The 115,730-nt window shown below is 41.6% G+C and overlaps 4 protein-coding genes across 7 annotated transcripts; 2 read left to right on the forward strand and 2 right to left on the reverse strand.

Moving 5' to 3' along the window:
- Positions 1 to 9,569: 9,569 nt before the first annotated feature.
- SPATA6L (spermatogenesis associated 6 like) lies at positions 9,570 to 43,704 on the reverse strand. Of its 2 annotated transcripts, none has more exons than XM_054987097.1 (13): positions 43,538 to 43,704; positions 41,512 to 41,649; positions 40,623 to 40,671; positions 39,965 to 40,006; positions 31,615 to 31,739; positions 28,170 to 28,247; positions 25,605 to 25,895; positions 23,891 to 24,002; positions 20,206 to 20,249; positions 19,064 to 19,242; positions 16,719 to 16,812; positions 13,025 to 13,140; positions 9,570 to 10,075 (listed from the first exon to the last, which is right to left on the reverse strand). In XM_054987097.1, exons 2-12 carry the CDS (start codon positions 41,539 to 41,541, stop codon positions 13,039 to 13,041), a joined length of 1,146 nt encoding a protein of 381 aa, XP_054843072.1. In that variant the 5' UTR covers positions 41,542 to 41,649; positions 43,538 to 43,704; the 3' UTR covers positions 9,570 to 10,075; positions 13,025 to 13,038. The 2 variants fall into 2 exon arrangements, with proteins under 2 accessions (XP_054843072.1, XP_054843071.1); XM_054987096.1 differs by lacking the exon at positions 43,538 to 43,704 and adding an exon at positions 42,704 to 42,791.
- A 204-nt stretch (positions 43,705 to 43,908) lies between these two features.
- Positions 43,909 to 57,602, forward strand: CDC37L1 (cell division cycle 37 like 1, HSP90 cochaperone). Of its 2 annotated transcripts, none has more exons than XM_054986415.1 (7): positions 43,909 to 44,050; positions 47,097 to 47,378; positions 48,379 to 48,469; positions 48,792 to 48,907; positions 50,289 to 50,411; positions 52,364 to 52,528; positions 53,277 to 57,602. In XM_054986415.1, the coding sequence occupies exons 1-7, from the start codon at positions 43,976 to 43,978 to the stop codon at positions 53,358 to 53,360; spliced, it is 936 nt and encodes a 311-aa protein (XP_054842390.1). In that variant the 5' UTR covers positions 43,909 to 43,975; the 3' UTR covers positions 53,361 to 57,602. The 2 variants fall into 2 exon arrangements, with proteins under 2 accessions (XP_054842390.1, XP_054842391.1); XM_054986416.1 differs by having other exon boundaries at positions 52,364 to 52,423.
- A 1,316-nt stretch (positions 57,603 to 58,918) lies between these two features.
- AK3 (adenylate kinase 3) lies at positions 58,919 to 65,574 on the reverse strand. The gene is made up of 5 exons (XM_054986417.1): positions 65,203 to 65,574; positions 62,495 to 62,614; positions 60,693 to 60,865; positions 59,623 to 59,741; positions 58,919 to 59,299 (listed from the first exon to the last, which is right to left on the reverse strand). Exons 1-5 carry the CDS (start codon positions 65,351 to 65,353, stop codon positions 59,176 to 59,178), a joined length of 687 nt encoding a protein of 228 aa, XP_054842392.1. The 5' UTR covers positions 65,354 to 65,574; the 3' UTR covers positions 58,919 to 59,175.
- A 9,000-nt stretch (positions 65,575 to 74,574) lies between these two features.
- On the forward strand, positions 74,575 to 111,648 carry RCL1 (RNA terminal phosphate cyclase like 1). 2 transcript variants are annotated; one of them, XR_008597489.1, is made up of 10 exons: positions 74,575 to 74,870; positions 79,045 to 79,116; positions 82,374 to 82,549; positions 87,984 to 88,058; positions 89,649 to 89,773; positions 92,907 to 93,032; positions 95,848 to 96,004; positions 101,909 to 102,012; positions 109,384 to 109,939; positions 111,380 to 111,468. XR_008597489.1 is itself a non-coding variant. In XM_054986101.1 (9 exons), exons 1-9 carry the CDS (start codon positions 74,735 to 74,737, stop codon positions 111,528 to 111,530), a joined length of 1,122 nt encoding a protein of 373 aa, XP_054842076.1. In that variant the 5' UTR covers positions 74,575 to 74,734; the 3' UTR covers positions 111,531 to 111,648. The 2 variants fall into 2 exon arrangements, 1 of the variants encoding a protein (XP_054842076.1); XM_054986101.1 differs by lacking the exon at positions 109,384 to 109,939 and having other exon boundaries at positions 111,380 to 111,648.
- The last annotated feature ends 4,082 nt before the right edge of the window (positions 111,649 to 115,730 follow it).

The following is a 115,730-nucleotide window of genomic DNA, read 5'->3' on the forward strand; positions in this document are numbered from 1 at the left end:
AGAGAAAGACCTCATGATCCAGCATTTGTCTCGGTTCTTGGGAACCCTAACCTTCACTCTATAGCTTATACATGAAGCAGCAACATTACAGTGCAAGCCTATGAAGATTTAACAGACTTATATAGACACATACATACACTGGCTTGCAGCTAGATCCATGTGCAAAACAGTACTCGTTAACTTTTTTTCCTCAGCTGCAATACACCAGAGGTATTGGAAGTAGCATCCACTATGGAACACGACTGTTCTTAATTATAAGTATCACATATATGAACATACAGAAGTTTTTGGAAGGGGATCATTAATTCCCTCAAGTCAATAAAACACTTATTTTTCCAGATCATTTAGTAAGGCATAAGTAATTTGCCTGCAGTCAAATACATGGGAGGAGATCCCGAGTCTTCAGAAGAATGCATGCAAGTGTTCAACTATCATTAATAGAGATGGGCATGATCCGCATTACGATCGAAAAAAACCCACGATAATGGCGATCGCGCGATCGTGACCCGAAGGATCGTGATCGTCCACGGCCAACAATCCAGCGATCGGGAGAGGACTGGATCGTTGCGTTCGGGCTCGGATCGGGGATCCAGACACTCAGGCGCCAGCAATCTATTCCCCTGGCAACAGAGCCAGGGGAAAGCCTGAGCTCTGTTTGCCCTCCTTCTGTCACCCTGGAAACCCGAATGGAAGCCCAGCTTTCCTTGATCAACAGGGCTTCCTTCCAACCATGGAGCAGCAAAGCAGTCACAAGTTGGGAGAAGACAGCCAGGGGAGGGAAGGGGAAGGGGGTGTTCTGTAGCCATGGGCACTCCAATCTCATCCCTGCAAACCCTGATAGGCAGCTCTGATGGCCAAACACAGACCTCCAGTGTTGCTGAGGGAGGGTGAACAGAGCCCCAACATGGGCTGCTGGAAGCCCCCCTGAAACAGCTGTTTGGAGTATGGCTCATCGCCACCTCCCCGTGCCCGCCAGGCCCGGCGGCCACCACCCACCTTCCCACATAGCTGGGAATAGCAGTGCGGGCCGCTTTGGCCTCCCTGATCCACAATCCACGGCTCGGGAACGGGAGATGATTGGTGTGGATTGTTAATTCAGGATTGTCGCTAGCGCCGATCCACGATCAGATGGATTGTTAATTTTTTTGGGATCGTGCCCATCTCTAATCAATCACTGGAATTATTGGATATTGGTATGAGTATTTTTGGTCATGAACATATATTTTGGTAAGCTAGTATGCAGCGAAATGGTAGAGTACCTAAGCTTTTTTGTTCCTGTTGAAGTCATGGGGCTCTCCAAAGAATTGTGAGGGGAAGAAAAATAGCCCCAAGCACTACTCCACAAATTCTTATACAAGAATTCACACAGTGCTACCATAGCTAGGCTCTATAGCACTTACCCATCCGTATGTGCTGTAGTGCAAAACTTTTGTGAGCACAGAACAATACCTTTGGATCTAGTGTTTCTTTTCTTGTGTGACATCTTAACAACATGCACATTAGTCCTTCCAACAGTGGAAAATACTTTCTAAAGGCAACCATAGATCCCATTGTCTGGAAAGAATGCTCATAGTTTCAAAGGCTGTCACCTGAATGTCTTAAACTCCACCTTTTCTCATTTGCTAACTTCAAGTAGGCCAAGGTATTGGGCAGGGTTATGGCTGCAGCCACATATCATTAAAAGTTGTGCTCATGCACCACAGCAGTCACTGGCACCTGGATTTTCGTGTGTGGACAAGTCAATCCAGAATGTTGCAAATAGTAGGTACAACGCAACAGTGCAACATCCAACAATCTGTGGGTGCAGCCACTAAAAGGAAGTTGGCACTGGCTTTAATTTGCACAACAGGTTAAACAACCCCTTTGATATACAATGAATGCATCTTCCTGGGCAGCTGGAGGCTTCACATGTAACAGAATGTACCAGGAACACTGTGACAAGTTAGATTCAATTAAAAAAAAGAAAAAATAGCAGCGGTGTGATGGATAGCTTCTATTTCTTCCTTGACACGACTGCGATCAATAAACTACGAAAGCGTCACATTCCCATCCCACAATCTGCAGAGACAAATCAAGGAGAGAGGACAGAACTCTGGTTCGCGTTATGGGCCATTTCCACCCCATACAGCCAATGTTTGCACAAATCAGATGTTTACAAATCAGGTCTTTAAAAGATTGCTGCTGCATCACATATGCGATAAAGTAATAATGTGCTTGTCGTAACACCCTCTGTATAAGTATAATGAGAAAGAGATGACATTAAACGGTTAGAACTGCATCATGTTAAGGATTTTCTTGTCTTCAGGGAGTTAATCCAGTTTTATCTTTGTGAATTCTGAGCAGTCTTGTGTTGGGCTTGCACATGCATAGGCCAGCCACAGAAAAGATTTCCAGAGCTTTCGAGAAGACTCAGACCCCCTAGCCTCTTGGCATTTTCCTGCCAAAATGATTACATGGCCCAGAGGAGGGGTACTATTTCCTCAGACTTCTTTTTGCCACCACAGAGAGAGGCTTTCCATTGCTATTCTCAAGTTTTTTCTCCTCTCGTTCTTGATACTGAGATTTTTTATCATCAATAGTCATTCTAGTGAAGAATAAACTACATTTAAAGAAGAAAATTTTTTTTCCTTTGTTGTTATGGCTCAAGATTGTGCCAGTTGTGCCATTAAAATAATGCTGGAAAATGTTATTTCTTTGCACCAGTCTGATTAAAGGCATCTGCTCTCTCCATAGTACCCTCAGTTCCTAAACCTGGAGGTGTGGCCTGACACTAGGGTTGCCAGGTGGTCTCCCTCCTCATATGGGACCCTGGGGTGAGAGGGACCCCCCCAGTACTCACTCAGCCATGCTCCTGGCCCTGGTATGATGTCTCTCCCAGAAGTGATGTCATTGCACCTAACTGTGCAGGCCCCAGACCCTGAGTCTCTCAGAAGCAGGGCCGTGTAGCTGGGGGGTAGCAGCAGGAAGCTGGCCTGGCCAGCCCAGCCCTTCTGAGATGGTGCTGCTTGACAGGGAGTGGAGAGACAGTGGTTCTATGGGCCCAACCTCTGAGCAGCACTGGCCTCCTTGCCAAGTCCCTCCTGCTCATTCCATGGTGGTGAGTAGGCTGTCTTCCTCTGCACCATGTGCTGTGCTACTCCCTAATCTCCTTGACCAGACCAGCCCTCCTTGGGGCATGTCATACAAGGTGGGGAGAGGGGAGGTGTAGGTTCTGTGGGCCTGACCTGAGAGCAGCTGACCTCCGGGAGAGGTCCACTCCCGTCTACGCCTATGATGGCAAGTGGACCAGCTTCCTCCACACAGCACAGCTCCTCTCCCTTCCCGTTTTCCTCTTCTCCTCCCTCCCCCAGGTATCTGGTATTTTGCATACGTTTTCCCCAGATATAGGGTTGCCAGGTCCCCTGGCCCCCTAGGTGGGAGGTTGGAGGCCTGGCACCTACTTGTTTGTGCCCCAGCCTGCGTGATGGTGTCACTTCCAAGAAGTAACATCATTGCACAGGCCACGTGCTGCCCTGGGAGTACTCCCATGCTCTGCAGGGGGGCTGAATCCCATGCTCCACAGGGGGGGGCGCATTCCCCCTGCTAGCCAGGTAAGCGGGGCCGAAGGTGGAGGGTGGGAGTGGGGGATTCCCTGGCCCCAGCAAGGGACTGGCAACCCTACCCTGACAGTCCAACAAAAAATCAGACTCTCCTGGTGAAAACCAGACACCTGGCAACTCAACCTGACACAGCCCTCAATTCTGAGGCTGAGAGGCTCTTTTCCAAAGGCTTTGCCTGCCTGCCAGCATGAATAAAGGTCCCTTCCACTCCTTGGCTGTGTCAGTTCCAAGGGCAGAAACCTGGAGGTACGGCCTAACAGAGACTTTGGTTCCAATCTGTGAGGCTTTCCCCAAGGCATTTGGAAACGTCCTTTTCTGACTGAAGGAATCCTAGGGTTTGTTAATTTCCTCTTTGCCTCCCAAAAGCTCTGTCAGTTTCACCTCCCCTTCTAAGAGGCCAAGAAGAAATAAACAAACCTTCTGAGCAGAGATCTCCCTGGCTCTGAAGAGGGGAAATTGACAAAGCCTCTCTCTTTTAAAACTTGGCTTCCTGGCTAACATTGAGACTCCCTTCACATGCTCCTCCTCGTGTAATTTGTCTCTTGTAGCTTAGCTCTCAGTTTGTTAGGGTTTATAACTTTGTAAAAAGGGGTTCTGGCTGTTACTGAGGGCCAAACTACAAGTGATGAATGACACAGGTTGGACACTTGTCAGCTTCCCTCAAGTTTTGAGGGGAAATGTAGGCAGCTTGGTGGAATGTTGGACGTGACAGTTGAAAAGTCCATTGGACAGCAGTCGGAGAGCCAAGCTGCAAGATCAGGATGCCTACATTTCCCATCAAAACTTGCGGGAAGATGACAAGTGTCCAATCTGTGTCATTCATACTGTATTAATAATACTGTATTATTTATTTATTTCATGTATACACCACCTTTCTTCACAATAGGAACACAAAGCAGTTTACATCATTCTCACCTCCATTTTATCCCCAAAACAACTCTGTGAGCAGGGGCAGATTGGGAGTGAAATCTGGGAGGGGGGGGGGGAAGTCCAACTCCATCCAAAGAACGGAGGAAGAGAGGATGAAGCAGTCTAGGAGGGAGGGAGGAGAGAAGAGGCAAACCAATTAGACTGATGGTGATATAAGGAGAAAATGCAGAGAATTAATATACAATTCACCTATTACAGATATTATTGAAATATAATACAGGAACATACTCATATATGAAATATTTTAGTACATGAACAGTTTAGAAGAAGCTGAAGCACATTTCTAAAGGTTAAACTAATTTATTTAAATTAAGGGAATGAGACATCAACACATTTATTTCAGCTAGCATGAAACCCGTTATTAAGTGGAACCAAAGATAGAATCGAAACATTTTAATTATATATTAATTGCAAGTTTTTGAGAACTCTTACATTTTATATGTGAGTGATATGATATTTATTCATGACTTGCAAGATCCCAGCATACGGCGAGAATCCATATGGAAATGTGGCCATTAAGATGGAATGTAGATAGATGGATAGACATATGAATGAATGCTTTTGTCTTTCCATTCTCTTATTTGGTCCCTGTTGTCACCTTCCTGGATCCCTCTGTCCCAGCTTTCCTACTCCTTCAGAGTAACTCAGTTTTGGCATACAGGAGGCTAACATGATCCTCCACCTACCACGTAAGGAATGGTAAAGGATCTGGCCTATGGAACAGAGTTGAGTTCTATCTCTTTGGTGCTGGGTCCAGCAATAGTCCTTTCTTGCACAGTTGTTGTACTGACCCAGCTATTGTAGCAGTGAAACAGATGGAGTCTTGTAATATCCCCCCAAGGAATCATGTAATGACCAGCTGGTTTTTCAGAAGGCTGCTAACTCTCTAGAATGTCTGGACACAGATGCATTGTTCACGTCCATCATTCAATCTTTTCTAAAAAATCAAGAGGTTCTTTTCATTTTGTATTTTTTTACAAATGAAGGAATACAGTAGAAAAGGTTTATGGCCCTGTTTTTACCTGCAAACATTAAGCAATAAATGAGTATCTTTCTTGCACCAGGGGAGAGGAAACAGCTTGGTTGCCTAATTTAATAGCATTATTGTTTGTTATGATACAGTTGTGAAAACAGAACATTAAACAAAATTGAAGATCACTTTTTATAGGGAAAAAATGGATGCACTTAGCTGGTGATGAAAATGGGATGCAAGCCTGGCTACGTTTTTAAAACTCCAATGCTAAGCACATTTAGTTGGAAGTCCCATTGAACTCAGATTTATATGAGTAAATTCATGTAGTTCAAGTAAATTCTACTGCATTTATGTGGCTCACTCCCAAATCAGAGGACTTAAGATAACTAGTGTTGCATAGAGATTGAAGGGTTGGCCTAAGTCTAAAGAGACCCAGGGTCATGTCATCATCCCTTGACATGCAACCTCCTGGGTAACCTTGGCTCAGTCATTTTCTCTCTCGGGCTAACCTACCTACCTCACAGGGTTGCCGTGAAAATAAAATGAAGAACCATATATGCTGCCCATTGGTTGAAGCATAGGATGAAAATACACGGGGGGAAAATGACTGCCAGCTTCTTTAGTTACATTGATTTCAATGAGTCTTAAGGCTGCTTGGTTCCCTCAAACTCAGTCAGAGCTGCAGGAGTCATATTGGTGCAGTGCAGTGTCCAAGGCCATGACAATAAACATGTCCTCAAATCCAAAGCCCTCCACCCCACTTTCAAAGCTATGGAGCACATTTTGATCATTGACTGCAGCAGCTGACAGCGCAGTCCTTATTGGGGCAGAGCTGAAAGCGAAACAACTAGCTAGTCTGAGCCTGATGTTCAGTGTCTGAATCGTCATGTGAACGGGCTTGTCCTGCGTTTTCTTTAAAATGACATTAGTCTTCCAGTCACAGGGTAAGATGATGCCCGTTAGTTGTGGTCTATTCTAGCCAGATCTGTGTCCAAATTGCTCAACACTGGTCTCTTTTTGAGCTGCTGCAATGTGAAATAATGTACAGTCCGATAAACAAAGGAAATAGAAGGAAAAACCAGCTTTAGCATTTTAGTATTTTCCTTGTCATTCTCTATTGAAGTGACAGACCCAAATAAACAAAATGGAAAAGTATAGCCTTCACTGCCAGCCTTGCTGATCAAGATTTGTTCTCTCCAAAAAAAAACCTGAGCCTTGCTAATGGAACAAGTAATTCTTTAACTGAGTCTCAGCTACTCAGTCAGATTCCAGCTTTGCTACCCTAAAGGAAACATACCTTTACACTAGTATTAATTGGCATCAACTCTCATGTTGTGTCTATCTTTCTCAGTAGCCTTTCAGCTTTATTGTTCATCCGTTTGCAGGACAAAATCCTTATACTGACAGAGAGGCAGCCAGGAAAATATTTCTAATTCTTTCCTAATCATTTTCTTGAAATCCTGAAGTGGGATGAAGAACATTGCTTTGCCATGTGGAATTTTACTCCCTCCAAGGTTAAGTAACTCTACTGATTGAAATGAATTGGAGAGTACAGTCCAATGTCTGTGCAGTGTGGAGTATCAGAGCAGAAATAAAGAGCCCTGCCATTGCATTAAGGTTCTCATTTCTATAAATCACTTCCTACAAGGTGCTAAGGGTGGACAATCATTTAAAGCAGCAATTTTGAAAGAAAATTACTTGATCCTCTTCCAACTGTTGAGATGTAACTTTGACTTAGCAATTTGCTGAAAAGAATATATTAGCAGAGTCCAAGGTCATTGTTTCTTTTTCTTCCTAACAAAAGCAGCTTAAATAGTGAAACATCAAGGTTAGTTTAATCTTTTAATTAAAAATGTCAGTATTCATTTCCTGGCAGATTCAAAGTTTATTTGCTAAGATTAGATATGCCTACCCTTAAGCCTGCCTAGAAAATATATCTTCCAAAACTAGTTCTTCCACTCAAATGCCAAGTTTGTGTTTAAATGAAATGCACATGTTCGGAGGCACTGTTGTTTCCCATGTACCCAAGATGAGCCCACACAGAAAACCGTTTCCAGAGCACAGTCAGGATGTGGAATCCTATTAACAGCAATGAAACTGTATCTTTTAGCTAACTTCCCAAGAGGCAACATCTAATCATCTTTGGATTCCTTGGAAAAGAGTTGGCTGTTAGTTAAGAACTCTTTCTTAGAGAGGCCAGACCACACCTGCACAATTTTTGACCCATTTTGTTAAACAAAGACCACCTGCTTTACCTGTTGTCCCACCAAGAGCTTAATCAATCTGTTTTAACTGCCTTTCTAAGACTAGAAAAAGAGAAGATTGGCACCAACCTGATGAGTTCAGTTCAGTTCAGTGGGTGAAAAGTTGCAAGGACCTAGGCATTTCTGTTGGAACCATGACGGTTCAACTTGAATCTAATTTAAATGCATGGGATAAACATGTCTTAAGGAAGCGGTACACTAATCTCCTACATTTTTGCCAACTCATGCCACAAAATGGAATTATAGGGGTTGGGGGCATAGGGGTTAATGCATCACTTTCTTTGAAGGATTGTACCAGGGTGCTTGCAATTTAATGCGCAATGCTGAGCCTGCTCCTACACAGTATTATAGACACAGTCACAGACTTAAGCCCATTTGTTTCCATTGCTTATGCTGTGTCTAATTCAGAATAGGATCTGACTGTAAACTGACACTGCAGTCTTATGTTCTGTTTTCAGCAGAGAAGAGATGGCTAATTTTTATATGGTAGGAAAACTCAGGCTTGGGATGTACTGATCCATGCCATAATAAATTACCATAAGGTGTGACAAGTGCCTAAGTCATCCTTTCCATTCCCGAATATGATAGGAGCAACCTTTGCAGTTGTCTGTTTTGAGAAGTAAATGTCCTCAGGGCTGAAGAGAGGGAAGCAGGCAAACGCTGAGGGTTTGCCTTTCATTCTATTTTGGTAATTTAACTCAAGGATCCAGCTCCACAAGATCCACATCCAAATCTCCAGGAATTTCCCAATCCAGAGTTGGCAACCCTGCTGATGGAAGCTTACTAGGTGATTTTGTGCTGCTGACACTCCGAGCCTAAACTACCTAAGAGAGTTGTGAGAATAATGAGACTGGGAGAATGTTATAAGTCACTTTGGGTTGGGGGAGGAAAGTGGGGTATGAATGAAGTAAACCAGTAAATATACCTTGAATGATCTGTAGTGGATCTATACTAAAGGTTAAATTTTGGCTATTTGAATCTGTTTCAGTATTCTGGTTATTTTACCCCTACATCTACTTGCCAAACCATATTATTTCAAGGTTCTCCTTTAAGGCTGTTTGGTGGAGGTGAGCAGACTCAAGTAAAAATTACCACTTGAGGGCAACTGTGTTTTTTACACATGGAAGAGAGTAGGAAAGAGAGTGTCTGGTGTTAGAAACCTGCTAATATTTTCCACTCATAGAGGATCTGCAAAGTCTTTTTGAGCACTTTTGGAATGTTCAAAAAAGGTAGGAGACATCACCACAAAATGGCTGCCATGGTCAGTGAGGGTAAATCCACAAACTGGCTGTCATTTGGGTGTAGCCAACCACATTGGCTACACCCAACGTTGGGAGATTCCAAAAAAAGGTTTGGAGGTTCCAAGCTAAAATTGTCCCATGACAGAGAAAACTGATTCCAGATAGGAACTTCATGCAGACACAAAGGCGTTACCTCCTGAGCCTTTCCAAAACATCTCCTACACTGCTAAAATACACAGGAAAGCCAGGACTGTCTCCTTGTTTTGGGGAACAGAAGCAAATTGGCTTCAGTTTCTAAGGAGAGGGGAAGGTTTGCTCCCTGAGCAGCCACAGGGAGAGTCCAGAGACATAAGAAACCCTGTGTCTACTGCCAAGCCAAAGGATGCCTGGTAACGTGCTTTCTCAGGAAATGCCAAGGCACCCACAAGCAACATACTGGGCACCCACAGGCAACCCGTTGGAGGTTTCTGGGTTAGACACTATACCGTGGCATTTTATTTTTTATGAGATACAAAAAGCAACCACAACAAAAGCTCTGAAAATTCTATACTTTGCAATTTAATCTTGAACATAGCCCACCAGTGGGTCTTTGTGTTTTGAAGCTATGAATCTTCCTCATACATGACTGACATTTTGATGAAATTCAAAATGACACCCCCTGATTGTAAGCAACTCCATTCATTGCAAAACCACTTCAATTAAACATAGCCATAAGCCGCTGAAAGACAAGACCATAATGGTATGAAAATCCCAAGAAGTCTTTCACAGAAAATACTTTCAACAGCCCAAGTCCAAGGATGTATTATGCTGTCAACATTATTATTGCTTCAGTCCTTAATGAGCTGATATGTTTGTAGTCCATAGAAAATATATAAATCAGCCATTTAATCAAATACTCTTTTTCAGCACAATCATAAAATATAGAGACTTGTTTTCAAACCAGTTTGGATGACACATCACACAGAAAATTATTTCATCCATGAGTCTGTTACGGAATGGAGATTTAGCACCAAGAGGTCTTCCATATCCCAAGGGGACTGCATTATCTCTGCGAAGGCACTTTATTATCTGTTAGCAAAATGGACAAAATATTACAACAAAACCCTGCATTTAAACAACTTTAATACTGTGAGGGGGGGGGGTGATATATTCACCAGAGTCCATACAATACAGTCAGCCCATTATAATTCTGAATAAAACGTTTCTGAAGCAGACCACATGCTACGCTTTTCTGCTTTTATTTAAACATTTGTACCTAAATCAGTGGGAGACTGTGTATGTCTGCCACCAAATGTGTTTATGAGAAAGATCTGGGGACATGCCCAAGGGTGCCCATCAGTTTGTGCAGGATGTTGGCCAGTTATAGGCCTTCTGCCCCAAACATGCCCCCACCTGACATCTAGGGCTGAGCTTTGCAAGGAAAAGTAGTCAGAGAAGCTTGTCTGCTGCTCCTGATCTCCTCTCTGATGAACATCTGGGTTCTCTAGAACCATCTGAAGGTCAAAGTTCTAAACAGTATGCAGAATTACCTACAGCAACAATTTTGCTCTATTAGTAGGAGTTTTGCCACTGATTTCAAAAGGAACAGAATTGCACCATATGTATATAATGCTGCTAGTTATAGTTTCCTTTTTGGGAATCTCACAGTTAAGAAGCTGCCCTTATACTTGCTCCATCATCATGGAAAATTCTGACAGATAAAAAATACAAATTACTGTTACACAGTAGATGTTATGAAATCTACGAAGTGATAGATGCTACCCAAAAAACCAAAGTAGAAAATTCCACTTTATATAACCCATGAAGAGCATATATGCTTGAAATACAATAGAAGTTTTTTACATTCAATAAACTGCCTTTCTGTTTGCTACTTAACCATCTGTCTCTTGGATAAAGTGGATTTTTAGTCTCCTTGTCTCATTATGTATTAAAAATAAATTCCAATATTGCAATTCTGGTGGTAGCGGAGAGTGACAGCAAGTCGTAGCCGACTTATGGCATCCCTACTGGGGTTTTCAAGGCAAAGAGACTAAGAGAGGTGGTTTGCCATTGCCTACCTCTACAGAGTGACACTGGCCTTCACTGGAGGTCTCCCATCTAATTTCTAGTCAAGGCTGTCCCTGCTTAGCTTCTGAGATCTGACAATATCAAACTTGCCTGGGCTATCTAGATCAAGGAAATGCATTTCTACATACATTTAATAAAAAAATAAGGTTCCCAAATGAGAAAATATCTTAGAAATAACCATTTCAAAGCGTAGTCACAGGAAGATAAGGCATATACTACATATGGAAGCGCTACAAGCATCAATCAGAAGTAACAGCAAACCTTGGTAATTAATTCTGAATAAGTACCCAAACCTTACTGAGCAAGTGAGCCTGGAGAAATTCTTCAACACAAGCACTCCCTCCCCCCCAGTATCTCCTCTTTTTGCATACATGTGGACAATTAAAGACTTCGGCATCCAAATAATAATGTATGGTTTGCTGTCTTCCCTGATAACCAGAATTACATCTTGGATTCCTGGTTTGAGGAGAGGAGCACAAACCATATTATATACTGTAAAAGTAAAAGTCTTTTGTGACTGAGCTGCATGCAAGAAGAGGAAGGAAGGAAAGGATAAAACTGAGGCTCTCCCGACCCCGGCTCATGCACATAACAAACCTGGGCTTGTTACATCTACCTCATGCTTCAGAGTAAATCCATTTATGGCAGACACAGCAACAATTCTCCGTGTAGTTCCCAATGCCACTGAAAATGCAGAGGCATTTGCAGCTGCAACACAGTATTTACACAGCAGTTTCTCCAACACTTTCCTCAACTCAGTCCCATGCAGTCTCTAGTTCCTTTCCCCATGTACAACCAGAGCACATTTTTCAGGCTTTAAAAAAAAAAACCCGAAATTGCTATACTGTTATAGATTTACACTATTGTGACAGAAATTAGTACTTTTTTTAAAAAAAAAAAAACCTCCAGTGGCATACATGTGATGGGAAATGTTCGCAAGAGAGGGGAGGCTGACACAAGGAAAATGGAGCTGATTTAGACAGGGCCTGCAAAAATGCATGCCCGCCTGTTCCCATAGCATGCAAACCTGTTTTCACTGCAGTCATTCCCAAAATATCACATTAAACCAGGTTTGGAAAAGATCGGAGCAAAACAGGGGAAAACCTGGAGGATGGATGGTTAGAGGATGACATTATGTGGATCCTCTGAAAAATTCTGCTCCAATCTGGAAGCCAGATCAGAGGAAAACCTCAATGCAGAAGCAACATGTGCGGAATCTCCACAGCTATGTCAATTTTCAAAGGGATCATAGAACATGCTTGAAGCAGTGATGCCTCTCTTCCTCTATTCCTTGTTTACACAGATACACCCGACTCCTTTTCTAAAATCTCTACTCTCAGCTGTCTATGCATGCAGCTCTTTATTTCTTTTTCCTTTTCTTGTTGATGGGCTGTGCTGGGGAAGGGTGGGTAGTAGCTTTTGTTTGTTGTAGTGTTTACCATTCTATATAGAGAAGCAATTTTAAAACATAGTAAACAAGGTATCAAATAACAGAACTGTTTATGTATGTAAATGGAGGGGGCATTTTTCAGCCCCCAGATATTCAAGGCAGCACACAATCAAACTGCATACTTTATTGGTCAAATGACACAGCTGCACCTTTGGGATCAGGCAGTGGCTTGCACTTGCTTAAAGTCTCCAGGGTGAGGCAGAAGCTTCGCAGGTCTAGCTTCTCTTCTTAATCTTGTGCTTTCCGGAGATGAAAGCACCATCAGGATCTAGATAAGGCAACCTTAATTACCCATCAAGTCACCTTCTACTGACTTTGAATTGTGGGTTAACCTTGGAACAGGTACACATTCAAGAAATATGACTGCCCAGAATAGTTTTATAAGTTTATCTTACAGGCATGTACTCAGATGTATCTAGACTTCCCGGCTCTTTTTTTTTTGTCTTCCCTTTTTAATGCCTTAAATTTAAAAAAGAGAGAACGTTTTTAAAACTGCATACCTTGCCAATGACAGCTACGAACAGTATCTTTGTCCTAGTGAGTCACACAGTGGGGAAGACCTCAAAGAGACAGACCTTCTTTCAAGGACATCATCAATCTCAGAGTCGGTGGCTCCCTGCAAAACACTTGTCCTGTTAACTTGGTTGTTCATCGACATCAGCACTGCAAAATGTGCCTTACTAAAAACAAAATATATCAGGTGTTCCAAAGAATTAAAAATGGCTTATCACTACATGTTCAAGAACAATTGATGTATGACACCTCCTCTGTCCTTTGCAGCTTTGTCGGTCAGAGCACATTTCTATTAAGGTTCATTAGGAGAATATCAGTTTAGAGGGACAACAGCAAGTAGTGTCAGTTTGGGTTAACTCACCTGGATCTGTGTCTCTCAGAATGTTTGAAATTAGTGAGCGAAAGCAGTTTCTGATTCAAACAAAGCATAACACTGACATTACAGAGGCAGATGTGAACTGCTTACAAAAATTTATGGGCAGAAAAAGGGCTCTTTATGAGAGTCTACAAGTTAAAGCTAAAAAGTGAACTATGCACTCAAATGGGAGAAAGGATTGCTTTCATACTGTAAAAGCTAGCAGATCCACAGTTCCTTAAAGGGGGCCACTCTTTAGAAAATACTGTTGCCTATACTATATTGCCTATATTGAAATACCAATAATATTGAAAGCCTTAATAATTTCACAGAGCTAAACCACATGAGATGAATTACACGAGGACGCTCAAGTGAAAGGAGACACAATGTTAGCTGGGAAGTGTAACTTGAATTTGACCTCTCTCTACAGAGTGGGCTAGATTGCTCCTCAGAGGGTTTGTTAATTTCATCTCTCTACAGAGTAGGCAAAGACTGCTATTCAGAGGGTTTGTTAATAATTGACAGAGTCTTGGGGGAGGCAAAGAGGAAATCCTCTGAAGAGCTATCTTTGTAGCTCCTTGGAGAGGTAAAATTAACAAACTCTCTGAGGAGCGATCTAGCCAGCTCTCTATAGAGAGGTCAAATTCAAACTACTCTTCCCAGCTAACGTTGCATCTCCCTTTACTTGAGAGTCCTCATGTAATTCATCTGTGTAGTTTAGCTCTAAGTATTTATACATGATTATGCTCAAGTTGCTACTTTCAATCTTTTTTTTTAAATCAATGCTTCCAGAGATTCTGACCTTCAACCACTGAGTCTTCCTTCTAGATAGGATGAGGCAATGGGAATGGTTGATTAAGTTGACAGACAGCAGGTTCGGGATAGACAAAGGAAGCACTTTTCAACTCAAAGAATACTCAACTGGTGGAATTTCCTGACACAGGATGCCCTGATGGCCTGTCATGGATATAGCTAATAATATAGGGGAACTGTTGTTGGATTTGACCAAGAAGATCATTGAAGACGTCTTTACACTCAGAAACAGGGCTGGGCTGGCCCCACAACTAGATATCCCACAAAGGGAGTCTGGAGGCCCAGACTAGAAAAACCTTGGAGAGAGGCATGAAACAGAGGAATAACATAGTTAAATGGCCTTGTATAGATTAGAAGAACCATCTAACTCATATCAATAGGTACGATGTGTTGAAGCCCAGGTGCAGAGAACATCTGAGAATGTCAGGAATGTCTTACTTCACAGATGTGAAGATTTGATTCAAGGATAGATATATCGGTTGATGGCCAAAAGATACTCCTTTGTATGAGAAGCTTTTAATCTGTAATTTTACATAGACTTTGTTAAGATACAATGTAGCAAGAATGAACTAACAATTTTATATACTTTGAGAAGATGTTTCAAATATATATAACCTTGAATGGTGTTTGAAGTTATAAGATATTTAGAATGTGAAGTTATAAGAATATAAGAACGTGAGCCCTCATCAAGAGGGACAGTTAGTTATTGTTAGGAGATGGTTCTGAAACCCTATGAATATAAGAAGTTGAATTAATTGGGTTCATCTTGTTAGAAGGAACCCCTTGCCTGTGACCTGCTTATCTTTGGGGTAAGATACTTTCTTGGACTTGTAACTAATCTATGTAGTTATAATGGATGGTATGATTTTCTACTGATTAAGCTAATATTGAGAATATGACATAAAGAATGTGTAATAAAAGCTTAGAATGGAAGCAAAGATTTTTCTAACAGTATTACTTGTTTATTATACCCAGTAATGGACCTAAACACTACTGAGGTTTATCTCTTTCCAGGAGTTAAATGTTTTTGTATGAGAAAGCTAACTAGACTCTTAGAGCTCCGTAAGTATATGCCTGTATAGGAATCAGGCCTGACCAGAGTAATCCAGAACAGGCTATCAGTGTAGCTGGCTTTAAAAGAAGATTAGAAACACAGGTTCATCAACAGAAATTACCCATGATGACTAAATGGAGCTTTCAGGTCCAAGGGCATGGAACCCTCTGAGTTCCAATGCCAGGAGGTAATAATGGGAGGAAACTTTGGCCTCCATGCCTTGCTTGCAGGTATCCCATGGGAGCCTGGTTGGCTACTGTGTGAAACAAAATGCCACACTAGATGGACCACTGGTCTGATCCAGCCCAACTGCTCATGTGAGTGGAGCCTCATCAATTCTGAAATACATTCAGCATTCTTATCCTTTGTAGTTTGTCTCATGGAGGTCATCACCACCTCTTTGCCACATTTTTAATTCAACAATATCAGCAAGTAATACTTCCCTCTAACTTTCCCCCAGTTCCCATGCTTTCCCATTTCTTCTCCTATTTAGTTCGAGAAGCTAAACTCATCCTTTGGCACACCTTGCCTCAACACATTCACAGATTCACCCCATTCTCTGTTACAGTTACAGAAACAATGCCATACTAGACCTACTTCTCATGGAGATGGCAAAACCGGCAGTTAAGACTGCAAGAAGAGACCCATCTAGCTCTCCATCAGTGGAAGGGCCGGGCTATTATCCTAACATCCGTGTGGAGGATTTCCGCCTTTTTAACGTGTGGATGGATACCCCCGTTTGAGCCCCTGCCATGCAATCCAAACACAGTTTAGCTCCCTCACTGAGGGCCAAGCAAGACATTATCCAGAAGCCCTCTCCCAAGAGTCTTCTTTCATCAACGTGCAGCTAGAAGGAAAAGGTGGGGGGGGGGAGCTGATCTTATTTATTTATTTAAGTCTGCCTTTCTCACTAAGACCCAAGGTGGATCACACAGCGCAAGTCAATATAATACAAGCAACAGCTAAGACATTAACTGAGCAAAATACAACATGATCAACAGTTAGGACATTCAATGAACAGATACAATTGGAAGTGTAGGGGGGATGGTATGTTAAACTCTTCCTAATCTTTTTTATCAAAATTGACCTCCAGCTGCAGGATGAAAGATACAGTGCTGGAGAAAAGCAGCTGGAGATAACCTAGACTGGGAATACTGAGGTTTAAACACCTGTCTCCCCTCCCCCAAGGCTATGACCCTATTTCCAGCTCTGTGACTTCATTTCAGTGGCGGGGGGGGGGGGAAATAAGCTGACCAAAGACGGTTCAATCTCCCCTGCATCTCTTCAACTTTGGCCCCAAGACCTAGACCCTACGCTGTATCCAAAGCCTGCTTGTTACCTTGCAGGGTACTTGCTAAGGGAGGCAAGATATATCAGTTGCCAATGAGAAGAAAGGGTAAGAACGCAGGCTGCTGAAACGCAAGTGGCAGCAGTTTTTGTGAAAGTGCACCATACTCACAAGGGAAAGTCTCTGCCTGGCCTCCTCTGAGGTTAAGAGGTTCCTTACTCTCTCATTAATCTCTTCCCAGGCGTCATTGGGGCTGGAGTATAACCTGGAAAATGTTAGACAACGAATCATGATATGCTTTTAATTATCTCACAGACAACCCCCTCAGGTAACTCCAGTAATGTCAGTCAGCTATTTAGTCAGTGCAAGGTGCACCTTTGTATTACAAGCAGAAAGGCAGAAATGAATTTAAGTCTCAAATACGAAAAGGCCCTGAAGGTACGTTGTGAGAACTGTGCTGCATGAAGGCCTTGTAATGCTCTGTGTTTATACTAAAAAGCCAGATGGAGATACAAATGCAGGCACAGGCCAGAATCCAAACAATATCAGGAATATACCCAAGAGCTACAAAGTACACATTCCCTCCTCCATCATATAGCTCCTTGTGGTGCATTAAGGGTGCATCCTGAGGGTTTGGTGACCTTCTGGAGTGAATTTGAGGGGAGGAATAGACATGCGATTGCTAGCTCAAGAGCTCCCTTTCCCTCAGCAGGGCATCACAAGCAGCAACAGAAGGGAGAGGAGATCTGCAGCATACGCAGGAGCTCTTGGGTATGTGCAAGATCCTGGTAGAAGCTCAGTGGCACCAAAAATAAAGCTTCATTTCTAAACGTTTGGATCTTGGTTGTAATCACTTGCTATTTAACTGGGACAAAATGACAACTTCGATATTTTCCTCTCCAAAATGTCAGAATGCCATTTTTGTGATGCCAGAGAAGAGGGCCGCACTACGTATGGAGCAAGAAACAAACAAAAAACAGTGGTGCAGTAGATTTATTCCAATATAGTGCCCCTACTTCAGGTGAACCTGTATAATAATATCAGGTGTTTTCCACACCTAGGGCAGTATATTGGAATAAAACTATTTTTTTCCAGCACACCACTGGATTTTTGTTGTTGCTGCTTGCATTATTTTTGTGGGAAGAAGTTGGTTCAAATCCTGTATGCAGTGTAGCGCAGACAAGGTGGCCATTTATAGACTTCTTTAGCAACAGCCCTCTTGAGGCTACTAGTGATTGCCAAAAAGATGTTTCAGCCTCTGACCTCTCTGACAACAACAACTGTACTTTTCTTGAAATTATGGACACCAAATGGCATCATTCCGCTCAGAAGGTCAACTTTCACCAAAGCGCTGACTGTGCATCTCAAAGTGTCTCTTTTGCAAGGCAATGACAAAGGGATTCAAATGTACGGAATTCTCTCCAATCTCTTGGGCTACTTATAGCACAAGGTCAGGATTGTTTATGGGACCTGCCTAGATATGAACTCATCTGTGTAGTTATTTTTCTTAATCTGCTTCGATCAGCGTCATTGCACTGCATCCTCCAGTCAGCATGGGAGAGAAAGAATCAGAGGGATTGTCTCTGAAACTTGTAGCTAGGAAGGGACTCTCAGAAATAGCAGTCCTCCATAGAATCCCGTCAAACCTCTCAGGAACAGAGGTTCCTCTCTGCCTCTTCTGGACAGAGTTCCTGGCAGTATTACATATACATCCTACAATGAAAACAGCAGCTAAAGCATCTTTATATGTTTTTGACATTATAGTTTTATCATTTGGTGTTTATGCTTTGCTTATGTGTTTTATTTGCTTGATTGTGATGGTCTTTGGCTGTGTGCAATAAATATTCTGGTTGCTGTTCTACTGTTGCCATTCCTTGTCCCATTACCTCTCCCCAGAACTTATCATATCTTTTTCTATTGAATGTTCCCATGCAACCCTGGGGAAGAATGCATTGGCCTGATTGCTGTAACACTAGGCAGGTTCTCCCTCAATACTGACAGACAATGCCATAGCAATTGCTGGCCCCAATGCCAAGCATAAGTAGAGTCATTGTACAGCAATGGGGAGGAAACAACCAGCCGGGATGTTCTGGCAACAGGAAGATGCTTCATCAACACCGCCAGATTCTGTGAAACTGCAGTCTCTGGTTCCATGGGCTGCTATGGGCTCAAGTAAGGAAGTGGGAAGTCAACAGCCCATGGCAGTATGAAGCAGTTGCCCACAGGGCCAGCAATTGCTGTTCAGTTCATCTTCAACAGTGAGAGGGCATCTGCCCGTCACCAATGAAATCAGGCTGGCAGTTCCCTCCCCACTGCTGTGTAGTGACCACCTCTTCCATTTCAGGTCAGCTTGTTCCCTTTCTTCCATTTCTCCATAGGGCCAACTGCCAATTCTGGTAAAAATGGGGGAGGAGTAACAGCAGCCACTTTTATAGGCTCCTCTTCACTGTGGGCCACTTGTTGGTCACTGGCAGTAGCCATTCAAGCCCTTCACTTAATGATCTAGCAATGATAACCTCTGTTGGGAAGATTCCCATGTTCCACTAGGACTTGGTGACTGGTAACGGTTTGGACAGCTAAACAGTGCTTTGTGGTCTAATGCAGAATTGCTGCATGAGTAATTGAGAGCTCCCTCTGTTTCAAGAGATGATGGAACAGGATCAGAACAGCTGCAGCCATCTGGCTCTCTGATAACCTGTGAAACAATGAAGAATTTTCCAGTGGTTAGAACAACAATATTGGAAAACTGGAACATGTCAGACGTATGCCACAAGTTTTGCAGAACAAGCTCTTCAGTCAGACCATGTCTAAAGCTGCCATACATATAGATATTCCTACACTCAGTCATCAGCAACCAATGGCCCAGGTGCACATTATGAATTCTCAGGTCTACCCTGGGTGCTGTCAAAACCAGATGTGTGATGGGAGTCCCATGTTTAGACTGACTGAAGTAACCACACATTCTTCAAAGGCACAGCCCAATGGACAATAGCCCAGCCTAAAGGTTATTTCCCCCCTCCCCTGCCATGCCATTTTTCCAACCTGAAACAGCCATAGAAAGACACAACTAGACAGGTATCATGTGAAGCCAGTCACCATTTCTAGGGGAGACTGCAACAGCCAAACAAACCAACCTTAATGAGTAAAAAGACACTCCTGGCCACAGCTGCCACCAGTGACACCAGATCTGGGAGTGAAGCCAGAAGTGCATCCAAGCTGTGTGTGTATTCACAGCAAGAGAACTACCAGCTCTCAGATTAATCAGACCTCCCATCATCAAAATCCCCATCTTGCAGATCTGAGCTTCAGAAGCAGCCATAAAAAGATCTGAAGTCCCTGAAAGCAAGAATGTGGGCATCATTCTAAATGTTCTTCACAGTAAAAGTCAGCAGAGAGGTAAACTGACTGGCCTTGATCAGGACTAGTTATATATACTTTTTATTGAACACTAAAGGGCATTCTGCTGAAAAAAGATGCAAACTGCATCCTTCTATACACAACCCACAAAAGTATCATTTTTCATATGTGTTCATTGGCTAATCTCAATTCAGTACCATTACAGGCAACCAGCATCAGCCACTGCCCTATCAAGGAATTGTGTACATTTGAGCAATTCACTTACAAGCTATGATTTTACATGTGCAGCTTCTTAAATTACCTTAGCTGCAGGACATGACGATTTCCAGCTATCAAAAGATAATGCTGAAAGAAATAAAATTCATATTAAAGAATTAAAATAATATTTATATTGTATTTATATAATGTATACACACATAGATGTATGGGGAGCAAAGGCTGCATGCATGGTATAACCCAATCTCATCAGATCTCAGAAGCTAAGGAGGGTCAGTACTTGGATGGGCGACCACCAAGGAAGACTCTGCAGAGGAAGGCGATGGCAAACCACCTCTGCTTCACCTGCCTTGACAGCCCCTTGCTGGGATTGCTATAAGTCGATTGCAACTTGATGGCACATACAAAAACACACACATATAGATGTATTATATGCAGGATTAGGACTAAGAAAATGATTAATGAATATTTCCTTTCCATGGATATGGACATTTCTTGCTCGGTTCATTATCAGCAATATTTTACATTCAGAATTTAGAACCTTCCTTTTGAAACAAGAAATTCAGCAGCAGCTCTTTAAAAAGTTGTTTCCAACTGTATCAGAAATCCAATATTCTGGTACCAGGAAAAGGTCCAGGAGTGGAGCTACCTGGGTCTGGAAGAGCCATCCAAAGGTGAAGCCATCCAGTAGTTTATGAGTGTCCATGGATAAAGTCCAACCTTTTTTTGAAGGATCAAATGCTCGGCTTTAGCCATGGACTTTCCTAAAACTGCTGGACTCTACCTCTGGATGGCTCTTCTCTTCTAGACCCAGGCAGCTCTTAAGGTTTACAGCCACAAACGTTCCAGGTAAAAAAGAACTGGCCATGCCCACTGCTTTTCTGGAATTTCCCCCCACAGGTAAACATGCACAAACAACCCATTCAAGCATTTTTTTTCTGGTTAGTTGACAACCTTGGATTCTAAATAGCTATGCTTGGGTCAATAGGATGACCAATGTATGAAATGCTTTAGACAGGATTTCTTCCTGTATTTGCAGTGCTTTTGCCAAAGAACTGTGGTGTGTCCAGGATATAGGATAAACACTTTAGTTTATCTGAATCTTGTGAAACAACACTGCAGAAAAGACTCTGTAAATTAAAACTATGCAATTCTCAAAAAATCATCTGTTAACTTCAATCAGTTGTAACAGATGCTGTATCTTCATTACAAACTTGGAAATGACCGTTTGGAGATGGTATTTGTACAATAGTCATGTTCCTCATAGAGACCTCCAGCCTCACTCATAAAATTCCAGCTTTCAGGAGACGGAATAATTATCGAACAAGTGTAAGGCTATGGTACAGAAGTGTCCTAAACTTATTTGGAAGACAGCTGTCTTTAAAGAACTCAAATCTATTCTTCAAAGTGGCAAGTCCTTTGTGGGGGGGGGGGTGTCACTTTTTGAAATACCTTTGGATCTTTCCAGAATGAAAACAATCTCATCATTTTATTTTTATTTATAGAGCTAGGCCCAATTCAGCACCAGCAACACCTGTATGGTGTAGTGGTTAGAAACTCCCTGAATGTCTTTTGGGCCAGTCACTGTCTCACTCTCAGCCTAACCTACCTCACACAGTTTGTGAGAATAAAATGGGGGAGGGTTGCCATCCTCCAGGTGGGGGCTGGAGTTCTCCTGGAATTACAACTGATCTCCAGACTACTGAGATCAGTCCCCCTGAAGAAAATGCCTAGTTTGGAAGGTGGACTCTGACATTATACTCCACTGAAGCCCCCCCTTCCCCAAAACCTGCCCTCCCCAGGCTCTATCCCCAAATCTCCAGAAATTCCCAAACCATAGTTGGGAACCCCAGGGGAGGGAGAGCCACATGCCATATGGAGCTCCTCAGTAGAAAGACAAGATAAAAATTAAATAAATATTGACTTTCCTCATGATGCATGGTTTCATTAGCCTTGTAGCTGGGGAAATAGTCATGCTGAGGTAAGAAAACCTGGTCACAGGAGGTTTTTTTAAAAAAATTGTTAATACGTCATGGGGGATATGCCCCCTATTGCTGAAGTGGAGCTGTGGAACACTCCGCCTCAGTGAACTGAAGAAAGGGTGGGGGAGGGATGGAAAAAAGTTCACCACATTATTGTAAAAGAGCCTTCCCTGTGTATGCCATTTATTATTGGTTTCTTCAAAGGGCTACCTGCAGTTGTCACTCCAGAAGTTGTTTGAAATGTCAAGTAAAATACTATAAACTTCAATGCTTTCAAAAGAGTGCAGGCACTGGAAAGGGAAATTTATTTCTGTGTCCAACAGTATGCTTTGACATTTATGAAACTGATATACACATGGCATACAAAATCATGAGCTGGAGGGAAGGAGAATGACTGCATTTTTGCCCAAGGACAGAATGCTGCAGCCTGAGAATGTGATATGACCACTTTAGGAGCACTGTGAGAAAGAGGTCTGACTTTCCTCCGCAACTAAGTAACACCTTGCATTTTTTCCCTAATAAACTATTGCATAGAGACTCTAATTTCTAGCAAAAGTATTTAGATTAGAAGTTCGTAAGATTACAATACCTACCCAACAAAGTGAAGAAACCAATTGACAGGGTGCACTGGTACTCAAGAAGAGCCAATTACAAGACAAGTCCCAAAGAGAAAACAACGGAGTAACCTGCAGGTCCCAGCTCAGACTGGCCAACATGATGGTCAATGGCCACTCAATAATCAACAGGCAATCCTAGCAAGTGATACTTTTTTCTCATAGGCTTTGTACAGGAGACCATTTCTGACTTCTAGGCAGTCCCCTAAGCTTCTTACCAGCAGCAATAGGCCACCTTACACAAAAAACAAGAAACCCGGATGCTAACTCTGTCCATTCCATATCCACTCAGCCAAAAGTGTTGCAGTCCAAATAGACATCATCATCTCCAGTTCACGCACATATCTCCAGTGTGATATATGCCACTATCTGTTCTCAATGTGCTTCTGCCCTCTACAGAGCACAAACAAATCTCTACACAAACTATAAAATGGACAAAAATCTGACACAGAAATGAAACCAGTGAGAGAACATTTCAGCTCTCTGTTGCTGACCTAAAAGTCACTATTCTTCAACAAAAGAACTTCAAAAAGAAATTCCAACGTGAAAATGCTAAGCCAGAATAAAAAAAAGTGATTGCACTTTCTGAGGCTTGAACAAATACTGGGAATCCCACAGCCATTATAGGTGTTAATCAGCATAGCAAAACTACGGAAAAGGCATTATAACCAAATATAACAGCAATGAATGATTACTGAACTTTCCATGATTACATTATTAATCATAATTTCATACTTTGTACTATACACCTACACGCACATCTGCCAACTAATGCTCTAGTTCATATATCTGATGAAGTAGGCAAAAGCTTATGCTAGAATAAAACAGTTAATCTTTAAGATGCCACAGAGATTCCTTTTTGGTTTTGCTGCAAGAGTTTAATGCAGCTCCTCCTCTTTCTATTTGTATCTGTCAAAGGGAGCTTCAAGCTTGTACCCTGGAAAATATTGTTAGTCTTTAAGGTGATATGAAACTTGAATTTTGGTCCTCTGGAATTTGATACCAAGGTATATTTGTAGACTTTGCTTTTGTCTCAAATAGTATCTTGCTTTCTACAAAAATCGAGGAACAGAAGACATAACATGTTAAACTGAAGGATAACAGAATTAGATCCACAGATCAAAAGAAGGAACAAGGTCCTGGGGATCATCACATACAGTAAATCTTTACATACCTCGTTTCAACTGAGATTTGTGAGAATTCCTTGCTGAACCAACATTTTGTCTTGAATATTGATATGGTACCAGTGACGGAGTTTGTTCAGCAAATGATTTAGAAGGGTCTACCTAAAGGTTAAGAAATAGTATCAAGGTAGAATCCTGAATGCAACAGAAATTACACTTGAATGAAAACCAGGAGTGAAGTGGAAGGGATGAGAAACAGCCATGGGGAACGGCCATGCCCCCAGCCTGCCTTGGTCTGGCCCCTAGGCTGGCCCGGCACCACCTTCAAAGGAGGAAGGTAGTGTATGACCGAGCTGGGTGGCCAGGCAGGTGAAATAGGTGGGCCCATAGTGAGGGCACGCCAGGAGGGAGCGTCCTTCACTGTGGCAAGTCCTCCTTCCTTGTACCTCTGGCTCATGCTACCCCAGTTTTTGGAATGGGGTGGCCCTGGTGGCAGTGGCCACGGTGGGGGGCAGGCCATCAGCTCGCTGGTCCAAGAACACAGTATTCATTGTTTTTTTGCGACTTGTATTTTTAATTACAATTTTCCATTGTCTTTCTGCATTCCCTAATGGGTCTTCTCTGGCATTTAAGGGCAAAACAATACATTAGTTAAAAACCTTTAATTAATTGAAAATATATTTTCAAATAAAGTCATTAATAGCAGCCATTCCCAAACTGGATGCTGACTAGAGATGGGCACTATCCAAAAAAAATTAACGATTCAGCTGATTGTGGATCGGTGCCGACGACGATCCCGCATTAACGATCCATACCGATCATCTCCCCTTCCCGAGCCATGGATTGTGGATCGTGGATCGTGGATGCCAAAGTGGGGCACGCTGGTATTCCCAGCTATGTGGGAAGGTGGGTGGTGGCGGCGGCCGCCGGGCCTGGCGGGCACGGGGAGGCGGCGACAAGCCACCTCCCCTCAGGTCCCATTCAGCAACACAGGAGGTCTGTGTTTGGCCATCAGAGCTGCCTATCAGGGTTTGCAGGGATGAGATTGGAGTGCCCATGGCTACAGAACACCCCCTTCCCCCTCCCTCCCCTGGCTGTCTTCTCCCAACTTGTGACTGCTTTGCTGCTCCGTGGTTGGAAGGAAGCCCTGCTGATCAAGGAAAGCTGGGCTTCCATTCGGGTTTCCAGGGCGATAGAAGGAGGGCAAACAGAGCTCAGGCTTTCCCCTGGCTCTGTTGCCAGGGGATTGCTGGCGCCTGAGTGTCTGGATCCCTGATCCGAGCCCGAACGCAATGATCCAGGCCTCTCCCGATCGCTGGATCATTGGCCGTGGACGATCACGATCCGCCGGGTCACGATTGCGCCATCGCCATTATCGTGGGGTTTTTTTGATCGTAATGCGGACCGTGCCCATCTCTAGTGCTGACACACAAAACTGTGTGTCATGAAAAATTCATTAAATAATGAAGGCTTCACTGAAACCAAAGTTCCCATCTATGAAGGAGTCTGCCTTTTGCACCTCAGCATGTCTTCTGCTAGGCACCCTAGCCTCCCTATAACACACAGTTCCATCAAGATAATGGGGAATCAATAGGTTTAGAAGTCAAATGGACTTAGAAAGGTGTAACTTTGTATAGAACAGCACAGTGAATTTCCCTGGTTATTCTGACCACCCTTTACTAGAAGAAAAAAAAACAGAATACATATTTGTTGCACTGAACACCTTCTAAAAGTTACTGTCTCTCTAGCATTCTCAGGACTTACATGTCTGACTACAAAAGGTGGCCTGAGGTCTGTTTCTGCTTTGAACTTAACAGACCTCAAGCTCAAAGGAGAGAGCTGCTGCTGCTGCTGCTGCTGCTGCTGCTGCTGCCTGCCTCTGCCAAAATCACGGAAGTGTTTTGTTGGGCTTGGAGATGGAGAACGGGATCCTAAGGATCTTGTAAGTCTCTTAGAGATACTATCCCTCCTAGTTGCTCTACATCGTATTGGTGAGATGCTCCTTCGCTGAGGTGATGCTGAGTTAGCCGTTCGTAACTTGATTTTACCTCTGTCCTGAAAAATGCAATAATATTGACACGTGCTGTTTGGAGACCTAGCTATGGAAGACAATAAAGGTGGCAGGGTGAATAACTTGTACTTCTAGCTCCACAACTCACACCTGAAAGAATGGGAAATATTTATTTTATTCAAAAGTTTTAACTTGCTTTCCCAACAAAATATCTGAAATGGCTTAACAATCATGAAATACAATATACTAAAAATGCAATAAATCTCCATTATAAATATCTCATCTCATAGCATCTTCAATGGAACCAGAATAAGCAGGTACCATTTTCCTGGGGCACTCCCATCTCAACAGAATGAAGCCAACTGTATAAACTGCAGGTCCCACAATTCTCCCTGTTAATCAAGTGAACAGAATGGAGACTAGCACTGGTTAAAGCAGCCACAGCACATTAATTGTGAGCCTGACTTTACTACATGAGAAAGAATATAAGAATTGCCTTATTAGATCAAACTAAGGTCCATCATGATATCTAATTCTCAATATGGCCAAATCTGTGGATACTTAAATCTGGAAAATGAAACCATGGACAAACAAGACAGATCTTGCTAAAAACATGAAAAATAAATTTAAAATGTCTTCCTCAGTTGACAGTCCAAATCATTTTTTGCCTCTATCCAGAGCAGATTTGTGTTCATAAGTTGTCCTCCACATAATTGCGGATCTGAGCCCTGCAACTGACTGGATGCATCTTTGTTAAAGTTTTATGATAAAGCTATGATTTTTAAAAAGTGTCTTAGGGTATGTGCAGCCCCCCAAACAGAGCAAATTATGGAGCTCCAGAGCTTTTCCAAGTGAGGAAGATGTTGCAGGTAGGAGGAACCCAGACCTGGTTTGTAGAGAAACATCATATTGAGTTGGCCTTTACAAACAAAAGGACAAAGATGAATCTATCTTTTCATATGAAAATGCATGCACATCTGGATAACCATTATTATGTATGATATGTGTCGAAAGATGGATTAGAACCTTTTACTACATCAGTATATAGGTATGAAAAGATGGTTACTAGCTCCTGGGGCCTGAGTGATGAATAGGTGACTGCATATAATTTCAGATAAATATGAGAATGATGGAAGAACTTTATTGTATAGGAACACTGCTGAGCCAACGGCATGTAATAAAGAACACTCATCAGAACAGAACAGAACAGAAGACAAAAAACCGCTTTCCCATGAGCTCCTATTCTAAAGGCATTAAACTGATTAAATTCTGATAGCTTTCAGATATAGAGGCGATTTGGTGTCTGAAGAAGGGAGCTTTGACTCTCTAAAGCTTACACTCTGAAAATCTTGTTTGTCTCTAAGGTGCCACTGGACAAAATTCCTGCTGTTCTACTGCAGACCAACACAACTACCCACCAGAAGCTATTTGGGTTAGTTAATAAGCTAAGTAAAATTTAAGAAATCTGCCTGGATACAATATTAGTGTGCAGCAAAATGCCTGCTGAGAGAGGGCAGAGTGAGGTAAGTAGCCTCCGGCCGCCCTCCCTTGGTTGGTGGTCACTTTAGTTGCCCTAACTAGTCAAGCCTTGTGCTACATTTGAATTCTTGCCCTTGTGGAGATGGGAGTGTCGAGTCCCTATTACATGTTTTCTTTGAGTGTAAAATATATGATCATATCAGGGAAATATATATATCAAACCTATAATTGATGGTCTTCCGGGGAAAGAGAGAAAAAACTATATTACAATCATGTTAGCAAACAGGAATAAGGAAATGACGCTCCAAGTGGCAAAATATGGCTGGATGGTCATTAATAGGAGGAAATCCTGGCTTAGTGTGCAGAATCCTAGATAAGTATTGATATAATTTGATAATATAAGGTAATTTGAATTTTAGGTATTTATATTATGTAAATTATAGTAAGCTACAATTTTAATGATTGCCTGGATATTTTAAGTTTATATTGTTGCCAAATAATTATGTTTTTAGGACTGATCAATTTTATAAGTAAATTTTAAAAGTGGTAATTGTTGAAATATGTACCTTTTAAATATTTATTTTAAAATGGCGCGTGTCTCGCTGATGTGCAATCATGTAATTTTGAACTGATTTCAAGAATGTGATGGCCTCTGGCTAATAAACTTTGTTGTTGTTGAATTCTTGCAGGCTGAGGCAATCTGGCCTATGGCCTTCAAGTCATGTACTTCACATGTATCAAACTAAATGCACTGGTTTAATGAGGTACAGAGAGTTTTAGACTTGATCAACACACGATGTTCCTCCATACCTGTGTCAAAATTAGCGAAATATACTTACATGGTACCATCTTCTGGACAGCAGTGGAAGTTCAGTAATGGTTGTCCTTGTGGAAAACTCTAATTTTGGCGCAATGCCCTTTAAGGTTTGAAAAGAAGTAGAACTGAGTTGAAAGAATGTAGCGAGTAGCCACACACAAAAGTACCATAGAAGATGACAGGATTTGAGACCAGTAACCTAAAGAGATGTATTTTTCACAATGAAATCAATGGGCTTAAAAGGAAGTAACTCTGCTTAGGATGGAGATACCTCCAATTGAAATCATTCATTCAATGGCTATATCAAAGTAAACATCCAAGCAACATCACAGGAAATGTGTACCTAGGGAATAAACATTTCAGTCACGCCAATTCACAAACTAATAAACCATTTTGATTTTCAGTGAACCTGAGAATGCTTAACAGTGCAATTCTGTACAGAGTTACTCCACTCTAAGCCCACTGATTTGCCAAGTAAACTGCGTATGATTGTACTGATAACGTACTACAATTTGTCCTTGACTTATCTAATACATCTAATAAAATGCTACTATAGTGGTTCAAGAACAGAAATTACTTTAAAATATTCCTCTATAATAAAAGAAAATTGAATTGCACATGTCTATAATACAATTCTTTCAAAAATCACTTTGTCAACTGCTGAGGACTGAACTGAACTAAGTTGTGTAAGAGTTTGGCTTAATTGCAAAAATATTTTATTGTGTACTTCCAAGCAAAGGTGCTTAAGATCACAGCCTCAGCTAGTTGTGTGTGTGAGAATTTTAAGTTGTAGTGTGCAATCCTACGCATGATTACTTGGCAAGAAATTCCCTTCATGTCCAACAGACTTCATTCTTAAGTAAAAGCCTTATCTTTCACAAAAGTATGCATAGCACCAAGATGGTATCTTCAATCTTGTGCATATTTATCTGGGAGAATAAGACTTAGTCTGAGTAAACTTCAAAATGACTTTAAATAAAAACTGACACAGGATAAAAGAAAATGTCCCATGTAAATATATTTTCCAATACAAATAGTCATTTATTTTATAAACAGAACTATCTGTGTACTTATAAGAGACGATATATATATGTCAATATGTATTTCAACACAGAAATATAGAAAGACCTATGAAGGATCCCTGCTGTGTCTTTACCAGCCTTTATAGTAAAGCTGAGCTGGCAAGTAGGGGTGTACGTCCAGATACACTTGAGCTGAAAATATACCCAAAATTAGCCATTTTGCTTGGCTCAGATATAGCCAAACAAATAACCCCCCTCCCCCCAAATTATATCCAAAAATTTCAGGAGTGTTTAGGGGGGTGTAAGGGAGGGCCAAGCTAGCATACTTTTAAAGGGAAGAGGTATAGTCCAGCTACCCCCCCCCCTCCCCACACACACCCGGCCTTTCCATTTTTTAAATTGTACAGGGAAGGAGGCAGCCATAGGACTTAGCTTGCTGGGATTGTGTTGCAGCAGCTGGCCCTTCTCATGGCAGCTCCTCCCCCACAGGCCATGGCAGCTGGCAGAAACTGATTGCCACGCTTACCTGCATTCCTGTGAGGCTTGAGCCATTGCTGCAAGAATCATGGGTGGTTCCAGAAGGCTAGGTGAGGCTCCAGAAGGCTTCAAAAAACTTTGCAAAGCTCTGGAGCCTCCCGGAGTCTCACAAAACCTTCCAGAACCACTTCCCACCACACTGGCCCAAACCTTGCAGGAAGGCCCGGCAACCATTCCCCACCATCTGCCCGGTCCAAATGGACTCTGCTGGGAGAAGGACCAGCGGCCGAATGCAGACCCAATCAAGAGTAAGTCTTATGGTTGCTGCCTTCCCAATTAAAAAATAGACAGGATAGTGGAAGGGATAATAAAGAAGGCACTTTTAAACTTTCCATTTTAATTTCAGGGAGGGTTTTTTTTTAAAGGATATCATTTTCAGGAGCTGAAATTCTTGAACTCAAAAATTCTACCAAAAATAATTCTTAAAATGACACCCCCACCCAAAAAAATTCTGACATAACAAAAAAAACCCATATGCTGCAGAAAAGCCCAAACTGAAATTAAAATACTAACTTTTGAAGTGCACAACCCTATTAGCAAGTCCTTGGAAAGGTGACAAGAATAGTATTTGCCTCTGCTAATTGAGAAACCATGAGAGAAGAAAACAAGCAGCCACTAGTTAGTAGATCTCTGGTTTCTCTCTCTTCTAAACAAGTATGCAAATTCTTTGGCACTCATCTCTAGCTTGAAAACTGATTCAAGCTTGTGTTAAAAATTAAATTCCTTGCAGCTCAATAAAATAGTTTACCATTAACCTGCTAAGTTCAGATCAGCCATGGTGCAAGCAAATAGGAAAAGATAAAACTGTTCCCACAAAAAATCACCACCACCTTTGGCATTTCACAGCAGTCACCAGTCGAGGATGGAAAAGGCAAGATGTGAGTGGATGTAGAGGAGATCTCTGACCTCTAGTCATAGGATTGCCTTTGCTGGGCTTGTAACTATGTTAGCACAAGGCACTCCATCTGCTTTCACATCAATGCATAAAGGAGAATCCTACATTTGGTAACAGGAACAGATAAGTCAGTTGCACACCTCACCTGCAGAAATCCAAAGCCTGGCAATTGCCAGCTGTTGAAAATATAGCATGTATTACACCACTGGTGTGACTGCACAGGTTAACTTCCAGGTCCAAGACCCAGCACCAGCCATTACCTTTAAAACCCTAAATGGGTTAGGGTTTTAAGACAAATCTCCTTGCATATAAGCTTTCTCGTCAGATAAGCAAGTGAGGCTCTGTTCTACCTTCCTTCCTGTTAGGGAATTTCTATTACCCCTATTCTAAAAGACCTATGTATGAGCATTTATTGGAGTTGACCTGTCACACAGAAGGCAAAAGTTGTTCCTTGTAAGCAGATTCCTTCTGACACTGTGGTTAAGTAAGACTAGAAAGCCCTATTGCAAGGACAGTACCTCTCTTGTTTTGACTTTGTACTCAAGAATACAACTAATAACGGAACCTCAGATTTTTGCTGGAACATATTCACACATATGGAAGCTATACACGCATGGACAATACACTTTACCCATTCACACAAAAAGAAAGTTGTGCACATTGGTAACCTTGTGCATAGTTGGGGCAATCACACATGGCTGGAATGCCAAAACTATTCATCAGAAAAGGGCTTTTATGATTTGCGCGAATTAACAATTTTTTTTCCGTTTACTCGGTTTTCTGTAATTGTTCTAATGCTATTTTCTGAATGAGTTTTATGGTTTTAATGGTTGGACTGGCTTTTATTTTAGCAATTTTTATATGCCAATAAGCAAATTTAATTGAAATACAAAAGAATTAAAAGACAAATATTTATTTACAAATATTGATAATAGCTCCACCATGAACAAGACCAAGGCACCAAGACAACCCTTCTGTCTTGAATGTTGGCCCAGCAATCTGCAACAACTTACTGGGAAAGATGGATGTGTTTTCATCAGTAACTCTCTTTCCACACCAGGATACACAGGAGTCAATTTGGGCTCTGGAAATAGAAAATCTCGAGTATTTGCTTCATAAAATGCTAGTTCTTCTCCCTCTAAAAGACAAAAGACATATTAGCTGTGCCCAGGATTCTCAATGGAGCACACAAGCTCTTTATATTTTCCATATAAAAGGAAAATGTAACAAAATTCTGTCACATATATACACTTTTCTGAATCTTGTGGTACCTAACAACCGTAACAGAGGACATTAAAAAGATCTTCCCTTGGATATTCGTTGTCACTGAGGTGAACTACCACTTCAATTGCACAAGGTATTTGAACAGTTTCTTTGCATTACTACAATAAGAAATATTTTGGCACCCCTAAGGACTAAAAGATCAAGAGTAGTGGTAGCTTTGAGGGCTTACACACCACCAGATGTTCAATAAAACTTCCTACCTTTGACGGTGTCCAGTTGTACATATTTTATATTAAGAAGTGTACATCTTGAATGGCTGCAGCCCACCTAACTGCTATTTTCAGGCAAAACTATATACAATGAGTTGGAACCAAAGACGGCCTTCAGTTCAAGAAAGGAGGTGGCACCTTTGGCTCCAACAATGTCTCCAATGTCTCTTTGAACTGTAATATAAGTCAAAATGTAATGACTGTCTAACAGTGCCATCCTAAACAGAGTTACATACTTCCAGGCCTACTGATTAACTCTGTTTAGGATGGCACTGTTAATGTCTCTCAATCACATTTTTACTGCTACTTATACACTTGCCTTTGGCACTATTGGGCCAACACTCTCTTCCCCCTACCTTTGAGTGGGGAGTAACACCTCAGGGCTACCAAAGACTATCACAACACTCCCTCAAAGATTAATGCAATAAATGCGTCCTACCCAATTCCATTAGCATACTGTGGCTCACAGGAACCTCAGAAACTAGTGCAAGTGTGCCAGTGTTGTGCAGTGGTCAGAGTGTCAGACTAGGATCTGGGACACCGAGGTTCAAATCCCAACTCTGCCATGGAAGCTTGTTGAGTAACTTTGAGCCAGCCACGTACTGTCACTTAACCTACCTCACATGGTTATTGTAAGGATAAAATAGATGAGAGGAGAATTCTGTAAGCCACTTTGAGTTCCCAGTGGAGAGAAAGGCAGGGTATAAATGAAGTAAAATAAAACATAAATAAAAGAATGAATGAATCTGCACCAATAACAACCGAAAGTCTCTTTTTTAAAAAAATAATAATTTTTAATGGTGAGCATAATTTCAAACAATATTTCAATTAAACCCTATCTGATTGAATCTAACCTAACCCCCACCCTTTCCCCCCCTCCTTCTTGACTTCCAACAGCTTTCCAACCCTCTGCCCCCTTTATTACTTAACATATCCTATATTAAACAATCAAGCATCCCTGCATAGCAATCCTTACTCTAAGACCTAATTACTCTATAATCTATACATACTATATTAGTTTTACTGATATTTCTTCCCAAAATTAATAACATACTTATCAAATTAATTTTACTAATACTTCTTCCCATAATTAACAGCATACTTCTCATATCTTATACTTAACCATAATTCAAACTTAATGATAGTTAGGTTAATATTCTAACTTAATAACATTTATTACTCTAAATAATTTCCTCTTCCCTTACTATATGTATGCTATATTACTTTTTCTAGTATATCAATCCCACTTCTAAGTATCAGTTATATATTCTACCCCTCCTACAGTTAACTATAATCCTAGCTTAAATTAATATAAACACACATTTCTTCTATTGGTAAAGTCACTTCTCTCTTCTGTTTGTAGTATCATAGTTTAAAAGTTCTCAAACTGCCACAGTTCTCCTTTCACATCCCATTTTTTCTCCAAATATTGTTTCATTTTCGCCCAGTCTGCCATAAATTGTTCTGGGTCTTGGTCTTTAAGTTTTCTTGTCATTTTGTCCATTTCTGCCATGTACAGCAATTTGTAAATCCAGTCCTCTACAGTAGGTACTTCTTGCACTTTCCATTTCTGCGCATACAATAATCTTGCTGCAGCTGTCATGTAAAATAACAATGTTCTGTGCTGCACTGGAACGTTCTCCATCCCAAGTTCAGTAGCAACAATTCTGGGTTCTTATTTATTTGTATTTGTAAAATCTCATTTATTACTTCAATTATTTCACCCCAATACTGTTTAGCTACTTCACATGTCCACCACATATGATATAGTGATCTTTCGTGCTTTTTACATTTCCAGCACTTGTCTGACATATTAGCGTTTCCCAGCACAATTTTTTTTGGTGTTAGGTACCATCTGTATATCATCTTATACTCATTTTCTTTAATATTCATGCACGTTGTAATCTTAATTGTATTCTTCCACAAGTGCTCCCAGGACTCCATCGTTATTTCTTTATGAAAGTTTATTGCCCACTTCACCATCTGTACTTTCACTGTTTCATCTTCAGTGTACCATTTTAGAAGTATCTTATAAATCTTTGAGATTTGTTTCTTGCCTTCTTGTAGCATTACTTCTTCCAATTCTGAGTTTTCCATTCTGATTCCTCCTCTTGAACAGTCCGATTTGTAAAGATCTCTGATCTGTCTGTATTGAAACCAATTATAACAAGGAGACAATTCTTCCTCTGATTTTATTTTTAACGTTAACTGTTGTATTTGTGTTATCTCCTTGTAAGTTAAACATTGCTGTTCGTTAACGACAGTTCTCGGGTCTATTACTTCATACGGGACCACCCAAGAGGGGATTTGATCTTCCAGATACATCTCATATTTCTTCCAAACTGTGAAGAGGCTTCTTCTGATATAATGATGCAGAAACAGAGAGTCCGCTTTTATTTTATCGTACCATAGGTATGCATGCCATCCAAATATTTTCTTATAGCCTTCCAATGCCAGAAGTTTGCGATTTTTCAACGTTATCCAATCCTTTATCCATGTCAAACAAATTGCTTCATAATACAGTCTTAAGTTGGGCATTTGCAAGCCACCTCTTTCTTTCGCATCCTGTAACACTTTCATTTTAACACGTGGTTTCTTGCCTGCCCACACAAAGTTTAAAATTTTTCTTTGCCATTTTTCAAATTGTTTAGAGTCTCGGATAATCGGAATCGTTTGTAACAGAAACATCACATGAGGTAACACATTCATTTTTATTGTCGCAATTCTGCCCAACCATGATAGATTCAACTTGTTCCATTTTATCAAGTCTCTCTCTATTTGTATCCACAGCTTCTCATAGTTATTCTTAAATAAGTCTATGTTTTTTGCAGTTAATTCAATTCCCAAATATTTTACTTTGTTTGTTACCTCGCAGTCCCTTAATTCCATCAATTCTTGTTGTTTCTGTTTAGTCATATTTTTACATAGTATCGTCGACTTCTTTTTGTTTACAAAAAAACCGGCCAAGTCTCCAAATTCCTTTATCTTCTTTATTACCTTTGGCATATTGTTGATTGGATCCTCTACAATCAACATTATATCATCTGCAAATGCTCTGACCTTGTAGGTAAACTCTCTTATCTTTATACCTCAAATTGTATCGTCCTCTCGTATCTGGATCATCAGTATTTCCAAGATCAATATAAACAACAATGGAGACAATGGGCAGTCCTGCCTTGTACCTTTGTTTATTTTTAGTTTTTTTGTCTGATCGTCATTCACTACAATCGCTGCACTTTGGTCTTTATAAATTCTTTTAACTGCTTGTATGAACTTTTCTCCCATTTGCAGCTTTTCCATAGTGGCAAACATAAAGTCCCAGTTCAGATTGTCAAATGCTTTTTCTGCGTCTACGAAAAAGAAACCAACCTCTCTATCGCAATGCTTGTCATAATATTCAATAGCATTTATTACTGTTCTCAGATTGTCCTTGATTTGTCTATTAGGTAGAAATCCCGCTTGTTCTTCTGCAATAAATTCCGACATCCATCCTTTAATTCTTTCCGCCAATAGCTTTGCAAATATTTTATAGTCATTATTCAACAATGAAATTGGTCTATAATTTTTAACATTAGTCAAGTCTTGTCCTTCTTTTGGAATCAATGATATGTTGGCTTCCTTCCAAGTGTCAGGAATCTCTTGGTCTTGCATAGCACCATTCATTACCTCCTTCAGGAGAGGCACCAGTTCTTGGCCCATTGTTTTATAAAATTTTGCCGTTAATCCGTCTGGGCCTGGGGCCTTCCCCAGCTTCGTTGATTGAATAGCTTCTTTTATTTCTTCTTCTGTCACCTCCTTATTCAATTTTTCTTTCCATCCTTCTGAGATTGTCGGAAATTTCATCTTATCTAAATAATCCGCTATTGAATCTTTGTTCACCTCTTTTTTTTGGTATAACTTTGCGTAGAATTTAAAAAAGGCTTTACTAATGTCGACTTGATCACTTAATAACTTATCATCTTCTCGTATCGTGCTAATAATTTTCTTCTCTTTCCTCTTTTTTAATTGCCATGCCAAATATTTCCCAGGCTTATTTGCTCCCTCAAACGACCTCTGATTCATCCTCTTTAAATTCCACTCCAATTCTTTATTGTTCATTGCCGACAACTGTTCCTGCAATATTTTAATATCCTGATATATTTTCTTTTTGCCTGGTCTCTTTTTGAGTTGAATCTCTTTGGCTTTAATTTTTTCCATGATTTCTTGTCTTTTTTCCTCCTATCTCTTGCATTCAAGTCCATTAGTATCCCTCTGATCACGGCCTTATATGTGTCCCAAATCTTGTTTGTCGATACTTCTTTATTCAAGTTGCATTGCAAAAAGAACTTGGTATCCCTTCGCAGTAACGCAATATTCTCTTCCATTTGTAACAGGTCCTCATTTATTCTCCATCCTCTTCTTTTACTGTTCTTACCAAATTTCCACACAATTGGATTATGATCTGAGCCTACCTTTGGCATTATTTCCACCTCTTTAGTCCAAAGCAGCAGTTCTTTGGAGGCCCAGATCATGTCAATTCTTGATAGTGTAAAATGTCTTGCAGAATAATATGTATATTGTCTACTCTTGGGGTACTGTCTCCTCCATACATCCTCTAAACTTTCCTGTTTCGTGATTGCAAAAAATGACTTTGGTAGTAGTCCTCTTTTCTTTTGTGTAGTCTTAGATTTCTTATCCTCCTCCAAGTTCGTAACTCTGTTAAAATCGCCTGCCAATATTATTTGATCATAAGACAATTCATCTAACTGTTTTTGTAAGTCCATAAAAAATTTTTCCTTTGCACCATTAGGCGCATAAATTCCAATCACCAATGTCTTTTTTGAATTCCAAATTATTTCCACCGCCAAGTATCGAGCTTCTGCATCACTTAACACCACTTTAGGCTGTAGTTCCTCCTTTATATACAATACAACACCCCTCTTTTTCTGTTTGGAGGCAGCTACAAACTCTTTTCCCAACTTTGCCATTTTCAAATATTTTACATCTTGCTTTCTAATATGTGTCTCTTGTAGGCATACAATTTTACATTTCTGTTTTACAAGCCAGTGGAAAATAACCTTACGTTTACAGGGTGAGTTTAGTCCATTTACATTCCTAGATAGAACTTTACACTCCATGATCAAGCCTTTGTGGGTTTTGGTAAGTCCTTTTCATTTTTACTAATAAAATCCTCCATCTCCTGACCAGATCTGATGCTCTTTCTTGCTCCGCCAAATTCAAATGTCAGTCCCTCTGGTATTTCCCATCGGTATTTTACTTTCATTTCTTTTAACAGTCCATTTTAACATCCACCTGGTCTGGGGGAGCCCAGTGGCGCCTGGCGTGGGCTTTCGGGGACCACAGTTCTCTTTGCCAGATGCATCTGACGGGGAGAGCTGTGGTTATCGAAGGCTTATACTACATAGGAATTGGATGGTCTAGCTATTTTACTGCTGCAGACTAACAGGGCAAACTCCCTTGAAGCCTCACTCAAGCCTACTGACCCCAAAAGGACACCAAAAGGAGATGTTTACATTTACTAGCAAAGGAATGTTTTGATTGCACCCTCCCTCTCTCCCCCCCTAACTGCATCTTCTCTCTCCTCCCTTCCTCTTCTATATTTGACCAGTTTCTGTACCATGCATCTGACGAAGAGAACTTGATTCTCGAAAGCTTATGCTACAATAAAATTGGTTAGTCTTAAAGGTGCTACTGGACTCTTTTTGATTTTGCTGCTACAGACTAACACGGCTAACTCCTTTGGATCTTTGAAATCAAATGACGGGATAAGCTATTTCCAATGGCCTTGGCTGCTCTGGTGGTGATTAATGTCTGTAATTAAAAAACAGAAGTGAAGAAGAGTCCGTTTATGCTTTCTTCTGCAGGAGAACACTTGGCTTGGCATAACAAAAGTAGAATGTGATGCCATCTTTACTTCTCAGTCCAGTAATCACAAATCCCCCATTCTATTTTGAGATAAGAATGACTTGAAAAGATATCAGTGCCAAACTGCCCAGTTGATTTGTGCGGAATTTTCAAAAATATGTGGCATCAGGGGATATATAGTAGTAACACTGCATTTATCATCATCATCGATTTGTTTCTTGAGAACAATTTATGGAATACTTATATATGACCAACACTATGAAAATCAAAGATGTACACGTAGTGTGATACAGGAGTCCTTGGAATCATTTTGCATATTGATCTCTACAAAAACAGAACAATAGAGCTTTAATTCCCATATCTTAAAACAACTATCCAAACTCTTCTAAGTTACCTTTAGCACAAAATCAGCTGCGAACTCTCAGTTTTTTAATATATCCCTGAGGACTAAACACCCCATTCTTTATTTTTTAAAAGGTGTACTTAAGATGTTTGATAAGACCTACCCTGCTGAATTTCAGAAAAGCAAATTCTGTGATTGAAATACAACTCTAATAAAGCATTTCTATACTCTTATTTATATAGATAGTACGGGCAGTAGCCAAACAATATTCTTGTATCGTTTACTGAGTTTCTACTGTTAGATCAATTAATAGTTGGGAAATTTGAATAATCTTACAAGATATCTTTGATCAGACTAGTGGCTAAATCAGAAGGTACTGCCATGGAGTAGGGGAATAATGCAAATGTATAAGAATATATTTGAGTTTGGACTAATTCAATAAATAAAAATTTAAAAACCTGGCAAAATAAAAGATTATTTACATTGATGATTAACAAGAATCATAGAAGGACATTTCCCAATTATCTGAAAGCTACTACTTACTGACTGCATATTGCTCTTAAATGGTGGCTCCACAACTTTCCTAAGCAACTTTCGATTTCTGAACTGCTATTAATATCTGGAATATTCCAATCAGTGTTTTTATCTACTTAATTTTAACCTCTAGATTTTTGTCATGTCCTTAGTGCATAATGTAAGCCTGTAACTGTTCATACTTTCTACTTTTAAGGAACCCTTTCCACAATGACTTGACTGATGAGAGGCCCGCAAACTAGTGTATTATAGTAAATTGAATACTGGACTTTGACCAGAGAAAGCTGGGTTCAAATCCCTACTCAGACATTAAACTCAAAAAGTGATCTTGGACTGGTCAGTATTTTTCAGCTATACCTACCTCACAGGGTTGTTGTAACGATAAAACATGAAAACATTGCTGAGATTCTTGAAGGAAGGCAGAATAGATATATAATAGTGTGCCTTGTAAGTCCAGTGCATTACAAAGAATTCTGGGATATGTTTTTGGCATACACAGTCAATTCATACTGACATCTACCCAAGCCTTACTCCTCTGAATTAACTGAGAGCACACAGTAGGACATACTAACACTCTTTTGTGTCTGCATGTTGCAGAGAAGATTAATAATAGTGGGGAAAACGTAAAGAGGTTTGTATGTCTGAAGCTTCCAACGAACCTCTGAGTTCTCCAAGGGTAGTTTGAACTACTAAAGAAAGCAATGCTTCTCTCCTTTCAGGCCTCCTTTTAAATGCCTGAAAATGGTAAATAAATCCCACCATTCTTTTTCTCATTATAAGTGGCTTTGCCAGCTGTTTGTAATTTTCGTCCTATCTTTTGCTTGGAGGAACTTTCCTTTTTAGACTGCCAACAATTTTCTTGCGTTGTGATGCACAACAGTTACCAAAGGACTTGAAGGCTTATTCTGCCACCCTGTGTTCAGTTAACAAAAAGCCATACACACATTCAGATACACATAACCAGCTACGTTTGCTACCACGAATTCTTGCCTCCCCCTCATAACTGATAACCAATATTCATGGGAGAAATAGGAATATTAGGAGAATAAAGTCCCAACATCATCATAAGTCATTCACCCCTTCATGATCAAGTTCATGGCAGTTTTTAATATTATCTGCCCCATTTACCTGTAGGTATCAGTTCAGATAACCGAAATTTCGTCACATTTCCTGTGAATGAGATGAATGACCAATTTTATTCATGATAGATGAAAGGGTATTTTGCTTTTAAACTATATTTTCAGTACAAGGATGGCTAGGTTTCCAGGACCAACCTCATACAAAATCTTAATTTGGCCAAGAGTCAGAAAACAGAGACTTTTGCTTTCTTTACCCCTCTCTACCTGCAAGCCCTGTATTTCCTTTTTTTCAAAGCCAAGGTCACCGAAAAATGTCAGGCCATTTTGGTGGGCAAAATTAATAAAGATACCTAAGCTATATTGTTTACTGAAATGTTCCTGATATTGACTGTACTCATCTCATACTGTGTAATTTCCTTGAGTCTCAGTGAGAAAGGCGGACTATAAATGACTTAAATAAAATAATTAATAAAATAAAATAAATATTTAGATAAAACTGGATTCCTTGCCCTTTTATTATTGATCACAAATGCTCAACTGCAAAGGGATAGAAGAAGGCCTCCTGAATGACCCACAAACCACACACAATGCAAGAACTTTTCTCTTAAGCACAACAGAAAGCTAATGAAGAAAAATTCATAGAATATACTAGTACATATTTGAGACAATCATAGAACATATATAAGGAACACATTTTAGAGACTTACTTTCTAGCAGTTCCACTACAGTAACAGGATTTGTAGCTTTTTCAAATACCTACAAAGTGGGGGGGGGAGAGAGAAAGAATGTAATAATAAAACAATTAGACCATCCAATGGAACTCCTCACTGAGTAACTGCTTTTCTTTTAATTGATTAAATTGAAACAAATATACATATTACCAAAGCTACAGTCTAGGTGCCTTTTTGAGATATTGGAGGAATATAACTTGCAACTCAATTTTAAAAAATAGATATTTTCAGACACCAAGCTATCCTGTCCTTTTCAGTGCACTGGCATTAAGAAATACTCTTATTTTGGAATGATAATATCCCAGAAAAAAGAATTTACTTCCTCCACAAAGCCCCTTGTACTTGTAAATTAGCAATCTGATGTCCCTCTCAAAATAAAAATACATTGTTTCCACAAGCCAAAACAAAGGCCATGATCAGATAAGTCCATAGCAAATGTTCTTAGTACATTTTAAAACAGTTACACTCTTTTAAAACAATTAAAGTCAGTGGGACAAATGTAACTCTACTTAAGACTGCAATGTTAATGTCCTTTTTGAGTTTTAGAGCATCGTCTGTCTTGTAACTCTTGAGTTGAAATATTTAGCCACTGCTTTCAGCAAAACTCATAGTAACATTGTTTGCAATTTGCCTTTGAAAAATGTAAACAAAATATTCAAAACTCTCCCCTCTTCTGACATTTATTCCTTGTAAAAATGCATGTCTACACAAAGTTGCTGCCTCTATTTCAGGCTTTTCAATTGCTCAAGGGCATCTGGCAAGTCAGTGTTGCAAACAAAACACTGGAACTTCGGCCTGAGCCAGCTGAACAGGGACAGTGTTCAAAGAAAAATCCAGATTTTAATCTTTAATCATCTTAGATTACCTTCTCAAACCACATTTTCTCATGAAACATGAGGGGGAAAATGGGAGGAAGGCAATCAGTCTCCTTGCTCTGACCCAGGATGCAAACAGTGAGATAAACATCATTCTTCTCTGTCAAATATACCCCAGGACAGGAGACCTAAGAAGAGAAGAATGGGGAGATTACAGTTGTTAGAAAGGAGTGGGGTGGCTGGGGTAAGGAATCACATAGCTATTCCCACTTGCCACCTATTGCAAAACATATTCATTTATTATATAAGACACTTAGATGATCTCAGAAAAAAAAAATTAATAGACGTACTGAGACAGGAGAATTATAACCATCACAGAGTTCAGAATCATTCATACACTCACTCTGCCAGTATATGTTATAAAGCACTCGATAGTAACAGGAAAAGCCATCAGATAACATCTTTAGGGACTCCTCTCTGACTGCTATGTATTGTGATGTCATTCTGCAGGGAACCAAACAGCCACATTTCTCGATCTACCAGTTTGGTGTAGTGGTTAAGAGTGTGGGACTCTAATCTAGAGAGCAGGGTTTGATTCCCCACTCCTCCACTTGAAGCCAGCTGGGTGACCTCGGGCTAGTCACAGTTCTCTGGAACTCTCTCAGCCCCACCCACCTCACAGGGTGTTTTGTTGTTGCATACTTTGTTGTGGCATACAATAATGGCATACTTTGTAAACCACTCTGAGTGGGCATTAAGTTGTCCTGAGGGGCAGTATATAAATTGAATGTTGTTGCTATTATTGTTGTTGTTGTTATTCTCTATCAGTGATGCTTGGACAAACTAATATCTACTTCTGCCCACAACATCAGCACAAATCTTATGAGGCACTGCATATCTTCAGAGATCTATATGTGTGATCAAAGGCTGCCTTTGCCAGTTGGTCTGCAACCTTCCAAGAGTGCCTCCGGGTATATACAGAGTGCCAAGAACTACCTGCACATTTGGATGGGGAACGGCAAGGATTCTGAGTCTCTCCAGATGTTGCTTTTAGGTAGGTTTCAGCTCTGGTACGACTCTTTTTGGAAATTACCTACACTTTTATACCACCAGGTCAATCAAGTGCAGGGGGAGTTACAATCTGGGCACTGAAGAGACACGTGAAGAGAACGTGTGTTGAAGGCCAGACATTCCGGTTACCTGTTTGGGATTCTCCCTCCCCTCCCCGGCTGCCCCTCTCACCGCATGGATCTGCAGCTCCACCACTACCTTCAGCGGCATCCCCACCCGCGGCCAGGCCCAGAGTGTGACTGAGCGCCCTCTCAGCGCCCCTGTTCGAGGGGGAAGCGTCGCGTTACCATGGGGACGCCAACGTTCCAACGTTTCTAGAGCGGGAGGGAGCCGAAGGGCGGGGCGTCCTTACGGGCACCGCCAATGAGCGCCGGTCCCGCCGGCGCTTGCAGGCATCGCGCGCAGGGCTCTGTTCGACCAGAATGATCATTCGGGGGGGGGGGGGTGCAAGGGAGCCCTGGCATTTGAGGTGGCGGTTTAATTCGATTTAGCCTTAGAACTTGGATACATTGTTGGATGCGGTATCTTTTGCTAGGAAACGAGAATAGCCAGTCACAGAAAAGCACTAGATGCGGGGAGCATGATCCGGGTCCAATAGCTCCTTACAGACCCACTAGAGTCCCAAGGTATGAAGTTTCAAAAGTCAGATGCGGCCGATAACTTCCACTGTAAGCAAAATGGAATGAATCCTCAGAGCCGAACATGCTTTCATGGATGTCATTTCTAATCAAAGAAGACATCCAAACTGTAAATGCGCAGAAGGTAAGAGAAGGCTCAGTAAGGCAGGAGATATTCGAGCACGCGAGACCCGTGCCTGGAGTTGTCAAGCGGGTGTTTGGAGGATTCCTACGCCTTTCACTCGAGTGTGGAAAGCAGAGATTTCGCAGGTGGGGCTTTTCCCGTCACTGAATCTGCATGTCGCGAAAAAGTCACCCTAGTGACTTTCTGCTTGCCAGTTCAGCTGATAAAGTCACAGGAGCCCAGCCAAGAAAAAAAGCTGTCTACCTTATTCAAAGTATGAGCTGTTCTGTTCAGCGCCTACTATCGCGTTGCTCCTACCTACGTGCCTCAACATTAACAACATTCACTAAGAAGCATTTCTCTTTAATAAACCATCATTTCAATGAATAATCGGATTTCTTGTCTATCCCAATATCTGCTCTCTCGAAAGCCTCGTCAGAACGAAAGGCCTTGAGGAACCCAGGCGAGTCCGGCAGCTCCGCCACGCAGGCGCAACAAAGCCTTCTAGTCGCTTAGCAACCCCCCGGTCAGCTCTGTTGTGGTCACGTGACAAGGAGCGGCACGGTGAAGTCATAAGTAGAGGCCGCTTTGTTATTGCCGGAAGTAGCTGGGTCAATTTCCGGTGGGGTCTAGCACGGTCTCGGGTAACAGCGTGAATCGGAACCACGGGGGCTTTAGTCGTCTGCCCGAACGGCTTGCGGGATGGCGCTGTGGCCGCCGCGCTCCCGTGATTTATGCCCGAGTCGGGAAGAGGAGCTGCAGCCTCCTGACTCGCAGGTACTGCCGCTCTCTGTATAGAAGCGCCGCTTTGATTCAACGGCCCGGAGCTACCGGCCCCTTCTGTGAGTGGACCAGAAAGGGGGGGGGGGGAGGAAGGCTGTCGGCCTGGCATCGTAGCCAAGAAAACGGGAGCTCCCCCGCCGCCCCTATCGGCTTCTGGATATACCCCCTACAAAAGGGTCCTTGGCCGGGTTACAGATTTCTCCCCAAGTCAGCGAGCTTCGTCTTCCTTTCATTTAGCCCTTTGCCCAGTTCAAGTGCTTTGTTTCACTCCGCCTTCCGCTTACTGTGGCCGGCCAGGCGGTAGACAAAAATCCGACAAAATCCATCAAAAACACGAATTTTGAATGCGTTCCAAACTAGGAGGGCTGAGTGTCTTCTCTGCAGTTCTGCAAAGCTGCGTGGCTCTGCTGCCCTGGCTCAGTCCTTCTGCAAGGATCTGTGCCCCAAACCTCCCCCCGTCCCTGACGAAGACAGCCAGATACCGTTGGTCTCTAGGGTGGGGTGCAGGCCAGGCAGGATAGAAGGGGAAGTGTTCTGGACACCGCCTCCCCCTCTGTTGATCTCGGCACTGGCCTTTGGGGGGTAGAATCAGGCTCTGTGACACGGTGTGAAGCAGAAGGCTGTTCTGATCCAGCAGGGCTCCTCTTGTTATATTCGCCACAGCTAGAGCTAGATCGAGTGATTGCTTGCTTGCCCCCCTGCTCCCCATCTGATAGTCTTGGCCGTTTTCCTCTGCCCTTGCCTTTTGGATGCTGTGAAGAAGGCATAGGGCAAAAACCAACCCCATTAATAATAATAATGATAACAACATTCAATTTATATACCACTCTTTAGGGCAACTTAATGCCTACTCAGAGTGGTTTACAAAGTATGCTATTATTATCCCTACAACAAAACACATTGTGCTGGGCTGGCAATATCTGCTTCAGATAATCTTGCACATTCCTTGTCTAAGGACTTTTTATTTTTTATAGTTACTCTGCTTTTTTCAGTGAGACTGAATCAATACAGTTCAATAGGATGGGACATCAAATAAGTGATGCAATAGGATTAGGATTGCAGAAACTGAAAAAAAATGAAACAAAAGAATGAATGGTTCAATATACCATTAACATGGTGTATTAAACAATGCCGAAATTATCTAATAGGATTGTACATAAAGCAACATACAGTACACACTATGCACAATAGCATAATCCACAGTCTCTATTTTACTAAAAGATCTTTCTGAACCATTTCATTATAGTATACCTGTGTAAAAATGCTTTCCTGAATAATCAGTTTTGCATAGTTTGTAGAATATTTGGAAGGAGAGTATGCCAAATAGGGTTTTGATGTGTTTGTAGCTTATAAAAAGGCACAGGAGGAAGGAAGGAAATCCCACTTTTTTCCTTTTTACATAATCTAGAGTTTTGTTCCTTTGTCTTTTTGTTTTCAGCACCTTGTTCTCATGTTGCTTCTATTCTTGTAGGAGACTGAAGGGAACTCACCCCCATGTTACTGAAGGCTGCAAGCATGTTAGTTATGTGCAGTTTCTGGGAGGGGGGGCTGTGATCTTGCTTACCGTCACCATTATTGGCCCACTAGAGTTATTCTTATTTTGTTTCCATGTGTTAATGAAATTTTCCGAAACCATTCATTTTGTTCAAGTGGGCATGTTGAACAACAGATTCTCTCAGAAGGTATTGAATAGACATGGAATAAGAAATTTAAAAGTAATTTTTAGTGTAAAGCATCCAGCAGTTTTTGTGTGACTCTGACCATGTTACATATATACCGAATTAGGATGTTGCTTGTACAAAATTCATTTCACAAGAAGCCCAGACCTGCAGATTTACATGGAACGAAATACTTTTATTTAATGGGATCTACTTTTGTGTAACTATGCATAGGATTGCAGTTATACAGTATGGGGTTATGTATGTTCATTCAGAAATAAGCCTCATTGTATTCCGTGGGACCTAATTGCTAGATAAGTGTGCATAGCATTGTAGCCTTAGTCATGCACATCAGGCTCATTTAGCAGAGTTTAGCTACCCTTTAACATTGTTTAACATTTTGTTGTACTTGCCAAATGTGTATGCTTGTGAATAAAATTTGAGTTCTGATTCTGTTGACCATTATGATCATGGCGTTGTTGGGTGATATTTATTCAGTATTAGTTAATGTGAGTTACAAAAACACTATCTGTTATATATCGAGAAGAGGCTATTTTCTGTCTTTCTTGCTACATTCATAGAACAAATATTTTTGTAAGAGAAGTGGCAGTATATTTCAGAAGAGTAGTACTGATTTGTAGCAGCCAGAGTCAGCAAATGACATCTTTCCTTGTGTAAACAAAACATTTTTGTACTCCGCATTCAGAAAAAGGCAATAATCATGCAGAATTTTCTTTTTTAAATGGTAGTAACTTGGAGACGATCTCTTGGCTTTGCAAAGGTCGATGCTTGCTACCTGAGCAAAGTGTTGGATTGGATAATTACCCTCTTGATATTGCTATATTAAATTCTGAATTCACCTTTTCCCTGAAAAAGAATGAATAGACTTGCCCTGTGGAGATGAGTTCACCGAGGTAAAGTAAGCTTTGCCAAAACATCTTGAAAGGGACCAAGTACCTCTGTTACACCCCAGTCTATTATTTTTACTTAAAAAGATTGATCCTGCTTACCACCTCAGAAAGTTCTTGTAGTGTCTCACGGATAAAAATTAAAGGGATCAGAACATAACATTATTAAAACAAAAAAGCCCTAAACAAAACCCAGCATCAAGTGTATGTGCAATAGCCCTAAACCACTGAGACACACTACTGCAATGGTGACAAACTATTAGGCTGCTTGTGTCTATTTGGATAGAAAATTAGTATGTGGGAGGTTTTCCCTGGTTTTCCTTTCATAACCCCAAATCACTAATTTATGTAACTGCTAAGTATGCAATCTCTTAGGCAAAAATGTCTTTAAAAGGAGTTGTTGTGTTTGCTGATACTACATAAATCCAGTCTGTTTTATTCTAAAATGATAAAAGGGATTTTTTTTACATGCAGATTTACAATGATGGGATTGAAATGGCCTGCCAGCAACAAAAGGAATTTGTAAAGAGTTCTGTGGAGTGCAAATGGAATTTAGCAGAAGCCCAGCAGAAACTTGGTAGTCTAGCCCTGCACAACTCAGAGTCCCTAGACCAAGAACATGCCAAAGCGCAGGCAGCAGCTGCAGAGCTGAGGTATAGCGAAGAAGAGTGGCGCCGGAAAGAAGAAGCATTAAGGCAACGGGAAAGGCAGAATCTGTGGAACATAGATTTCATTAGCAGGGAGGTATTTAATAAGGTATGGCCTAATCCAGTTTCTAAAAAATTGAAACATGGGAACAAGTCAGGCATAGATGCTGCAGTTCATTTTTAAAGTGGGCATATAGCATCTGTTGCAGCTGGAACTGTGTGAATCCTACGCCTATTGTTGATGAGGATGGGATTAAATTACCAGAAATAATGTTTTATTCTTTTCAGTTACACTGATCTATCCTAGAAGCAAGAGGTGGGCTTTTGTCCCCAGTGATGGCGTTAGCCTGTTTCTGATTCTTACGTATTGTCATGTGCAACTTCAACAGAGCTGATCAAATGCTAATTGGATTTTATGTGCACATAAGCATTTGCTTTCAGTTGCTTTGGGTATATTGAACTTTGCATAGGTTTGGGCTGCTAAAGTTTTTGTCTTTCTACTTCCCAGAAATAATCTTGTTGAATGCTTGTATGGAGAAAGTACTTCAGGCAATAATTATGAAAGCAGACATGAAGTATAATCCACAAGTTATTTTAGCCAGTGCACTTGAATCAGTCTAGATTTATTCCCAATGGCTTGGATCCACTGGATTGTTTACACAGAATCCTTCTCACCCATGGAGCACAACTTTCTCACCTCTCCTTTCCCACTTCAGCTCAAAATCTCTGAAATGCTGCTCCATGGTACAGGAGGAGGCGGAGGAGGAGGCAAGTAAGTGGCCAAATTCTAGTGGATCCAAGCCTTTGATTTTAGTAAACTAACTAATGGATTGGATTGCTAGGTCTTTAATTTATGACATTATTGCAGGTTCAGGACCTGAAATAGATACCAAAGGGAATATTCTGTTTTCTCCCATTCCTTGACCCCAAAAAGTAGTTTCATCTCAAAAAGGAGGAATCTGGGAAATTTGCTGTTTAGCTTCTCAAGTCTAGTCAGCTTTCTGTGCTCTGCATAGTGTTCATTGATAAGTAGTTTTCCCATGTAAAATTATTTTACTAAAATACCTTGATATTGGATATTTCATCCGTGTTGAAATTCTGTTTACCAGAGTTTTATTAATCAAAAGAAAAGGAAAGAAACAGAAGAAGATGCATCTAAATCTTTCATGCAGAAACATGAGCAGAAGATTAGACATTTTGGTAAGTACAGTTTTTAAAAAACTTTTGAAATATTATATTTAGAGACATGTTCGGTCTTTAAAATCCCATTTTAGAAACTGTAGCATTTGGCAGACTATTGTGCTTTATAGCTTGATGCGGATCTTGAGTGATTTAACTGAACGTTATGGTAATCAACTGTTGGTTAAATGCTTTTAGTTTTTGGTTTCTTTTAGGGAGCAATGCAGTGAAGTAGCTGATTTCCCCCCTATTATAACAATTGCATAGTCAACTTTGGATTCAGTTTGTATCAAAGGATTTCTGCAAAGTAAATTCCTTTGCTCCCGTCTTATTTCTTTTGCAGGCATGTTGAGCAGATGGTTTGACAGTCAACGATTTCTCTCTGAACATCCCTACCTTGTCTGTGAAGAAACTGCTAAATATCTTCTTTTATGGTGTTTCCACCTAGAAGCTGAACAGGTATTACTGAAATAGTCTCCAGGTTTGAAACAGAGTGGGGGGTCCCACTCTTTTTGAGTCTGCAGGCTCCTTTGGAATTCTGACATAAAGTGGTGGGCACAACCCCAACATGGCTTCCTCAGGAGGCGGAGCCAGTCACAAAATTTTAGGGGGTGAATTATGCATAACTCAAAGATGGCCCAGGTTGGCCCACTCTCATCAGATTGTGAAAACTAAGCAGGATCAGTCCTGCTTAGTACTTGGATGGAAGGCCCTGAGGAAGTCCAAGGTCACTACACAGTGATAGGCAAACTGCAAACCACCTCTGTTTGTCTGTTGCCTTGAAAACCCATAAACTGGCTGTGACTTGATGGTATCTTAAACATGTGCGTGTGCACACACAATAGTAACTCTTTTACATTTCAGACAGAAGCTGTTTAACAAGATGCCTTTAAAAATGAACATCTTGTTTAAGATGGGTAGCTGTGTTAGTCTGTCTATAGCAGTAGAAAAGAGCAAGAGTGCAGTAGCACCTTCTGAAGAATTGAGCTGTGGCTAACAAAAGCTCATACCCTGCCACAAATTTTGTTAGTCTTATGGGTGCTATTGGACTCTTGGTCTTTTGTATTGTTTAAAATATTTTCTTGCATTCACATAGCTTACCTCTAATAATGCAATGAAGATTCTTGTGCTGTGGGAACAGCTGCTGCCAAAGCAGCTTTTTAAAAATCTGCACAGCCAATCAGAAGTCTTGTTGGGTAAGAGTCCCATCTGGCCCCGCCCACTTTCTAAAAACACTTGGTGTGGACCAGGAACGGTGTCAGCAGGCACCGTGTTGGAGACTGCTGTGATACAGGAAGCTTGTTCTTCCCATCTAGTCTGAATTGAGGCTGTCTTTATAGATTAACTCAACTGTCATGTTTTTTACATCTAGATTTCATAATGCTGTGAGAAAAAAGCATACATCTAGAAAGTGCTCTGAAACTAGCAGCAGCCTTGTGGTCAGTTTGTCTGTTGAAGTCAACCATCATGAACTTGGTGGAGGGTAACATTAAGACCAGATTTTGGAGGAGCTACTCTGGTACTTGTTGAAATATGAGCCTAGGAGTTTACTCGTACCATACCGTCTTCTAATCTTTGCAATTTAACTGGCCTTGAGAAGGAAGATGCTGTTAAAAGTATAAACTAATCAAGTGCAAGCTAGCATTTAAGAAATGGCATATTCATTTTAAAAGGTAGTGTTGCTTCTGAGCGAACAGTTAGTTAAGCTAACATCTCCTGGAGGTTCGCAGCACCCTTATTAAGCTGTCAGTTGAAGCTCCACAGGATTGCTGCAGCGCCTTTCCCTTCGGTCTTGCTTTTACTGCGTTTTGTACTGATGGCTGACAATGTGTATTTTCAGAAAGGAGCTCTGATGGAGCAGGTAGCCCACCAAGCAGTGGTGATGCAGTTTATTATAGAAATGGCCAAAAGCTGTAATGTGGATCCACGAGGCTGTTTTCGTCTGTTTTTCCAGAAAGCTAAAGTGAGTTGTGCTTTCCTTTTAACACAGGGGTGGAGGGAAGCTTTGAGTAATTTTGAAGAATTTGTGTTTTTGGCCTGGCAGAAGTTTTTCTAATCACAGCTCATAAATGTGTTTTAGTTTTCAAACTTTCATCTGATACAGTGAATTTTGGAACTGAAAGCAGCACTGGGTCTATGGTGGCGGTAAGGCCAGCACAGCAGATGCAGAATAAGACAATGCTTTGTAGTGAAGCCAAGTGACCTGACTGCATTTTCTCTTTGGCACCTTTCCTGCCTTAGATTCTGGACCGCCTTCGCCACTGCTTTTTGAATGTCCACTGACTCTTCATGTTGAATGCTTTGTTATGTTGTGGAGTAACTTTAATTCTGCTGTAACAGAAATGATGACTTTACAAAATTATGGGGCAGGAGATGTAATAAAATTCCACAATCCATTGACAAACATTAAACATATTTGCAGATATTTCTGCAAACTTTTGATTGAAACACATACAGACTGCTCATGTCACCATAATGCAGCAGGTGCCCTGTGCCCATAAAATGCGTTTTACCATCAAGAATTCTCGAAAGCTGTACAGGGGTGTGCAGATGTGGGGGAGGGGCACAGATGGATAGGTTTGGGAGGTACATGTTGGATCCAAGTTTCTCGGCAGAAGTGGATCTTTTCTGCTTTCCTCAGTATGTTCCATAAAGCTGCTGCTGAGATTCAGAAAACCTCACAAGGGGCTGCTGCAAGAAACAAATCAAATAAAATACAGTTTCTCTCCCTCTCCCTGTGGAGTAAGCTGCACAAGCAAAGCAAAAATGGGTGACCTTTGGCTAATCACAGACTTTCAGCCTAACCTACCTCACAGGATAGCCTTGAGGATAAAATAGAGGAGAGAACAATGTAAGCCATCCTGTATCTTTATTTATACCCCACCTTTTCCCATTGAAGTTAATAAGTATCAGAAGGATTTTGGTGGTGGCTTTTAAGATGGAATTCCATTATTAAAACATTCTACATTCCATTGCTCTAAATAGACTCCTAAAGTCTAGACTGCATTGGCCTGAACATAGCACAGAAAACAGATGTCTAAGATATTCATACTTCACTGGTCCTGTGTTGTGGATAGCTATGAAAAAATCTGTTTCCGTTTTATGCACTGGGTCTTACTGTCAAATGCACTCGCAAAGGTATGCCTTCAGTGTTTCCAGCATTAAAGAGAAACACTGCTGAAATCTCTGCAATATATGTTCTTCTTACAGTGGCCAATTTCATTCTTTGCCAATCAAGGAGTCACTTTCAATATTATCAAGTCACAAAGGTACCCTGCAAGTTGCTCTCATATTTAAATTCTCACTGCAGGAAAGATTTATGCGCATAATTTATGTCATTTACTGTATGTGAGTAGCTTGAGAGATGATCATTCCTGTGTTTATGCTTAGTTTCTCTTTACAGGCTGCATGTAACTTTAGCTATCAACAAGCCTGAGTACATGCAGAGATTTCATGATAGTGCAAAATTCAGCTTTCTTAGAATCTCTTTTCTCATTTTTTAAAAAAGGAAGATAGTGTCTAGTACTTGTGGATGCAATGATACTTCATAATGTGTGGGCAATGCTTACTGAAGACTCAGAAGTCAGCAGTGTAGTAGAATAAGATTTCCAGAGGTTACTGGTAGGGTTGTGCTATTTTGTGTAGCTATTTTCTGATCACTATGAACAGGAAAAGTAGAACAACTTAGTAAAAAAGAAGAAGAAAAACAGATCCCACAAAATAAAGACAAGTTAATATGAATTTGCTCAGTTGTCATATTTATACAAGTTACTGAATTCAGCTTTTGGACACAGAGTATGGATTGCCTGGCAGAGAAATTTTTTAAAATTCTTTTAGTACCAAGTATTTGTACCCATAAGTGTGAAATCTGAGGACCATTTAATTCCTTGTGACTAATTACTTCCTTTTTGACAGATGGGAGAAGAAGGCTACTTGGAGGCTTTTAAAAATGAACTTGAAGCATTCAAATCAAGAGTAAGAATTTGTTCACAGTCCCAGAATTTTCAAGCAATGTCAGTTCAGAACCCTTCAGTTCATACCAGCCTGAATTCTATAGCGGGGTTTGCATCTTTTCCACAGGTAGGTCTTATGCAGCCCAACTTTATAGGGAATGGGCAGCTGACCCAAAGCTGTTTTCTGCCACTCTTAATGCTTAGCAGTGTCTTCTTGAAAAAACTCTCTTTTCTGTTCCCCCCCTTCCTCAGCACTGTGCCATCTTGATAAGGCAGTGTTTCTGTGGGGAACAGGTTATGGCAGAATCTAGTGTCTAAAAGCCCTTTGTGCCATGAAGGAGGAGAATGTGTTGTCATGATTGCTCCCTTTCTGCCTCGCTGCAAGTACTGCCAGGCCTATGTCCAACATTCCAGAGCTTAATCTATTAAGCATTCAGCAGTGGCCTGCACAGCTTTGTCTTGTACTGCGCCAGTCATAGAAAATGAACCTAAACTTAGAAACAAGATATAATTAATACGAAATTCATGAGGAAGGCTTAAGTCAGGAAAGGTGAAGTAAATAAAAAATCTGTTGGAGAAAACCAGGCAAACATCCCTGAAAGGAGGTCCCCAAACGGCTTTGTTGGCCTCTAGAAAGCTCCTGCCAGAATAGCTCTCAACAGTGGCTGGTAGAAGTCCGTTCATGAAAAAAGACTGTAATGCCTGTTTCTAGAACACCAAGAGGATGGTCCGGAATTACTTTCGGGGATGGCAGCGTAGTCTCAGATGGCTAAGAGGGAGACAGGGAGCTTGCTGTTGCACGGACTTGACACCTGGGCTTCAAACCAGACGTTTGCCTGGAAGTGACTTCCGGGTCTTTATGCTCTTTGTTACAGAATTCTGAGTCGATTCAGGGCTGTAGCGCGGACTTGGTGGTACACAGGGATGAGGAAGAACCCAAAATGATGGATACCGTATAGTACTCCCAAGACTCAGCCCGCCTGCTCTCATTGCAAAGAGAAGAACATGCTGACTTTATTGGGACTTATTTTTAAGGGTGCTGCACTTTAGTTTGGGTGTCTGTTTTTTGGAGAGAGGATAATCCAGAAACACACTTGGTCCTTCATTTGGAAAATGTGCTGCTAGGGTTTTTGTTTTCTGTCTTTCTCTTTCTTTCTTGCTCTCTTTCCCTTCCTTCCTTCCTTTTTTTAGGAGAGGGACTTCTCATCTGTTGCTGAATGTGAAACCGGATGTTTCTTCTGCTACTACTATACACTTTGCCTTTTTAAATTTTAGGAATCAAAGTATGAGGAAAAATCTGCACTGCTGCAATGTTTACAAGTTGTTGATTCTAGGAGGAATCTGCTTTAATCTTACTAGACATGCCCATGTCTCACTCTGGATATTAAGATCATTGTTATAACGTTCTATTGCTTGCATTCTAAGCGCTCAAATCTGATTTTTATCATGAATAGCAATAAATCAGTGGTTGCTATTAACATTGCCCATCTGGATGGCTGAGGGAGAAAAAGGCACTGGGCTTTTAACTCTGCTGCAAGGATAACATTTTTAATTTTTTGCTTTTGGACAAAGGCTTTTTATTTTTTGTTTTGACATTAACCTAATTTGATGTGCAAGTGGTGACAATTGTCTGGACCGGCATAAAAGCAGTATTTTCTAGAGATGTCATTGTAGGGAAGCTAGCTTTCCTAGAACAAATGAACAGTTTAACACACATTTGCCAGTGGACATTCAGAGGTGAAAAAAAATCAGCATTAGTTGATGTCTTTTGTAGCTGAAGAATGAATGTGATAATTTTTTTAAAGTTAAGATGAACATTAAAGGGAACTCAGGTGCCAAACCCAGACAGAATTGTTTCCTTTAATCAAAATTGTATTGAATGTGAAGCTTAAGGACAGCCACAGGAGGGGATAAGTATTCAACTGACAATTTAAAATGAAACCTCCCCCAGAGAATCAACTTGTCAGCTCCTGGTCCTGGGGTGTTGTCCGTATAGGCCGAACTCTGACATCTTTACATGAAAATTGCTGTCATGTTTCTACCAGGAAGTCACCACTATTTCCCACCCTTCTGCTGCTTGGGAGACTCCCCAGTCGTCATGCTGTAGCTTTTTGCTGCCTCTGCTTAATCGCCGTTGATGTTGGGACAGGTTAAAAACATGAATGGGCTGTTACTATTTAGTGCCAGTGCATTTTAGCCCTTGCAGCAACATGGGTGGAATCGATCCAAGAATCAGGGAGATAGGATAAACTTCAATCTGGATCTGTCTCTGTTCTCTTATTTGGTAGAAATATCAACCTAAAGGGAAACATGCCATCAGGTTCCAAAGGAGTTATAGAAATGCACGGGACAGAAATGCATATGAGCAGCTGAGCCTCTATCAGGTGTTCCTGGTGCCATGGAGTCAGACTTTTTTTTTAAAAAAAAATGTTTCCCTGTTTAGTGGTAGGAGTAGCTGTAGAAGAAGCTGTAACTGACAATCAGGTTGTACTCATGATTTTCTTGGTGTTTGACATAATTGCTTTATATTCTGGTCTATGTAGAAAATAGTCTAGCACTCCAACTATACGAAAAGAGACTAGTTCGTGGGTGGTGGCACATTCCACCAGCTGTGACCTAGAATTTATAAGTAAAAGATGCTGATTTTAGTCAAACTGTCCAAAGAGGACATTTCTCATGTGCCTTGAATATGCTAGGCTCCAAGAATGAAGCAGAACCCATCCCTAGCATGTGTTCTTGACTTGAGATTTTAGTCCAGCCCACCTTCTGTAGCCATAACAGTTTCTTTTGGTGTTCCCAAAGGAAGAGAGAAAACATAGCTGGAGAGACATTTTTTTCAAGGGATCAGACACAGGCACTAGAGTAAACAATCTTTATACAGAGTTCTAACTTTTAAACGTGTGTATTCTTTGCATCCCAGCTGATAAGTCACTTCAGAATCTGATCTCTGGTCATTAGAATGCCCCTCTGAGTTTCCACCTTCATGCATTAAGTGCTTTAATAGCATTGTAGAATGTCACCTTGACCAAATTCTACAGCTCTTTGCTCACTTTGGGCTTATGTGGGATCCATGTTTTGAAATTAATGCAGTTTTCACCATCATTGCATGTATGCTTGGAGGTAAGCCCTATTGCCATGTAAGCATTAAAAGTTTGTCTCTAAAAATATTTTATAGGAAAGGTGCATGAAAACCTTAAGCAGCAAACTTTAGGGATTTTAGTAAAATGTCAAATGAGATTCACTGGCAGTAGTTTTAAAACAAAGTGATTCCCCTTTTTTTTGTAAAAATAGACTGACTTGTGAACTTCATGGAAAAACTTGATTTTAAAAAGGAGAGGGAGCAAATAATGAAGAGCTTTTGTGATCATTAATCTACTTGTCAGGATGTCTTGAAACCTTTAGCTATTGAATAGCTCTTGAGTCAAGAGAAAATGAAGCAACTGATCACTTAGATATTCTGTTTGATTTACTGATTTTTCTGGGATTGTCTCCTCAGCAAGAAGATGGGTTATACTCACTAGTGCCCTGGTCCCTAGAGCTGTTTTATATTCTACAGTGGACTCCTGTAGATTGATATCATGCATGAGTTGATGCATATAAAACTTACGAGAGACCTCTTCTCATGTGCAAGCTATACACAGCTTTGTGGGGAACTTAAAATCATATGAACCGGTAGCATGAAACCACCACGTGTTCTCCTTTACATAAAGTACTCCAGTATCTCACTTCCTAAACTTGTACTTCATTCACACATGATCAGAACTGGCCTGATGTTTCCTGGAGTTGCTAGTAGCATGGTAGCTATCAGGTGAGCAGGGACGCTGGGGAGAAATTGGTTCGTATGCTAGTTCCAAATGTGGCCATTCAATTTACTGAAATCATTGCGTTTCCATTGGGGCTAACTTCATATGTTATGCAGAGGCAAATTTAGGTTTGCCATTGAGCGTGCACTCAGCTGCAGCCACTGGTATGAAACGGGCTTGCAAACATGTCTATTCCATTCATGTCTTCTATTTTTAGATATACTTGTAAATATGCAAATACTTGTATATGCAGTCAGCATATAACGTCAGAAGACGACTGTATCGGTGAGCTGAAAGGGTCCAGGAGAAGTGGCCCGGCTCATACTAGTGGAGCACGAAAAGCTCCAAGGATCATAAGGATCGCACTTGTAAAATGTGTATGGTATATAGTGTAACTTGTGATGTGGCCTCTAACCACCTAAATTAGTACTATAATAGATTTCTCCCACCATTACAGAATTGTGTCATTCTGTAGACAGAATATTTTCACAATTTTATTTGGCAGGGATTGTAGATCTTTTGGGGACAGTAGTAGTACTGAAATTCTTCAACCCTCTAACAGCCTTGCTGCAGGGTGGGGGAGAGTTACTGAAACCTCTTCAATAAACTTGGCTATATGCATAACTGGGGGAGAAGTAAATGGACTGTCTTAATTGACAACATTTATTTTGCCTTAGGTTGAATCAAGCCAATGACAAACTACTCACCTGGAGGGGGGATTAAGGTGCAGTGTGGTACGTAAGTGCCACAGACGCTGCAATATTACCCATGTATTTGATTCACTACTAAATTTTAGTTCCTGTACCCATTTGGGGGGCAGAGGAGTTGTGGTGGTGAATCATGATGTTCCTGCTGAACAGCCCAAAGGGTATGTTCCTGCATTCCTTCCAATGCTGCAGCGATGCTGGATTGCAACACTCAGCCATGTATATCATTCTTCGCATTCCCAGGATTGTAAACTAGGGAACTGAACAGGCAATATCTGGCCTGCCAGCATCTATTTCAGGCCCTTCTAGCTTTTTCTACTCTTGCTTTTTTGTTTTTAATCACTCCATTCTGCCATTTCAAAGGCTGGAATACAACATTTTCCTGCTAGTGCTGTATTCAGCCTCTTTTATCCCTGGACTACATTTGCTCAAGGTTTGGCTGCATTCTACTGTACCAACCGTGTTTTGTTAATGATTGTTCCTTAGAGTTGACTTTCTAGAGTGGTAACTTAGCCTATGAAAATCTTAGAGAAACATACTGCTTTGTGACTTCATTTAAAATACAGATACTTCTAAAGCCTTAATGTGAGTGAAGTTTCACAGCCTGGGAGGAAAAAACTTGTAAAACTATCCTGTCTGAGTTTTGGGTATATCACCATCTGTTAATAAAATGTACTTTTGTTGTAACAAGCATTGATTTTAAACAGACCTTAGGCTTTGTCAATAACCAAGACTTTTAACCAGAGGCTAGTGTTTTTCTACTCACAGAGTTTAAACTGACCATCCTATTTCAGATGTGCGCTGTTAGGGAAGCATACAGCTAATGTGACTGCTTGAAGCAAAGCTATTTACTGGGCTCTGAAAATCAAATGCTTTGGACTTGTCATGTTTTAGTCACTTCTTCCCTTATGACCTTTCACAACTGCTAAGATTGGGAATTTTGCCTGTGTGCTTAGAAGCAATAAAATAAGACAAGACTGCAAACTCATTCTCTTAAGAGTAGAGGTGGGCAGAGTCTGGAAAATGGACCAAAATTTTGCACGGTCCAGCCTGGTTCGTGGTTCGCAAACACACAATTTGTGGGACTCAACTTTTTCACAAATTTTGGTCTGTTTGGGCCAGGCCATTGGTCTGTGGTCCGTGAGTCTAGACATCCTGGCGCCAATCTATCAATGCCCTATGCAATCAACAGGACATGCACAGACCTTTTGCAGCCCTTAAAAACTTGATAGGCAGCTCTGCCTGCCAAGCAGAGAGCTCCCATTCTGCTCTATGGAGCAAGGAGCAAGAAAAAAATCCCTAGGCAACAGAGGGATAGGCATTCTGCAGCCAATCTTAGCCCTCAAAACCTTGATAGGCAGCTCTGCCTGCCAACCAGAGAGCTCCCATTCTTCTCTATTCAAGCAAGGAGCAAGAATGAATTCCCTAGGCAACAGCTGGGAAGGTGTCTGTGATGAGTGAGGGGGTTTTTTCCCCCACCCTTTTCTGTTTGATTTTGCCTCATTGCAACTTTTTGGTGCTGCTAGCTAATGAAACTCAATTGGTATTTGTGACTCCAATATCTACTGGAAGTTTCCTGGGGGCGGCCGCTTTGGGGGCCTGTAAGTCAGACGTCTGAAATGCAATCTTGACCAAACTTGGCAGGTGGCTGGAGGAGAGGCTGCTGAAGATTCTCTTTGACTTTGGGCTCTCAGTGTGAAGGGGGCACAGCCAGAGCTGCCGGAAGTGACGGACCACAGACTGACGTGCTGGTCCGTGAATGGGGCTGGTCCGTGAAAAGTTCGTGGTCCGTGAAAATCGATGGACCATGGGCTGGTGGTCTGTGGGGTTTTCCCGGTCCGTGCCCACCTCTACTCAAGAGGACTGTTCTTTGCTGCAAGCTGCTGGAGCCAATGCCGTATTAGAATGGGTACAGAATTGAAAATTTGATTTCATATGCATGCTTAAAATGTGCAGCCTTTTCAAATCAACACCCTTCCTTAGCAACATCTAGATATATTTGCTGCCTTCTGTTTAAAAGGTTTATTAAATTAGTTTTACAAAATTCAAGTTCATCTAATATGAAAATACCACTTTAAAATTGATATCAGAAATTACCACAGAGTTGAAAAGTAGTATTTTTACAGATTTAACTTGACTGTTGATCAATATGGCACATTACTTCATGATACAACTTCCCCTTCTAGTATCTATGATTTAAGTATTTGTGAGATTTGTTTTTTTCAAAAGCAGACCCAGTTAATAATACAGGGACTGGTCTTGCTTCAGCTGGGTCTGGCAGTATCCTGCTGGCTCACGTCAGGCAGCTTGGTTTGAAGAAAACGATGAATATGGGGCCAGAGTTTGTTGGTCTCTGTTCCAGAGAAAGATTCTAACACACCTTTCTTTCTGTAGAAAAAATAAGATATATTAAAAGTTTGGCTTGCCTACGAATTCTGTTCTTTCATCATGTTTCCTGCCACTATTCTATCTAGGAACAGAACTGCCTGAGCTACTGTGAAGATTTTAGGAAGAACAAGAGAGCTTTGTAGCCAACCATATCAATTAGCATTTCTATACCACTATTCTCCCCAAAATGGATTACAGACATTTCCAATATAGAAGGCAGCCAATTTAAACAATACTGTTTAAATAAACACAACCCCCACCCCCTTCCATACTGGACGGGTCGTGATCTGCTAATTCCTTATCTAATACAATAAGAATCTTACCGGTAATACTCCAAGACTGGCCTGGTTTCTGCTGCATAAGACTTCAGTCTCTTCATAACAGTTTCAGGTTTGTCGTCATCACGTTGAACAAGAGGCTCACCGGTAATATCATCAGTGCCCTAGTTATGGTAAAGGATTATGCAACTATGATTCAATTTTAGACAGGCGGGTTGTGCTGATCAATTTGATTTCTGTTCTAAAACCTGAAGAACTCCCTGATTTCAATACACAGTTTTAAATTTTTTCTATCTGTTACACATTTCTTAGTAGCTGTCTTAGGCACGCATTATCATGAAGTTCCCTATATTTGTATAAACATTTTGCCCATCTCACTACATTTTTTAAAAAGTTAGCAGTGGAAAGATGGAGGTGCTAATCTTAGGCAGGGGTCATTTTCTATTCTCTGTTTTACTTCTTAGGAAAATGTGTAAGAAAGCCCTACACTGCTAATTTTTTTTAAAGATGCAACATTATTGCTTCACATCCACATATCTCTACATCAGCCATTCGTTGCTGTCAGCTTTGATAGTTCCAGTGAACATTTGGAGAAGAGCAAACTCAATTCAGTCCTCTTACTAGGCAACATACTACTGAAGCACAGATTTCCCTTGCTGGTTTTGGATGAGGTATTCTTCACACCTACTGCTGGAGAAGTGGTACAGGAAACAGATGTGCGTATTTTTATTGATTGTAAGATAAGAGCCGAAGAAAGTTAAAACTAATGTAGAAGTAACACCAAGGTCAATAGCTTTAGAGCAGTCATATTAAAGGCACCCACTCATAAAAGGATGTTGAAATATAAAGCAAAAGTACAATGCAGACTTTTGTTTCCAAGGAATGCATATCACAAATAAGTTTAGCAACTTTCCCAAAGCTAGTAAAGGTTAGTCTAATCCAGTTTCAGTCAAACCTAGCTAATATCCTAAACTTTGTATCTACAACTGTGGCACAATCACGTACGTGACAAATTGCCGGTAGATACAAGGCAGTGCAAATGTTTTCTATATTGCTTGAGTGAAGGAGGTAATAACACCCAAGTGCAGCCATGCAGAAACTTGTAGATCACTTACAGGCACTTTGGGAGGATTGAACTCAAGGTTATAGACCCTGCCACTTGCAGAGTGGATCCATCGTGCTGTCAGGCGTTGCTGAATGGTCTCAAAAGGCACGTCTAAGTCAATCACAGTATCGATTGGACACATTTTTTCCAGAGCTTCAGCCTGTGGAACAGTCCTTGGAAAACCTGCAAAATGACAAAAGCCACTGTAAAAATCTAGTAGCACACGAGTTGAAGAAATAGGCTAGTCACACAGTTGCATTTCTCTGTAGTGCAGAGCTTGGCTCACTTGCTCAAGTCACCTGGAGATATTTGCATACAGTGTACCTGTTTTGAAAGAGGAACTCATTTGGACCACATGCATTTTTATGGGTGACTGATGGGACAATGGTCTTGTCTTGCACCCAGGCGTTAGACAGTCTTGCCCGCTGTACCCTCTCTGCAATCCTGCTACCTATTCCCATTTTACAAATTAAGGGAGACAACATACCAAGCGTAATAATACTCGACTATAGCTCAGTTAGAAAACAAACCTAACTTCTGAGACTCGTCAGAAAATAAAGACTCAGCCTTCTGGATATAATAAGATGACATGTATTCGCTAAGGGAGATGTTCTGGATTGTTTAGGTATTCTGCCTCTTAAAGAAGACAATACAGCAATCACATTAATCCAGCTGCAAATAAAAAGTTATTCATCTGTAATATAATTATAGAGCAACCATAGTTTTCCTGTAAGGAAAACTGTAAGGAAGCATTTTTCTTTTTTCCTAAAAATGGTCTCATTTAATGGCTTATTTGTTCTCTTCCAGTTTATTCTAATGCAGATTAGAAGGGGGAAGGAGCTTCTCAAGCCTGTATTAAACACATGGGTTTGAAAACCTGGGTTCTTTGGAAGCTTCTCAGGGGCTCCTCAGTAGGAGAGAGAGTTGGCCCTCCACTCCTGGACTTCCCCAGAAATGCATTGCTGCAAACATCTCCAGACATATTCCAGTGCACACACGCGGTGTACACTATGGTATACCACCCGATGAGGTTATTAAGAAACCCATGTTGAAAAAAACACCAGAATGCTTTGCAATATGCAGTGTTTCTCTGCCAAACATGGTCAGTTTTTTGGCACAATAGTTGGTACAACAATGATCTCCTGAAGGCAGCAAGTTTGAAAGCTACCGTTTTAAACTGATGAGATGCCTGCTGGCATCTGGATGGGCAAGCATGAAAACAAGGTGTTGAACAGAGGCACGGAGCAGAGGCAGTACCTCCCCCTTCATACAAAGTAAAAACATTCACTTACCACATAAGAAACAGGCAGGACTAAAGTTGGCCAGACCGCTTCTCAGACAAAGACTCCAATCTCTTCCCTCCTCATTCAGGTCTTTCTAACTGCCTTTCTTATCTCAGCAAATCCTGTGAGTTTCTGAAGCTGTTTAAACCTTTCTTTGTACATTTGTTTTTCCTTCCTGTCTCCAAACAGAAGAGCTAATGGGGTTTTGTAAGTGCTTTTGCCCCATAGGAACAAACTTCCATCATGAACTGTGAAATCATGGCTACAAGCATAGACCAATCAGGTATGTACTATTAGCCACCCTTTATTAAAGGGGTTCAGGGAATTCAGCAGATATGGCCCAAAGACCATAGCATCCACTCTGACCAATACCAAAAACCATGTCCTCAATCCTGGAGTGATTCCTTAATTAAAAGTCTAACATCAGTTTGGAATATTGCTTCAGGCTCAGTGAGGAGAGCTCTCACTAAACGTTTCCTTGCATAGCCTCGGTGTTCAATTTAACAGTGGGTTGCGACAGGACTCTTACCATCCAGCAGCAAGTGGTGCTGCTCTAGTGTTTTCAGCTCAGTTAGCATTAGTTGGGTCATAATATCATCAGGAATAAGTCGCCCTTGATCAATGTAGGTCTTAGCAATGATACCAATTTCTGTGGAAAACAAGAAAACAAACCACCTTAGAAGCCAGCAGCAGTACGGAACTGTACAGCTTGCCATCCCTGTCAATGTTTCTGTCTTCTTGCAGTGAAAGACTAGGGGGACAGCTTGTCTCTTCTTCAAGGATGTGTTTTGTTATGTGACTAGGCCAGATGCCCACTGCAGCTAACGTATGTCATGTTCTGCAAGGAGCCAGTTGCCAAGCAACAGAGTGCAGGCCCCAAAGAATCTTTTCTTACAAAACAAAAATTGCACACTGTTAAATATTCCACAGACAAATAATAATTCTGTATCTCTTCAGTCTTTGCGAAAAGATTTTATATTACATGTTTTGAATTAATTGGCATTTACAAACTTTAAGCCATATCTTAGGGAGAAGGTGGGGAAATTCTCCTCAGCTCTCAGGACAGGCGTTGAGTGGAACATCTCTTACACCTTCATCTGCCACCCTTAAGCAAACTGCACACATCACAATAATAATTCTCTCTTTCCTCCCTCCTTGGATGTGGTCCTCCTTTATTGCAGTGGTAAACTCTAGGGCAGCTGCGTTAATACAGGTTTATATCCACTAGCAGCGGTGAGACAGGATCTCATGTCAATGTAAGTGAATGTTTAACTTGCATGAACTTGTGACTGCTGCAATGTATATTTAAACTGGCTAAAAGCCTCTGATTTGGTACTGTATGAGAGGCAAACAAAGTAGAAGGGGAGAAAAATGAGGGTAACAAAGATGAAACTAAGTATCTTTAAGTGAAAAAGTGATTGCTCCGGAAATTGTGTTCACTGATCTATAAAAAATGTAACACATAATAGAGTAGTAAAATTTGAATATTACCCACAAGCCACTTTAGATAATTTTATTTACACATTTGCATTCCCAGGCCAATCATTTTATTAAATACTGGCTAAGTGCTGTAATAAAGAATCATTCATTCATTCATTAATTCCAGTGGGGCAGCCGTGTTAGTCTTTAAGGTGCCATTTTGTTTTGCTACAACAGACTAACAACCTTTATTCCAGTATGGGCTTTCCTGAATCAGAGCTCATTTCATTCTGTTAAACTTGCAGCTTCACCCACCCCAGAGAAAAATAGTATGAACTACCATTAAAAAGAAACCTCAGGATTTTGTATGCTGTAGGCCAGGGAATCAGAGAAGTGACAATCTAGAGATGTGCAACGAATCAGGGTTAGTAGGAAATCCTCATCCTCAAAATCTCCTCCTCCACAATTCTCTAGTCTTTTATGAGCTTGAGTTGGCTCATTTCTCCCTCTTCTTCCCACCTCCATTGTTTCCTTTAAACCAGCTCAGTAGCTCTCACTATTCTATCAGTTCTGGAACATTTGCAGACTTCATCCAACAGTGTTGCTTTTGAAAAGATTAATTTATGCCATATTTTTCTGCAAACAGGGAATCCCACCCCCAAGTATGCAATGACTGTCTGTGGATGGTCCAGTTCTGTGGATTTTGTTATTCACAAGGGGGCTAGCCAGTTTACTATCTGTGACATTCCCAGCAATGTATAGTCAGGCAAATTGTATTTCTAAGGCAGATCATGAAGCTGCATTCATTACCCAAGAGGCATGTCTATATTGTCCACAGCACCAAGTCCAGGAAAGTGAGACTCTGTGGGTTAAGCCCGGTGCTTTCCCTTGAAACATGCCACTGGGTGTCAGACTCAAATCCCAGGGCTTGCCACGTTGAGATCTGGATCTCCTATTATCGAGAATGGACTGCTCTGCCACAAAAGTGAAATGGTGCTTCAGTAGCAGCAGCTCTCTGAATGGTGCCTGCAGAAAACAACCACAGCAATTGTCTTCGTGCCCTACTGTGTGAGAGCTTCCACAGACTGTTATTATAAACAGAAAGAAAAATAACCATTCATTTAAATGCCTATGCCCTCCAAGCAGCTTGCAAAATGTAACTGTCAAAATACTGTTGCAGCTCTTAGGTTATTGGCACACTTCCAATGCTAACTGCATAGTCAAATCAGTGTGTCAAAAGCCAAGTCCAGAACATTGGATAACAATATAGGTTTATGCACACATTCCCCTCTCTGATCATTTACTTCTACTTTACTGAGCTAAGGACAAATAGCCTTGTAGCCTGAGAGAGCCTAGGCCTGGCACTGTGTTACACGATGCCACGAGTGTTTCCACAGGTAGCACTACCATCACAAGTCGGCCACCCTGCAGTTAGTGTGTTTCAATAAGCCAAAGAAAGAGGCAAATGGGCAACAGCCACATTCAGAACCCCATAGAATTAAAGAGTGGCTGCCTATTTCTCCCACAAGGCTGCTTTCTGCCATCACTGCAGCGCTTTGTTAGATAAAAACTGCGTCTGCTGAATTTCTGCTTCTCATCTACCTGTGAAAGGCACAGGAACGCTGAGGGGAGAGGGGAGGAGGCCGGTTCAACTAGCTGGGCCTCGGTGCTCTTCCAGACTTCCTGCACTGCCCCTGGCCCCAGATGCTCGCAGCCCCGGGAAGGCTGCGCTCTGTCGAGCAGTAGTCTGTGTGTAGACCCCTGGTGGCGCCTCCCGCAGCCCCCGTCCCACCCCAGGCGCTCTCGCCCACCGCCTACCTGTCCCCTTGTTCATGTTGTCCCTCAGCAGATCGCCGCTGGACAGGTGTTTCAGGGCGAAGTGCTTAACGATGCGGGAGGAGACGGTGCCTTTCCCGGAGCCAGGGGGGCCCATAATGACGGCCCGCAGCAGCAGCGCTCCCACCGCCATTCCGGAACCGTTTTGTAGGGCTGGCAATGCCCAAACGCCGTCGCGGGCGCTTCCGAGCTGCGGAGCCTCAGGAGCGGCTCTGACCAACCCGGAGCATCGCCCTTGCAACGCTGCCGCGGAGTCAACGCCTCCCCCCACCCCGGCTGCGAGGATTAGACAAAAATAAAGCTCAGCAACAGCGCAGGAAATGGAGCGAGCGCCTGGGCGCGCATGAAGCTCCTCCCCGGCCTCAGCCCAGCCCACCGCCCAGCCTGCAGCTTTCCTTTCGGCTACTGCCGCCTCTCCCCTGCTTTCTGTGCGCCCCAGCTGACCCTTTTACCTTGTATTTTCCTTGCCGTTCACTCCCTCCCCGCTTGTTTAAAAGCGAACACGGGATCGTCCCTTTACTGCAGATTCATCGAAAATAACCTCCGCCCCTCCGTGCGCCCCAGGTTCTGAGCGCAGGCTCCACGAATGCCAGATATGGCAGGTTCGGATCGGGGCCACAAAGCGGGAGTTGAGCCTTCCCCCCCCCCCCGTTTTAATGAAAGCACACCCAACACCACAAGCACATCGGAAAACAGCAGGTTGAGAAAGCAACACTGCACAGCTAGTTTTTTATCTGTATGCTTCCCCCACGAGGGAAATAGCCGGGAAATGAAGGGGCGCACACCCCCTTCCCCCCTCCACTTCCCGATTTGATTCACTTCTCCCATAGCAGAAGATCTCCGAGCTCCTAGAGCTAGACCAGTTTGCGCGGAGATCCTCTTCTCTACACAGGACATCTTACAAGGGATGCTCAAGTGAAAGATCTTACACTTGTTCTCCCATTGTGGATACACATGCACTGCTAGGGAGACAGAATACACTTGAATATAAGACCCTGTGTATAATGTCTTCTATAGAGAGCCTCTTACTGAGCGTTCACATGTGGCATGCTGAGAATCCCACCCAGGTTTGGTGCTTGAGAGCCAGTTTGGTATAGTGGTTAAGAGCGGTGGGACTCTAATCTAGAGAACCCGGTTCTCAGCCCCACCCACCTCACAGGGGGATTGTTGTAGGGATAGTAATAACATATTTTGTAAACTGCTCTGAATGGGTGTTAAGTTGTCCTGAAGGGTGGTATATAAATCTAATGTTGTTGTTGTTGAGACCAAAACCCCATCTTTCCAATGAATGAAATAGACCTGCAGGTGTATGTTTGGATAATAATAATAATATTTGATTTATATACCGCCCTTCAGGATGACTTAACAAGCCATCTGGTGGGGGGTCACAAGAGTAGGGGGTCACATTCCATTTTATGCATGTTTTTAGGCCCTTTCTTGTGTTGTATCCTCCTTAGGACAGTAGATTAAAAGAGTGGAGGTGGCTTTAAAAGGAAGTTAGAGACACACTCGTGGAGAATAGTAGCCGTGTTGGTATGCAGTAGCCGTGTTGGTATGCAATAGAACAGCAAGATTGGAGTCCAATGGCTCCTTAGAGACAAGCAAGATTTTCAGGGTATAAGCTTTTGAATGTCAGAGCTCCCTTCTTCAGAAGGTTCAACTCTTCAAGCTTATACCTGAAAGTCTTGTTGGTCTCTAAGGTGCCAATGGACTCAACTCATGGAGGACTAATGTATCAATGGCCACTAGGCAGCCATGACAGTGAAACAGAATAGTCTACTCCCCTGAATGGGCAGTTCCTGGAGAGAAACAGGAAGGAGTCATAGTTCATTATCTGCGTAGGTGCTGCCAGTTACAGCTGGCGAACATCTATTGGAAACAGAACCTTGTCCTGAGTTGGACCTTTAGTTTGATCTGGATTGGAGTCGCCAGAGACATTTTTATGCATAAGCGAGAAAAAAGCTGCCACCTCAGTGGAAAATGCTCTTGAGGCATTTCCTAGGGGGTGAAGTTGCTTGGGTGTGGGAGGAGGGGCAGGGAAAAGCCAGTGTCAAGCCACCTCCCCTCCCACATTCTGTAGCAGGGCTCTTGCACACAAATTGCAAATTGCCTAGCACAGCACTAACTTGGGCAGCAGACCAGTAACTGCACTTGGTGCGGCAACAAGCCTCAAACAAGCGCATGCATGAGTGGGTCTTGCCTTGCGTGATTAGAAAAAGTGCAGGCATTGTCTCTGCTTTAGTGATGTTATTGCCCTGGTAGAGGCAGTTTGCTGTATGAACGAGAGGCAGGATCCTTCCTCCTCCGCTGCAGCAATATCTATAGCAGGAGAATGCAGTGGGAGGGGGGGCTTCTTTCCTTCTGATTTTAGTTGGAAAATTATTGGATTCTTCTGAAGCTGTTCAGTTAGTTGTATTTTTATACTCTTGTTTTTTTAATGCTGGGTTTAAATCAACAACTTTTAATGTTTGTTTTTTTTGTTATGTTTTATTTTGTAAGACGTCATGGGCATGTTCCCTGGAGAGGCAGCATAAACAATTTACAAATAAATAATAATAATAGAAAATATACTGAAAACTATTGAAAATCCTGTTGCCTCTGCCAAAATCTCACCAGCCCAGTCAGCTTATGCTGAACTCAGTTGCTGTTATTTATGATTTGGACACACGACTTTTAATGTTTGTATTGGACCATTACTGAAGATTACTGCTTAACCTTGACATTTTTTAACCAGTTTGGCTTGCTTTTTTAGTGCCAGACCCAATTCTAATCAATACACAGTCTGCCACATGCACAGTGGCCAATATTCCACCCACTAGGAGAGACAACAGCCTTGTGTGCACATTCTGCAATAATAGAGTTAAAAGAATCCATTAAAATGATAAGGTTTCAAATTATTTATAAAACTGGTGATATAACACTTCTTAAAAGGCATTTAGATTAGATGTGTTCAAATCTATTTTTATTTCATTGTAGTCTTTTTTGTACACTTTTTCTGAAAGAGGAGAAAACTCGGAAGAGAACCCTTGAAACGCTGCATTGAAATCTGAAGGGGGAGTTAATTGTCTGGAATTCGGAAGAAAACCCAAAGAGGTATAGAGCCAAACACAGCAAAAATTGCCCATGCAAAAAAAAACCTGGGTTGTGGTTTGGAGTGGACACTGAGGTTGCAATCAATAGACCATTCTCACCAGTGTCATTTCATTTAGATTTCATTTAGCGTTGTTTTAAATTCCTTTTGTAAAATTTTTACAAATCCCAGGACTTAGCACAGGTAGTGAAAACTGGTTTGCAAACTGAGCCCTGGCAAAATTCATACGTGAAAGAGAAAGTTCACCGTTTGTATGGTGGTGAGGGAGTGTTTTTAATACTAATTCCAGCCCATAGATGTCACTCATTCCCCATTATAGGAAACATTTTGGGGGGCGGTGATGCAAAAGCTTTTCCTTTCATATTTACTTGCAGAGCCAAATAATATGTAGCTCATATATGTGTGCTTGTTAAAATATTCCACTGCTGATCTTTATTTACTTACACTATTGAGCTCATCTCAGAAAGGGTTCAGGTTAGGAAAAAACATACACACTACGTCTTCTAAAGCTTCTGGAAGGTTAATAAAGTACACCATATTTCCATAGTCTTGCAAGCTAAAGAAACACTACTAAACAAAAATCCAGATATTAAATTGTACAGTAAAGTACCCAGAACAGTATAGAGCACAGCAAAAATATCCCATGCTGGTTTAGGTCTGTGAAGTCACAATAAATGTATTAGTCTTTAAAGTGCCGCACTTGCATTGATTTTAGCCTGTTACTAACATGGTTTCTGTCTGGAATTACTTTCGCTTTGGTGGATCTTCAGGGTGAGGGAGTTGAGGAACAGCAATCACAAACAAGAATGCTCTCTCTGCCTTATCGCATGGCCTGGGAGGAGGAGTCAAGAGGCTGCTCAGTCTTAGCTCAGTTTAGCATGGTTAAGCAGGGCTTTTTGCCCCTCTGTTGTGGCACCCAAATGCTGCCTTCTCAGCTGTTGCAGGGACCAATGAGGTTCTGTGAAGCAGCTCTGGTCTTCAAGTTCTTTCTACCACTGCGCATAAGAGCAATGTTGTTAATGGAGATGGACACAGGCATGATGGGTAGCCTAATTACTGACCACCTACCTCAACTAGTCTCTGCTGAGGTTGGTTTTACTAGTTTTTCTGTGTGAAACCCACCTATAAGATGGAGGAAGAGGTAAGAAAGTGTGGGTAGGATTACTGAAAGGATTCTATTTACTTCGTCTTCCTTTTTGTTTCCCCATCATTTCCTATTCATGTTTTTCTAAGGCCTGGTCTATACATGCGGAAGAATGCTAAGACAGTAGAATAGCTGAACCATTTCAGACTGGAAAGGTATCACTTTTTAAGGTTTCCCAGCATTAAGAAGGTAGGGAGGGATTTTTAATTCTTTCCCCCATTGTCACTTTTCTTGTTCTCAAACCCCCACCCCTCCGCGGTCCCTCCAGGGAACAAACCATGATACCACATCGCAACTTGGAGAATGTGTGTGATTTGCCCGTTTGAGCCTTGCAAATACACACACACTCAGGAGAGTCTAATAGCAGATCGGTTGGGTTATATCAGGTTTGGTGCTGAGTCTCTGGAGCAAAGGGACTGCTCTTGTTTATACTTTAATTGGTCCGATGTCCCTCAGCAAATGGCCAGTTGTAACTTGAAATAAAAAGGTTGCAAAGTTGTCACATCTCTATAAAGTCATGTTCTTTTTTCTGGAGAAGCATCCAATGTCTCGTAGCTGCTAAATCCTGACTTTATTTTCACAGTGTGTCATATAGGTGGTTGCATAGCCTTTGTTTGTTTTCTGTTGAGCAATCCTGTTTCGGAAGATTGCTTTCTGGTTCACTTTTGCAATCGCTGCGAGGTATTTGGAGAATCCTGAGAATATGGAGCAAGATAGCTTTGAAATATATTATTTCTTTATCCCTGTATTTCACCCAAGTAGCTCAGTGCAGCATATGCAGGATTTCTTGATGGTTTCACTTGTAGGCACTGCCCTGTTTGATATTGGCTTACCTTAAATCACTTTGCAGTACCTCTAGGAACAGATTGGGGGGGGGAGAAATAACACTGGAAAAGGCCCCCCCTGCCCCCTAAAGGAGGGAGGGACTGCCTGACAGGGCAGCCCTAAGCAAGGAGATGCCTGGCCAAGCTGGGCAGCCAGATGGGGTGAGGCCAGGTTGGCTAATCCGTCTCCACAGTGAGGATAGGTGGGACAAACTCATGCCTCACCACAGCAAGGCTGGCCTGGGAGAGGCTGGGCCAGGAGGGTGCTTGTCCCTCCCAGTGATGAGGAACAATCAGGCTCCTTTCCTGTGCTTCCAGCTCATGTCTGCCCCTCTTTTGCGACTGGGGCAGGCTGGGTGGAGGGCTTACCCCCAGGTTCGTGTGGCCCCATGGGGAGGCACATGATCAGCCTACAAGGCATCTTCTCAATGGTCTTAATGGTCAATCCACCCTTAACTGCATCTTTAATACAGGATGTTTCTGTGCATTTGGCAGCTCTCCCTTGAGTGCCTCTCCTGGTGTATTTGTGCAAAAGCTTACAACTTTTAAACCACTTGATCATATGATATATATTTAACCAATGTCTCGTGAATGCATACACTGTGTAATAAACCCATAAACACAACCTTGTCTTGTTCTATGGTGCTTGAGGCTGAAGGTACTTCCCAGTAGCAGAAAATTTGCTCAGAGCAGTTATATGTTTCACACAATTATTTTGTCCCATTGTAAAGTGGCATTAATCACAGACATGATTTCCTATTTTTTTAACATGTTATTTAAACTGCCAGCCAGTGGCATTCAGCACAACTCTGAATCCGTTGTATTCCATTATTTTGTCAAATCCTTCATTTCAATCAAGGGTTGTAGTTGCAAAACTCCAAATTCTACTTTTAAAATAAAGTATATACATTATATACAAATATTAAAATGTTTCCTAAATTAGTAAATTTTCTAAATTAGAAAGTAAAATGTTGGATCCAACACTTCCATTAACAGCACAGGGGAAAACAAGGAATGCCATAAAGGGATTTGCAGCCTCTTTGTCCTATTTTTTAAGGACTATTGTCTTCTTTTCTTAGTCATCTACAGAAAATTACTTACCCCCCAGTCAGTAAGCAGAGTGAGGCTACTTCTTATTGTACACTTAGTAGTAAAGGTTTATTGTGTTTCGTCATAGGCCATTACAAGTCACAATAACAAGAATAAAAACAGAAACATGTTTGAATAAAATTGATGTGACATAATCCAAACAGTAAAATTTAAAACTAAATAAAACCAATAAACCATTTTCAGTTGTCAAATTCAGGTAAGACAATAAAAGTAAACACAGTTCAAAACACTAAAAATCCACAACATTCAGTGTTAATTTAATCCCTTAAGCATAGCATTAGCCCGCATTTTTTTTGCAGCCAGGGCATGTAAAGCCATTTTGTAGGATATATTAGCATCAGAATCGGCTAGTAGAACTACAATCTTCTAGGAATCTGAGTGGGTACAAAGGTCAGACATCTCAGAAAGAAATTTGGTCCTAGGTTGGGCATACAACGGGCAGTTAAGAATATGAGGTAAGTCACTTATGGTACTCTTACACTTGAAAAATGCTCCCAAATGGTGCTAAAGGGCTCTAGGCAATTGCCACAATGTATTTAAGTGACTCAGCATGTGGACCAGCTTGTCACTGCAAGGATATTGCTCTTTCCAGGATGCTGAAGTGCTTCTGCGGAGACTTGCCACATCATACAAATGACCAGCTACTTATTAGAGCCTGCCCAAGACATTTTAAGTGTATTTTTTTAGTGCAAGACGTCCAAATGCCAATCCCATGGTGGCAAATAAACTAACAGGCTGCTGCCCTTTAATGATGGTGTGTCAAGCCTCTCTTGCCACCTTGCTTAATGGTATTGCTGACCCTGCTGCTTATAGAGTAGTACTGCAGTTGAGATATCATCTGGTGAAGTCCTGTGAGTAGTGCTAGCCTGGTGATGGTTGCTTAAATAGTAATAACTATGTGGAGCCTTTGCCACATGGATATAATTTACAATAGCGGAGTTCTCTTAGCAGTTCTCAGTTGTTTCAGATTTGTGTATAAGTCTGCTTCAGCTGCAAGACCATAACAGAGGAGCAAGGAAATCAGTGGGAAATAGCCAAAGAAAATTACTGGGCCTGAAGGAAAACTGACTCACAATTAGGGCCGTTTCCACACATCTTACCTGCCTGAGGAACATCGTGTGAGACCCGGAAGACACTGTCTTCTTGCATGAAATCGCACCAGGAAGACGCTGTTATCTGGGAGTTTTGCGCAAGTTCCCCATTAGGACTCAATTCTCATGCACATGTGGCCTAATTAGGACTGTAACCCATGGGGAGAGGTTGTTTTCCTTGTGGGAGCACTATTTGCCCCATCAGTACATGTGGACAGCCAATGGGCAAATGGTTTTAAAGTAAATGCATGTTGGCTTTCCCTTACAAACAAATGTACACATTTATATAGGATCTACATGTTCACTTCAACATGTGTGCAAGACTACTGAGTTAAACTACTGGTCTATGAGGATTAGTATTATGGTTGTTGTGGGTTTTCCGGGCTATATAGCCGTGGTCTTGGCATTGTAGTTCCTGATGTTTCGCCAGCAGCGGTGACAGGCATCTTCAGAGGTGTAGCACCGAAAGACAGAGATCTCTCAGTATCAACTGTGGAGAAGATGTTAGCAGGTAATTAGTATCAGTAAGCAGGTAATTAGGATTAGTATTGTCTACTCTGGCAAGCAGTGGCTCTCCAGAATTTCAGGTAAATCTCTTTCACATCACCTGATCCTTTTAACTGCCAGGGATTGAACCAGGGACCTTCTGCACGCAAATCAGATGCTTTATTTCCAAGCTACATGCCCCCCTGAAAATACTGTGGTTAACACACACGAACCCATTGTCTTAAACTGATATTACTGGGTCTATCTAGATCAGTCTTGCCTGCCCTGACTGGTGGTGCCTTCCCCAAGGTCTTTTTTAATCAATTTCTACAGCTCTGGGAACATGTGTACAATCTGGGTAGTGTACACTTGATTCTTCTTTATACATGTGTAATGTTGCCAACTCCCTGATCTTTGACACTAAACAGGATTGGCCTTGGTTAGTGATTAGATGGTAAACTGTCAAGGAACTTCAGGGTCACTATACCCCCCTTTGTTAGTCTCTTGCCTTGAAAACCCCAGCAGGGGGCACCATAAGCCAGCTGTGACTTGACAGCAGTTTAGACACACATGCTTGCCAACCTCCAGGTAGGGTCCGGAGATCACCCAGAATACAACCAGACGTACACATGTACATCCAAGATGCACATGCATTCACTATAACATGTACATATGGGCTTGAGTGATCCTTTTAGTTGGCAGTGCGGGTGATTGAATTTGGGACTATCTCCCAGATGCAGAAGTCAGTGTGGTGTAGCGGTTAGAGTGCTAGTTTAGGATCTGGGAGAGCCAGGTTCAAACCCCACCTGTGCCATGGAAGCTTGCTGGGTGACTTTAGGCCGGTCACACTCTCTCAGCCTGAGGTAGCTCACAAGGTTGCTGTGGGGATAAAATGAAGATGAGAACGATGTAAGCCGCTTCCATTTGTGAGAGAGACAGGATATATTTATTTATGTCATTTATATTCTGCCTTTCTCACTGAGACTCAAGGGGGATTACATAGTATGAGATTAGTACAATCGGTAGCAAGGACAAGGGCAGGTATTTCCATACAGTGTCAAGAACATTTCCATAAACAATGTCATCGGATAAATGAATACAAGTTTACAAAGACATAGTATTAGCAAGGATCTAATACGGAGTTGAGGAACTGCTGAAACAGAACATAATAAATTCTAGGACTTTACATTAAAACCACATGAAGCACAGGTAGTATATAGGAGTACATATTTAAAGCAACAGATAATATGTACGGCAACATAATGGTGAAGTGTACGGATCCTAACTCATCAGCAAAACATCTGGGATCCTTTCCCTACAATACTGTCCTCCTAGCTGAGAAAAAGGCCCTTTTTGAATAAAATGCTCTGCCTCTGAGCCACAGTGGCGCCTTTCCCGGAGATTATTTAACACTGCCGCGAAGGCTGTCTGTCTGTCTGTCTGTCTGTCGCGTATTCGAGGCACGAAGCGCTTTGCGCCTCCTCCCTCGAGCCTCGCCTCGCCGCTGCCAGCGCCGCAGCTGCAACCGCAGCCCGTTCCCCAGCAAAGCGACCCCGCCTCCCCGGGAGCCCCGCCCCGTTCCCCTTTGACCCCCGCCCGTGCCTCCGCGTTCCATCTTCCTGTTCCAAACCACGTGGACGCGCGCTGGGCACTGCGGGGCAACAACGGCGGTGCCGCGACCATAACAACGAGGCGCTTTGCACGCTGCCGGCGAGCTCCCTGGCTGGTGCTTGGCGGGGCTCCTCGCTGCTGCCCTAGCAGCGGCAACATGGCGAGCCAGCCTCACTCCCTCAGTTATGTTGGCTGCAACTTTTTGCGGCAGCGGCTGGTGCTTTCCACGCTGAGCGGGCGGCCGGTGAAAATCCGCAGGATCCGGGCCAAGGATGACAACCCCGGCCTCAGAGGTTGGTGAGCCTTGGGCTGGAGGGCGCATCCCTCGGGAGGAGGAGGAGAAGGGAGAGGAGGGCGCGGGCGGAGCTGAGTCAGGCGGCCGGAGGCTCGCAGAGCGAAAGAAGGGGAGAGTGGCGGGTGGGTTGAATTCCCGCGGAGCTGCAGCCAGCCCAGGATCGGCGTTGAGAGGGTGGAGCGCTTGTGCGACTCCCGAGGGTCGAGGGGTTTCATGCGGCTCGTGTTCAGCGGGGCGCAGCGAGAGCGTTGCTGTGTTGTATTCCACACGACTGACACGGGGAGAACCTTCCTTTGAGGTGGCAGCGATCGGTGGGATGGAATCTTAGCTGTTCCCCACCACTGAACGATTCCTGTGCCCATCTGTTTAATCGAATACCAACGGGCTTTTTATCTTCTTTTTTTAAAAAAAGGAGTGATGGTTTTGCCAGTAGTTTTCTGGACAGTTGTGGTATCAGCTGGCCGTAGCTGGGTGTGCAGTCAGCTGATGCATTTTAGACAGCCTTTGCTAAGATGGAGAAACAGTTTAGTAACTAAGGAAAGATGCTAGTAGTGAGTAAAACAGGCAACTGAAGTAAAAGGTCTATCCCACCTCCAAATCCTGAAACTCCCCCACCCCATTCACCCCACAGCATTTAACAGGGCTCTTCCACAACAGATAGTATGTCGATTGATCATAATTTACAATCCTACACATGTTTACTTAAGACTAAAAGTCACTTAAATTCAATGGCAATTGCTCCCAGGTATGGCACTGCATAGAATTACAACTTTAATAACATAATGCAGTTACTCCCCAAAGCTTTTGACCCTAAGTCTTGTTTTAAAGTGTTTTTAAGGGTACATGCACACTCAACTTCTTATTTTGCAGTATTTGCTGGAGTGTTCCTATGCACTAAGCATCTTTCTGACTGGCGCACTTCCTCCTCAGGCCAGAATTATTAGCAGCTTCCACATCCACTTTGTTGGCTGAGCTGCTTACCAACGCAGAATGCTTTGTCATAACCTGGAAGCTACAGTTGCCAGTGACTGGCCTTAAAAGATGGTTCTGTGCCTCACAATTCTGTGGCAGAAAGATGCTTGACAGTACTAAGACTGTAGAAACGTATACTAGTAACATTTGTACCTACCTTAGAGACAAGGTCTTGACTGTCCCCGCTTGAGAGCTGTAGTGAAATCCTAAACAGAGTTAGAATTCTAAACCCATGGACTTCAGCTGACTAAGAAGGTTGTAACTGTGCTAAGGAATGCATTGTTATTTTGGACCTCTGTGTGGAGATTTAGCTATACATTTAGGCTCATCCATCAGTCTTGGCCTTGGACAACTTGCTGTTTCTCAGCCTAACCCATAGGATTGTTGATAAAATAAAATTGGTATAGTCCTGTGTACATATGTCTGAATTTCTTGGAGAAAAGCTGTGGTATTAAGTTTCATAAATATATATTAATTGGTAGTGTTGCAGGTAACTATTACTGGTTTTGGACTGGCAACTATACCTATATGATCTGCCTTTGCCAGAATCACTCCATTGGTCCATCTGGCTCAGTAATAGTTTATATGAATAATAACAATAACAACAACATTTGATTTATATACCTCCCTTCAGGACAACTTAATGCCTACTCAGAGTGGTTTACAATGTATGTTATTATTATCCCCACAAATTGGTGAGGCTGAAAGAGCTCTAAAAAGCTGTGACTGATGGCTGCAATTCTCCAGGGTCATGGGCAGAGAAAGCTCTTTGCTAGCACCTTTAACTGAAAATGCAGGGGTTGGATCTGGGACATTTTGTGTGCAAAGCACGTGCTTAAACCCTGAGCTGCAGCCTCTGCTCTGAATTTTAGGGGAAACTTCACATGCATCGGTAGTCTCTAAGGATTTAGGGATATGTACCAAGATCAAGATAATTCATACTATGGTATTCCCCATTACTATATATGGATTTGATAGCTGGGCAGTGAAGGAAGCTGACAGGACAAGAATTGAATCGTTTGAAATGGTGGTGGAGGAGAGTTTTACAGATGCCATGGATAGCCAAAAAGACAAATAAGTGGCTTCTAGATTAAATCCAGCCTGAATTCTCCCCAGAAGCTAAAATGATGAAACTGAGACTATCACAAGACCACTGGAAAAGGCATTGATGCTAGGAAAAGTTGAAGGCTGTAAAAAAATAAATAAAGACCCAATATGAGATGGGTAGACTTGATAAAGGAAGCCATGGCCTTCAGTTTGCAAGACCTGAGCAAAGCTGTTAATGACAGGATGTTTTGGAGGTCAATTCATTGGGTCACGAAAAGTCTAAGTCCCAAGGGCACATAGCACACACACACACACAAAGGGGAGTTTGAGTTACAGGAAGGATTTAGTGCTTCAGCCCCAATCCCTCCTTTTGACTTCTCTGCTGAGGAGGTGGTCAGGTAAGTAATATTGGGTTGCTTCTACTAAAAATACCTTGTTTAGTGTTCCTTTCATGCAAAGCATAGGAGAGCTTGAGCAAAGAAAGATATGATTTATGTGCCTTTTAAAAAGAAACACAGAACATGCAGTTTGAGCCAGTGCAGCTTCCTGTGCAGGGAGAGGAAAAAACTGCAGCTGTGAAATCTTTCTTCTTTTATTAGAAGCTTTTTTGGTGGTGGCTCCCGGGTTACAGAATGGCCTTCTAGAGGAGGCCTGGCAAAGCACCTTCCTGATATCTTCTGGATAGGGCTGCAAGACCTTATAAAGACATATAAGAACCTGGTTCTACTTTGTTTTTATTAATAGAACCAGGAAACAGATATTTAAAATCACTATAGGCACTTATCCTCCTTTACCTCTGAACAGCCTGCAAGCTAAGTGCTATTAAGTATATCCAAAAATATGCCAATGGGACAAAGTGAATATTGGCTGAATGTATTGCCCTTATTTTCATTGGGTATTTCTGTACACAAGTGCTTTTTATTTATATCTTGCTTTTCTCCCTGATCAGGGGCCCAAAGTGGCTTTTCACATTGCTTTCCCTTCCTTGATTTAATCTTCACAGCAACCTCATGAGGGTAGGTTAGACTAAGAGGTTGTGATGGGCCCAAGGTCATGTGTTGGGCTTCCATGGTTGAGCGAGGGATTCAAACTTGGTCACCCCAGGTCCTATTCCACTACTCTAACCACTGCACCACATCAGCTCCACTTTTTTCTCCAATATGGACTCAAAAGCTTACATCGCGCTCCTGCCCTCCATTTTACCCTCACAACAACTCTGTGAAGTAGGATAGGCTGAGTGGGTGTAACTGGCCCAACGTCCCCCACCAGGCTTGCATAGCTGAGTGGTCATTTGAGTCTGGCTCTCCCAGGTTAAGCTATTCAGCAAATGTTCCGTTTTCCTGCTGTCTTAATTAACCAATGACTGCAAAAACCTGGGATGTTTTATTTTGCAGTAGCAAGCCTTTGGTATATGTGGGGGGCAGCCTGGACAGAGAGGGTCGCAAAGACTTGGTGAGTGAGGCAGGGGGAGGAGATCACTAGGGCTGAAGAAGTAGGATGCTTTTGTTACATAATGTAAGCAGAAGTTCAAGTTCAACAGTTAGATACTTTCCCTTTTTTTGTAGCCCATCAGCTTTCATTCCTTTGCAACATCAAGCATCATTGATCACGTTATTTGATAGAGTCTTGCCATCTTGTGCATACAGCAAATGATGACTCTGGTGCTGGAAGTATCTTCCTCATAAGATAAACATTTGAAAAACTGATTATTTTGGAATTTAATTATCTTTTAAGGATGCTGTGTATAAGAACAGAGGTTTAATCTCTTGCACAGGACATTGGTTTGGAACAATAATGTACTCGTCTTGTGCAGCACTGTACAAATGACTTGCAACCCAATCATGTGCTTGTTTACTTGGCAAAAAAACAAACTGGGTTCAGTGGAGCATACACCTAAGTGTGTGTGTGCACCTAGATTTGCAGCATTAAGGGGTTTTGGGGTGGGGCGTATGAAGGGTATACTCTTCTCTGGTTATCTTAGTCCTAAAGTGAGGGTAGATCTTAGTTGCTCGTCAGCTTTAAGCATGTGATTACAAGTTACAGGTTGTATGAGGAAAACCTTTTTAGGACAGCATGTTGTGTGTGATGTTTGGTTTTATAAAAATTCCCATGGTTCTTGGAATGGATGTTAAGAATCTTTGTTTCTTTGACAGATTTTGAAGCAAATTTTATAAGGCTGATTGACAAAATAACCAATGGATCTAGGATTGAAATTAACCAAACAGGTAACTATATATGTCTTTATAGTTCTATATGTTATGAAGCTTCTGTTTATTTTCATATGTTGCTTCATCTGTAATGTAGTAGAGATCCACTGGTAGAAATTATTCAGATGCGACCAGTGTCAGGAACAGTGTTTTTCTGCAAATTTGTGTATAGTCTTACAGTTTCTTTCTCAATTTTGTTGCAGAGTAATTGGGAGATAACACTAACACAATAGGGGGAAAAACATAGTTGGTGTACACAGAAGAAGAACAAATAGACTGAAGGGCAAAGTCGCCTTGGCTGGGATTCAGCGTCCAGCTAGATATTCACAAATTCCCTCAGAGAACATTCAGAAAAGGAGCTCATCAGTTTTCTTTCTCAGCTTCTAATGTTGGCATCGGTGTGCTAATGGCATATTGTACCCTAGGAACCGTGATTTAGCTTTATTTGCCACGTACACATTGCATGGCACCAGTCATAGAAGATCAACCTCCTCCCAAACATAGTGAAAAACTCGAGAGCGTTTTAGATCTGGGTGGGAGATGACCGCCACCTAAAGCATTCACAAGTAACAATCAAGAGAATTAATTCATCCAAATAAGGGAAACTGTAATACATTAAAAGTAGTCAGGTTGGCAAGTTACGATTGATCTGCTGAAACCAAGGGGGATAAAGTTAGAGAATTCTCTGCATGCACGGTGTAAAGCAGTATTCTAACCCAAAGAAGAACTTCTTTTGGAAAGGGCATTTAATTTGTAGGCAGATAAATGCTGAGAGCTCAAACGTTTTGTGTACTGAACAGGCTAGTTATGAATTTTAACACCACCTGTGTTAAAAATGAAGATGCTCTCCTCCACCCTTTGAAGTAAAGAAACTGTTGCTACTGTGGCAGAACTGAATAGCATCTACAGTCATTTGATGTTCTTTTAGATAGATCTTCTTTCATGAGTGTTTGGTACGAACGATGGCATGTTGTTTCTACCAGACACCCATGGCAAAACTTAACAGAGACTGAAGTCTTTTGCCAGGCTAAGGAGCTAGTGGAAGAACCACTTATATTGGAGGAAGGCTTCAACCTGGTATGATACATGCCATTGTGTTTCAGTTCTCCTTAGGGTGCTTGAATGTGACCTAGAAAGTGAGAATTGCATAACAAGTACCCCCCCCCCCCGCCTCAATTCCAATCATTGAAGAAAGTTCAGGTGAAAGTGAGGATTTTATGTCATGAGGTCTATTTGTTATTTTTCATGTGTGAATTTGTTAGACTTCTTAGTTCACCGTCTGCCTACCTACAAGTGAATGTGCTTCTTGATGCGTGTTTTCATGTCCAGAATATATTTTGCTACAGAAAACAGTCACTAGAAGTAAGTGCAGGAAAGCAAAACTAACTTCTGTTGCAGCGTTTTTAAACCGTATGAGCAGCCCTAATAGGGGGTGGCTGAAGTAAATTTCTCCAACTGAGATCAAGTTGGTAATGTAAAGCTTATATTGGAGAGTGGTTGGTAGTGACTGCCTGTCGGCTGCTATCTGAAATGTGAAGACTGTGTTACTTGATGGTTCATAACCCTTACATAGCACAGAGATAGAAACGGGAGTGCTTTACAGAGTTGTCATAATCTACTTTCTGTCTCAGGTCTCCTTTATTTCATGTATGTCCTTTAGTGAAATGATCTGTTTTTAGGAATCAAATATAGCTGTTGGAGTTTACTTTCCAGGAATGGCCAGTTACTGCCTTTTAAAGTATTATTTTAATCTATTAAGCATAGCAAACCTGACTTTTTAAAATCTGCCCAGCTTAGATGGATAAGTTTCCTTCCATGTTTGCTTGGCAAAGGATTGTGTAGAAAGGGGCTTGTAGCTTGATTTTATCTATGTTTATTGGGAAGTAAATCCCAGTTATATCAATAGTACTTGCTTCTATTCAGGTTGAGTAGTTAGCACTATAGTTTCCCAACAGGAGGTAATCCTCCTCTGTCTGTCTGCCTGTCTGTCTGTCGCATCTGCCTTAGGACCTAAACATTTATAGTACAATTCTAAAACAAAATGGCACGCTTCTAAATCCATTGATGTCAGTCGACTTAGAAACATTAAAATAAATCAGTTCTATGATTTCCTTGGACTACAGTGTTTTAGATATTATATTTGGCTTCTGTGGAGTTTTTAGTTAGGACATTCAAAGCTAACTAGCAGACCCAACAACTCATTGGGATGAAAATCAGAAAAAGTAAAACAACATCTTTGCTAGGACCAACACAGAACTCTTCCTCAGCCTTAGGGTTAATAATTTTTTATTGACATTGCTTCTGTGCTGGCAGCCTGACACACATGTGCTTCTCTTGCCATGAAGATGTGGCAAGAAAATGGCTTGGGGGAGGGGAGGGAAGAACGTCCACTTTGAGTTGCCACATTTTCATTGACTTTGCTCCTGTGCCCAACAGCTTCAGGCAGAAACCTCCATTTTCTTTTGCAGAGTTCTGTTTATTGTTATGCAGTTCTGTTGCAGAGCATCTTAATTTATTATTGAAATAAAGCACTTGTAGGGAAAACAAATCTGAGTGGATATTTCATAGGATGCCCCAAAACTAGGGGACAAAGATATATTGAATTTGGTTTGAATTATACTTCACCTTTTAATCAAGAAGCATCTCCAAGGCAGTTCACACAAAACAATCATGTACAATTAAATTGGGGGTGGTAATCTGCTCTAACATAGCGATGCTATGGAGTAGATGCCACACTCCAGTTTCCATTAGATCGTTGTGGTTATTCCCAGAAACTTTCATCTAGTCTCAGTCCTCCACCTGTGGCAACTGGGTGGTCAGTTGCCAGACTGTGTGCTCCTTTCCTTCCTGCCCTCTCTTTCAGCCTCCTTTAAATGTGTGCTTTGCACTGCAGTTCTTAGAAGAGCTGTATCCGTTTTAGCCCATTGATTTCAATAGAAGGGTATAACTTGGCTTTGGAGTGCCCTGATAGTGTCTGATGCAGGCTTTCAAACTGTTCTGCTACATACAATTTGCATTCCGTTGCCCAGGATATGGCAAGGCAGATGGGCATTTAAAACATGTCCTTTTCTGGGCTGACAAAATAGCTGCAGCCAAACCTGCTCTGGACCTGCAGTGTTCACAGCTGCATTGGCTTTGAAGGGGAACACACAGCTGATGTACGTTTTCACATAGGAATCTTTGACACATCATGGGCATCCAGTACTGGGTGGGGCAAAACATCTGACTTTACCAAAAATACTAACGCTAGCAATTTCCCTTTTTCTTCTTAAAAGGCACTACTTTATATTACCAGCCTGGCCTGCTCTATGGAGGGTCGCTAGAACATGATTGTAGTCCCAACCGAAGTATTGGTTATTATTTGGAAAGTCTTCTCTGCTTAGCACCGTTCATGAAACACTCCTTAAGAATTATTCTCAGAGGCGTAACAAATGATCAAGTAGATCCTTCGGTAAGTAGCAAAGCTTCAACAACTAAAGCATCCTTATCCTCAGTTCTCCCTGTCGCAGGGCAAAGTGCCAAAAATTTAACAAAAAGCAAAGATGATTGTGGGAAAAGAAGTATTATAATGAGGCAGGAGGAACAAGAGGAGGTAGCTGCAGCAAAATCGAGGAGGTAAAGAGCAGCTGCACTGTTAATGGGAGTGCATAATGGGAGTCTCCTTTGCCTAGGGCCCTGGAGACAACAGGGGGTTGGTGGCCCCCCTGCCCCCAGTAAATGCAGATCCTTCCTTTTTGTCTATAATGACGATAGTATTTACATGTGTAGAGAAGGGTCTGCAGTTAGGAGTACCATGGGAACAGGGTATCATATTCTGCAATTGTACCTGCGGTCCCATAGAAAGCCCAGCTCCTGTCAAGAAACTGAAAAAATGAGGCTAGAAGATTCCTTCATCATTATGGGCACAAGCTGAATCCAAGCCATTTGTGGTATTGTTTTGATCTTTGCAAATATAAGCACAATTCCATCCCCAATCCTCCCTTGGCTGTTGATTGTGGTGAAGAGGTTAGCGACGCATTGTGATTTATCATAGCTTTACCAAATAGGACAGTCATAAAATATAACCCAAGGTCTGCCAGCATGTAAAGGGCTCCAGCATTTAATATGCATTCCAGCCCTTTGGCTGCCAGAGTGCAGTCTGTGTTTCCTCCCTTTTCCTCCTCTTTCAGTGTTTTTGGTTTTGCTATTGGTCTTGGTGCTTGACGTGCCAGGACTTTTTAAAAGGCACAAAGGAAAGCAGAAGGGAGAGAACTAAACAGAAACAAATGTATTTCTGCTCTAGCTCATTTCTGTTGCATCCTCTTACTCGGTTATGAACATGGATGGAGATCAGCTAAGTTCGGTCCCTGCCACTCCTGGATAACTAGATGAATTATGCTTGCAGATAATGGGCATGAACACCCACACACATAGTACAGTCTGCTTGGCTGGACCACTTACGTGCATGTGTGGTCATAGGAATTTTCAGAATAATTCAAAGCTTGCTTTTAGATGTTACCCTCACATCAGCAGTCTCTATCTACGGTGTTGTGTATGGATCCAAGACGGACAGTTCTTCACATAAATACGTTTTTACCACAGGATTGCTAGCAAAATATTGCTCATCAATTTAGAATTGATGAGAAACGGCCTCTCAAATGCCTAACCCGCCTATTTAAAAAATCTCTGGAGAAGGGGATCAAGCACTCTTCCTGAGGAGCTTATAATTCACACACAGCTAATCTGGGGAAAAGGTATGGACTGAAGATAAGGTCTACCCTCCGGCCCCAGCTCCTGGTGGTCTAGGTCTGTTTAGTTTTGTTACAGAAGTATTGCCAAATTAACGTGATGGTTGGTGTGTTTTGAAAAAGTAATGCAAGCACTCCCTTGTCAAAGGGTGGCAGCAGTGCCTAAGAGCTTGTTAACATTTCCAGCAAGTAAATGGATTGTCCTGACCTGCTGGAACCATCATTGATTTTTTTTTTAAAAGCAAAAGCTGTGATGGCTGCATTTGAGGCACTAATATTCTAAACCACAAATTCTGGGAATTGCAGCTGAAACGTCTGTCAGCTGCCTGCCAGCATGAAAACAAGCTCTCCATTGGAAAGCAATTAAAATAAGTTCTCTGTTTTACTTCACTAGTTGCTTGTAAACCCTTTTAAGAAGCATAAAACTGAAGAGTTTCTCTACTGAATTTTCTCTTCCTTTAAAGCTGCTATTCTCTGGGGGCCAGCATTCCTCATGACCAGTAGGTTAGCATTATCAATAAACCAGTAGGTTAGCAATAATCAATAGCATTATCCCTGTCACACAGGGATAGGGGATGTCTTTAGAGAAGGATGAAGGCTTGTTGAGCCTGTACTGTACAGTGTGCAACACTTCATGTATGCTGTGATTCTCTGAAAGGAGGAAGAGGGGCACAGAAAGTGCTAGCAGACACAGCACCAGCATCCTGAGTATCTAAGCTTTCTTAGATCTAAGAAGGACCACCTCCTCCTGTACTATCTACCCTACCAGTTAAGATCCTATTCTCAAATCCTGCTCTCTCTACTCCTACCTATAGCGGTGAAGAAGTGGTGACCTGACAGGGCCTTTTCAGGGGTCGCACCTCACCTTTCAAATACCTTCTCCTTGAGGCTTGCTTGATGCCTCTGTTACTCTCATTTAGATGCCAGGTTAAAACATTTTGCATTTTTAAGGCAACTTTTTATTAAGATAGATCATCCTTTTAAGGTATTGTATGGACTGTTCCTCAGGTCTGTTTTATTAATATCCTTACGCCCTTGCTTGTTTTTAGTGGCTTGCGTTTATGGCTGTAGAAAAGAACAAGAGTCCAGTAGCACCTATAAGACTAACAGAATTTGTGGTAGGGTATGAACTTTTGTGAGTCACAGCTCACTTCTTCAGATACAGCTAGAATATGTGTCTATCTGTCTTTATATCTTGGTGGACTGATTTCAGAAGCTGTATGACAATAGCCAGTGAATGACAATAGCAGGTGTGATAGGACAGGGCGGGGGCATGCAGAGGGGTGGTAATAATGAGACAGGAAGCCTAGGTCTTGATTTAATCTAGGTGAATGCATTGTCTTGAGCTTTGTTATCAGTTGCAATTCAGCAGTCTCTTTCTTATCTCCCTTTGAAATTCTTCTGCAGGATAACTGCTATTTTTAGGTGAGCAACTAAATGTCCTGAAAGGGTAAAATGTTCCTCCACTGGTTTTTGAATGTTGTGGTTTCTGATGTCAGATTTGTGTCCATTAATCCTTTGTTGAAGGGACTGGTGTTTATGGCTATTTGTTATTGATGTTTTTATACTGTTGTTTTTATTATTTTTATTGTATTGTTTTATATTGTCAGCCACCATAGGCAGGTCTCTGGAGAAGCAACATATATACTGAATATATAAATTTTTCGTTTTAAAACGTATATATATTCAGCCCTTATGGTTCAAAGATATACCTGAAGGGTATGTGTAATCCTTGCTGAAATCTCAGAAGCCACCTAGACTGCTGAATTTCTAGAAGCTGGGATTTGTTGCTTCAGTGCCTATGCCTGTCCCATGACTAGCAAAAACAAAATATATAAAATAAGACAATGTACATACTTTATGTAGGGCACAGAATTCAGCTTTTTTAGCACAGAATTTGTATTGCAGAAGTGTAGAATATAGTAATTGTAGTAATAGTAAAAACACTGGCCTTGCTATAAGGATGCTGCAACAACAGTGTTGGTGGTAGTCATTTTTGTATGATTGTTAAGAAATATAAATAAGTCTCAAAGTGGCTCAATATCCCATTTCCACGGGAGAATATGATCAATCCAGAGCAATAGAAAATATCCAGAAAGATAAACTGACGTTTTGACTTGGTTCAGATAATCCTCCTAACCAGAAAAGACTAGAAATTATTCTTTCTTGTTGCATGCAGTTTCCTTTTCAATAACTTTTTAGCACAAACCAAAGTTTGCCGTTATACTTGAACTGGCAAAGTCCAAGGCTGGCAGATCAGAACAGGAAACCGCCTGTGTCCTGCTGGCCAAGAGATGAGCGCTAACTGGTTTCCAGTTCTGATTTGGAAAATAAGCACTAACTATAATTTACCATTTTGGCCATCATCCCAATAAACATAAAATGAGAAAGGAAGCTACTTAGGAGAGGAGTGAGGATACAAACCCAATGCTCCAAAATTTTGTTTGGATCATTCTTGGTTTGTTAAAGAAATTGATGTCCTCTTTTTCTACCTGATTGGATACAGAGCAGTTTTTCAGATCATTCTCCCCTCCTCCACTTTATCCTCGCAACTACCGCCTTGTGAGGTAGGTTAGGCTGAGAGATTGTGACAGGCTGTTAAGGGATTTTTAGGGACTACTCGTCAAAAATACCGTATGTAAGCATTTGTTCTCTCAAGACACTCACACAAGAGGCAAATTTGCCTTTGTAGGTAGATTCTCTCTCTCCTTCACTTTAGAGATTAAACTGCAGGTTAGTGGGAGTAGAATTTTTTTAATTTAAACTGTAAACTATAAACAATAACATAAACTATAAACAATAAACATAGAGGATTTAAAAAACAACGTTCTGAAAAGAAGACACACTAAAATTACACTACAGGTTGAGTTCAACAAATATGTATCATTTCTAGAGTCTCACTTATTCGAAGTTAAACATAAGAGAGCCCTCTTTTTTCTATTGTTCATGTTTCTTAATCCATAAATCCAGATGTCCTCAAATCCTTGTTATCCATTTCGTGTAAAAAGTCTATAAACGGTTTCCATTCAGTCAAGAAGTTAACTAATGTCCTTTCTCTAATCAATGAAGTAAGTTTTGCCATCGACCCAAACTCCAAAACTTTTGACCACCATTCCTCCACTGTAGGCAATGTTAGAGTTTTCCACTTTTGTGCATAAAGTACTCTTGCTGCCGTAATAAAATATAAAAACAAAGTTCCAAAGCTTTTCTCCAACTGGCTGTCCATTATTCCCAACAAAAATGTCTCTGGTTTCAACTGGATTTTAATCTTTAAAATCTTCTGAATTGAGTATTGTGTCTGCAAACAGAAACTCTTTGCTTTCTTACATGTCCACCACATATGATAAAATGTCCCTTCTTGTTTAACACATTTCCAACATACATTTGAAGCACTCTTATACATTCTAGCCAGTTTTTCAGGAGTCATACACCAACGATACATCATCTTGTAAAAATTTTCTTTGATACTAGAGCTTAATGTAAATTTCAATCCCCTTGTCCACATATTTTCCCATTGCTCCATTAATATGTCACGTCCACAATTTTTTGCCCCTTTGATCATACATTCTTTTATTTGTAATCATACATTCTTTTACTCTTCTTCCATCTCAAACCTCAATAAAAGTTTATACATTTTAGAAATAACATGTACATCATTTGTACAAAGGGCAATTTCAAATTCAGTTTTAGATTGCTCAAAGTCATAATGACTCTTGTCTAATTTAAATCTCTCCAAGATTTGCATAAAGGGAAACCACTGGCAAGCGTGCCCTGGCAGAAGAGCGATTTGAACCCAGTCATTTTAGGTCCTAGTTTGACCAGTACACTACACTACCTGTCACGTTAGTAAGACATTTATGAAATATTATTCAAAGCTAGTTTGCCCATGTGGGTGTGCGCACATGCAGCTACACAACGTACTTACACATGCCCCTTTATTTCCTCACTTATTTTCCCTCCTTTTACTTCATATAATCAGTAAGTAATGTCATCTGCATTAGTTGATGCACCTTGCACTGTTACTACTTTGCAAATGTTTGTTTTCCTTAAGTGTAAGATAACATGTAAATTAAAATGAGTTATTGATTTCTTGGTTCATAATAACTTCTGTGTGTCATCTTTTGGTAAAGAAGCTCTTGTGCGATAACTATCTTTCAGGTGGACGTTCTCAAGGCAACTGCTCTGCCCTTATTGAAAAGGTTTGGAATTGATGGAGAAGAGTTAGAATTGAAGGTAAGAACATCTATGGTAACTGAAGACAAGAAGGGAAAAGTTAATTTTTAAAAAACGGCTGCTAAGTGTGCTGCTTTTATAAGGGTTGCTTTTAAAGGATTCCTTTTGTATGCCCTCCTAAGTCTTATTGACTAGGAGAGGTGAGGTAAAAATCTTTTAAGTAAAGAAATGTCATAGCAGATTGTGAACATGAAAAATAAATATCTGAGCATGATTTGACAAATCCAGAGACCATTGGTGCTTGAATTATGGGGGAGGGCCTTAAAGAAATCCACAAGATCTATTTCCTGACTCCCACCAATTGCCACTGGTCCTCATAAGACATAACTATGGCTCTTTTTATTAAATGCTGAACAATGTATGTATATAGAATGTATTCCATTATGGAAAAGTTGGGGATATATTTTAAAGTAGAAATCTTAATTTTTTATTTTTATAATCTGAGGCAAAGTCTTGGTTTTAAACAAATAAACACTTTCAACCGGTAGAACCGATGAGGTACAGGTTTTGGGTCAGGGTGGTGGGGTGTTAATAGAAAAACAGTAGTTATAGGGGGTGTCACAAAAGATAGGGCTGGTGTGCCTCTCTAATTCAAGCTATAGTTGTTAATCAGCTGTTTAGAAAATATATTTTTGTTTCCAAAGCAAAGGGACTGACCCAGAAATGAATGAGGATCCTGAGTGATAGAGATTAGAATCAGATGTTAGAGAATTGTTGGTGTCTGTGTTCTTCTGTTCCTTGGGGAAAGTCTATTCTAGACCCGAATTGTGACTTCCCCTCCCCCTATTCTTTTTCTGGCTACTAGAAGAGCTCTTGTGCCCCTGTGACTTAATTATTCCAAATACATACTTTAGTATCAGTTGAGTCATCTCACTGTTCCTTGCTTAGCAAGATGCCTTTAAGGCTGACTTTTTGTATAGCTGGTCCTATTTTTTTCTTCAGTAGAGAGCAGTGGAAGCTTTAAAAACAGGACTCCATTCAGCATGGATTCCCATGTTAACATTTTTGTATGTGCTGGAACTCGTTAATGAGTAAGGGCCATGGGCATTTTGGAGTCTGCAAATGGCCATGCCAGTATATAATCTACGTTGAATGATGGTTGTAGGGATTAACATACATTCCTATGTACCAGTCCAGTTAGGTGTATGGGTTGTATCAAATCTAAATTGGCAATTTCCACTGATTACCCACTCCTGCTGCAGACCATCCTCATATTCTTCCTTGGGGTCCCCCGTTCATCAGGAGCAACATTTTGTGGAGATCAGTGGACTGAAGTGTGAGGGTGGAGGCAAGAAAGTTCTGTTCTGCTGATGGAAAATTTAGTCCGGAGGCAGACTACTGTATTTTAACAAGGACATGCTCTGCTATAACAAGCCTTCTGGACAGAAACAGAGCAGCATATTCTATGCAACATGAAGCACATCTGTAATCATAGTCAATTATTCAGTAATTAATTTTGAAGAAAACTGTTGTTTTAGATGTTCCTTTATCCTCTCCATTTTGACAAGCATTATCAAAATCTGCAAACTTTGTTTATATAGGATTTCATTTTTTGTTTCGGAACTTAAACTCTGGTTTATTTTTTTTCAGATCACTAGAAGGGGTATGCCACCCAAAGGAGGTGGTGAAGTGATATTTACTTGTCCTGTTAAGAAAGCAGTAAAGCCTGTTCAGTTTACTGACCCTGGCAAAATTAAGCGTATCAGAGGTGTGGCGTATCCTTCTTTAAAAGCTGGTTTCCTGAGAAAGCTTGATATAGTGATGTTTACTGAAAAGTGTATTAGATGTGCATTAGAACTGTGAGGAATACTGTTCTCTGAGCAATAAATCCTGTGCAGTGCAAGAATACAGCAGAATTATGACACAGCAGTCACGACGTTTAACCAAACAGTTCCAAAGAGTCGCTTGTGTAATGCTTTGCTTTGTTTAAATGGGTTCTGCACAGATGAAATCACTGTAGGAGATTTTTAACTATCCTTGGAAATAAGCCTATAAGCATTTTGACTAGATCACCTGTCCATGTGCAAAGGGGGAAAAAAATCAGAATTAGCTATTCTGATTTTTGGCTAGTTGCTTCTTGGCTAGTTGCATGAAGGCAGTTCTTAATCACCCTAAGCAACTGGTTACTTACAAACCTGGTTTTCTCTGGACTGGTTTGGACAGGAGGATCCGTGTGGATAGGGGGTGGGGTGAGGAGCAAAAGTGTACTTTATTTTCCTATCCACCTGGCATGCCTGCTTTACTGCAGGCCAGGGTGGAGTTGATTTAAGTCAAATTGATTTACATCACGATTTAAATCGCTCAATTTAAATCATGGTTTTCTACATAAAGGCTCATTCTTGCTGGTTGTTATAATCTTAATATTTGCAACCCAGACAAAGTTTTCATTTTTAGAACAATAACTTCTCAGGTTAGTTTTCTTAGAAAACTAATGAGTGTTTAGGTATTTACCATTTGAAATCGATAATTATGACATTGTGAGATGAACTATCTCCAATTTAATAGATTAGTCATTTGTATTTGGACAACTTCTCTGCTGTACTTTATTAGAAGGAGAAAAAATAATCATTAACAATATAAATAATCATTTAAATTTAATTAAAAAAAATAACATTAGACAGCATGTTATCTAATTTATTCTTGTATTTACTTAAACATCCATGTTTGTTAACTAAAGTGGTTAGACAAAAATATTGTCAAACTGGGTCTCTCTTATGGCCTGCTGCCCTTTTAGGTTTTCTTTTCAAGGGAGAGAATAATATGATAAATCTCAGGCTACACTCACAAGGCTTCTGGAGTATTCTGCTCAGAAAGTTTCACTTTCATTTGTACTGCTTGTCCCTCTCTGCTCACAGTTACCACACACATCTCCTCCTTACCCAGATCTATTCCACCACAAACCGTCTTCTGCTCATTGAACTTCTTGAAACCTAGCAGTTAAGTGGTGAGGGGTTGCTTCTGTGTACATAAATTTGCAGAGGAACAATAGGACTGAGGTCTCTCTCTCAACCCTGTATGTTTATTTTAAAACATTTTTAAAGGTTTTTAAATTTAAATCACATTTTCACTGTTAAGAGGAGGCAGGCATGTTATCTCTGCAGAAACAAAATCAAGGTTTTGAGAACCGCAAAACTAAGCATCTGTGATAGTATCTTCTAAATAGAAAAATTACCCAAAATAGTCATACAGAATCATCCAGGAGAGCATGACATTGGGGCCCTAATAAATGAATTAATCACATTTGTTTACAAAATTTTTAAAACATTTTTGTAAATAAATTCCATAAATTGCATAAATATACAGACTCATACTACATAATTTAAAATAATCCTTATTCCATGATGAAAAATATTTGGGCTGTATTATATATTAAATAGAAAACTATCTTTGAATAGATTTTTTTCTTAAAAAGCACTTTATCATACAAAATCTGATCTAAATAAAAAAATCCAATTTAAATTGAAATCTGATTTAAATTTTAAAATCTGTTGTTGTTGTTTTAAATCACTGATTTTATCCACCCTGCTGCAGCCATTCCCTTGGCCATTAACATGGAAATAAAATGTTCAAATGGAAAAAAATCGTACATGCATAAACTCCCATGGCACAGTTGATTTCCCAGGTAAAATCTAGGCATAAATTGTTTGATCTAAACCTTTGCACTTGGATTTGATCCTCTTTGAATGTTATAACCGATGGTATCAAAGACTTGACAGGAAGGTAACATGTACATTTGCTCCTCCATCCCACATACACAGGGTGAGAATTATCCAAACTTATATGCATGTTTTCCCATTAAATGGCAACCTAAATAGCAAATTCCCAGCTTCTCCCCACCCTCCATTTTTTTATTATAAAACAAAACACCTAAATTCCTATGTGTCTTTTGGTTCCCGGATCTTGGTTATTTGCTCTGCACAGTTTATACCTGGAATGAAGTCTGTGTTGTACGGGTAAAATGGTTCTGATGAAATGATGTAAAATTATCTGTCCAGTCACAGAAGTGACCCATGCAGCAAAGTATGAATTAAGATGTACTTCACTTAAGGATCAATCCTAAGGAGGCTTACTTGGAAGTAAGCCCCATTTTAGTCCATGAATCTTACTTCCAGAATAGTGTTCTTAAGTCTGCAGCCTTACCATGTTTGCAATGTATCCCAGTTGGATCTGTTCTTCATTCTTCCAATTTTATCTTCTGCTCTTCAATGGAACTGCATGGTTTAATTTGAAGCCGTGATATTTTTTCCCAGGAAACAAGCATCTGACTTGTGCTTCCTCTGCAAAGCAGAGAGTGACTCACTTCTGTACTCAGGCTGTCCACCTCAGCATTCCATTAGATTGATCAGAAACAAACACAGATTTCCTGCTGGAGACAATGACTGACAGTGTGGTCACCTTTTCATGTAGCTGGACTATAATATTCATGTTGTACGATACAGACTGCTATAACTAGCCCTCTGAAAGATTGTGCTTTCTTGTTGTAGAGGGGTCTGCCCCTTTGTTCAGGGATTGACGGTATGGCTGTTGTAACGTTGATTAGACTGTTTGTGTGAGAGAGAAAAGAGCTGCCAAGCAAAGTATGTATGGCTGTTTAAAATGGGTGTTGTAAATTTCTGCACCAGTAGACTCCCCACATTCAACATGACCTTTTGTCCTCTGGAATCCAAAATGGGGATGTAAGTACCTCTTGCAAACCATAGGCTATAAAAATGGTATACTAAAACAGTATACTTCTGCATTTAATATGTGGAAGGCAAAAAATATGTATCAGAAATCCTCTTTTTCTGATAGGGCCCATTTCTTATTTTAAAGTCTTCTTATGAAAAATTCCTTAACTACATGAACTAGGTATTCTGTGAGAGTATCACCCCAGATTGCAAATCGGATTGTGGATTCTGCAAGGAACATCCTGAATAAATTCCTGCCAGATATTTACATTTACACAGATCACATGAAGGGAACCAGCTCTGGGAAGTAAGTTACAGAGTTTTTTAAAGACATACATTGACAATGGTTGTTGGGGGTTTTCCGGGCTGTATTGCCGTGGTCTTGACCACAAGACCACGGCAATACAGCCCGGAAAACCCCCAACAACCATCGTTCTCCGGCCGTGAAAGCCTTCGACAATACATACATTGACAGTTTACTAATATGATGGCTTGAACCAGAGAGTTCAAAATGACCTACAGACCATAATTGTACTTAGTATTCATGAAATGTATTTGAGGTTTCTAGACTGCTTGCATCATGTAACATCAATAATCCATGTCGAGTATACAAATATTGTTGTCCTCATATTTCTGAAAAGAGACTGAGAACCGTGGCTTGCCAAGGGCCAAGCTAGTAATTGTGGCTGGAATGAGATTTGAACTGTGGACTTCCCAACATATGCTCTCAGTTGTGGTGTTGCATCCACTCTAGCTTATTTTCTAGACAACAGTAGCCCTGTACAAATGTTACAGTGAATGCGTGTACATCTTGCCTTTGTTATTATGTGTACATCAGTTGGTAAGAAAGAGCCAGTGTGCATTTGCTTTGCAGATGAAACCAGGGACCAATAGTTAAATGTGTGGTTTCAATCACACATTCATCTGTACATGCATGATGTCAACGTGAGATTTACTCAACACACATTCAAAGAACATACAAAGAGCAATCTGTTGAGGTCCTGACCACTCTCTAGAATAGGGAGATGGCCCTGGCTGTTGACACAATTGCCCCTAAGCTCCCTCTTCCCTTTGACAGAGCCAAGCAGTCTTCCTGGTTTACAGGGGAGTTGATGGCATTGAAACAGGAGGGACATCAGCTAGAGCACCACTGGCGGGAAACTCAGAGTGAGGTTGATTGAACACAGCATAGAGTCATTATTAGAGCTTGTGGCAGTGATGGCAGCGAAAAGACAGCATTTCTCCGCCCCCATTACATCTGCTCATAATCATCCAGCTATGATGTTCCATGTGGTTCATGAGCTTTTGCATCATAGCTCCAGGGAACTGGACTCTGACCACATGACAGCTTGCTGTGGTCAATTTGCTACTTACATCGCAGACAAAATTGTCCAGGTTCTATCTGAGTTAGATGCTGGTATGGATGCATGTCCTTTGGCATCAGCTTTAAATGGATACATTTCAGCTTGTGTAGCCCAAGGATGTGGACAAGATCCTTGCAGAGGGGAAGCCTACCCCCCTGTGTTCTTGACCCTTGCACTTCCTGGCTGATAAAAGCTGCCAGAGGTGGACTGGCTGAGTGGGTAAAGGGAGTGATAAATGCTTCCTTGAGAACGGGAATTGTACCACCTGTGCTCAAGGAGGTAGTAATCAGACCTATATTCAAAAAACCCTCCCTGAGCCCTACAATTTCCAGCCTGTCTCCAATCTTCCATTCTTGAGCAAGGTGTAAGAAGGGGGGCGTTGCTTCTCAGCTCCAAGCGTTCCTGGAGGAGACTGATTTTCTGGACCCGTTTCAATCTGGTTTCAGGCTGGCGTTTGGAACAGAGACTGCAGTGGTCTCCTTGGTTGACAACCCTTAATGAGAACTAAACAGGGGAAGTGTGACCCTGCTAGTCCTGCTGGACTTCTCAGCAGCCTTCAGTACCATCAACCAGGGTATCCTTCTGAGTTGCCTCTCAGCCCAGAGACTAAGGGGCACCATGTTCGGTGGTTCATGTCCTAGCTGGGACACACACGCACGCACGCACACACACACACACGCGCTATTTGATACGAAGCCATTGGGAAAGATCATCAGGAGGTTTGGGCTGCAGTGTCACCAATATGCAGATGATACCCAGCTCTCCCTTTCTTTTCCATCTCCTTCCAAGGATGCTGAACCAGTGCTTGGAGTCTGTAATGGGTTGGAGGAGGGTGAACAAGCTGAAATTGAATCCTGCCAAGACAGCTTAGTAGTACTGCGTGACACAGCAGTCACCTTAGAAAGTCAGGCGGCTGCGGTGGCTTGGAGTGTGTTTGCCCAGCTTCGGCTGAAGCATCAGCTGTGCCTTTTCCTGGCTTAGTCAGATCTAACCATAGTGGTTCATACCTTAGTTACGCCCTGACTGGACTGCTGCAATGCACTGTACTTGGGGTTACCCTTGAGGAGTGTTCAGAAGCTGTATCCAGTGCAGAAAGCTGTGTCTAGGCTGCTGAATAGGGCCAGCTATCAAGATCCTTGCAAAGATGCATAAAGCATTATTAGCCACACTTTGTGAATTTTTGAGGTGGGTCATACTTTCTGGTATCCAAAGGAAATGTCCAATGTTAGCCAGCAAATGAATAACAAGTATTGAATAAAAGAACAGAAATTTTATGTAGGAGGGTGCTTTTTGCCACACATGCCCTTAAGGGTCTTTGTTATCTGCTCATCAGCATGATGAGATATCCCAGGAGAGTCTATGGCAGTTCTCAGGTAGCCTTTCATCCCCTGAAAGTTGGAAAGGAGCTTCTACAAGGTTACAAAGCTGACATTGCAGTCCCCAAAAGAGGTGCGCTTTTCTAAGTCCCTTTGAAGTCAGTGGTTTAAGAGGGCATAACTCTGTTTAGCATTGCACTGTCAGTCCCTTCTACTGACTTCTCAGAGCCAATCTAAGATTAAAGACTTCTTGCTTTCCCCTGAGGCCTCCCATCTCTCTTCTCTTACAGTCAAGGATTCTTCATAACTTCCACAGCCTGTCTGTAGGACAACACATTAGCTAAACAGGCTGGGTATTTGGGGGAGGGGGTGTTTTTAAATACTGAGCTCAGAATTGCAACCCTCTTTTTCATTCCTCCTCCTCCTCCCTGCTCTTTTTCAGGTCTCCAGGTTTTGGGTTGTCCCTTGTGGCAGAGACTACTAATGGTGTGTTCCTTAGTGCAGAGCTGGCCTCTAACCCCCAGGGGGAGGGTGTTGCTGTCCTCCCGGAAGACCTTGGCACAAACTGCGCAAAATTACTACTTGAAGAGATTTACAGGGTAAGTGGGTGATTCACAGTACCTTTAGAATAAAATGTGACATTTGCCTCCCACAGATACAGGCATTTTATATATTTACATCGAGAGGGGAGTTGTATTTTTTAACTATCCACATTTGTTACCCAAGTAGACAGTCTTCTAATTAGTTAGAATTCACTTAAAGTGAGATGGGGTAACTGGGATTCTCCACCTATGTTTACAGGGATTATTTCCTTCAGAGAACGCTCAAAATAAATCAGGCAGATGTTCAACTGGAAAGTGTTTTTTTATTAAAGAAAAATAAAAGGGCAAATGTACAGAAAACCACACACAGCACACGTACAAGGCTAAGTAAGAGAAAATCAGAGAGGAAAGGGTAAGAAAGCAGTTTCTGGGAAGACAATAGTTACTAGTCTCAAAGACAGAGGTTCGCAGAGGCAACAGCAAAATGACCAGCATTGAGAAGAGAAGAGGCCCAAAAGATTTGGGGGCCTGTGGACAGATCCAAGAACACACATACAACTCATTGTTGGCTAGGGAGCCCAGATACAGGGCAAAATACTCCCTGGGGCAAGCTGACGTCTTTGCCCCCAAAACAACAACTTAATGGTTTCTCTGGAGGTGGACAATGAATTGGGAGAGGCTTGATGGGTCTTGCTGAGGTGGATCGTAGGTGTGAATGGTGTTTGATGATTCCTTGAGCAATGGATGGGAAAAGCTACCAGGTTTGCTGAATAGTGTTAGATGGTGCTTAATCAGGGTGAGGGAAGTGAGGCAGGGCATGGATAAGATTAGCCAGGAGCTTCCTGGGAGCCTCATTGTCCTAAAATATACATCTCTCCAGGGTGTGGCGGGGGCCATTAGTCAGCCGCTCTGACTCCCTTTCTAAAATACCTTTCCAGACTCTTGCCTTGCTGCCGTCCATTTTGTGTTTGTTTCAGGCCAGGCAGGGTCTTGCACTTATGCTATATGAGGAAAGGTGTTTATGATTTTGTGTCTATAAACTGCCCCTCAGTGGGAGGAGGGGTCTAACTGCTAACACATTGTATTGCCATTTGTCCTTCTCATTTTATAGCAGATAAAAATGAATGCTGCACTATGGTGTAATGAAATTTACCTTAACAGATGGATGTAATCTTCACCAGAAATGCAACTTTTCTTTAAACAGGCAACTGGATCAAGGTTGTTGTTCAGACCTCACCAGTTTGATTGGGGCATTGTTGCAGAAGGTCATAGACTTGAAGCATCATTTCATGCCTGTTGCATGAAATGTTTACTGTTGCGCTCAGCAGTAAATGGAATTCATGATCCATTAATTGTCAAATTAAGGCACCCAATATTACTCTGGCTATATTGCTTTCTAATGAAGGCCAGAGAAAAAGATGGGCCTTACCCTGAGTAGTCCGGTAGGCTATAAGGCTACAGGTGGAGAGTCAGTTTCTTTGGATTGTACTTCAAGTCCCAGTTGACTTGAAGTCGTATTGACACCAGCCAATATGAGTTGTGAACGTTTTCTTCTCTTAGTGTGTGACATGGCTTGCTCACTTGAGTTATCTGCTTTGCTGACTTCCTTCTTATCCCACAGATTCCTGTGGTTGTGGCAAATACAGTGTGTATGGGTTGAACCATATCATAGTAGATGAATGAAAAAATAATTCCCTGAGGCCAAGGAACTAAGCTAAATGTTTTATGTAGTAGGAAAAGGAGTAGATGCTGTGCTGTAACCCCTGACCTAAATTAAAAACAAGTACAGCAAATCTTACCATCAGTTCCTAACTTTCTGCCATCTCCAGTTAAGATGGTAGGTAGGTCTGAGTGCTCAAAACAGAGTGTGTATAGAAGGAAGTCTGGTGTGAAGTATTTAGTGGCTGCTGCTATTGAACAGTACTACATATGTGGAGAAAGCTAGAGACATCAGTGATTCTGCAGCTGACCTTCTCTCAGGAAAGTAATTTCATTTTCCCATGTGTTTCTGTCTTTCTATAGGTTTTCTACTTTTGAGGACTTAAATGTGTTCATTTACCACTTGAAAGAATTGGCTTATAATGCTGTGTATTCCTGGTTTGTATCCAAAAAGGATATGTATTCATTAAGCGCAGGTCGACTTTCACTGTGCTTTATAAATCTTAACCAATTGACACTTTATTCTGAAGAGGCTGCAGTTTCGGTTTTAAAACTTTCACCAGAAATTGGATTGTCATTTTGTTTTCAAGTGGTTTAACAGGGAGAGCTAGAGAAGTCACAGTCATTGAAAGAGGTGCCTGGCATAAAGTTGCCCCATCAGACTGTTTCAAGGAATAAAACCCATTATGAGAACAACTGTTCTCTTTCAAGAAAGCATTTGCATTAACAGATCTGTAGAGAACAAGATATACAAAGATGCCAAGGCCTGTGAATGGAGGAATAATAATGGGCTGTTGAACAAGAGGCACTAGATAAGTCCACAGAGCACCTGACATCAATGTGACACTTGTTGAATTGATGAGATGGATATGTCACTTATCCTCATTCAGGAGAGCTCTGCTGAGACTTGAGTCCTTTCGACTTTGAAGTCTTTCCTCATGGAGAAACCGGCGCCTGTAATTCTATTACTCCCCACCCAGTGACTCTTGAGCCAAAAACGCCTGCTGGTGTTGTGACTAGAGTAAAGTGAAATTGTTGGCTGCAAGTGATAGCTGTTAACAGCTATCTGGTAGCAAGCATCCCATTTTGGACAAAGTGCAATTTCAGTATTTCTTGGAGGAAACACTGTCTGGATGCATCTGTGTCCAGCTATCAGACTGCTTTTGGACTGAGATAGGAAAAGTGCAAACTTCTCAATTTTTCCCGGAGCTCTTTCTGGCTTTTAAAATACTACCGAAGAGGGGAATTTAGCCTACTGTAGTCCCCTCTAGGCTGCTGATACCATAAAGTGGTGCTGGGCCCGGGGGGGGGGCACTTCTTTTTCACTTCATGGCACTTTTGTTAGGGTAGTTTACAAGGCTCCATCTTAACACTATGCCCAGAACAGAGATGTTCCGCCAGGCATATGGTTGAGGCTGGGCTAGGCCTCCGCCGGCCTGGTAGGGAGGGAAGAGAACGATCTGAACACTCCCAATTAGGTTGTCCATCATCCTGTTTCCACATTGTTTGAATTTAAATGTTTTTAATTGTTTAAATTGTTTGAATTTAAATATTTTAAAAAAAATTTTATGGAAATATTTATTGTGGCTTTTAAATGATGTGATCCACTCTGAGCCAGCAAGTTGTGGGGAGGGCAGAATAAAAATCTAAAATAATAATAATAACAAAACTGTTGGAAAAAGTTGTTTAGAGTTAAGTTTCATCAGTATGCTTAAGGGACATTGTTCTCTTTTTTGTGATTCAAGTGAGGAAGAAATTCTGAACTGTTCTTTGGAATCAGTGATGGGCTGCAGAAGGATTAATAAACTGAAGTTCTGTTTAGACAAGACGGAGGTCCTGTTGGTTGATACTGATGCTCCCAAGGAATTAGGAGCTAGTGTTCCGATCTCCCAGTAGACTTTCAAGTCTATTTTACAGCATGCAGTCCCTTTTAACCAGCTTCAGTTTGTTCACCAGCTGCATCTCTTCCTGTAAAAAGTGAGATCTGGTTACAGTTATGCTTATTTATAGTCCACCTTTCTCCTTGAGACTGGAGGTGGATCACACAGTACAAGTCAATACAGTCTACAGGATGGGACATCCAATAAACAATGCAATAAAAACAAGCAGAAATCTGAAACAAAGCATACGCATTAATCTGACATTTTAAATGATTCCGAAACTACAGCAACAGACTAAACAGACTGTACACAGTAGTATTGACTACAGTCCCTGACCTTTACCAAAGCAGCTTTCTAAACCATTTTGTTACGGTATAGCCTTGTTGCTTTTGTTTTTAAAACAGGTCTCCTGAATAATTCAGTTTTGTATAATTTGCACAAAGCCAGATGAGTGGGGGCTTTCCTGACCTTCTCAGGCAGGCCATTCCATAAGGAGTGGACCCCAGCAGAGAATGCACATCTGGAGACCGTTGTTGATCTTGCCCGTTTTTCAAAGTGACACCAGCAGAAGGCCCTGCTCAGATGAGTGCAGAGGTTGTGGCAGAGCATAGCGGGAGAGGCAGTCCTGCAGATATGAAGGGCTTTGCATCTGGTAGACAGTAACTTGAATTGAGCCTGGTAACTGATGGGCAGCCAATAGAGTGACTGCAGAACAGGAGTGATTTGCATGCTGCTCCTATCTCCCAATGATAACTGAGCTGCGTAAGGATGTCAGGCAACTCTCAACAGACTTCACTTCAGAAGTTAAAGTTCTTTATTAATAAGATGCCAGTTTCATTCTCTTACGCCATCCTTGCTAGGACTGGCAGCTATAGACAAGTCTAAAGCAGATAAAGGTTCCCCATGGCTACCCCTCTCCTCCTTTCAGTAGTCAATGCTGGAAGCAGGCTGTGGGATTGATAGACTTCTCAAGGTCAGAGATTACAGCAGGAATCAACAACCACTTCCTATTCTCAGTTTCCCACCCCAGTGACAGAATCACTACAACAGCTTCAGCTTCAAGGGTATGGCAGGTGATCCTGAGCACCTGACAAGCTGCAGTTCTGATCATATCTAGACTTGATAACTTCAGTGTGCTCAACACAAGGCTTCCTTTGTTCAGGACCTTCAGGTGGCACAGAATTCTTCTGCAAGGTTTCCAGCGCAGACATCTGCACAGGAACGTACTTCTCCAGTTTTTGAACAGCTTCTCTAACTGCTGATCCATTCCCAAGCAAACTCAAAATACTAGTACTTAAACCCAAAATAGATTGGGATACCTTAAGGACTGCTTTCTCCCAGAGGAGTCTATCTGAGCATTCAGGTCTGCATCAGAGGAGGATATCTTTGCATGCCCCCATTCAGTGAGGTGAGGCAGGTATCTGTGAGAGACAGGGCCTTTTTTATGGTGGTACCTCAGTTACAGAACTCTCCTAGCCATTATCCATATGGTAGGATTGCTGAGATTCACCACAGGCCTCCAGGAAAAAAGTTCTCAGGGCCACCTACATAACATGAAGCCTTTGGAACGTGATGCTTCAAGTGCTCCATCCCCCTTCCCATTGTTCCTACCTCCTTTCTTAGGCATCAGGTCAAAATGTTCCTATTCACCCAGGCAGTTGCCGTGTAATATGAAGTGTAATGGTGTTAGCCACTGTTTTGATTCAGTTGTACTGATTTGATTCATTCTATCTGCAGCCAACATTTCTGTATTACTTGTTTTTATCTGCTGCTAGAGTGTGTATATTTTCTTTTTTGCGCTGCATTTTTCAAAAGTTTGCTGTCACTTTCATTGCTTTTATTGTTGTGTTGCTCTATTCTTTGTGCTTATTCTTGCTAGGGTTTTTACTGACCTTTTTAACATTATTCATTTTGTGTATGTGTGTTTATTTTGAAAGCCTTGGTTGTGAGAGGGTATAAAAATATGCAATGTAGGCAGGTGATCAATTTTTTTAACCTGCTAGATTCAGTTTTATTTATCTGGAAAGGTATGAAGGTTTTCGGAGGAGCTCTCCTCACATAACAGGAGCAAGAATATTATCTCTTGCTGCCATTTGACATCATCTTTGTGCCAGTCAGAGAGCTGGTTCTTGCATGGAAAGGGCCACGATACTGCCACTGGCAATTCAATCATGTAGATTTACATTAATAGCTTGCCATGCCAAGCTGGGTTTTAGACTGGGCTGTTGCACATAAAAAGTGTTTCTCAAACCTTTTTCTGTGCAGTTGGATTGGTTAAATGTTACATAATCTGTGTGTTATCTTCTTTCCCTTGAAATGTGAGAACCAATGGTGTTCTGTGGATTAAGCAAATGTTCCTCTTTTTCTGCCCCTGTTTTCAAGTTAGCATAAAGCTTAATTATTAAAATGTTTGTATTTGCAGGGAGGCTGTGTGGATTCAACAAACCAAAGCTTAGTTCTCCTCCTCATGACCCTTGGACAGCAGGACGTTTCCAAAGTCCTATTAGGAACCCTGTCGCCGTACACGTAAGTTCTTTTGGTCTCCTCTCCCACCCGCCCACCCCCTTGCAGCCAGAAGTGAAATTAACTAATTTTGCTCTGTTTGCTAATTACATTGAGTAATAGATTTGGTGGGGGGTGCTTTGAAAGCTACCAAGGTTTTGAGAGCTACCAAGGTTTGTAGCTGTAACATGAATTTCTTATAGTCTTGTTAACATTGTATGTTGCGCCAGGTATCTATTTTTTGTGCATGATGCCAGATTACTTTCTTACTCATCAATAGTGAATAATTCCAGAGCAGTAAAACTTGCAATAACAGGCTGAAATTTGTTCATGCGTTAACCAGGTGTTGCCTAATTGGAGATAGGCGCCTGACCCATATTCCTAGCAGCTAACATTTTGTACTATTAAAGTGAAAGTTCCTTCTCTAATTTCTTCCATTAATATTAAAAAGAAAATGTTGGCACTCCATTTGTTAGGATTTGTGCATGTTTTGTTCAAGTTTGTAAAAAGGAAAATGCCTTCTCTCCATGAATAGAGCAAGACACGAGTCATCCTGTCTTTGTAACCAGCTTGAAAAACAGCCTCAGAAAAAGAGCTCAGCTTTGTTTTAAAGGTCTTTCGAATTATCTGCCACTAAACATGCTCATTTGGAAACAGTGGCTAAACAACTAGACTGTGAACTGTCCTTTTTCGGTTATCATGGTACCGGTGCTGTATACGTGGAAGGTACAGTACTGTGATAACTGAAGAATGATGGTGCCATCACAATGAGAACTGTAATCCACAAGGGAGTTTTGGCATCTGACCCTGGAAGCCAACAGAGAAGGTCTCTGGATCCTATGGAAGGTGGTCCTCTGTGATCAGTGGCAGTGTGACAGCTGGCCCAGGAATGTAAACATTTGTGCATTACTTGGTAATAAAGTAATTACCAAGTACTCTTTAGTATGTTGATCAACCTGTTGGGAAGGCTGCCTCCCTTCCTCCTAATTCTGAGCTCTGATCTCAGCCACTTCAGCAATCAGGCAGGTGGGATGCATTACCGTTTGTTTGCTGTTGTTGAAAGGTCTCCCTTTCTCAAAGACTTTGGCTTTCCAGTTTCCAGGTTCATTCTGGGGTGTACCCATGCCCAAGCCACAAATTCCAGACTCATCTTAAATAAAAGTTGAGTTTATTAGCCCTTTCTGGGCAAAGTGATTGAGAGAGCAGTAGCTCACCAACTCCAGACTTCCTTGAATAACTCTAGCACGCTGGACTCTTTCCAGTCTGGATTCAGACCAGAGACGGCACCAGTAGCATTAGTAGATTATCTCTGTCTGAACATAGACAAAGGCCATGCCTCCTTATTCCTCCTCCTGGATCTATCTGCATCCTTTGACACAGTAGATGATGCCATCCTGTTGAAGTGTCTAGAGACAGAAGTGGGCATCAAAAGATGTGCCTTGGACTGGTTTAAATTGTTTCTCATGGAATAGACTCAAAGGATTGCTTTTGAGAGATCAACTGTCTCCAGAATGAGAGCTATCTTGCGGGGTTCCTCAGGGCACAATCTTATCTCCTATGTTGTTCAACCTCTACATACAGCCTTTAGGAGAACTCATTCACAGCTATGGGGTTGGATGTCATCAATATGCAAATGACACCCAACTCTCTATCTCGCTATCCAGGTCCCCACAAGATTCAGTAGAAATCTTGGATCACTTCCCGACAGCTGTAGTGAAATGGCTAAAAACGAACAAATTGAAATTAAATCCAGACAAGATGGAAGTGATGTTTATTGGGAAGGCAGAGATCCTGAAGGACATTGTACTCCTCAGTTTCAATGGAGTTTGTCTGACCCTTGCAGACTCAGATAAGAGCCTAGGGATTATACTGGATCTGGTGCTATTACTAGAAAAACAAGTTAAGGCAGCTGCAATAAATGCTTTCTACAATCTTCCTCTAGCCTGGAAAATGGCTTGGTACCTCGACATGGCCACCTGGATCCACGCTATGGTAACATCAAGACTTGACTATTGTAATGCACTATGCATAGGTCTCCCCTCTAAACTAACTAGCAGACACCAGTTGGTGCAAAACACTGCAGCTCGACTGGTATCAGAAGCAAGAGGAAGCATGAACATCACTCCCATCCTGCAGTCCCTCCATTGGCTACCCATTAATTACCATGCTCAGTTCAAGGTATTGGTTACCACTTAGAAAGCTCTTCACGGCCTTGGCCCGGCATACCTACAGGACCGCCTCTCTCCCCATGCTCCTCCACAGCAACTTCACTCTTTCGGACAGGGTCTCCTGCAGGTGCCACCCTGCACATCTGCAAAATCAACAGCAGCCTGTACACGGGCTTTCTCTGTGGTGGCCCCCACCCTGTGGAATGGCCTACCTGAGGAGGTCAGGAGAGTTTGTATCTATTTACCTTATGGCATTGTTTATGGAATTGTTCTTGATATTGACTGTACTAATCTCATACTGTGTAATCCACCTTGAGTCTCAGTGAGAAAGGCAGACAACAAATAAATAAATAAATAAATAAATAAATAAATAAATGTTTGCAAAAAGCATAAAGCACTCTTACATAGGCAACAGACATTAAGATAAGAAAACCTTACTGTTGCTACATAATAAAATCTGCTTTTATAAAACTTGAGAGCTAACTACCTAGGCATCTCTGTTGCTTACCCGTCCACTAGAATAGGAGCCCTCTATCTAGCTGGTTCGGCATAGGGACATGGTGAATTGATGAACAGCATGCCGCTTTCAGCTTTTCTCTCGCATACTTGTGTCATGGTCTGAGCTTGGTTGGAGAAAGCTAGCTCAGAGAGGAAAGGAATGAGCACTGAGTGAGCTGAGAAGCCATCCTTTTCAGGACTCATTGCCTCACCCGGTAACTCGAGAGCCAATCAGAGCTAAGCTGTTAATCAGCATTTCAGCTGTGTGAAAATCTAGGGAATGAACCTAGGGCTTCTCTGAGAACAGCCTCCCAAAGTCAAGTCACTGCGGAACGCAGAGACTGCTCCACAGGTGTTATTTAATCAGCCCAGCCACCGCGTATCTGACCTAGGCCAGAGCCTGACAACACTTATAGTTCTGAACCTGAGTTCAGCCGTTTTTACCGAAAGCCAGGTTTGGTGTTGGCAGTTTGCTTACACACCCTTTAAAGAGTACAGGCTCAGGGCTTTTCAGTCTGTGTGGGTCATAATCCTTCTAGGATCACTGCAACCAAACCTGTGGTTGCTGTGAGTCTGATTTTAGTTCAGGCTGGAGATGAAATGAATGAAGAGAAATGGTGTAGAGGGGTCAGGTGTAGATGGGACATGGGGTGGGGGTGTAAATCAGAGGGAGTTTTAGTAGCCATTGGGGAGAGGCCCTCATCAAAGACACACACGGCTCCTTTTGGCACTGCTTTTAACAGAGACTACTGCTGTTATTTAAGTTACGCCGCACCAGCAGTGTGCTATCCGCTTTTTTAAAGCTTTTCTCCTCATAGCTATTAATAAGTCTGGAAACTTGCTTTAAAACAGAAACAAAATGACAGCAAGCTCATGGCCATAAAAATACTTGAGCTGTTTGTGCTAGTTGCTTTGCAGAAGAGAAAGGATGAGAGGAATGCCAGTTAGATTTGCCCCCATAGTTCCTTTCTTTAAGCGTTTGTTCATCTCAAGTTTTAAATGTAACCACACACAAAATAAGAAGCATGTTCAAAAAGTCAGCAAGTTAGAAGAATAGCTGGTATTCACATGTCTCATGTAGCCAAAATTAAGAAAAAATGTGCATTTTATTAATGCGGATATTTATACCCTGCTTTTCTACACAAAACAACCCTTTCTCCATTTTATCCTCACCAACAGCATTGTGATGTTGGCTAGGCCAAGAGATTGTGGTTGGCCCAAGGTCAGCCCGTGAGCTTCCATGGCAGAGCAGAGATCCTAGTCTGACACTCTATCCAGTGTACCACGTTCATTGCACCAACTTGTTGGTGAGCTCATGGTGAGCTCACATATGCATCTTGCTTCTGCTGTCTTGCATTGAGAATCACAGTTAAAAACTAGCTCTGGTTATCATGTGTAACTGGAATAAGACATCTGAATGCAGCCAAATTCATAGGACTTGATTCCAATAATCAATAAAAAGGTTGTAATAAAAAAGGAAAATATCCCTCCCTTGGGAATAACCTTTGTTGATCTAATATTGAGAGTCCCTCGTTTAATCATTATAACATGAGGGCATAGTCTGTAATTTGCACTTCTGTAGGCTGTTTCTTCATGCATATAATTCTTTCTATCCGTGGTTACAACTGGATTTTCTCCGTTGTTGTTTGGCATGCACAAAATACAGTTCCAGTTTGTGTGTTAGCTGCCAAGACAAAGGAAGATGTTAGGCACGTCCCTTTTATTATAATATTTTTATTGTCTATTATTATGTAAATGTAAAAGGAGCTGAAAGGAAGACTTCTTATGGCCATAATGGCTTGCTTAACCCAGAAACGAATGGCCCAACCACACAGTATCTACGATCTTGGGTAAATTCTTCCTTTAGAAATTGTTGTCCTACAGATACGTTTCTAGGGGAAAGAAACAGCTGGTCGCTGAAGCGGTACTGTGAACTGTACCGCTTAGTGTAAATCCCATTTAGTGTAAATCAAAACCTGTCCAGAAATATAATGTGTGCATGAGACAAGCACGTGCTGGAAAGTATGTGATTCATTCAGGTCACAGAACCAGCATTGGCTACAATGCAGGTCTCCAGAATTTTGCACTGTGGTCCCAGCCATGTCTATTTCTCTCCCCCCTGACCCAAGACAGAGTATTTGAGTGCTCAAAATAAGCTGTTTTGCATAATGGAACATATTAAAGTAGGCTTCCACTCTTTTTGTTTAAATTTTGGGAGAAATCAGCCACAATCTGATCTGTGTATTCTCCACTGCCCTCTACTGTCTGCCAAGAGGTTCCTATTAGTTCCGCTATTCCATCTTGTTTAGCTGTCTCTTATATTTCAGTGTCCTAACACTGCTGCGGTTGAAGGTTCTGTTTTTCCTAGATGAGTTTGTTAGGGAAAGCTGGTAACAGTAAATGGATCAATAATAGCCTCTGTTTCTTCCAGCACCCTTGTTTCTGAGCTGTGGGCAAGGACTTCTTTTGGCTTCTCCCTGCCTCTGCGCTTTCTAGGCCCAGAATGGGCAGTGGGTGACCTGAGAGTGTTTTGATCTGGGTTCACAACAAGGTCTCCAGAACCTCCTGGCCTTTGGGGGGGGGGGCATATAGCTGGGTCTGGTGCGTATGCTTTGTTCCTGCAAGGTGATTTGTTTAGAACATTTCTGTGTCAGCTCAGAGAACCTGCTCACAGCAAGTTACGAACTCAAATGTACTAAAAACATCATAAAAGTAATACATACTTAATAAACTATTAAAACTAATGCCAGAGCATTTTAAAAAACATAAAGCCATTGTGGTATAGTGGTTAGAGTGCTAGATTAGGTTCTGGGGGGCCCAGATTTGAATCCTCACTCTGCTGTGGAAGCTCACTGGGTTACTTTGGGCCAGTCACACACTCTCAGCCTAACCTTCCTCAGAGGGCTGTTGTGAGGATAAAATGAAGGAGAGGAAAATGTTGTGAGCCACTTTGGATCCCCATTGGAAAGAAAGCAGATATAAATGAAGTAAATAAATAAACCAGCTTTCAGAAGGTCTCATAAAATAGTTCTCTGGCTAGGGGGAGACTTTAAAAGCACCAGCCCAGCCTCAGTAGAAAGGGCATTGCACAGGTAAAGTGCCACCACTGAACAAGTACAGTATCTCCATTTGCCATCTGCCTCAGCTTTGAAGGCAGGAGCTCAGAGAGCAGAGCTTATATGGAAGATCTTGGCCACACACAGTGACCCTTACTCCATGCCCAGAAAATGGCAAAATACCATCAGGATCCCTAGCCCTAGCCAAACTGGCCTGGGGGAAATTGCTACCTGACCCCAGGGTGGTGATCTGCCTAACTCTGGGCATATAAGAAGGGGCCACAAGAACTAAGCATTGTTGTAACCCTTCCTGCCCTCCTTCTCATGACCTGCCTAAGTTCACAGAATCTGCATTGCTGTCAGATGGTCATCTAGCCTGTGCTTAAAATCCCCCAAAGAAAGAGAGCCCACCACCTTCCAAGGAAGCCTGTTCCACTCAGAGACTGCCCTAACTATCAGGAAGTTCTTCCTTACGTTTAGCCTAAAACACTTTTTTAATTTAATTTCAAGTGGTATAAGAGGAAGCAGTTCTTCAAGTCCTCTGGCCCCAAGCCATTTAGAGCTTTAAAGGAAAGAACCAGCATTTAACATGGTGCTGAAACTAATGGGGCAGCCAGTGGAGATTTTTTCAGTACAGGGGTGATATAGTTCCTGAATCCTGTCCCTGACAGTAGCCTGGCTGCTGCAATTTAGACCCATTGAAGTTTCTGGATAATTCAAAGGCAACATCAGGGAAAGGAGGCTGTTGGGATGTTGACAGACAGACCTGTCTGTCAGACCTGGTTTGCTGTAGAATCTCCCCTTGCTGCCCTTGTCCTCTTTTTAATAGTTTTTTATAGCAGGTGGAGAAGGAAGAATTATTTGTAACCCGTGTAGGTGTGGGGATAGCAAGATAATATATAAAACTTCATCAAGATGGGTCCAGCAATGCCTGATTAAATCATCCAGCCACAAATAATTACTTTTGATAAGTGTGGCTGCCTGGTTTTAATTTGTTGGCACCCATGTGAGTGTGCTAATTGTGTGATCGCACTGCTTGGCATTCTTTCACAGGCTGTGTTGATCTTAGTCCAAAGAAATGAATGGGTTTCATTCAGTGCTTCTAAAATGATAGCAGAAGTTGTCTGCAAGTGAAAGTGTTCCTGAGCAGACCTTAGTAAAAAACCCTGTTATGCCTAGCCTCTCAGATTGTACAGTGGGGCACATCCTGCAGGGGAGTTGTAAGATGCTGGGATTGGTGTCACGAGTGCTAGGAACTCCCATGTTCCATTATATTTCGGAAAGTTGCCTCTTGCAAGAAAATTTATGTGCTATTTGGCATTCTAGAATGATGGCACAGGGTCAGAAGTTGTCTAATTGTCACAGAAGGATCACAGTGGTTCCTGCAGCAAGCAGGATGCACTCAACAGTGGGGTTTTTGCTGTGATCTTTGAGCAGTGTGTCCAGGTTGTATTGCTCTCATGATCATGTGAGCAGCAGCTCTTTGGTTAGGTACCCCCTGAAAATTAGCGCCTGCACTGGCTCTAGGTTTAATTCTCTTCTGTCCAAAAGCAAATTTTCTTAAGGCCCCCCCCCAATGGGAATTAAATCTGATGAACAATATTTCTATCCTTGCCTTTTGGGTCAGTCTGAAAAGGTCCTGTCACCTCTACTACCTCTTTCCTCCCTTCCAGAAAGAATGGGGATGAAGAGAAGCAGTCACCTGTCCTGCTGAAGACATCTGTAATACTTTTTCACTCCTGTTCACAAGATACGGATGGACCACAACATCAGTGGTCAAAGAGAGCTGAAGAATTGGTGGAGGGCAATTTATGGAAATAGAGAAAAGTTAGAAAAGGGTCTCAGTTCAATGGGCTTATGTGCCCTTGCGGAAATACTAAATGTGATGAAGAACATGCTGAAGATGTAAAAAAAAAATCAAAGAAAACACTCCATCCAAGAAAAGAAAATCAAAGAAACACTCCACGTGGGCAACGCTAAGCATGTTCATCTTAGCCTTTTTCACCCCAAAATATTTTTTTGATAATTTTAACTGCTTTTGTCTGTTTTCATTTATGTGCTATAAGTAGTGTAGCAGCTTTTGAGTTTGAGGAGTGTGGAAGATACTTATTTTAACAAGGGTGGTATAATTAATTGTCACTGCTGGAGAGATCTCAGAACAGGCTGCATTGTTCCTTTTTAAAACACTGACTCTCCAGGTCTACTTGCAAGCCCCATGGATCTTCCAGGGTACGTCGTAAGTCAGTCAGTTTTAACACGGAGCTACTTCCGAGAAAAAACAAACTCGACTGTTCATTAGAGAACGTTTCAGTATGGAAGTTGCTAACCTGAGTCTAGGACTTTAGAGAGAATGGCTGAGCTCAGGTTCAGGTTGTAAGTGCTGTAAGATTTGAGGCCTAGCCCAGGAATGTGTCTGCAGAGCTGATTGGGATCATTCTCTAAGTTCATTAGAGACTCGACCTTGAAGAGACTGATCTCAAGAGGGCTCTCTGTGCTTAACTTCCTAGTTTTCACACAGCTGTAAGGCCAATTAACAGGCTTGCTCTCTGACAGATGGGTGGGATATGCAACAATGGAAACCACTTAGAGATACTTAAGTAGCTAGCTCTCAAGTTTTAGATAGGCAGTTTTAATATTTAACAACAGTAAGGATTTCTGTTGCCTGAGTAAGAGTACGTCATGCTTTTGGAGACTCCTTGCTTAATAAACTTATCTTTTATTAGTCTGAGACTGGAATTCATGCCTTGTGCACGAGTACACTCCAGAAATGAACCCAAGATTGGAAAGCCTGGCTTTTGGGAAAGGGAGAGCTTTTGGTCTCACAAATAAGCGAATGCATCCTGTCTGCCTGGTTGCTGGAGTAGCTGCAGTCAGCACCCAGAACTGGGAGGTGATGTTGCGGGTTCACTGCAGTTTCTCATTGCAAATCAGGATAAAATAAACAGCAATACGTATGTAATTCCTGGAAATCACTGTTCTGTGCGAGAGAAAAAAATGAAGCCAACAAAGTTATAGAGCAAATACTGTGATATGCAAGTCACAGTATCCAAGGCTGGAGAGTAGGCTGGGACCTCATCTCACCTTCAGGAAATCTTCTAGGCATCCCTGAGTTATTCATTGCATTGGCTGCTTTGGGGCTTTCCAGGAGAGATCTGGTATCCACCTGTGGCTCACTGGGCTTGTCCTACAGTCCTGGTGACAGTTCCTACCATGTACTAACAAGTTAATGCCTTTAGAAAAACACTCATTTTTTGCCTTTGCTACATAACTTTTCATGGTGAAGCAATAGCATTAGTTTTTGTTCGGGCACTATTAAATGTCTCTGTGTTGTGTGCCTGTTAAAAGCAGATATATTCAACAGTTATATTAAATTTGTACTTCAAGATACCATTTGGATTTTCAAGAGATCTTTCAGATATTGCCCATAAATGTTTTTCAGACCCTGCCATTACTACTCTAAACAATTTTTTAATTATGACCTTTTTTGGAAGAGGGTATTTCCTATATGTCGCTTTGACAAATCAGCAGATTAAATTTTCATATATAATTAGGTCAGTTTTTTTCAGTGAAAAGTGTCTCCTGCTTCAGCCTAGCTGTGGCCCAAATTAACTGTAGGCACTAATTGGGATTGTTTATACTTACACTCCCCCCCCCTTTTCTCTCTTTTAGAATTGAGTTTCTGCGACATTTGAGAAGCTATTTCCAGATTATGTTTAAAATTGAAGTGAAGCCATCTGATGAAGAGCGCAAAGGTGGAGAAAAAGTCTTAATGACCTGTGTTGGCACTGGATTTTCCAATCTGAGCAAGACAGTAAAATGACAGAGCCTGAGGATTTTAATGAAAAATGAACCCATGCGCGTACCAAAAAAAAGTGAACTTTATCTGTTGCAAAAACCTCCATGCAATTTTAGCTTGCACTAAAAAATATTGACAAATAGGGTTTGTGAACGTGTGTGTATGTGTCTTATTTCTGCCTGTTTTGCAAAGCAGTGTTCTGTCAAAGTAATCCTTCTTAAAGTTTGTGTCACTCCCTGGAACACCTGCACCCTTGGGGAGAAAGGGTGAGGTATGGTACAACTGTGAACATGGCAGCAGCCTTTTAATGGGGCACAAGGAGGTACCCAGGGTATCAGTAAGGGCATGAAAGGAAGGACAACTAAGGCCAGGTCCCTAGGGAGAAGAGACCTACTCAAGTGTAAAGGCTTCCTTGGGAGAAAAGACCTATTCAGGAGTAGGCACAGGGAAGCAAGAACTGGGTGGGTCCAGAAGAAGGAGACAAAGTTGAAGGAGGTAAGAGGAGAAAGTACCTGACTGGGACCAGCTGGGAACAGCCTGCCTGGCCTGAGCTCTCTATGATGGGCAGAGGCCAAGGACTCTCCTGGAGTGCAGTGGTGCCGTTCATGGCCACAACTACCACTGGGCCAGCCCCGGGGAGCCTAGCTGCTACTGGAGCTGCTTACCAAAGATCAGGGAACAGACGTGGAGGTAATAAGGGACAAACCAGTCTGGCTGTGGGCTGATTTGTTAACCTTGGAAACTGCCTATTGGGACTGAGCTCAGCAATAAAAAGGGCAGCCTCAGTTATCTCTTGAGTGCTGACTTATCTTCAACAGCACTGACATCACGGTGCATCCCTGGGGACAATGCCCCCCCCCCCGGCCATGGGGGCATCACATTATGTAAAAGCATAATTGTTGAGTTGAAGAGCTCTGATGCAGGTATTTGGCGAAATTACCCTGGTGGAAACCAGTTACAAGTTGTTACACTTAGCTGTACAATTGTTGCATACTAAGCACAGACATAACCGTTAATCTTGTCATCTGCTTTTTTCTTGGATAAGCAGCTTTTGGTGGAAGCTGACTCAAAGGCAGCAGTTCTGGACCTGTTTCCTTGGAAGACATTTTAGTATTGGGCCGGAGAATAACACTTTAACCAGCTTCCTCATGAGTAAGCTCATGGGCCTTTGGTAGACTCCACTGGCCACCCTTCATTGTAACTACTTTTAAGGATAAGGTGCTTCTCTCTTTGCTATAAGGTCAGGGCTGCCCATTCGTTCACTGTAGAAAGAATTCTGTAAAACGTGTGCCACAATCTGCAGGACCAATTAGTGCCAGTTGTGTTAACTTAAGAACTGCTGCACAGAACTCTGTTTCATTCTCAGCACAATACTTGGGTGTCCTGTTCATGGTTGCAGCAGCAGGCAGAGAAGCTGTAGCCCTTTTGACGAAGTTGGTACTATGGGTATGAATTGGGAGCGCTTCTTTCCTGACGTTCTCCGCAAGATTCAGAGGTTTCTTACTGTCTGTTAGTTGATCTGAAGTAAGTGTTACTGCTCATCCACTTAATTGGATTCTCTTGAGTTCTAGTATTTTGGGAGAGGGAGAAAAATTTCTATCCACTCTCCACCCTGTGCATAGTTTTATAAACCTCTGTCATGTCCACCCTTTAGGTTAGATTCAAGATGAACAAAAGGAAATACTTCTTTACTCCATGATTAACATGTGGGATCAACTGCCAGATAATTTAGGGGATGGCCACAGGCATAGCCATGACAGAGTCATGGACGATAGGTCTGTCAGTGGCTGCGTGGCATGACGACTAAAGGGAATCTCCACATTCAGAGGCAGTAAAGCTCGGAAGGCCAGTGCCAGGAAGCAACTTCAGGGAAAGGCCTTGGCCTCTATGCCCTGTTGGCCATTATTGGCCACCGTGTGAGAAAGGCTGTTGGACTAGATGGGCCATTGGTTTGGTTCAGCAGGGCTCTTATGTTCTTAACTCCTGGCGAAATGAATTTCTCTCCTTTTAAAAACCTATCAAAGTTTTTTTAACCAGAGGTTATTGGGAGAGAAGAAATGTGTGTATGTACATCAGAGTAAATAATGTCTGGCATGTATTCTATTTCGACAGCTTTAAGTCATCGCACAGAATGAAACCTGTTGTGATCAGTTACGCTGGTGTATGTTAAAGATTGGTTCTGCGCAAAGAGAACATGGGATCTCAGCTTTGAGCGATTACAAGAATAGTTACAGAACTACTACTTACAGGCAACCAAGCCTAGGGTGTGCTGCTAACTGCAGCCACCAAGGTAGAATTGCCAAACCAGAGCGATGAAACAGTATGCCTAAAGGTACAAAAACACTGTTTAAAAAAATGTTCCATCATGTACACCCCAGTGTAGTTCCATTGACTTTAATTTAAAAGGAAACTTGGGCAGATACTGAATTGCCTGCAAAGGGGGGCAAATTGCAATCTAAGCCTTTTGAAACCCTTCTTGCACATGTCCTGCAACCCTTAGGTTGCCAGTGCAAAACAGTGATGGCTTTACCTTCACTGGTATTTAAGACCACAAACAACTATTTAGCTGTATTTTGATTCCTGAGTCATGCACTTCATTATTTGATATTACATCACTGCTATAATAAATTGACATGGCTAAGGGGTATTCTATACATGTCTAAACAAGCTCTGAGTGTACTGAATGTACAGCTTCTGTACTGGAAGCCAAAAGTGCTCTCTCTCTCTAATGGAATATTCGCTAACAATGTGTTCAGAAATTTTATTCAGATTCATTTTGTTTGTTAAATATTTTATCATTTATCTAATTCTGAACATTACCCTGGATGTGTACTGTTAAATCTACAGATTTGGGCCATAAACAGAAGAGGGAGATCTGTCTACAAATTTGGGGGAATCCACAGGTTTGCAGAAAAATCTTACATTGTATAACAATAAAAGAGGGGAACTAAAACGTTTTAAAAGTCAGGATCTCACATGATTTCCTCATGAGAGCTTGGCAGCCATTTTGAATTGCCTAGGCAACATTGGTAATCTCAGATGGCTGCTGTAACTTCATTTAAATACTCTGTAGTATTTAAAGTGGGGAAAATAGGACAGGACACGCGGTAGACATGTGAGAAGACAGGGAGGGAGGAAAATGGAGCAAAGAGTGGTAAATGAAAACTCTAGGAAGTCTATCAAATGGCATATGTTTGCAGTTGTGATAGACCCCTCTTAACTCCCTCACTGTGAGGCAGATTTTCCTCCCAATATTCAGTTTGCCTGCTTTTGCTGAGTAGCCCCAAGTAGCATGTTAATCTTTGTGCTTTGAAAGTCTGTTTGTCCCACCCTGACAGTCAGATATAATTTTGGCTTTTTAGCCCAGACCAGGAACTTGATGGGGAGAAGCGGGAGCCCTCTTCCTTTTTGTTGGAAATAGCAATGGAGACTGTATAACTTTCAAAAGGAAATAACTTTATTTAACAGGTAGGGACTGAATAAGTGTGGTCAGGGAATGAAAGTGCTGAGGTAAAATTTTGCTAGTAGAACAGAATACACTTTGAGTAACAGGCAAAATAGTTTCTTTGAAGCTTAGTTTCCTATATTCTTGGCTCTTAACACTGAGAGGTGTACCACTTAATACTTTAGTTACAGCAACAATGTTTCTTCACAGTTGAAAGTTTCCTGGAGTTAGTTTAAAACGGTTTTCCCTTCACAAGAGATCCCAGGTCCTTCTCAGATCCAACCCCTCTTTAGAAACTGGGCAGAAATTATTCTTCTCTTAAGGTGTAACCCTTCTTCTTTTGGCTTGAAAGGGTGTCTAAGCTACTACCCAATCACTGTTACCAAAACACACTCCCAGTTCTATGACGTCTGTGTCAAGCAGGCTTCAGCTTTTGCTGACACGTATACTAAGAATTCTTAAATAGAATTCTTCAGGGCAGTGATGTTACAGTTAAGGCAAACATTTCCTCTTTCCTCACTCCAGAGGAGAACCTGTCTGACCTTCCCTGCCAGACTCACTCACAAATTCTCTGTACAATCCTGTTAGAAACCAACTGTCAGCCCTATAGTGGAGGTTCTAACTGACCATTCAGAGAGGGTGGTGCAGTCTGTCGCTCAAGCTCTCCATTCCATGTAATAGTTAACTCTTTCCTTCCCAGCTTTCTGACTGCTGCACTTAGGAAACCTGCTTTAAAGTGCAGTCTGTCACAGCAGTTTGTTAGCGTGTTTGGATGAAAT

This window comes from Eublepharis macularius, chromosome 8 (assembly GCF_028583425.1).
Source record: "Eublepharis macularius isolate TG4126 chromosome 8, MPM_Emac_v1.0, whole genome shotgun sequence".
In the NCBI taxonomy this organism is placed as follows: domain Eukaryota; kingdom Metazoa; phylum Chordata; class Lepidosauria; order Squamata; family Eublepharidae; genus Eublepharis; species Eublepharis macularius.

What these genes read in the sequence shown, in the direction of transcription:
- SPATA6L (XM_054987096.1), bottom strand. Translation starts at nt 42,742, where the DNA reads ATGCCGCTGAAGGTAGTGGTGGAGCTGCAGATCCATGCG. An exon ending in TGTAGTGGAACTGCTAGAAA is followed by an intron (nt 40,007 to 40,622) that starts GTAAGTCTCTAA and finishes TCTCATTCACAG; the next exon opens with GAAATGTGACGAAATTTCGG. An exon ending in CGTCATGTCCTGCAGCTAAG is followed by an intron (nt 19,243 to 20,205) that starts GTAATTTAAGAA and finishes ATTGTTTCACAG; the next exon opens with GTTATCAGAGAGCCAGATGG.
- AK3 (XM_054986417.1), bottom strand. Translation starts at nt 65,353, where the DNA reads ATGGCGGTGGGAGCGCTGCTGCTGCGGGCCGTCATTATGGGCCCCCCT. An exon ending in CAACATGAACAAGGGGACAG is followed by an intron (nt 62,615 to 65,202) that starts GTAGGCGGTGGG and finishes TGTTTTCCACAG; the next exon opens with AAATTGGTATCATTGCTAAG. An exon ending in TCAATCCTCCCAAAGTGCCT is followed by an intron (nt 59,742 to 60,692) that starts GTAAGTGATCTA and finishes TACCATAACTAG; the next exon opens with GGCACTGATGATATTACCGG.
- RCL1 (XM_054986101.1), top strand. Translation starts at nt 74,735, where the DNA reads ATGGCGAGCCAGCCTCACTCCCTCAGTTATGTTGGCTGCAACTTTTTG. An exon ending in GATTGAAATTAACCAAACAG is followed by an intron (nt 79,117 to 82,373) that starts GTAACTATATAT and finishes TCTTCTTAAAAG; the next exon opens with GCACTACTTTATATTACCAG. An exon ending in TACTTGAAGAGATTTACAGG is followed by an intron (nt 96,005 to 101,908) that starts GTAAGTGGGTGA and finishes TTGTATTTGCAG; the next exon opens with GGAGGCTGTGTGGATTCAAC.
- CDC37L1 (XM_054986415.1), top strand. Translation starts at nt 43,976, where the DNA reads ATGGCGCTGTGGCCGCCGCGCTCCCGTGATTTATGCCCGAGTCGGGAA. An exon ending in TGCAGCCTCCTGACTCGCAG is followed by an intron (nt 44,051 to 47,096) that starts GTACTGCCGCTC and finishes TTTTACATGCAG; the next exon opens with ATTTACAATGATGGGATTGA. An exon ending in TGTTTTTCCAGAAAGCTAAA is followed by an intron (nt 50,412 to 52,363) that starts GTGAGTTGTGCT and finishes CCTTTTTGACAG; the next exon opens with ATGGGAGAAGAAGGCTACTT.